General features: G+C 42.1%; 3 protein-coding genes and 1 pseudogene across 5 annotated transcripts; 2 read left to right on the forward strand and 2 right to left on the reverse strand.

Annotated features, from left to right (window-relative positions):
* Nucleotides 1-232: 232 nt before the first annotated feature.
* Nucleotides 233-15,408, reverse strand: NPM2 (nucleophosmin/nucleoplasmin 2). 2 transcript variants are annotated; one of them, XM_019467037.2, is made up of 9 exons: nucleotides 15,047-15,408; nucleotides 14,619-14,708; nucleotides 14,432-14,517; nucleotides 14,156-14,281; nucleotides 2,690-2,780; nucleotides 1,706-1,899; nucleotides 1,499-1,533; nucleotides 622-655; nucleotides 233-540 (listed from the first exon to the last, which is right to left on the reverse strand). In XM_019467037.2, the coding sequence occupies exons 2-9, from the start codon at nucleotides 14,674-14,676 to the stop codon at nucleotides 496-498; spliced, it is 669 nt and encodes a 222-aa protein (XP_019322582.2). In that variant the 5' UTR covers nucleotides 14,677-14,708; nucleotides 15,047-15,408; the 3' UTR covers nucleotides 233-495. The 2 variants fall into 2 exon arrangements, with proteins under 2 accessions (XP_019322582.2, XP_053756939.1); XM_053900964.1 differs by lacking the exon at nucleotides 1,499-1,533 and having other exon boundaries at nucleotides 15,047-15,400.
* A 9,069-nt stretch (nucleotides 15,409-24,477) lies between these two features.
* On the reverse strand, nucleotides 24,478-65,067 carry XPO7 (exportin 7). The gene is made up of 28 exons (XM_053900967.1): nucleotides 65,032-65,067; nucleotides 64,356-64,502; nucleotides 61,984-62,077; nucleotides 61,231-61,397; nucleotides 59,850-59,942; nucleotides 56,822-56,926; nucleotides 55,276-55,441; nucleotides 54,623-54,696; nucleotides 52,790-52,909; nucleotides 49,674-49,820; nucleotides 48,324-48,496; nucleotides 46,150-46,343; nucleotides 45,366-45,471; nucleotides 42,350-42,485; nucleotides 41,767-41,840; nucleotides 40,543-40,626; nucleotides 39,564-39,624; nucleotides 39,047-39,155; nucleotides 37,976-38,082; nucleotides 35,355-35,443; nucleotides 34,539-34,646; nucleotides 32,102-32,184; nucleotides 31,662-31,876; nucleotides 31,281-31,419; nucleotides 29,088-29,248; nucleotides 27,875-27,973; nucleotides 27,080-27,207; nucleotides 24,478-26,079 (listed from the first exon to the last, which is right to left on the reverse strand). Exons 1-28 carry the CDS (start codon nucleotides 65,050-65,052, stop codon nucleotides 25,986-25,988), a joined length of 3,294 nt encoding a protein of 1,097 aa, XP_053756942.1. The 5' UTR covers nucleotides 65,053-65,067; the 3' UTR covers nucleotides 24,478-25,985.
* A 20,494-nt stretch (nucleotides 65,068-85,561) lies between these two features.
* LOC128776856 (U2 spliceosomal RNA) lies at nucleotides 85,562-85,654 on the forward strand (annotated as a pseudogene).
* A 36,635-nt stretch (nucleotides 85,655-122,289) lies between these two features.
* Nucleotides 122,290-127,467, forward strand: DOK2 (docking protein 2). 2 transcript variants are annotated; one of them, XM_019467042.2, is made up of 5 exons: nucleotides 122,293-123,133; nucleotides 124,115-124,396; nucleotides 124,644-124,731; nucleotides 125,641-125,825; nucleotides 126,325-127,467. In XM_019467042.2, the coding sequence occupies exons 1-5, from the start codon at nucleotides 123,071-123,073 to the stop codon at nucleotides 126,943-126,945; spliced, it is 1,239 nt and encodes a 412-aa protein (XP_019322587.1). In that variant the 5' UTR covers nucleotides 122,293-123,070; the 3' UTR covers nucleotides 126,946-127,467. The 2 variants fall into 2 exon arrangements, with proteins under 2 accessions (XP_019322588.1, XP_019322587.1); XM_019467043.2 differs by lacking the exon at nucleotides 124,115-124,396 and having other exon boundaries at nucleotides 122,290-123,133.
* Nucleotides 127,468-144,179: the final 16,712 nt, after the last annotated feature.

Here is a 144,179-nt window from a genome sequence, read left to right on the forward strand (position 1 = left end):
TTGAGACCCTTGGTTTTTTGTCCCAAAGCTGGGGGGGTTGGAATGGGTGGGAGTTTGAGGACATGAGAGGGAGATGAAAGAACAGAACAGAGCCCAGCTGGCTGGCTGGGTGCCTCAGCCTCAGTCCAGGTGGCGGGTCAGCCACCAGGTAGGGGTGTGCTGGCACATGGCCTCCCTCTGCTGGGCACACGGGCTCACTGCAGCCAGCAATAAGGACAGGCCCTCTGGAACAGATGGCAGAAACAAGGTCCCGGCAAAGCAAACTTTATTGGGGCTCTGAGGTCAGGGCTTTTCCCTCCAGGTCCTGCCGAAACTTGATAGTTGGAGTGTGGGCCCCTTGTGTTGCCCCCAACAGCTCCATCACATTCAGACTCAGAGGGAGAGAGGCTGGGTGGGGGGAAACATGGGGTTGCAGCACACCCACAGGAAGGCCACTCTGTATGGTGTTCTAGCTGGCTCTCCCTCCGTCACTGCAGCCAGGCCACTCCTGGCTCCTCATTTCTTGGATCCTGGCTTTTTAGGTTTGAGTGTGGGTTTGGCCTATGGAGAGAAGGGAGGGCACCAGAGTCCCACTCCCTCCCTTTGCCCCCAGGAAGACCAGCCCCTTCTCCTGGTACTTACCTTTTTCACAGGACTCTTGTCTTTAAGGCTGGGTCTGGAATAGGGTGGGGAGGCCAGGAGAGGGGATGAGGGTGAGAAAGAGAGAGAGCTCAGCAGGACACCAGTAGCCCAGAACCTCCTAATGCCTACACTGCAATGCAGGGCCCTGGCCACTTCCAGGAAAGCCAGGGGCTGTGAAATGGAGAGCTGGGAGGCTGCAGAATTCACCTCTCCACCCCGTCACCTGCTGGGACCATTCTGACTCTCTCTTAACAAGAGGTGTTTTCTTGTTAGACTTCCACCTGCTTTCTTTTATTTATCACAAATAGGTCTCTTTCATTATAAAAGTAATATTTAACTACATTGCACAAAATATAGCAAATAGAAATCACTTGTTTCTTTACCTCCCACCGGTATTAACATTTTGGTGTGTTTCCTTGCAGGACTTTTTGCTTTTTCTTCTAAAAACATGTGAAATAACATGAAAATGATTTAAGATCCTGTTCTTTTTAAATTCTGTAAACACTTTCCAGGATGCTATATTCTTCATAGGCATTATGTCACATTCTACTGGGAAAATGTGACCCAGCTTAATCTACTATATTGGTAGACACTTAGAATGCTTCCATTTTTCACTATTACTTGAATAATGCAGGGATCAGTTTCTTAGTGCATATGATTTTACCTGTATTTTGGATGGGGTCCTTGGGAAGGGGTTACCATGAGTGGAATTAGGTCAGAAGATAAGAATACTTTGATGCCTTCCAAAAAAGGCTGTGCCGGCCATCAGAGACAGCACACCTGTGTGGTCACAAACATGCACACACGCCAGACCCTTTCTAACCCTATAGGCTTCAGCTGTAAGATTTTGGCCACGTTAACAGATGGAAAGAGTTACCTCACTGCCTCCTCTTCTTTTTCCACCTTTTTTTTCTGGGAAGCAAACACAAGCAGCATGGGGACAGTTAGGGCAGGGTCCAGGGCCAGCAGACTCCTGCTGGGCACCTGGCAGGACCCCAGGCCTCTGTATACTCACACTCAACTCGGGAGGCCTGGCCCAGGTTTCTGAGGAGCCTGTGTGTGGGGGGGGTGTCCCTTCCCTCACCTTGACAACACCTGTCTGCTTCTGGGATGCTAGCCTCTTGACTTGTTTAATAGGGGTCTCCTCCTCTAGGGACACATCTACATCAACATCATCATCGTCATCATCATCGCTGTCATCTTCCTCCTCTTCCTCCTCCTCCAGCTCCTCCTCCTCCTCCTCCTCCTCCTCCTCCTCCCAGGACAGGTCTGAAGTGTCTGTGAGGGTATGGAAAGGGAGCAGGGATGCTGAGCTCCAGGTCTTGGCCTAGCTCCTGTTCCACGATCGGTCTTGCTCTCAGAGCTTCCTCGGGGAAGCCAGCACCTGCCGCTTCCTAGAGACCCTTTCTGGCCTGACAAAGTGGAAGCTCAGATGGAGTGAGGGGTCTGGGACCCCAGAAAGCTGGGGTGGTAGAGGAGGGCAGGTGAGGTGGTAAGCTGTGGCTCTGGCTGGGAAGGATTCAGAGGAGGGTGAGGGTGGGCAGAGAGCACAAGGGAAGGGAGGAAATGGAAACAGCAGCTAAGGAATTTAGACCTCATCCTAAGGGAAGTGGAGCCTGCCAGGGTTTTTGAGTAACTGTACCCTGATACAGAGGCACAACTGGGCTGAGAAGGATATGAGAAGAGTCAACAGCACAGTGATTTGATAGAGCCTATATCGCTCCTCCAGCTACATACCTCATAGCACCTAACATTTTACATGCGGGCTAGTACTAGCTATCATGCAAACTGCTTCTCCCTGAGTATCCCATTTATTCCTCACAGTGGCTCTTTGAAGATGAAACCAAGTCTACACCCACCCTCATGGTACAGGCAAGAGGACTGCAGCCCACAGAGGACATGGCGGGGAGGTAAAGGAGAACTTCCATTCCAGGCTACCGGCCATCACGTTGCCTTTGGAGATTTTCTCTAGTAATTCAAGAATCCATCCAGCGTTTGAATACCTATTCCCTTGGCCCTGTGCTAGGCACTATAGTCAGACCCGCCTCAGGTCCAAGCTCCAACTTACCATAACATTCCTGGCCACTGAGGAACACGGGTCCAGAGCCAGCCCGGAGCTGGAAAGTGACTGGAGGAGAAAGCTCCAATCCCATCATGACCTGCAGAAGGAGGGATGTAGGGGCAAGAGCAGAAAAGATGGGCTCACTCAGGCCTGGCACCTGTCTGGGGGATGGTGTCTAATAGAAACGTTCAGAATTTATTCCCCAAACCCCAACTACACACATTTCACAGGTTCTCTGGACCTCATTGTGTTATTAAGCCCTTGGCCCTCCCTGTTGAGGTGGATTCAAATGGAAGACTGTGAATCTGATAATCCCATTCTTGTTAAAGATCACAGACAGGCTTCTAAGCTGAGGGGCAGCTGTTAGAGAAGTCTGATGGATACAGATTAAATTGTGTCCCCTAAATTCTTTTTTTTAACATTTTTTAATGTTTGTTTGTTTTTGAGAGAGAGAGAGAGAACTCATGGGGAAGAGAGAGATGGAAACACAGATTCCGAAGCAGGCTCCAGGCTCTGAGTTGTCAGCACAGAGCTCAATGGTGGGGCTCAAACCCATAAGCCATGAGATCATGACCTGAGCCGAAAGTCACATGCTTAACTGAGCCATCCACGTGCCCCTGCCGAATTCTTATGTGAAGCCCTAACCTCCAATGTGATAGTATCTGGAGATGAGGCCTTTGGGAGGTAATTAGGGTTAGATGAGGTCATGAGAGCTGGGCCCTCATGATGGGACTGGTGCCCTTATAAAGGAGACCAGAGATTTCTCTCTGTCTCTGTCTCTCTGCTGTGTGAGGACACAGAGAACAGGCAGCCATCTGCAAGCTAGGAAGATGATCCTACCCAAATCTGACCACACTGGCACCCTGGTCTCAGACTTTCAGCCTCTACAACTATGACAAGATAGATGCACATTAAGTCCTTCACTCTCTGGTACTTTGTTATGGTGGCCCAACCCGAATAAGACACTAATCAAATGAGAAGAGCAGATGCAAAGTTGTATGTACAGTACTACTTTTGTCTTACATGTGTGGATATACATATGAATAAAGTTAGAATTCTATTAAGTGTGAACCCTAATTTTCAGTGGACAGTATGGTGTTTCTTTTCTTGATACTCTTCCAAACTTTCCACATTTTCTATTGTATCAGTGATGATACTCAAATTTATTGACTTCCTACCATATGCCAGGCCCTATGCTAAGCATTTCACCTGCTTTCCTCTTTTAACCCCTCACAACAAGCCCACAACGGAGGGGCCGTTCCTTTACAGAGGAGGGATATTAATTTAGAGTTTCTGGCTCAGACAGGAAGGAGACAAGCAAAAACTGAAACTCTGTAGCCACCAATGCCTAGAAATGCTGGATAAAATGTATTCCGATGTTTTCACTGCTTGGTTGAACAGCAGGACAGAAGGAAGAGGCCCCGTGCACCAGAAAGGAGGGCAGCACGCACAAGCACCAGTGCTGTAGCTGCTGAAGGGAAAATGTGCCCGAAAACAGCCTCGGCCTTGGGTTTTAACATGCACTCATGGACAGGAGACAGGCCTGGGCTCCAGAGAGGCGTGCGGTCACGGGGCCCACTGAATGGGGCTGGGGTCCTCCACGGGTGCACCTCAGGAAGAAGCTCCAGGGTCGGGGGCGAGGATGGGGGACGGAAGAATCCCAAACCCACCCACCAGGAACTCCTCTCCACTGAAGGAAGGGAATAAGGAAATGCATGTGGGATAAAAGAAGTCTCCTGTGAGAACTTAAAAACCCATGGCTGTACCTGCCACTCACACCAAGCTTGAATTCACTTGGTGGGCACTGCGAAGCCAACAGACCCGTATAAGATCCCAGGCTGGTGACTCCTGGGGCCAACAGCAGGCACAAGCACAAAACCAATCCCTTGGGGTGCTGTCAATTTTCCTCACACAGAATTCTCTTGGAGAAAACAGTGGAACCACGAAGATGCCTCACTGTGTAAAGTGACAAAATGTCCAAGGCACGGTCCTGCTAGAGTGAGCAGAAGGAAACGAGATGACTGTAGACCGATGCAGCCAAGAGCCAGAGAGAAAAGAACAGTCTAGCAGTTATGACATTAGGTTGATGAAAGTCAAACAAACATAGAAGTAGGAATCAGAAGCATAACAACAAGGTATTATGAGAAATAACAAGAACCAAATGCAGCTTCTAGACTGAACAAATGGTTAAAAAGAATACACCAGCTAAAGCAAGTATCAGTAAACTGGAACCATGCTGTGAAGAAACGACCCGGTACATAGCACAGAGACAAGAGGAACGAAATACGAAGGAGAGGCTGAGAGATACAGAGGACAGAATGAGATCTAAGATGCATCTAATCACAGTAAGGGACTAGAAACAACACAATGTGCAAAGTGATAACCAAGAGCTTCTAGAAACAACCAAAGACACAGATCCTCATGTCCAGGAAACCTAGGTCCTGAATAGATAAATAAAAGTAAATGTACATCTGAACATCCCATAGTGAAATGGTATATACCAAAAACAAAGAGGCTATCTTAAAATAAACCAGAGAGGAAAGACAGATGTCCAGAAAAGGAACAATAGGCAGACAGACTGAGGGTTTCAACAGCAACGTCAGAAACCAGAAGACCAGAACGGCGTCTTCAACGTTTTGAGGGAAAGTACCTCTCTGTGTAGAATTATACAGAACCAAACTACCATGAAGGAATGAGGGTAAAATAAAGACATCTCCAGGCAGAGCCCAAGTAAGTTCGCTCCTCCCAGACCTATTAAAAGAGGTCTCAAAAAGCTGACAATCGAATTGAGAAGGAAGAAGTGGATATGAGCAGCAGTGGTGAGCAAGCAACTTGGTCAACTAAGACAAATCCAAGTAAGCATTACTGTAAAATAAAATAGTACTAGTAATGACTAGTATTGAGTGGGTTTAAAACAAGTTGAAGCTAAAACACTACATGATAATAACAGGTCGGTTAAGAAAAGGGTGCTCAGGAAAGTTCCCTGGATTGTATGGGAGAGAGGAATATAGCATTAATTTTAAATTGGTCATGCATGATTGTTAAAAAATTAAGGAAAACTACGCTAAAAAGTAGAGTGAGACTCTACAGTTCCAAACCAGTAGAAAGGAAAAGGGGGAAAGAAACCTTAATCTAATAAAAGACAGAAAAAGGAAAAAGAAGAAAAAATGAAAAATCAATGAACATAGAAGCACAAAGTACATGTTACAAATAAATCCAAGTATGATAGCATCACAGTAAACATAAACAGATATTATTGGCTAGATAGATTAAAACAAAGTTTAGCTACTTACTGCTTATAAGATACATGCCTAAAATGTGAGCACATAGAAATGTTGAAGATATGGAGACATATTTACCAGATGTGGCAGAGGCTTCTCATTGCTTATCCAATATCCATTCTTCCCTTTTCCCATAATATCAGCGCCCTAATATTGTACCCGCCATAGACCGTATTCCCCAGTTTCCTGTGCAGTTGGCAGTGACCGCAATACTAATTTCTGGACCAGTGAGTTGCAAGCAGAATTTGGTGGATGGTGCTTGTGTGAAGACACCTTAAGAGGTATACAGAGGGGCGCCTGGGTGACTCGGTCGGTTGAGCGGCTGACTTCGGCTCAGGTCATGATCTCGCAGTCTGTGAGTTCGAGCCCCGCGTCGGGCTCTGTGCTGACAGCTCAGAGCCTGGAGCCTGTTTCAGATTCTGTGTCTCCCTCTCTCTGACCCTCCCCTGTTCATGCTCTCTCTCTTGGTCTCAAACATAAATAAACGTTAAAAAAATAAAAAAACAACAACAACAAAAAAAGAGGTATACAGAGAAGTGAGAAAAAAAATTAAATCAATAATGTAAGATTCTGCCTTACAAAACTAGAAAAAGAGCAAATTAAAACCCACACAGACAGAAGAAAGGAAATAAAGAACAGAGATCAATAAAATACAAAAGTGGGTAAACAATAGAGAAAAGTTGAGACCAGAAGCTGGTTCTTGAAAAAGATGGATAAAAATATTAAACCTCTAACCAGACTGCACAAAGAAAAGGGGAAGAAGACACAAATTATCAATATCAGGAATAAGACAGCAGAGTTTACTACAGATTTTACAGAAGAGGAAGAAAGGAAATATTATGGACAACCCTATGCCAATGAATTTGACAATGTGGACAAAATGGAAAAACTCCTTGAAAGACATAAACAAATCTCTCTTAAGAAAAACAACCCAAACTGTCCTAAATTTATTAAAGAAATTTAACTTGCAGTTAACCAGATTGCTTCACATGAATTCTATCAAAACATTTAAGAAAAAAATACCAAAGTTACACGAACTGTTTCAGAAAACAAAAAAGGAGAGAATACTTTCCTTCTCATTTTATGAGGCCAGCATGACCCTAACACTAAAACCAGATAAAAGCATGACAAGAAAGGTACAGTCCAATGTTGTTCATAAATGTAGACATAAATATTTTTTAAAAAGATACTATTTTTAAGTAATCTCTACACCCAGTGTGGAGCTCAAACTTACAACCCTGAGATTAAGAGCCACACGCTCTCCTGACTGAGCCAGCCAGGTGCCCCAAAACAAATATCCTTAATAAAATATTAGCAAATGGAATCCAGTAATATATAAAAGGATAATATATCATGATCAAATGGGGCTTACCCCAAGAATGTACAATGGGTTTAAAATTTGATGGGGTGCCTAGCTGGCTCAGTTGGTAGAGCATGACATTCTTAATCTCAGGGTCATGAGTGTCAGCTCCACTTTAAGTGTGCAGCCTACCTAAAATAAAAAAACTAAAAGTTAATAAAAATAAAATTTGAAAAAAAATCAATAAATGTAATTTGCCACTTAATAAAGGAGGCCAAAAAACCCCTCAATAGATGCAGAAAAAAATTCTTGGACAAAACTCAACAGCATCTCAATAAATTAGAACCAGAAGGGAACATCCTCATCCTCATATAGGACATCTGTACAAAAATCCTTCATGTGTCTTCATGGTAGAAGGCTGAACACTGGTAGAAGAGAAAAAGGCAAGGACAGACATGCTGTCACCACTTTTATTTGACATTATATTTGAGGTCCTAGTCAGTGAAGGAAGACAAGAAAAAAGAATGCAAGAAGTTGAACTGACTTTATTCACAGATGACATGAATAAATCCATAAGGAATCAACAAAAAGCTGCTAGGATTTCTATGCAAGTTTCGCAAGGTCAAATAATAGCAAAAAAACCCAACGCAATTATGTAACTATATACTACTACTGAACAATGATAAAATGAAATTTAAAAATACATTTGCATACGTTATACTATACACAAAAATGAACTCCAAATAGATCATGGACTTAATTAACTAGAAGAGTTAAAACTATAAAACCCCTAGAAGAAAACATTGGAGCAAATTTTCATGACCTTGGATTAGGTGACAAGTTCTTAGATTTGATACTAGCAGCACAAGAAACAAGATAAAACATAGAAATTAGACTACATCAAAATTCAAAACTTCTGTGCTGCAAATGATATCATCAAGAAATTGAGAAGACAACTCAGAAAATGGGAGAAAATATTTGCAAATCATCTGATAAGAGGCTTGTATGCAGAGTATATAAAGCACTCATACAATTTAAAGTAAAAAGACCAATATTAAAATGTCAAACTCAAATGCAATTTAAAAAAAAATGAAGACCTGAATAGACAATTCTGCAAAAAAGATATACAAATGACCAATAAACACATGAAGAGAGATGCAACATCATTAGCCATTAGGTAAAGCAAACCAAAACCACATTGAACTATCAGTTCACACCCACTAAAATGACTAATCAAAATTATAGACAATGGTAAGTATTGCAAGGATGTGGGGAAAGTGGAATCCTCATATTCTGTTGGTGGGATTGTAAAATGGTGTGACTACATTGGAAAATAATCTGGCAGTTCCTCAAAATGTTACATACATAAAGCTACCACAATGACCTAGCAATTGCACTCCCAGAGATATGCTCAAGAGCAATGAAAACATATATTCATATAAAAGTTAGTACATGAATGTTCATAACAGCCTTCATAATAGCCAAAAGGTAGACATAAAACAGGTGTCCATCAGCTGCTGAATGGATGATTTCATATATATTCATATGATGGGTATTACTTGGCAATAAAAAGAAAGTAGTGCTATATGCTACAACATGGATGAACCTTAAAAACATAATGCTATGTGGGGCTACCTGGGTGGCTGAGACTTTGATTCAGGTCATAATCTCGCGGTTCACGAGTTTGAGCCTTGCATGGGGCTCTGGGCTGATAGCTCAGAGCCTGGAGCCTGCTTTGAATTCTGTGTCTTCCTCTCTCTCTGCCCCTCCTCTGCTCACGCTCTGCCACTCTCTCTCTCTCAAAAATAAATAAACATTAAAAAAAAAAAAAAAACACCACACATTATGCTGTGAAAGGAGTAGTCACAAAAGACCACACGTTTTGGGATTCCATTTATACGAACTGTCTAGAGTAGCCAAAAATAGGCAGAAAATAGATGAACAGCTGCCTAGTGTTGCAGGTGAGTGTGGGAAATGGGGAGTGACTGCTAGTAGGTATGGGATTACTTTTGAGGGTGATGAGAATGTTCTACACTTAGGCTGTGATGGGCATACAACTTTTAATTTACTAAAAACCATCTGATTGTACACGTAATAGGTGAAGCTTATGGCATGTGAATTATCTTTCATTAAATACTTTAATACCATTTTCAATAGCACCTAAAATCAAATATAGCAGTATGTTGGGGTAGATCTTACAAAGTATGTACACAACCAGTTCCCTGAAAACTACAAAATATTAGTAGGAAAAGTTAAAGACATACATTAGAGTAAAAAGTGAAAGACTTAAACAGAGAAACATATGCTCAATTATTAATGACTAAAAATTGTTAAGATGCCAATTCCCCCCAAAATAGTCTATAGATTCAATACAATCTCAGTCACAACCCAACAGACTGATTTTCTTTTCTTTTTTTTTTTTTTAAATTTTTTTTTTTCAACGTTTATTTATTTTTGGGACAGAGAGAGACAGAGCATGAACGGGGGAGGGGCAGAGAGAGAGGGAGACACAGAATCGGAAACAGGCTCCAGGCTCTGAGCCATCAGCCCAGAGCCTGACGCGGGGCTGGAAATCACGGACCGCGAGATCGTGACCTGGCTGAAGTCGGATGCCCAACCGACTGCGCCACCCAGGCGCCCCATCAACAGACTGATTTTCAAAGAAAGCCTATTTTGAAATCTATGTGGAAATGTTCAGGACCTAGAATTGCCAACACAATTTTGGAAAAGAAAAACAAAGTTGGAAGACACACTAATTTTAAGACTAACTACAAAACTATAATAATCAAATCAGTCTGTCATGAGAGTAAAGATACAAATACAAATCAATGAAACAAAATACAGGAATACATGCATACATACACAGGCAACTGATTTATAGCAAAATGCCAGCATAATTGTATAGTGAAAGGACAGTCTTAAAAAAAAAAAAAAAAAGAAAATAGTGCTAGAGCAGTGGGTATCAGCTTGGGAAAAAAATGTTTCTCTACGCTTATTTTATACCATACAAAAAAATTATCTTGAAATGGAGGAATACAGACAAATGTAAGAGCTTAAACAATAGCACTTCTAGAAGAAAGCTTAGAAAAAGACATTTGCGACCTTAGTTTAGGCAATGATTTCTCAGGACACCCCCCCCCCCCAAAAAAAAAAGAACCATAAGAGGAGAAAATACCAAATTGGACTTCATAAAAATTAAAAACTTGTGCTCTTTGAAGAAATCATTATGAATGAAAAGGCAAGTCATGTACTAGCAGAAAATATTTGAAATAAATATTTTTGATAAAAGACTTGTATCCAAAATATATAAAGAACTTCTACAACTCAATAACTTGATTTAAAAATGGGCAAAACATCTAAACAGGCATTTTACAAAAGAAGATATCAAATGACCAGACAACAAGATGGTCAATATCACTAGTCATCAAAGAAATATAAATAATAACCACAATGAGATGCCACTATACATATGGCCTAAATTTATGAATGGCTACAATTAAGACTGACAATGCAAAGTGTTGGGGAGGATGTGAAACAACTGGTAGGAATGCAAAATGGTGTAGTAATTCAGAAAATAGTTTGGCAGTGGTGTGTAAGGTTTAACATATGCCAAGAGGATGGGAGGGGGGAAATAAAGTTTAACCTATGCTTACTAATGATTCTGCAGTATTACTCCTAAGTATTTACACAAGAGAAATGAAAACATGTGCATACAAATACACTCAAACTTCATAGCAGCTTTATTCATAGTATAAAACTAGAAACTACCCAGGGCACCTGGGGGGCTCAGTTGGTTGAGCGTCTGATTTTGGCTCAGATCATGATCTCACAATTTGTGAGTTTGAGCCCTGCCTTGGGCTCACTGCTGTCAGCGCGGAGCCTGCTTGGGATCCTCTGTCCCACTCTGTCTCTCTGCCCCTCCCCTGCTTAGACTCTTTCTCAAAAATGGAAAAAAAAAACCCAAAAAACAAAAAACTAGAAACTATCCAAATGTCTGCTAACAAGTGAATGAATAAATAAATCTTGACATATATATGTACTTGTAAAATAGAATGTTACTCAGACATAAAAAAGGAGCACATTACTGTTTCACCAACAACATAGATAAATCTCAAAGCATTATGCTAAGTGAAAAAAGCCAGGTACCAGACACTATGTATTGCATGATTCCCTTTAAATGAAATTCTAGACAAGACAAAAGAGTAGTGAAAGTAGATCAATGGTTGCCAGAGGCAGTGATAGGTGGAAAGGGCTGACCGCAAAGAGGCATGAGGAAATTTTGGGGGGTGAAGGAAATTTTTCTCTACTTTGATTGCAGTGGTAGTTACAAAATTATATACATTTATCAAATGCATCAAGTGGTATACTTAACACTGGTGGATCTTACTGTATATAAATTATATCTCAATAAAGCAGATATAAAAACTGACTCAAAGAAATGGAAACATCTAGACCTAAAACTTAAATGACAATAGTTTAAAATCAAACCAGTTGCACACAGTTTGTTCACTTCCTTACTCACTCATTATATGTTGAGTGTCTACAATATACCAGTTTCTACAACATACCATAACATATGGTATATAGGCATTATGGCTAAGGCAGTAAATGAAAAGGCAAAGTCTTTGCTGTCTTGGAGCTTGTATCCTTGTTGGGGAGAAAGACAGGCACAGATGAAAACTGAAGGCAGTGATGGGTTCCAATGGAGAAAAAGTGGTTACGGAAGGGTAGGAAGAGGGGATGCGGTTTGTGGTTGGGAAGACTTTTTTTTAAAGGATTCACGTCAGACACGGGGACCAAACTCACGACTGTGAGATCAAGACCTTAGCCATGATTGAGAGCCCAACCAACTGAGCCACCCAGGTGCCCTGGGAAAGACTTCTTGAATGAGGTGACATATGAACAAAGGCTGAAGTGAGGGGCAAGTGAATTCCTAGCATGGGGAACAGTAAATGCAAGACTCCCAGGAAGGGGGTATGTTTGAAATTTTCAAGGTACAATCAAGAAAGCCAGTGTAGTTTGAGCAGGATTAGGGAGGGGAGAGTAGCAAAGGGTGAGTTTAAGAGAGGTTTCTAAGAGCCAGAACATAAAGGATCTTGGATTTCATTCTAAGTGAAATGGGAAGCCACTGACATAAGTGTTCTAACAGAGAAGCGACATGGTCTGACTTTTGTTTAAAAGGATCCTTCTGGCACCTGGTGCATACATAGAATAGACCAGAAATTGGGGAACTTTTTTCTGTAGATATCCAGTATTTTAGGCTTGTGAGCCTTATGGTCTCTGTGGAGACTACTCAGTTCTGTTACCAAGGGAAAACAGGTACGGATAATATACAAAATGAAGGAGCGTGCCTGTGTTTCAATAATACTTCATTTACAAAAACACGCAGTAGGCTGGATTTAATCCTGTAGTTTGTGGAACCCTGGAATAGACTATAAGGAACCAAGGGTGGGGGTTGGTGGACCAGTTAGGAGACTCTGCAATAAAACTGAGCACCTGGGCCAGGACATGGCAGGGGTGGTGACAGGTGGTCAGATGGGGGTACACTGTGAAGGCAGAGCCAACAGGATTTGCTGGTGATATGTGGTGTTAGAGAAAGAAGTTTTTGTCCTGAATAACTGGAAGAGCAATTATATTCTGGGAGAGGCTCAGGTTTGGGGGTGGGAGAAGAGATTATAGATAAAAATCAAGAATCTGGATTTGGATTTGTTAAGTTTGGGTTATCTCTTAGATATCTATTAAATACACTGAGTTGGACACAGGATCTGGAGCACAAGAGAGGGATTGGGTGTATAGAAATAAATATCAAAGTTTTGATTTGTATAGATGGTCTTTAAAAATAAAACCCTGGGAATGAAGGAGATCTAGGGAGAGCTCATAGATGGGGGTGGAGGGGGAGTTTTGGGGCAGTTTTACAGATGGGACTCCCAGATCTTCAGGGACAGATGATACCGGTCTTACATTCACTGTTCCACCATATAGAAGGAGAGAACACTCCATCCCCCAGTTCATGAGGCTAGTGTGCCTTGACACCCAAATAAGATAGGCCAACCTCACGAGTATGTAAGATTTAAATTTTTAAAAAATATATTAGCAAAGCAAATCTAGAAATTCACAGTATGATCAATCAGTGTTTATCTTAGGAATGCAAAGTTGGCTGAAGAGTATTCTATTAATATAACTCACCACCTTAACAGGTTAAAGAAGAAAGAACCTATGATCATCTAAATCTAAAAAAGCACTTGATAACCATTTTTGATTAAAAAGAAGAAATCTCAATTTTAAAACGCAGAGCAGGACTAGACGGGGACTTCCTTAACTTGAAAAAGGAAGTTATCGTCTTATCAGATGTGCCACACTTAATGGAGAAACGTTAGAAGCACTCCTTTAAAAATATACATATATGTATTAAGAAAGGAACAAGGACATCTACCATTACAATTTTCCTCGATAGTACACTGGAGGTCCTAGACCGTGTAGTATAATTAAAAAAAAAAAAAATACAAAAACTGCCATTAACAATGATGATTTGCATAGAGAACTCAAGATAAATTACTAGAGATAAGAGAACTTCTGGATACACAATCAATGTGGAAGTCATCAACAGTGTCCTGTCACCAGCATCAAAAAGTTTAAAAACGTGATTTTGAAGAGAGGTTAACTTGCCCAAGCTGGGAAAAGGTGAGCTGGGATGGAAACGGGGTTCCCTGCCTCCTAAGTCCAAGGCTCAAAGTCATTGGCTATACGGCCCCCCTGGCGGGACTGCATTCCTGCAGAACGACTGTATCCCACCTTTGTCCGTCCACACCCACTCATGAGGGCGGTGAGTGCCCGGGGCAGGCAGCCTCCCGAAGCCTGCGGGGGCGGGGGGGATGGGGTAGGGAGGCTCACCATGGGGAGCACCGAGGCCTGAAGAGAGGCGATGGTGATGGGCTTGGCTTTCTTGTCTTCCTGGCTGGCTGGGGGCAGGATTTCCACGAGGTTCATCTCTTCTTTGGCTTTCTCCCCCAAGCAAATCTGAGAGCGTTTGAAGACAGGCCACCTCAACACCGGAGGGAACCCCTGTTCCACCTGCAGAGACCAGAGAGCCCCACCTGCTCCCCCGCAGCTGGCCACGTCCCTCCCGAGTCCATCCTACCATCCCCTCCTGGGGGCCGGGACACCCACCGTACTGAGCAACAGCTTACAGTCCTGCTTCCCTTCCTTCTGGGGTTTGACGGTCCAGGTCCTCTTCTCCTGGTTTAGCTCACAGCCTGCGGAAGGAGGGCAGCGAGGGGGCCGGGCCGGCTCAGGGAGGCTCCCCGTTTCTCCTCCGCCTCCCTCCCCACCCTCCACCCGCCGGACCCTCACTCACCCCAGAGCATGGCTGTGGGCGCCTTCTCGGCCGCGCTGCTCGTGCTGCTGCGGTTCATGACTCTGGGCGCGGGCGCCGGGGTCCCGGCGGCTGTGAGGAAGGGGCGCCCGCCGTGAGGCGAGGCCCGGTTCCCCGCTCCCGCCCGCATCCCGGCCGGCCGCCCCGGATTCCGAGCCCCTGGCGGGCGCAGCCGTCCAACCCCGCAGCCCGGAGCCAGCGGTGCCCCGCAGCCCGGAGCCAGCTGAGGTTGCCCGGGCTGGAAAGGTGCTGGGCGCCGGCCCGCTGCGCCCAGGGGCCCCGTCGGCGCCGTAGCGGTCCCGGCTGTACTTCCCCTGGCGCCAGACCCGCTCGCCAGCCCGCCTCCGCCTCACCGGCCCTGTGCGCTGGGCGCCTCGGGCTCCCTCACTCCGGCCTCCTCGCAGCCGCACCTGAGAGCCGCCGGCCGCTGCAGGATGTTAGGAGGCCCGGGAAGGGGCGGCGGGGGGCGTCCGCTCCGTCTTAAAGGAGAGGCCCTTCTTTCCCCATTCCGCTCCTCCATTCGTTGCTCTTCGTGCCTCGGCGCACCTGGAGGGCTCGTTAAAGCACCGAGCTAGGTGCCAGCGCCACAGTTTCTGGTCGTGGAGGGCTGGGTGGGGCCGAGGTAATTTGCATTCTAACGGGTTTCCAGGTGAAGTTGCTGCTGCTGGTCGAGGACCGCGCTGTGAGCACCACCTTCATGGCCCCTGGGGATTCACCGAGGCCTACTGGGTGAGATCGCCTAGCTTGGACTTGCGTTGCCACCCAGTGGGAAGCAGCATTAAGGCTTTTTCCTGCTCAACGCCTTCCTTTTTTCATACCCTCTCGGTGTGGGCCTTTTCCAAGGCCAGGAGGGCCCTCCCCCAGGGTTTTGGGCCCCAGAGAAGAAGAGCCCTGTTTCCAGAAGGATAATTTGTCCCACGGACAGGAAGGGGGTGGGGATGAGTTAGGACACCAGAGGTCACCAGCTGTGGCAGCTGGTGAGGAATACACTATAGGGTCCAGTGAGTGACTTTACCAGGGCCAGTCATCTAACAAACAGCAGCTCACAGGGCACTGTGGTTGGGGGTGGTGGAAAGGACGCTGCCTTTCAGCCGGCCACATCCCCCTTTGTCCTACTCTGCACATGAATCATCTCTGGGAGTCAGAAATAACCAGGGATCTCTCTCTTTGAATTCCTTTTCTTTCCTTCCTCCCCCAACCCCTTTTTAAAAATGAAGTATAGTTGATCAGATTGCATTTTTACCCTTCCTTTCCATTCTGGAAACTTCTCACCTACACATAAAGTTCAGTGCTTTTCAACAAAAGTGCCAAGGTAATTTAATAAGGAAAGGTTAGTCTTTTCCAAAAATAGTGCTAGAGGAACTGGATATGTCTCTCTGGAACCTTGATTGGAGCTTGTGCTGTGCAGGAATTAGCTTTTAGTTTTTCCTTTTTAACATGTCCACTTTATTGAGAAATAATTTATGTCTTAAAAGGCACTCATTTAAAGTGTATAATTTGATGAATTTTGACAAATGTATATACCTGGGTAGCCACCACCACAGTCCAGTTACAATATCCATCACTCTCCCAAATTTTCTGGTTTCCCTTTGTGGTCAGTATCCTCACATCAATGCCTAATTGGCATCAGGCATTTACCTGCTTTCTGACACTGTGGACATCATTGACTGTTCTAGAATTTCATATAAGTAGAATCCTACAGGGTCTTTTCACCAGTCCTTTTGTTGAACAAAATGTGTTTTGAGAGTTATTTACCCATATTGTTGTTTGTATCAGTAGTTTGTTTCTGTTTATTGTTTATCCATGATTTGTATACTCATGCATGTGCTGGTCAGTTTTATGTGTCAACTTGGCTAGGCTATCATACCTACTTGTTCAGTCAAATGCTAATGGTGTGGCTGTGAAGGCATTTTGTAGAGGTGATTAACACCTATAATCAGCTGCCTTTATATAAAGATTACTGTCAGTAATGTGGGTGGGAGGTTTCCCTGAAAAAGTTCTGCCTGTGGACTGCGGCTTCAGCTCCTACCAGAGAGCTTCCAGTTTGCTTTTTCTGATGACCTGCCCTGTGGATTTCAGACTTGTTGCTAGCCCCCAGAGCCGCATAAGCCAATTCCTTGTGATATGTCCCTGACTGATATACCCGTTGATGCATATTTGGGTAGTTTTCAGTTTTAGACATATATCATGAATAAAAATAACATGAACAAGTCTTTGCATGGACATATGTTTTAGTTTTTGTTTGATAAATACCTAGGAGTGGAATTGCTGGATCATTTTGTAAGCATGTATTAAACTACGTGAAACTGTAAAACTACTTTCTGAAGTCATTTTGCATTTCTACCAGCAATGTATGAGAATTCCAGTTGCCATACATCTTCATCAACACTTGGTATTGTCAGTCTTCTTAATTTTAGCCATTCTAGTGGATGTATATAGTGACATCTCTTGTGTTTATTTGTTTCTGTTTGATGACAAGTGAGGTTGAGTATCTTTTCAGGTGTTTACTGGTCATTCGTGTATCTTCTTTGGCAAAATACCTGTTTAAATACTTTGCCCATTTTTAAATTGGGCTATTTCAGATTATTCTTACTGAGTTGTAGGGATTGTTTATATATATTGGATACCTGTGTTGTGTCATGTATATGTATTACAAAGATTTTTTTACTCCTGCCTATAACTTGTCTTTTCATATTTTAAAACGGTATCTTTTGAAGAGCAGATAAATTTAAATTTGATGAAGTCCAATGGCTCATGGCTTTGGTATTTGAAGGAATCTTGTTTAACCCAAGGTTGTAAAAGTTTTCTCCTAAGTTTTCTTCTAGAAGTCTTGTAGTGTGAGCTTGTACTTTTACATTTGTGATTGATTTGAAGTTAATTTTTGTGTGTGGTGTTAGCTAAAGGTCAGGTTCATTTCTTTTACCCCTCAAGTGGATCTCCACCCAGTTCATCTAGCACTATTTTTGGAAAAGACTAGCCTTTCTCTGTTGAAATACCTTGGCACATTTTGCTGAAAATCATTTAACCATGTATATGTTGGTCTATTTCTAGACTTTATTCTGTTCTACTGATCTGTCTGCCGTAGTGCCAACACTACAGTCTTGATTACTGTAGCATTAGAGCAAATCTTGAAATCAGGTAGTTGAGCTCTCCAAATCTGTTCTTCTATTTCAAAAATGTTTTGGCTGTTCTAGATGTTTCGCATTTTAACATAAATTTTATTTTACTTTTAATTTGAGAGAGAGAGAGAGCACACAAGTCGGAGAGAGGTGGAGAGAGAGAGAGAGAAAGAAAGAAAGAGAATCCCACGCAGGTTCAGAAAGAGAACCCGCAGCGGGGCTTGATCCTATAACCCTGGGATCATGACCTGAGCTGAAGAAATCAAGTGTTGGACACTCAACTGACTACGCCACCTAAGTGCCTGGATTTTCATATAAATTTTAGAATCAGCTTGCCGTTTTCTACAAAAAAAACTTTCTGGGATTTTCGTTGGGGTTCCTTTGAATGCATAGTTCAATTTGGGGAGAAAGGACATCACGGTTTTGAGTCATCCAACCCATGAATATGTTATGATCTCTGCATTTGTTTAAAGATTTTCCTCTGCAGTGTTTTACAGATTTTAGTGTATATATACTTGTTATGTATCTTGTTAAATTTATTCCTATGTATTTCATGTATTTGGATGCTATAGCAAATAATATATATCTTATTTCATTTTAAAGTCTTATTTATTTTGAGAGAGAAAGGGAGAGAGAGCAGGGGAGGGGCAGAGAGAGAGAGGGAGAGAGAGAGAATCCCAAGCAGGTTCCGAGCTGCCAGTGTAGAGCCCAATTTGGGGCTCAATTTCATGAACCCTGAGATCATGACCCGAACCGAAATCAAAAGTTGGATGCTTAACCAACTGAGCCACCAGAAGCCCCACAAGCAGTATATATTTTAAAATTTTATCTAATAGTTTATTTTTTAAGTTTATTTATTTATTGAGAGAGGGGGAGAGAGAGAGAGAGAGAGAGAGAGAGAGAGAGAGAGAGAATATGAGCAGGGGAGGGGCAGAGAGAGAGGGAGAGAGAGAGAATCCCAAGCAGGCTCCATGCTGTCAGGGTGGAACTGGACTTGGGGCTCAAACTCCCAAACTGTGAGATCATGACCTGAGCCAAAACCACGGGTCAGACTCTTAACCAACTAAGCCACCCAGGTGCCCCTAATAGTTTTAGTGTATAGAAATATACTATTTGGTTTTCGTCTACTGACCTTGTATTCTGTGATTTTACTAAATTCACTTATTAGTTCCAGTAGCTTTCTGAACCCCAAATCATGACATTTATGAATAGTGTTTCACTTCTTCCTTTTTGTACTGTGCACTATTAATTAACTAATTAATTAATTAAGTGCCTATGTGCTCTGGTTAAGACCTGAGGTACAATGTTAAATAGAGGTAGTAAGAGAGGGTGGCCCTTTCCTTGTTCTTAATCTTAGGGAAAACATTCACTCTTTCACCATCACATTCTGTTGGTGGTAGGTTGTCATAGATGTCTTTTAATAGGTAAAGGATGTTTCTTTTTATTCCTAGTTTGTTGAGACTTTTTATCATGAGTATTGAATTTTGTCATGTGCTTTTTCTTTATCTACTGAGATGATCGACATTTTGTCTTTCATTTTGTTGATACAGTGAATTATTTATTGGTTTTCTGAATCAAAAAATTGTTTTAGAAATATTTGGTTTTCTGTTTTTAGAGCGAGAGAGCAAGCACACAAGTGGGGGAGAGGGGCAGAGAGAGAAACAATCTTAAGCAGTCTCCACGCTCAGCACAGAACCTGACATAGGGCTTGATCCCATGACCCTGAGATAAAGACCTGAGTTGAGATCAAGCATTCAACTCAGATGCCCCAGGTTTTCTGAACGTTTTAAACCGACCTTGCATTTCTAGGATCAATCCCACTTGGTCATGATGTATTATCTTTTTCATGTATTCTTGGATTAAGTTTGTGTATATTAAAAATGTTTGCATTTACGAGGAATATCATTCTAAAGGTTTCTTTTTTTCTTTTAACATCTTTGTCTGGCTTTCATAAAATGACTGGCAAGTGTTCCCTCTTCTGTTTTCTTATGTTTTGTGCAAGAGTAGGGAAGTGTCCTTGGATCAGAGTTCAATTCAGGCTCACCAAGAGCTCTGCACTCATCCCTGCATTGTCTCATGCTTACTCTGCCTTGACTCAGTTGCTGCCCCATTCTAGAACCTGAGAATTCTATTAGAATCCTCTATTCTTTACTCTTCACATCCAATTGGTCACAAAGTGTGTTGATTCCAACCTCCACCCCCTACCTCCCCAATCTTTCTTAGCTCTCCCTCCACAGTCCTTGTCTTGGCTCAAATCCTTATTACCCACTAGCTGATGGGTTAAACAAAGAATGATCACTAGCCTGCTTTGCAAAGTAGCCTCTTGAAACTTGAGGCTTTTAGGATCAAATACTAACCTCTCTCTCTCTCTTTTTTTTGAGAGACACAGAGAGAGAATGAATGAATGAATGAATGAATGAATGAATGACAACCTGAGCGGGGGAGGGGAAGAGAGAGACCGGGTCATAGAATCCTAAAATTTTTTTTAACGTTTATTTATTTTTGAGACAGAGAGAGACAGAGCATGAACGGGGGAGGGGCAGAGAGAGAGGGAGACACAGAATGGGAAGCAGGCTCCAGGCTCTGAGCCATCAGCCCAGGGCCCGCCGCGGGGCTCGAACTCACGGACCGTCTGAAGTCAGACGCTTAACCAGCTGAGCCACCCAGGCGCCCCAAGACCGGGTCATAGAATCCTAAACAGGCTCCAGGCTCTGAGCTGTCAGCACAGAGCCCGGAGGCGTGAGATCATGACCTGAGCCCAGGTCCGACGCTTAACGTACTGAGCCACCCAGGAGCCCCTAAATCCCAATCTCTTGTGCCCAACCCCTCACTGACATGTGCACTTTCCTTTCAGCCGTGCAATTTTTGCACCCTCGAGAAAGGTACAAGGTGTACAATGCAGCGGCTTTTTGCACTGCCTGAATATTTTCCCCTGCCTTCTTCCAAACGGCGTATTCTGATAGGGCTCGACTTGGGGGCAGGGGGTGGGCTCCTTGGTACTCCCAGAGCAAACTGAGCCTCCAACGATCACCCTTTTTAGCCCGTTTGCCCACTTCATTGAGTCCTTCCCAGCCATGAACCAAGTCCTTGAACAGTAACTCTATGATTATTACTGCAGATACTAGGTGTGAAGCCACGGTGCTCGTGAACTCGAACCCCTACAAGGGACAAGGTTGGGCAGAGGTCCGGGCGCCTTAGTAGCCCAGCTCCGCCTTCCCCAAGAACGTCCCAGGACCACCCAGCGGCCAAACCCTCCTCCAACCGCAACCAAGAGCCGCCGAGAACAGTTAGGAGTAACGACTGCGTTTGCGCACGGCGGCAGAGGCGGGGCAAGCGACGACGCCGAGGAGATGCCGGAAGACAGGGCCTATGTGCGCAGGCGCGACGGGGACGGAAGGAACGCGTGGAAGCTCTTCCGGGGCGCGGCGGTTTGTCGGGGCGGGCGTACGGGGTCGGGGTGAACTCTACTTTTCTTCTTCGTGAGGTCAAGGGGTTGATGTTAGCGGCTTCTACTCGTTTCCTTTCGGTATTGACTGTGGCAGCGATGGAGATTAACCCGCCCGTACCATGCTGCCGGGGCTTCAGCCAGATTAGTCCCAGCTACTCTCCACTGTTCACCTGCCATCTGGTCTCGACTCGTAAGGAGCACATTTTAGCTGCTGAGGGGAGAAAGGGGGGCTAGGAATATCTCAAACCTGAGTAGGCCGTAAGACGTGGGGACAGGGACAGTGGGGAGCGACTCCAGAGAGGAAGTGGGGTTCTACTTGGGGTCTTGAAAACGGCAGGTGGGCAAAGGGCATGGAAATTTAGACTGAGAAGAGACGGTTCTGCAGACGGGGAAAGGAGGTAGGATGCACGAGATAGGATGTGGAGGCAGATGCCTAGTTGAAGGGAAGGGTTCTACTGCAGCGTTTGTAGCCTGGTTGGTAAAGTTATAACTTGGTTTGCTTTGTGGCCCCTGTCCCACACGGCAAGGTGTTAAAGGGTAGGCCCTGGGCTTACTGATAAATAGAAACGATAATGGTCTGCTCTCTTAAAAAGTGGTTTCATTTTTGATTTTTCAGTTGAATTAATTCAGCCTCTAGAGGTTGCTTTACGTTCATTGCACAATATAATCAGTCTGTAAGAGCTGAGTTTTTTGACTTTGAGAATACTGTTCTTAAATTCATCCACCCTTTTACTTTATCAGACTGTATAGTGGCGTGAGCTTCTCGAGGCCAAATCTATTTTCCAGTTAGTTTTTGTCTCGAGTTTGGTTGTCCTCCAGACCTTGAATGGACTGAATGTGTTATCTAGTAGCAGAAGTTAGGAGATTGCCCACTTGTCCCTCTTCATTCCTTTGTAACGGATAATGGGGTGGTTTGGCCCATATAGGTAATGCTGTATGCTTAGATCTATTATAAATTGTCTTCATGGTTATCAAACAGAATTAAAAATATAATTGTGATGCCTGTGTAACAATGTAAGTACTGTTCACTATGCTTTGTAGTTCGTTTGTGCTCTTGAGGGATCTTATGCGAAAGAGTGGGAAGTGAATTTGCCTTGCACATGATGTTGTTTGCTTTGGAGTTTCCTTTTCTGTTGCTGACCATCAAAAAGGTATTTGTCCTTAAGTGGATGCTAAGTATTTGGTAAATGAACAGGTAGCAACAGTCAGGCTACCCTGAAAACCGTAAGGGTTCTCTGAGGAAGAGGGATTAATATTCTAAGCTTGATCCCGTCCAACATTCTGATCATCTGATGTCTCACGGTCTGGCAGCTGATTCATTTAGTTGACCCACTGCTCCCGAAATACACCAAAGTGGCTGACCAGTGAATTCCAGGGTATCTAAGAAATTGCAAGATAGATGTAATGGACCCAGGAGACAAGCTACAGAGGCAAGAATTCTTCGGCATTCATTACCTAGCACTCAGTTGGTAGTTGTATTAATTATGGTTGGTGTGTACATATTTCAAATTTACTTTTGAAATATCTAGAGTAGGGCTTTTAAAATGTTTACAGACATTTATGGCTTGTGCAGGTTCCCTGTATTCTCTTTGCTTTCCTTTTTTGTCGTGGCATTTGGCACTTTGGCAGCATTGGAAGGCAACTTAGGTGTGTTTGTAGATCTAGCCAAAAATCTTGGGTGGGAGAAGGGTTGGCTGGTGGCAAATGGATAGAGAGAGGTGCTTTGGTTCTTTACACTCAATTCCTGTTATTTCATGACATTGGGTTAAAGTCATATCAAAACTTAAAATTTGACCCTGGGCCAAATCCTTCTTCATCTGTCTGATTTATACTTTAGTGGGAATAGATAACCCTTATTTAGGCAGAGACAACAAAAAAACATGTACATACATAATACAATTTAGTCATCTGCCGTAAAGACTTTAGGTATTTTGTCAACGTAAGGTATAGTTTGTGTAAGGAAACACTGTCTAAAGACACCTGACTTGACAACCACAGTCCCCCAGGATAGCCTAGAAACTAATAAACAACTCTTTTTAACTGAATAAAGCCTGCACAGGACTTTGAGGGGAAACCAAAGTTTAAAGATAACTGACTTTCACATTTATTAAGATGGGTCATGTTCAATTGCTAATTTGACCAGAAAAAATATCTTATTTGGCTTTTTTGGGGGTGCCCCCTCTTGTAACTGTCAAGAAAGGAATAGCTTTACTGTTTAAAAAGTTTAATGTGGTTGTAGAAGATTTTAACTATGGCAGTTTGTCATGACTGGACAGCATTAGGGCTGCACTGAGGAGATCACCATGTTTGGTGAGTCTCTTGCCTCTAAAATTGTTTTTGTGGAAGGGAAAGGAGGGCTCTGCCATTTTGCTGATCAAGCAACATCTCAGGATAGCTGGGGCAGAGGAGGTTTTTCAAGTACCAGTGAGAAAGTTATTTTGTCTCATTTACTACAGAATTAGAATTCCAGGTCACTGGGGCATGTGACTGGTGTGTTTTGCATATTAATGAAGCCTGACCATTTTATATTTCTCTTAGGCTTAGAGATAGACTTGGCTAAGATAAATCCATTCTATTTGCCTTCTGGTCATTAGAATACAATGCCCTGCCTTCAAAATAACTTAGGACCAAGATACCACCCAGAACACTGAAACAGCAAACATAGGTAGCAGTACATCTAGATAAGGTAGACAAGAGTGGCACTCTAGAGCCTGTGATTCATTGCATATAAATCTCCGTTAAGATACAGTGTTTCTGGTAATTAAGTTCTCTTATACCTAGGTACTACATAGTATGGGGATGAGAAATAGCCCTCATTAACTATAGGGTTCTTCATTTGATAATTCTGGCCCATGAAGCCTGCATAGTACAGTGAAAAACTTACCCTTGAACCTGTCAGGGTCTAATGAATGAAGCCCAGCTCACAGAAGAGGAGCGGGGATCAGGACGTTAACAAAACTGGGCTTTCTGCAATCATTACTTCTTTTCCGATTGCTAGTAGAGGTAGAGTGGCTTCACTCTTGTAGTTGTGGACATCAGCACTGTATGTATCTATATATATTTATATCTATCTGCATAGATATATCAACTAAAACAATCATACTTTTAAAAGAAATGGAGTCAGACTTAGTTGAATGAGAAACAAGCGAATTTTACAAAGGTAAGACGAACCTGTCATTTACTGGCTTTTAAGAATGTGTGTTTCAAGCATCTTAGTGTGTTTAGAGTGAGACGTGTCCCTATAGACACACTAGACTTGATCGCTGAAGCCAGGTCAGTAGAAACCATTGAAGTTTATTGGCGGTCACAATGCTTACACTGTATGCAGCAAACACCCTTACAAGTCTATCCGCAACCTGATCACGCAAGAAAGGATTCACCACACAGTCGCCAGAGGAGAAGGAAAAAAAAGTTAACAGGCTTGTTTCTGGGGGTAGAGGAGAGAAATAAAGATAAAACCTAATTGATGAGTGTCCCATGGGCAAGAGCTGAACTAGAGATGCGTACAACTAGCAGCAGCAATTGTGGAAAAAGTACAAGGCAAATAGCTTTCTCCATTAATTTTCTTCTGTAGGTTAATTTTTTTAATATTCAAAACATTTATTATGGTTTTTATTTTATAAAAATGTATATTTTTAAAGGGTGGGAGATTGTTAAATACTTCATGCTAGGCAGACCTTGTTATTAAGAACCCCTCCACTGTAGTAACTTCCTCCAGTTCATACATTCACGAGTGCAGGGTACATATATAAATATCCACGCGCACACATCCACACACACTGCCTCAAGGGCTGGGGAAGACTCAAAGTTATCGGCCATACAATCAGGCCTCTGGTGGACTCATCCAAATCGCTCAACAGGAGAGCAACTGGCTCAATTCCTTCTCTCTGGTCTCTACCTTTACAGAGACTGAGAACCCTAAATCATAGAGTTACATCCGACTTATAAAAGCAAGAGGCATCTGTCTGAGGATGAGGATAAGCAAAGTGGGAAAAAGGATGAAGCTAAGAACACCAAACACTTTTAGCTGGAGTTGTCTGTCACTGCAAGAGGCCAACGGACCTAGGGCAGCATCTACGGTTGAAGGGGAAGGATGGTGCTCCACATGGCTTAGAGTTCCTAATAACAAGGGTAATACAGTAACAGGAAGTGATAATTTTGGGGGCAAGGAAAGGGCAATAAGAAAAAATATACATTTGGAATTTTTACCTTTTTTTTTTTTGCCTCTCTACACTGTGTCACTAAATATATCTCTGCACGTTCACACATCCTCGTCCAGTAAAGCTTCAGGCCACCAGAATACACATTTTTTTCTCACTCGCATACACAACCCCTCACATCAGCATTGGTGCACTAGACTCTGTAAAAATTTTTCAGTCACACTTTTTGTTTTTAAACTTGAGTCAATATAAACCTTGTTCAAAATGTTATGAAAAAATGTACATGTTTATACAAGGCAGGTTGTGGCAGGACACTGGGGGTTCCTCCCCCGCCCCCTGGGGTGGCCCCAGGAGGAGGGGCTGGAGTCTCACACATTTGTGTCTCTATCTCCTCCCACCACCCTTCCCACCCAATCCCCCCAGGAACCAGCAGCGCCCTGCCCCCTAGTGAGTGCACTCACATCCCTATTCCCTGGGGAAGTAGCCAGTTGACCTTTGCCATTTTCCCCACACCCCTGGTGGAGGGGGCCAGGATCAGCCAGGCCCTCTCCCTTGTAATTGTTTGCCCCTCTGGGCCAGACCAAAGGGACGCTGCTCTGTACAGGTAGAGTCCAAGGAGGTGTCAGCTCATCATATCATTGCTATTCACGCCGTAAGTGGAATTCTTCATCGAGTCGTTGACTTCTCGACGGAATGCTGACAGGTTCTGTGTGAACCTGCAGAGAGGATGAATTGTAGGTTGAGGGAGTAGGGTGGAAGGGAAAGGTCTTTGCCTAAAACATTTCTGGCAGAGAAGTGGCTACTGAAAGGCAGAATGCATGAATCTAAGGTCAGTTAACCTCGGTCTTAAGAACTTAAGGGAAAGTTGAGCTAGTTTTGCACCCCTTTCTACCTGACAACCTTGTGGTAGACTTGGAGATCTGGTCAAATCTGGGGCTTTGAGGGCCACCTTGAACTCGTGACAGCACAACAGGAAAATCTGACGGAGGTGGGAAGTAACCCTCACACAGTGAGGGTGTGAAGAAAATGAAGCTATCTCCTTTCTTAATGCCGGAGACCTGTCCAATATGGTAGCTGCCAGCCTCACATGGCTGCTGAACACTTGAAATGTACCCAGTACAACAGAAGAACTGAATCAAATTACATGGAAATTTAAAATTCTGTTCCCCAATTGTATCTTAATTAGTTTTAAATTAAAATGCCATTTTAAAAATGAAATCATATTTAAACATGAATTCAGGGAAACCTGACATTCAATTCAGTTACTGGATAATTTCTAAGTATGTTCGGTATACTTGAATATGGGAATCTACTTTGTCAACTGTAAATTTTATGAAGTCTAAATACAAATCAAGCATTTCAAATGAGTAGTTAGCATCTGAATTAAGATTCCCTGTTAAATGTACAATATACAGAATCTTGAAGACTTAGTAAAATAAAAAGAATGTTAAAATTCTAAATTTTTAAGTCTGGATTACACATTGACATAATATTCTGCATACATTAAGTTACATACAATGTGTTAAAATGAATTTTGTCTGTTTCCTTTTATCCCCTTTTAATGTGGCTACTAGGAAATTTAGAGTTACTTATGTGGCTTGCTTTTCTATTGGACAGCACTGCTTTAGATGGCCTCTAAAAGACTGTTAAGGAGTGTCCTGTTTCGAGGACTGGAGAAACTGCCTATGACTTTTCGGCAGGGCTCTCTACACTCACCTGTCTCTATTTTTCGTAAGAAGATTTCGCTCGATGCCTTCCATCAGGTTTTCAAAACACAGATGCATAGCCTGCTGCTTCTCTGGTGGCTGGCTGTTCACGATACTGTTCCTTAGGTCAGAAAAATACTGTGGGGCAAGGAGTGAGACAGGGTAAGGAGAGATGAGGCTTATTAGCCTTCCCTCTTCTGCAGGGTGGAAGGAATGTTCTTCTCCAACAAGAAACAGAATTATCTACCAAAACTGGGTGCCTTTTTTGATTCAAGCAAGTACTTGCCAGATAATTTATCTTCATCTTACTTAAAAATCAAGAGTTTTAAATTTGTAAACACTCTAAGGGTCATCTGATCCAGGTTCTTGATTTTATCTTATCTTTTAAGTAATCCCTACACCCAATGTGGGGCTAGAACCAACAACCCTGAGATCAAGAGTTCCATGCTCCACCAACTGAGCCGGACTGGTGACCCGGATTTGGTTTCTTTTACAGGACTCTCTAGACTTCCTTATATTTGTTTGTGGTAGAGCTGAGCTAGAATTTAGGTCACAGGTGGTCTGATCTCCAGGTATATTCCCTTCTGGTAACATTTCCTCAGCCTTTACCTTTGTCTGAATTGCTATACATGGTGACTTCTAACAGTTAAGTGATTATGTACTTGTCAAACCATGAACAGAACATGCTCAGAAAACAGGCTATCTTCCCTCTGCTTTACCATCATGGGGTGTTCCTATAACGTTCCTCACAGTGCCCTGGCAAATGATAGCTAAATGTGTCTGCCCATGCTTCTGGCTCTCTTACCTTTTCATTAAGTAGTATCAAGCCGAGTAGGGGCCGAGACATAGACCACTGGTTCCTACAGTCTTCAAAGATGATGATGTTCAGCACCGTTGACAGCATCTGGAAATGGAGAATCTGAGGCAGTGACCTAGTGGGTAGCTACCCAAGATAGAATTATAGATTCCAAACAGAAGAGTTTATTGGGTTGAAGGCCTCTTCTGTCTGGAGTAAACCAGGCAAATAGTTTATGAAGTTTCATTTTAATCTTCTATTATGAGGTAAATTTTCTAAGGTATTTCCTTTCCTGCTTTTTAAATTGGTTTAATAATTGCTTTAAAAATGGACCTTTCCAGTTCACCTTGTTTTCTGTGGGGAATGGGATGGGTCACACAATGATCATACTAGGTAAAATCCCTTTGCACTGTAGCTCCCCGGTACTTGTCTGAGAGGAGATAGCTTTTTTTTTTTAAGTTGTTTTTTTTAAATGTTTACTTTTGAGAGAGAGCAACAGAGGATCCCAAGCAGGCTCTACACTGACAGCAAGGAGCCCAATGTGGGGCTCAAACTCACAAACTGTGAGATCATGACCAGAGTTGAAGTCAGAGGCTTAACCGACTGAGCCACCCAGGTGCCCCAGAGACAGCTTTTATAACATTTTGGGGATGTGATACGAATGTGAATTATTTCAGTTTCTTTAGAGAATAATACAAAGGTGAGACTAATAGCTAAAAGCTAAATAATTCCATTGATCCCCTTTCCTTATCTATTTTTATCTGTTTTTGCAAATCTTATTTTTGCAAAGATGCAGCATACAAATAAAACGATGGCAAACATATGGTTTGATCTCTGTGTGGTCAGTTATTTCCCTCTGTCCTGCATTCCTGTTCCCACTTTGCAAATGGGAGTAAAAGCTTTATAGCTGGGTGCTGCTAACTTGTGCCCCGCTTATGGCAACAGTCATTGCTGTAGAAGGAGGACAGGTCCAAGGCATAGGGGTAGGTGTGACACTTGGAAGAACAACTCAGACAGAACCTGATTTTTTCAGATTGTTTCTGTCTGATGATTGCTCAGCAAACTCAAAATCCACTGTAATTTTAAGGTGTAAACTTCACTTCGGCAGCATTATCCTGGTGAGACGTAAGACTCTGCATCTTGCTTGGCCTTTCCTCTCCCCCAGAGAGGGTCTTCCACTGTAGAACACCCCACAATGCCTCCTAATGCTCATGTTCCTTACCTGCTGGATCATCTCTGGATGCTGCTGCATGATATGCAGAAAGCGGTCACTCTCCTGGTTCAGAGGTGTCGTCCTCTTCTTGGTGCTCCGTGACAGTTGCTTAAAGAGGTATGTCACGATGTGGTCCAGGCAGGAGCAGCAGCCTGTGCATACCATGGTGTCTGGAAGAGGGGCAGGGGCGGATTAGAGCAGGGATACGCAGCTGCTGACGGTGACCCAGGAAAACATGGGTTGCCCTTAGCCGAGATCCCATAGAGGCAGAGGTACCCCGGCAGACTGGGAACTGCACCCGTTTCAGTCAACGCCTTGTGCTGGGTGTTTCCCATTAGCCTCTCACCCTCATCAGATAGCAAGGCCCGATCCTAAGTCTGAGAGTGTGTGTATGGTGATAGACAATATAAATGACTGATATTGACATTATTGACTCAGGTGGTATGGATGTAGGTCTTCTGCTTCATTAAAAAATAACGAACAATTTAGTATAGCAAGTACTTCCATTGTGCCGGATATTGTGCTAATAAGGACCTTGTAGGTATTATCTCTTATTTATCGTCTTGAGAACTCTGGGAGGTAGGTGATCCATTTTACAAATGAATAAACCAAAGTCTAGAGATCATATTGCTAATAACTGGACCGGCCGTGAGGAGAATCCAAGTGTGAGTTGTTAAGCCTCTGCTCTGAGTTACAGGGGTGGCACAGCTTCGCACTGCCTAGCAACATTCCTGGTCTGTCAGAGGACCCGTATTCTTGGTTTCCGAGGCATCCTGTGGGAGCTACAGACCTGTCTGTGTAGTTTACAAAGGGGACACTGCAGCACAGCTTGCAGACCGCGCTCTGACCACGTGAGGCACAGGCCAGGGCACTGAGGGATGAACCCTTAAATGAGTCAACCATTCTGTTTCTGTTTATACAGAGGGCCCTCTATTTTTAAGGAGCTATAAAACAGCCTTCCAAAGCCAGGTTGGATCCCTTGGCTAGACTGTCCTAGATATGCCTCTGCACCCTGCTGGAGGTAAATGTGTATCAAAGGGGTGGCATGGAGGTGTGGATGACTCACCATGTAGGCAATCCAAGTCATCCAATATGCATTTGCAATATATGGTGATTATTTTGCAGTTGACTTAATCCTCCCATTTACGTTCTGCTCAGCGTACTACAAAAAATGTATTTTTGGGGCACCTGGGTGGCTCAGTCAGTTGAGCATCCGACTTCGGCTCAGGTCACGATCTCATAGTCCATGAGTTCGAGCCCCGCGTTGGGCTCTGTGCTGACAGCTCAGAGCCTGGAGCCTGCTTCAGACTGTATCTCCCTCTCTCTCTGCCCCTCCCCCCAGCTCATGCTTTGTTTCTCTCTGCTCAAAAATGGATAAATGCTAAAAAAAAAAATAAATAAATAAAAAATTTTCTTCTTTGAACACATACACACCTAATATACACCTATTAAGACTGCTTGAAGGTACCCAGGAACAAAAGGGTTGACAGGAACCAGATGGGAGTAGGGGGAAAAACTTGTGAAGCTGGCTGTGTGAACACCTTCCACTGCCTCCAACTGCGGTAGGTTAGAATCCAGACATCCAGATACTACGGGTGCCTTTGTGCCCTCCTGCCCCCCCCCCCCCCATCTCTTTCCAGCTCTACTCCCCCCACCCCCCTTCTCTTCTGCACCAGTGTACCCGCCATCTGAATTTCCTGATTCTTTCTGGGCTGTAGGTGCTAGTAGTTGCAGTTCCTGATGCTGGGAAGCCTCCCCACTAACCTGATACTGCCCATTCACCTTTTTGGTTTATGCTTTGATATGAATGCTTTCAGCCAGGCCTTGTCTGACCCCCACCTCACCTCCTCAAAACTAGTTTAGGTATGCTTCCTGGCAGCTCTCTCAGCACTCCGTCCTCACTGTAGTAAGCAGAAAAGTGTAGGAAATAGGCAGTTGTCTATGTGTCTGCCTCATCCACCAGATAAAAAGCCCCTAAAGGACAGGGACTATGTGTTGTTAACTACTGTATCCTTAGTGTATAGCACAGTACTTGGTCCTCAGGACAGGGTCAGTAAATATTTGCTGGATGAGAATGTACTCATGAATCTTATACTCTCTGTGGTTAAGGCCAATTCCCCCAAAGCAGTAACCCTTTTGGATCCTGGGGCAAAATTCTCCTTTTCTGTTAAGTGGTTAAAACCAACCGACACGGGCACTCACCAAGTGCAGTAAGTCCTTCAGAAATGGAAGAGAGAATATACATGATGACATGAGGTTCCAGGCTTGCAATAAAGTTCATGTGGTCCTGGGTCAGGACTTCCAGTAGTGAATAGTAAGACTGGCTAAGCTTGGGATAATCCTGTGGGAAAAGAGGACAAAAATCAGGTTAGCATTGTGCACCTCCATATACAGGGAGCAAGATCTTAAATAAAACAGCTCAGTTCCCTTCAGATGGGAAGACAAAAGAGCTAGCTGGAGCTAGTGTAAGCTCTCCAGAGAAATATTCAATCAGTGTTGGCAAAATAACAAACAAAACCGCCAAACAAAAACACGCAAACAAGATGAGGGGCTCAGATCTTGCCAATGATGCTTAAGGCTTACCAGGAGGTCACTATGGGGAATAGAGAGGAGCAGCTTGATGAAGGTCTGTAGAGCATTGTCCAGGGCATCGTCTCCATAGAGACGGAAGACTCCAAAATTGACATAACTCCCACTGAGGGCAGCCTTCAGCATGGAGAAGCAGATGGAGATGCCCTTGAGCTTCAGTGCATAGACCTGATCCTTTGGGACCTCTCCTAGTGTCAGGATGCGATTGCCTGAGTGAGTAGACAGACACGTGGTAATATATTATTTATTCAACCACACTGTAACTGATAGTTTCTGTAACCAACGCAACCCTCTTACTCAAAGGCCCTTGGTGTCAGCTGGCACTGTAATACTGTCCTGGTTATTGCCAGGGCTAGCCTGAGACCTACACTGCATACACTAGGGTGACTGAGCTGGAATTCACTCCCAGGGTTATGCTCCTCTAAAGCCCTTACCATACATTGTTATCATCTTGCTTGTTTCTCTGAAGAGTAAAATGCCATTGGGGGAAGAGACGTCAAATTGGAGCCGCTGGGATCTGAGCAGAGAACACAGAAGGAGAAAAAGTCAGGGGTATGTTGCTGGAAGACTGGGATACTTGAGGCTTGGGTGATTCTTTTTGCACTAAGATGTTCAGATTACCTATCCTAACATGGAATAACTAAGTTAAAGATATTTAACCTGTGACAGAGCTTGTATCTTGAAGACTAACACCTAGACTCAAGTTCTGCTTCTCAAAGTGAAAGCATTTAAAAGAAAAAAAGTGAGGCAGATGAAATACTCTTAAAATTGTCCATTTTGATTAAAGTATAGTTTCTACAACAGTCATTTCTGACGAACTCAAAGCTCGTCAGACATTAATCTACATTTACCTTTATAGCTTTGGTGGCAACTAAGGGAGGGTACAAGCACTATTACCACTTTATAAAAGAAGAGAGGCAAAGGGACTGCGAATGCTACAGGACAAAGTAGGTGAGGCAAGCATTTTAAACAACTTGAGTTCTGGGGTGCCCAGTTGGGTTTGGCTCACGGTTTCACGGTTTCAAGCTGCATCGGGCTCTGTGCTGGCATCTTGGAGCCTGCTTGGGATTCTCTCTTTCCCTCTCTGCCCCTCCCCCACTCATGCTCTCTCAGATAAATAAATAAACTTGAAAAATAAAAAACAAAAACACTTGAGTTCTGAGTTCCTGACTGTTCTCTTGACCAATGCACCTCTTCTTTCGTTTGATCCACCTTTTAAATGAGCTTCTAGTTGGTCTTTTTAATGACTCTAGTTGGTTAAGGCCTCATACCTAACAGTCCTCCTTGATTCTTCTTTCCTTTCCTCCCCACACTGGATCCATCAAGATCTAGCTCTACAGTATGCCCTGAATCTATCTACTTCCTGTGCGGTCCTTCTGCTCCCACTCTTGTTCCCCCCGTCTCTTACTTCAGAGTAGAGTGATACCTTTAAATAAGGTAAACAGAGATCATTTTAATCCCATGCATAGAAGATTTCTGCAGCTTCCCACTGTAATGAGAATGCACTCGTCCTCACTACTGCTGTCCTAAGTTACTATATGACTGGGTCTCTGCCGGCCTGTTTGACTTGTTTACTATGGCCTCCCCTCATTTGCCATGCTCCAGCCAGTGGTATTTTCTGTCTCAAGTCCCGTGAGCTCATCCCATCTTAGGGTTTTATAGTTGTTCTCACTGTTTAGAATGCTTTTTTTTTTTTTTTTTTAACGTTTATTTTTGAGACAGAGAGAGACAGAGCATGAACGGGGGAGGGTCAGAGAGAGGGAGACACAGAATCTGAAACAGGCTCCAGGCTCTGAGCTGTCAGCACAGAGCCCGACGCAGGGCTCGAACTCCTGGACCGTGAGATCATGACCTGAGCCGAAGTTGGACGCTTAACCAACCAAGCCACCCAGGCGCCCCTAGAATGTTTTTTCCCCTTATTTTGCTGGGCTACCAGAGTCTTTCTTGTCATTCAGATCCCAGCTTAAATATCACTTTCTCTGAAAGGCCTTCTCTGACCCTCTTCTCCGTCAATTCCCATTTTATTAACTTTTTTTTCATAGCACTTACCATTATTTGAAATGATTTTCCATGCTTGTTTTACTGTCTTTTCCCCTGAATGTAAAATCTAAGAGAGGAGAGGTTTTGTCTGACACAACAGCTAAGAAAGTGGCTGGCAAAGACTAGATGCTCTCAAATATTTATCTTGTAAATGAGTAACTCTTGATTATAAGCCTGATGGGAGGCTACTGCCACCCCTCAGTAAGGCAGTTTTAAAAATTAATTATCTCAGGTGTGCCATGAAAGGCAGATACACAGACCTGAAATTCTAGTGAAGTCAATGTGCCGGATTACTGTTTTCCTCCATCCCTAAATTTTTCAGCGAATCTAAAATTTGGTATTTTGGAAGTCTCTCTTACTTTCTTCTTAAGTAAATCTTTACCAATCCAGCTGCAATCTCCCAAATAGATACCTTTCTTAAAACGGTATTCTAATGCACCCGGCATCATTCTCAATTAGTCCTTCTGAAATGAGAACTTTGAAATGTGGTAGGCATGGCACCATTACTAAGTGTTAACTTTTATATGTGGGTGGCAAAATTAGAATGTTGGTTGCCAAATTCACTTCTTGTAAGAATAGGTATCTTGGGGCTCTTTTCAAGGTGACTTATTTCCTGCAAGCAGCTGTGGCTTTGTGTGGCTGGAGCACCCTTTTTCCAAACATACAAAAATATACATACGTGAACTTTTATAGATATTTTTTGCAAATTCTATTAGCAGTGAGTCTTATTATCTTTCACAATCTGCCCAAAACATTAGATGAAATAATTTCTCCTAGAATTCTCTCGGGTAAAAGGGCACTTGTGCCCTTTGAAAATTTCCTCTTGCTTACCTATTATGAACTAATTCAGCCATGAGCTTGAGCACAGGTGTGGTACAAGCTGGATCATGGTACCATAGCTCAATTGCCCGCTGGAGAATTGGCATGTAGGATGGATATCTGTAAATGAAAAGCTAAGGAAAAATTCTGAATCCAGAAAGGTACAGAATTTAAAATAATCTCTCCGCATTGGCCAAGCACAAACTGTCAAGTTAAAGTTCTCTAATTTCCTGCCTCCTGCTTGTTAATCTTGCAGTCTTTCTAACCAGACTGTGTGTTCTTAAAATTTTCATAGGCATCTAATAATGTGCTGTAATTTACATAATGATTTTCTTCTGAAGAGCATAACGTATTTCATATTGTTATTTATCCTCTTATCCCTTCGTGACAGGGAAGCAGCTATTTCCGTTATATAACTACTGGAGAAACAGGCAGTCAGATACGAAATGATTTGTTCAAGGTTATGAATCCAAGGTTAGGCTTTCTAATTCCTAGGGAAGCTGTCTTTTCTTAGTAGATCGAAATGTCTCTTTTTTCTAAGTGTGGCAAAATTCACATGCAGCAGCTCCACAGGCATTTTATATCTGGGGCCCAGAAAAGAAAGTGGTAGGAAACGACCTCGTTCATTTCCCCATCTCTCTCACGGGAGCAGGTAGCGCTATGCCATCACACCACTATGGAATGGGAGCTTATGAGTTGCCTTTGGGGGCAACTCCTTGCCTTCGTAGCCTCCCTAACCCTGCCCACCCTCATCCCCCATGACTACACCGCCCATCCACCCTCCAGTTAAGGCTTGCAGTAGCACGCTCCTGGTCTGTATTAGGATACATCCACTCAAACAGCATCATGAAACTGGTCTTGGCATTGAAGGCGAAAGCTATCCCTCTCAGGTCTCTTACTAGGCCAACCAGAGTTCGCTGTAGTAGAAGGCAAAAGTAGGTTAAAATAGAAGAAAAACCAAACCTATAACTACTTGATGGGGATTTCACAAATGTGTAATCAAATTCTTCCACCATTCAACAAATACTCCTTCCCAGATATTCCGAACTGATCTCTTCCCTACTAGAATGGAATCTTTTCACTTAGAAAATTAGTTTTGTAAGCCTGTTATCTACTAAGAAAAAGCAATGGTTCCTGATCCATCACAGCAAAAACAGAAGCTGATAAAGTTTTAAGACACTAATATGGTAAGTTCTAAGTAAAAAGGAGAAGAGCAAAAAAGCTTGATTGAAGAAGAGTTAGGAAAAAAGAAGATAAAAATGGCCAAAAAGTCCACACAAGAAGAGGCAGAAGGACCACATATCTGAAAGGTCTGGTACCACACCTAGTTACAAAGGCATCAGCACCACAGGAAATCAAATGCAGATCCTGCAGGGAGGAAACACAGCAACCTCCATCTTACCTGCCCTGGTTGGAGGCCCTGGAAATAAGACTGATGTGTAAATGTTGGAGGGTAAAGTACACTTTCACAGTGAAAGAGATGGAGGCCTAAGAGGCAGATACTTGTGCCGTCATACTGCTAGGTGGCATGAGGGCCAGGGTTAAGACTCATACCATCGAGACTCCAAATCCTCTGTTTCTCAGTAGGACTTTTACTTGTCCCGTGGGCCCTGAACAGCAGGAAGACTGCTTTTAAAAGCTGATAATCAATAGGCTCAAGGACATGGGAACATTTGGGTGTCCTGACTCATTTGCCAAAAATGACTGTACTTCTGGGGCGCCTGGGTGGCTTAGGCAGTTAATGTCTGACTCTTGATTCTGGCTCAGGTCATGATCTTAAAGTTCGTAAGATCGAGCCCTGTGTCGGGCTCTGCACTGACAGCCCTGCTTGGGATTCTCTCTCTCCCTCCCTCCCTCCCTCTCTCTCTCTCCCCCTCTGCCCCTCCCCCACTCACACACACACACACACACACACACACTCACACACTCTCTCTCTCTAAATAAACAAAACAAAACAGACTGTACTTCTAACAGCCTGCTTTAAGCAGACAATTCTCTTCCTAAACTGATACCATAACTTGTCTTCAAATCTAAGACACAGCCACTTTAAAAAACTTATTACATGAGGTGTGACAAAGATGTGGAAAATGCTTGCAGTTCGTGGCCAAAATGGTTCTTTTCATTAATTTCACCTGCTTTGTATGGAACTAAAGTGATGGGGAAAAGGGCTGCTATTCAGTGATAGCCCTCAATTATCCTTGGTACCGGTTAGTACTCTAGCTCAAGTTACTGACATGCTCCACACTAAACTCAACTCTGAATAGTACCTATCTCAAAACACTGGTAGAAAGAGGGGAGACAGCTGGGCAAAGTGGTGTTGCTCCGTGACTTCCCTGATGATTTAGAGACAGAAAACTAAGAGGCTTTCTAGAGAAGAAAACAGAATTTTAGAATATTAGGTAAAGCCTGGCATCTTGGGGCAATACTTCTGGCTATTTGGTGACTATAATTCAGCTTCAGCATCATTATGAACACTGCAAAAAAGTCCTACGTCCTACAAATATTAATAGCCTAGTATCTTCTGGTTTTGGTCCAGAGATCTATGGACAAGGAGAGCAGGTATGTGTGAAGATGAGGAGAGCAAAAATCAAGAAATGATAATTCTGAGAGCCAGAAATCAATAACTAAAGGTAACTTTAAAATTCCATATATGTGGAAATTCATACACCCTTCTAAATGACTCCTGTCAAAGAAGAAATCTTAATGGAAATTAGAAAATCCAAAGAATTGAATGAAAATGAAAATGTTACATACAAAAACTATAGATTCTGGAGGCCTATTTCATGACAGTGTTAATATACTTAATGCTATTCAACTGTACACCTAAAAAATGGTTAAGCTGGTAAATTTTACATTATGTAAACCAACATGTGGAATAATATGCCTAGAGGGACAGTTATAGCTTTAAATGATTACATTAGGAAAGAAGGAGGGCTGAAAAGTTAGAATGGAAAAACCCCAAGAAAAACATATGAAAATAAACATAAAGAGCAGAACTGAATGAAGTAGAAAACAAAGATACAACAGGGTTTTGTTTTGTTTTTGCAAAGACTAACAAAGTTGACACATTTCTGGCAAGACTGATCCAGGAAAGAGAAAGCACAAATATGCAGTATTAAAACTGAGAGGCGACACATAACTAAAGATACAACCAGAGATCAAAAAACAATAGGAAAACACACAAAATAACTTTATGCTACAACATTTGAAAATGTAGACAAAAATCATAAGTATTACATAAGAAAACACTTTAACATAAAAACAAAAGACTTTATAAATCTCTACTGGTTTGTCGATTTCAAAATCCCAGGAGCCCAAGAGATTAAATAGAAGTGAAATCAGTGGGAAATGTATGGATGAGCACTATTTTCTGTAGTAATAGCTAATCTAGTTTCTGTCAGGGGCTGCCCAAAAGCAGAAACTGGTCAATCAGTGGGTGAAGGACTCACCTTTGCCTCTTGCTCGTTGAAACTATTAGTGCTAAACATCTGGGCCACAGCCTCAAATGCGGCTGTGAGTGGCAGCATGAATTGCTCATACTGATCTTCATCCTCTCCTGAAAGGTAAACAACCCAGGGTGTGACTCCAATATAAAAAATTCAAAGCTATGCATGCAAGGAAAATAAGATGGTATGAAAGATGAGCAGACCCGAGGATAATTCAAGGGGGCCCCTTTATCATCCCCACGGGTATGAGTACTAATTTCAGAATAAAATATATAGAGAGAATTTTTAAACTAGAAAATGGCCGGAAGTCATCCAGTCCAGGGATGTCCACACTGTGTTTGACAATACCAGAGATTCCTATGTGTATGAGGTACTATGTTTTTATTTACTTCTCCTTAAGTGACAGCTGACAGTCAGTTAAGAAAGGACCGAGTCTGGTGTATGAGAACCTGATGAGACTCGTACTGGAGTCAGGTGCCTGTGGAGGCTCTCTTCACACTTCTCTCTTTTCACTAATCTTCCATAAACCTGGAAGGTTCTGTAATGTTATATAGTAGGATTGAATTTAAATAGCTCAGAATGAAGACAAGTGCTGCGTTTCAGTCATTAGTTGACCCCAAACTGCTAATATCACACGGCAGCTACAAAGGCTCTTAAGCCTTGTGGGTTCACATGTGCTAGTGAACTGGGGGGGGGGAGGGGGAGAGGTGGGCATGAAAAGTTGTGTTGACTGTCTTGGGTGGGTTGCACCTTCATGTGGGGTAGAGGGTTATCTGGCCAACAACAGGCATTTAGGCCTCAATTCTCTTAACTTTCTGAGGACAAGTATGAAATAGGTTTTAAAAATCACTGCACATCAGATGAAAACTTCTGGCACATATAGTTCTTCTCTTCCAGTTACAGGGACCATTATAGCATGATCTGTTCTTGGTGAAATCAGACCGTTATTTCAGACAGTTTTGTTACTGATGAAACAACAAAAAAGACCTCCCCCACATCTAGTTTTCCATGCTCAAGTAAGAATTTAGAACAATGCCAGACTACTACGCGAGCCTCTAGGATTTATTGCAGTACCTAAATCCACCATGAGGAGACGCCCAAGTGCCGTGTAGAACGTAGTCCGACACCTCATGTCTGTCAGATTGGACTGATTGTTAATACCCAGAAATGAAAAGTGCTCGCTCTATTAAAAAAAAAAGAAGACAAGTTAAAAAGATAAAGACATGGGTCACAGGCAGAAGGCAAGCCAGGAATTTCAGAATTACTGAGCCGTTTCAAGCTAATGGCCACATCATCATTCCTTAAGGGTATGAGTGGGATTAAAAATTTTTTTAATGATTGTTGTTATCTACAACTAATTTATCTTTCTATGAATAATAGTAGGCAGCTTCACCATAATTCAGATAATTTGGATTCCAAAGAGCAGCTCAGATGAGAGTAAGTGTGATCTGGCAGTGTGAAGGGAGTCAGGGAGCAGTCTCTGGCTGTGGGGGCACTACGGACCTCAATTGAAACATCCCTCTTATATGGCTGAGGAAGTGTGTGTGGCTGGCTGGAGAGGAGAACTGGGAAGAGGTGCTAAATCACTCACCGTGTGATTGTTCAGCATGAACTGTACCGCACTAAGCTTCACTAGTTTCCTTACACTACTGTATGTGAAGACAAAGAAAGAAGGTCAAGGAAAGTGTGTGCAAAAGAAGAATCTTTAATGCAGAATGCAACTTTCTAGGATAAAGTAGCTTCTTTCTTGGCTATGAATTCCATACCCAGATTATCTTATTTTCCTTAAGCACTTGAATATAACACCTGCCAAATGGGGGGGAAAATGTGTTTTCTTCTAAGCAGTATTTAACTGATTGATGACAGAATACCGATACCAAACTCCTATCTGTAAGAAAAGAGATAAAACCCAGCAGTTCCCCCCCAAGAATCATGAATATCCTAGGACAGCTTTTCTCACTGGGGCTTCTAAGAGCAAATTAAGCCCTAAATCCCTGCCTAAGGCATCCATGGTGTGTGGTGAATTAGGTTCTCTCTTATGCATTTAGAATGGCACTAGTTACGTACAATCTTAAAAGTCACTAATTTTTATAGGGTTTAGTCTCTTGTAGACCCCTGATTGTGGAAGCCTGCCTCAAGAGCAATTCAAACTTTATAGTAGACTTGGTCCAGCCCAAGAGGGAATACAGTCACTACTTTTACTGCAGGGCCTGGAATCAGGCTGCTTCTAGCAACAGGCTGACAATCAAGGTGGACTCTGTCATCACTGGGGATGCAAAAATCATGGCCACAGAGTGTATACTGATCAGACAGCTCTGCTATGTATTTCTGGATCTTAGAGATAACCAGGCATAAATCTGTAGAAACTGTTAGCTTATGGGGTGGCTCCTATTTGGAGTCTGGAATTCTCCCTGGATTCTGTGTGGGTATTGGCTTTGGCTCCTAGGAGAATGGAGAATACCTGAGCACACATAAAGCTAAATTAAAGTGGAAGCAGCAGGAGGCCATGATTTCTAAGACTGTGGCAAGCCACAGTTCCTGCTGTGCACAGAAACCGGCTTAGAAAAGGATATCCAATGGAGAGATCATTGAGAAGCTGTAGTGTCTTGGAAGTGATTGGTTCACAGCGGCCCCAGTACTTCAGGTTGGTGATGCTGGAGGACAAAAAGAAAAAAAAAGCAGGAGATACTTTTGATTTGCCTGGTTTCCTTGAGGGTTGGAAGAAGAAGAAAATCATCCACCAAGAGTCACCACACATCTGCATCACCAATTCACAGACATCACAACCACAAAAAATGGGTATAAAATCTCCGTACTTACATTTGGTTGACTAGAAAAATTATCCTTCAGATAATCTTCACTACTTGGTTCCAAAGCTACACTGGCCCATACCCAGGCCCTTGGAATTCTGGGGCACTCCAGGGCTGATTTCTGCAGCAAGGGTAAGAGATTTCTGCGGCAGTGATAACATGCAGACGTATGCAATTCTGCACCTGCGCCATCCACTGTCAGCTGCAGAATTCTAGTAGCCCTTGCTTCCGGGTTCTTGGCTGGCAGAGTCCTTTAGACCCCCTTTGCTTTTTGCATCAAATTATTAACCAGCTCATGAATATGGGTGTTTAGGATTGGGATGGCTGGAAGGGGAAAAATGTCACTTTGCACACAGCCCTGGGTAAAATATTTAGCTCCTAGTTGTGTGCTTTGAGATACTGAGCTCCTAAAAAGGGGAAAATGTAAACAAAGGGGGCAAAACTTAAAAAAAAAGAAAACAAACAAAAAAAGGGCCAATTAGGAGCTCCAACTTTGAAGACAGTTCAAACAGCACTAGATTTTGCAGATTCAAGACTCTTCAAGAGTGTGATAGTTCTTGAGAGGAATAAGCCTGTTTTAAATTGGGGCTCTCCTCCTGGCAGGGGGGGGCGCACACCTAGTGGAAATCAGCACCAGAAAACGAATGCCTACTCTGGGCATCTCTGGCAGCAGGGTGATTGGGTGAGAGGCTGAGCACCTCTGGGGAGGGATGTCCATTTTGCTAATGCCATGACAGGGTTTCACCGGTGATTCCAGAGGCTATAGAGGAGATTCCACATGAACAAAATTAAATCCTTGCCTGTACAAGCCTGGAATGCTCTGGGGCCGGGCCATATCTCTAAGCACAGCTTGTCACACACTCAAATGCACAATTTTCTGACGCAAACGATCAATGCTGGAATACCAAGGCACTGGCAGCATAATGCCAAGATCACATTTTACAGTTGCAAGGGACTCTTGCTGATGGCAAGCCAAACACTTACATTTTTCCTATGAAGACGCTTAGGACCATGGTCTCATCATTCAAGCCCAGAACTTCTGAGAGTCGGCGGTACAGCTGGTGTTGTGTTAAGGGAAGAGAAAGTAATCAGAAAATATGGATTAGAAAAATCACATCTCAGTACTGTGTCCTTATTCAGGGGTAAGATGTGGGAAGAAAATGGACGAAACTGTAGGGGAAGTCTTTGTTGAAGGGATTAAGCTAGTTTGGAAGTATTACTTGACACTGGATAGATGCTGAGCTATCTTACCAGTCCCCTTCGACCCTGAGATTATAAAGACTATCAAAACCTTCTGCTGTTCTCAGTATCAATTCATGTACAGAAACTGAGAATTGCCAGTGTTGAGACCAATAGATGTTTTGACTGGCCATTTGTTAAGCATAGGGAGCATTAGAGAGATGGACCCAATTCTTTGATGAATCTCTCAAAATTCTACACATGAAGAGGAGACATGTGGACTATCCTGATACTAAAACCTGTGTCTGAATTGTTATCAGATGTTTCTTAGTTAGCAATTCCGCAAGCCCAAGTGAGAAAGAAGTAGAGCCAACTGAGAGTCTGTTACCTTAGAGGATTTTTGCACCTGGTCCCCAATGTAGATCTTACGAAACTGTTCAAAAAAGCTCAGCATGGCCAATTCTAGCTTCTCGTTACCCGCTTGAGCCAAGCGAGAATCTGTCAGGTTCATCAGTTGGAGCACGCTAGAGGAAGAAGAGCAATGATTCTCTCAACAGCAGGATATCCTGGTCACTTTAGAAAATCCAACCTACCCTCCAATGGTCATATGTGTCTCCTCTCCTTACCCATCCTATCTAAAAGGCATTCTCTACAGGCTCTATGCTCTGCTGAGAGAACAAAATTCTCCATTTCTGCCCCCATATGAACCATAGCCAGAGAATGAATATGAGTGTCCGGTTGGATGTTTAAAACTTCTAGTCCACTGAGACCGCAGGCTGAGTCAGAACTCATAATTAGCTTAAAAATAGTGGACCCTACCCGCCCCCGACCAGTATTGGGGTAACGGTCTTCCTGAAACTTCTGTGAGACCTTGAGTAAAGCAATTTATTTTCTGAGTCCCAATTCCTCACCCATAAAACGAGGGAGACTGGACTAAGCCCATGGTCCTCAATCTTTTTTCCCACCGAGCCATGAAGGGAATGGACCCATGAAGGACAATGTCCACAGGTAGGTAAAAGCTCCAGGAACCAAGAGCAGATATACCACCGTGACCTCATCCCTGTGCTACTGTGACCTTGTCTCTTTTCCCCGAGCCTTTCCCTGGTGAAAGAAGGCTGGAATGCAAGCGTGTAAGTACTGAATGAGTGTTATTACAAGCAAGTCATCTGACATTTTGATGACATGAGAACAGGTGGTAAACTATTTCTGACACATCATGAGTGAATCAGACTCAGGCCTGATGCTGTAACACTCAGTGTGAGAAACGAGGATACAAGACACTGTCTTCAATTTATATTAGGACACACACACGGTGTCACACCAAGCTGCTGAATCAGAAAGCTTATTTGCTTTCATCCTTATCAAATCTTTGGTCGGCTCTTCAAAAAATGCCAGTGTGACATGCCGTGGAGACTTTTGTCAGGATTAAGGCACCTAAGGGCATATGGGCATCTGATAACAGACAAATGGGCATTTTCAGAATAGGAATTACGGACTGAAATGTCTGGGAACCAAAATATTCTAAGGCATCATGTTAAAATGTGCTTATCTCTAAGGAGAGCATCTCAAAGTTCAGAAACCTTCAGGGTGGCGGTTCCCCAAGGTCACACAATACTGAAACATGACCTGCTCTTCTACTTGCGTTCTGACAGGAGGGTGCACTGGGGTGTCCAGTGGCTACCAGACGCATGACATCATGACAGACTGAATGCGGACACAGATCTGAGAATCCAGCTGACTTCTGGGCCACACGTTAAAACAAAGACACTTCTCTCATTAATTTTTTTGAAAAATATTTAAAAAAACATTATTTCTGTTGACATGTTTTGGGCTTATTGTTATTTTTAAATGAATAAATTTAAACTTTCTCAGTTTTACTTATTTTTATTTTTTAAAAAAGATTTTTTTTGGAATGTTACTTATTTTTGAGAGATAGAGAGACAGAGCATGAGTGGGGGAAGGACAGAGAGAGAGAGGGAGACACAGAATCTGAAGTAGGCTCCAGGCTCTGAGCTGTTAGCACACAGCCTGACACGGGGCTCGAACCCATGAACTGTGAGATCATGACCTGAGCCAAAGTCAGACACTCAACCGACTGAGCCACCCAGGTGCCCCTAAAAAAGATTTTCAGTAATCTCTACACCCAACGTGGGGCTCAAACTCGTAACACCGACATCAAGAGTTGCATGCTCTACTGAGCCAGCCATGCACCCCAGTTTTACTTTTTAATACGAAAAATATCAATAGCTGTATCTTATTTTCTTTTTAAGTTTTATTTTATTTTATTTGAGAGAGCAGAGACAGTGTGAGCAGGGGAGGGGCAGAGAGAGGGAGAGAGAGAATCTCAAACAGGGTCCACACTACCAGCACAGAGCACGATACGGGGCTCAAACTCACGAAACCATGAGATCATGACCTGAGCCGAAACCGAGAGTGGGAAGCTTAAGTGACTGAGCCACCCGGGTGTCCTTTTGATAGCTATATCTTATAAACAAAAGCTCTTTGAGATTCTCAAATACTATTTATTTATTTTTAAAGTTTATTTATTGAGAGAGAGACAGAGAGGAAGAGAGGGGAAGAGCATGCATGTGCGCAGGGGAGGGGCAAAAAGAGGAAGAGAGAGAGAATCCTAAGTAGGCTTCATGCTCTGCACAGAGCCTGATGTGGGGCTCGATCTCATGACTATGAGATCATGACCTGAACCAAAATCAGGAGCTGGATGCTCAATGGACTGAGTCACCCAGGGGCCCCGAGATCCTCGATACTTTTTAAGAGGACAAACAGTCTTGGTGAAAAGGTTTGAGAACCTCTGCAATAGAGTATTAAAAAATCCTGCCTTTTTATTTCCGTGTTAGGTGAAATTTTAGAAATCATTAAATGTTCATTTATAGGTTTTTTTAGAAAGATGGATAAGAATCACAGGTACAAAGTAACTTGAAATCCTCTGGGTGGAAAAGTTATGTCAAGAGATTTGAAAGGCTGCAGAAACTCTGCAATTCCATATTTGGAAATATTTGAAGAACCACAGTTTCCTATTAGTCTCACTCTGCTATTGCAAAAGTAGTCCACATTTCATTAACTCTGAGATACTGTCCTTAAAACTAAAAGCTACTCCCTACTGTCATTTTCCTAATTCTGTATCCATCATTTCCTTGCTGAATTACTGCAGATGTTTCCTCAGTAAAAGCTGAAGGTAGAATTTCTGCTATATTTATAAAATGTATTTATAAAATGTCTGCAGTTGGACCTTCATTTTCATGGGCAATCAGGTTTGTGAGATTACATTCTATACATGGGGAGGAAAGCACTAACAGAAGCAGGCCAAGCTCCCATGGCTTGAGAACACCAAAAGGAGCAGTGGCAGTCACAGCAGTGAAATAGAAAGCCTCTGTGAGACCACTTACCGACAGACAAGCTCGCCATCCATAGCATCTTGCTCATCAGTGCTGGCAAATGAAACCCGGCCACCAATCACTGCGCCAATGATGTAAACCAGCCATGTCAGCCTTCCTGCAACAGGAAGAAGACCTATTAGTGTCCACTCCAGTGGTTACTTCATTGAAGAAATTTCCTCACAGTGAGGTTCATTTCTTACTATGGGCTTCTGTAATCTTAAGAACACTATGGTAAAGCCATAATGCCTAACTTTTCCTACAGAGTATAGCTATCACCCCACTCTGCTAAGGGAAATTCATTAGGTAACAGACATTCTCTTATCAGACAAGGTCATTACTTTTACAGTCCAGTACTTTCTTGAAGTTAAAGACATCCATGTAGATAAGATTTTGGCTACTCTTCCCCAGCTACCTGTGGCATTTATTTATAATAGCCTTTCGTGCAGATGGAGGTAACTAATGATGGAAGAGTCATTTTGGGGTAAAGGGAGGAAAGAGAGGTGGTGATAAGGGGTGCCTGGGTGGCTCAGTTAGCTGAGCATCTGACTCTTGATTTCGGCCCAGGTCAAAATCGTGAGTAGGAGGAGCCCTGCGTGGAGCCCTGATTGGCTCTGTGTTGACAGTGCAGAGGCTGCTTGGGATTCTGTGTCTCGCCTCTCTCCCTCCCCCCCCCCACTCCCCGACTTGCGCTCTCTCAAAAATAAACATTAAAAAAAAAAAAGAGAGAGAGGTGGCAACGAGTGAAGGGGTACTGGCAGCACCGCCTAACAGGCCGCATCCCCCACCCACTCACCCTCCTGCACGGCGATGTCCATGGGGCTTGCGCTGGCGCTCTGTAGCAGCTCCTGATAGGATTGGGCAGACTGGTCGAACAACTGCACAAGGAGCGCACACGTCTTCTCGTATTCACAACGTCCGATAGTAGACAGCTGGTCCAGCTGCTGCTGCACCAGGCCTGTGTCCTCCAGAGGGTCTTCCAGTCCATCCCTGATCCCGAGGGAAGAAGAAGGCGGCTCTCTTAAAATATGCTATTGATTTCCTTACCACGACAGCTCTTGTTCTTCTGCATTTAGCCAACACTTCCACTGGTAGAGGCCCACATCCCCACACTCCCTTTTGCACAGAAGGAATATATATAAAAAGTGGGAAGACCAGTGTCGTCACCCTAGGATGCGTCTTCTTTAGATAGATTCTGTGTGTTCGTGTCCAGTCTTTTGATCTGAACAACTGCTCCCTTAACATTCGTCTGCCTCAACCCTCTCTGTCTTATGCTTCTCACCCCAGGGGTTCTTGGTCCTTGACTATAATAACCTTTGGGACTACAAATATCCTGTCCTCATGTGCGGTCTTTGTGGCCCAATGTATTTTGAAACTTAGAAATCTCCAGATTTTAATGAAGCAATATGAATGCTTCTACCATATAATATGAACCCTCAATGGACTCTCTGGGGTATCAAATACAACATTCCTGTAGCAAAATGTATCAATATTATGAATAGTCACAAAAAACATAAGTTTTAGAAAAAACTATAAATGTGCTCATACTAGCACATGTCAAGTTTTGCCACCAAATGCATTTTCATTCCAAACTGATGAGAAAATTTGGTTCTAGATCTTGGATTTCAGAATTGCAGTTGAGGCACTGTGGATCTACACCAGGTCCTACCTTACCTACTGCTCCTAGATTTAAAAATCTTGTCATACTGCAAGCTCTTTGTGTATTGCTACATTGTAGTGTGACACCCCAGCGGCTGCAACACTGCCCCCATTACAGCTAGAGTTCACAGTTGTGGGTGCACCATGGTCCACACACTGGGCCAGGACATAGCTGTGTGATCCTTCGAATAACCTTGCCCAAGAGCACACAGCTATTAACTGGCTTCCCTGGGCACAGAGCCTGCACGTCTAACCACTCCTCAACACTGCCTCAATGAAACCAGCTGAATCCTCAGGAACAGAAACTATGTCACTAAGAGAAGGATGCTTTCAGGGCTCCTGAGGGCTCAGTCAGTTAAGTGTCTGACTCTTGATTTTAGCTCTGGTCACGTTCTCATGGTTTGTGAGATCCAGCCCCACATCAGGCTCTGCACTGATATCGCGGAGCCTCCGTGGGATTCTCTGTCTCCCTCTCTCTCTGACCCTCTCCTGCTTGTGCTCTCTCTAAAAATAAATAAATGTTAAAAAAAAAAAAAAAAAAAAAGAGAGAATGATGCTTTCTAGTGGGCTTCACAAATACTTGGATTTTGAAATGATTCAAGTCATTAACAGTTGAGACTATCACTCATGGCAATTAAATGTACTTGACTCTGAGCCAATTAAGATCTGATTCTAAAAATACCTCAGACCTTCAGAATCCAAGTAAATTCCCCTGAAAAACAGCTAACAAAAAAATCTACAAGAAAGGTCCCTAAACAAAGAATAACTTCACTTTATACAGGTCATTTTTGAAAGGGTCTAACATTTCTTTAGCTATAGATTTCCGGTCTACTTAACAGTCAAGGTAGACAGAAACCATGTGTTCCTATAATACAATCAGCTACCCACTGCCTAGGATCATCTCCTAGTAAGCTCTGGATTGTGTCATCTTATTTACCCATTTATTTCTTCAGGAAAATAAAGCACCTATAGCTTACACATAATTCTTATCATCTATAGCTTATAAATGTTCCTCTCATGTTTAAAGGAAATCAGTGGCAAGGACAAACAGTATACTGATATACCTAGTAGTCAAAGATATTACTAAGGATGGCAAAAAAGAGAGACCTAATAAGTATGTTAAAGACTATTCTTTCAGATTTTATGCTCTCATCTGCTATTCTGCTGACATGAAAAAATGGCCATTAACAGCATTAGCTCCAAAAGAGAATCATGTCAAGAATGCCTTTGCCAAGTGGGTGTCTCATCTCTGGCAAGTCCAACACCAGGCAACTGGAGAGAGAATACAGAACCCTGTCCCAGGTTCCTTACCTCAGTATGATGTGCACAGATTCCAAACGGGATGTGATATAGGCTTTGGTGACCTCAGGAGTATAAGTTTCCAGCATGTGGGGCTCTGTGGCTTTCACGTATGGCACAGAGGCTGCCAACCGCTGCCATAGGCTCAGGAGATAGTGCACGCTATTCGGGGCAAATTCCCAGTGCTAAGGAAAGCCAAAAGAGTAGGAAGTATACTTCTCATTTCTGTACACAATACATTAGTCCCATGCCACTTGACACAAAGGATAAAGACTTGGGGAAAAAAAAAAGACAGATTTTTATGGGCTTTGTTCTGTGCATGACAACTCATCCAATGTACTTATTAGTATTTCAGAGATTAACCATCTAATAAAAAGAGCTGTTCTATCCTGGTTGTGTAAACCTTCCCACAAGGAAAGCCTTGCGTACGTGGTTCTCAAACATTAGTATCCATGAGGATCACCGGGAGAACTTGCTGGACACAGAGACACTTAGGCTCCACCCTGGACCTACTGAAGCAGAAATTATGGAGGTAAGACAAGCACTTGCATTTTTCATCAAACTCCAGAGGATTTTGAATCAAGCCATAAAATTTGAGAACCACTGCCTTATACTGCGTGACTAAGAAAAAGATGTCACTAACTCTTCCCTCTTCTGTCTAGCTCCCTGTTCCAATCTTGCCTTTTTCAGAGTGATAATCTAAATATTATCCCTGCAATTCCTACAAGTTCCTCTAACCAAATCCTTGTACTTTTTTAAATGCAAATGAGTAGGCTGCAAGAACTACTCTGCAGAGTTGCCCTATACTTCTATTCACTTTGGCTTGAGGGAAAAAAGGGAATACAGGCACACCCATGGGTTTGGTTCCAGACCACTACAGTAGTGAGTCAAATGAATTTTTTGTTTCCCAGTGCACATAAGAAAGTTATGTTTGCACTATACTATAGTATATTAAGTGTGCAATAGCATTATGTCTAAAAAGACAATGTACATATCTTAATTAAAAAATGCTTTATTGCTAAAAATGCTAACCATCATCTGAGATTTCAGGAAGCTGTAATCACTGATCACAGATCACTGTAATACACATGAGAAAGCATGAAATATTGGGAGAATTACCAAAATGTGACACAGAGACATGAAGTGAACAAATGGTGCTGAAAAATGGCACAGACAGAAGACTTGCTCGACGCAGGGGTGCCATAAACGTTCACTTTGTCAGAAATGCAGTATCTGTGAAGCGCAATAAAATGAAATGCAAGAAAACGAGGTCTGCCTGTATTCTTAGAAGTTTAAAACCAATGAGCCAGAGAAAAGGTTCCTATGTGTAGGTGAGAGAAAGACAAGCAATCAAAGACAAACCTGTAGGCTGGTCACTGTGAAGTTAGCTATCAATCGGATGACCTCAGGGTAGTTTTCCACCTTTACTAATTCTCCCAGTTGATAGTTACTCTTCAATCGGGCCAGTAGTCTGCAAAACTCATGGTAATTGTTTGGGTCTGATAAACTCTGGTGACAGCACAGAAGGAAAATGAAATGTAAAATGTGATTCACTATACTTCCAGAATGACATTTGGGATGGCATGAGGGGAAAGGAGAATCTACTTTAACTTCTGAGCTATAGGTCCTCCCTTAGAATGACACATCTCGGGGTGTCTGGGTGGCTCAGTCAGTTAAGCGTCCAGCTTTGGTTCAGGTCATGATCTTGCGGTTCGTGAGTTCGAGCCCTGAGTCATGGTTTTTTGGTGACAGCTCAGAGCCTGGAGCCTGCTTTGGATTCTGTGTCTCCCTCTCTCTCTGCCCCTCCCCCACTCGTGCTGTGTCTCTCCAAAATGAATGTTAAAAAAAAATTAATAATAATAATAAAAAAAAGAATGACACTTCTGTTAGCATGTTTAAAAACAATTTTTTTTAAAAGTTGTTTTTAAAAAGGGACGGTCGCATCTATTATTTCATGTGTTCATAAAAATCATCCTGTGAGATAAAATTTCTAGCATCAATAAAGAGTCTGAAATAGAAGCCCAGAAGGATCACATTAATTGCCTAAAGTGGCTATTAAATAGCATAAAAGGAGCACATTCTAAGATATGACTGGTCTTATACTGATAAAAAAATTATGAAATTTTCATTCTCACATCTGTCAGATTTATCATTAAATAAGACTAACACTTCAGTGGCAAAGTTACACAAATGTTTAGTTTATTTACATTATATCACCATTGTTATAATAAATTTAGTCCTATATTAGTATGTTTATGTGTTTTACTTCATACTTCTATCAAACACTTTGGATTTGCTTGCATATTAGACAAACATATCTGTTTTCTTACACAGGTCTTCCTCTATTAGCATACTTTGTTTTGTTCACCAACACATCCCTGGCACATAGTAGGTGATCTGTGTATTTGTTAAATGAATAAATGCATTTTTAACAGTCTTCAATAAATGCTGCTGAGAAAATTGGACAGCTACATGCAAAAAAAAAAAAAAAAGAAACTGGACCACTTTCTTATATCATACACAAAAATAAACTCAAAATGGACTATAGACTTAAATGTGAGATCTGAAGCCATTATACTCCTAGAAGGAAATGTAGGCAGTCATCTTCTTGACAATGGCTACAGCAACATTTCTTTAGATATGTGTCCTCAGGCAAGAGAAAGAAAAGCAAAAAATAAAGTGCTGGGGCTATACCAAAATAAAATGGTTTTGCATAGTGAAGGAAACCATCAACAAAATGAAAAGACAACCAACCCACTGAATGGGAGAAGATATTTGCAAATGATATAAATAAGGGGTTAACATCCAATATATATAAAGAACTCATACAACTCAACACCAAAAAACAACCTGATTAGAAAATGGGCAGAGGATCTGAATAGACATTTTTCTGAAGACATATAGATGTCCAACAGACACATGAAAAGATGCTCAATATCATTAATCCTCAAAACCACAATGAGATACTACCACTTACACTTGTCAGAATAGCTAGTTAAAAAAAGACAAGAAATACTGGGGCACGTGGCTGGCTAAGTCATTAGAGCATGCTACTCCTGATCTCAGAGTCATGAGTTCAAACCCCACAATGGGTGTAGAGCTTACTTTAAACCAAACAAAAAATCTTGACCCAAAAAGACAAAAAATAACAAATGGTGGTGAGGATGTGGTGAAGAACAAACTCCCATGCACTGTTGGGAGGAATGTAAATTGGTGCAGTCACTGTGGAAAACAGTATGGAGGTTCCTCAAAAAAGTAAAAACAGAAATACCATATGATATAGTAATTCCACTACTGGGTATTTACTCAAAGAAAACAAAAACACTAACCTGAAAAGATATATGCACCCTTATGTGTACTGCAGCATATACAACACAATAACCAAGACATGGAAGCAACGTAAGTGTCCAGTGACAGATGAATGGATAAAGAAAAGTGGTTTGTGTGTGTGTGTGTGTGTGTGTGTGTGTATGTGTGTGTGTGTGTATGTGTGCATATATATAGAGAGGCAGACAGAGAAAGACAAATACCGTATGATTTCATTTATATGTGGAATCTAAAAAACAAAACAAATGAACAGACAAAAAAAAGCAGAGACAGACCTATACATACAGAGAACAAACTGATGGTTGCCAGAGAGGAAGGTTTGTGGGGATGACCAAAAATGGGTGAAGGGGGAGTGGGAATACAGACTCCTAGCTATGGAGTCAGTAAGTCACAGGGACAAAAGGTACGGCACAGGGAATATAATCAATGGTATTGTAGTAGTGTTGTGTGGTGACAGATGGTAGCTACACTTGAGGTAAGAATACCATAACATAAAGAGTTGTTTCACTATGTTGTACATCTGAAACTAATGTAACATTCTGAGACAACTACACTTCAACTTTAAAAAAAAAAAAAATTTTTTTTTTTTTTTTTTAAACAGAGGGACAGGACTAAGTATATTTAAAAATGAAATGTTTGTATGGTATTTCCTAGTGTAGAGAAGTGGTACTTTAAGAAAAGTAGGTGTTGGCTGAATCTCTGGGACTGAAAAAGACAAAAAGGGCAATTGAGTTACAGAATGTATATATTAGAAAAAGCACTTTATCTCTCTTCCCACCTAAAAGCAGCCCTATACACTTAGGTAAATAATGTATATTAAAAAAAAAAAGAAACAAAAACAAAAACCACATTTCTTGAGGGAAAATTACTAGCTCTCTCCCTATTTTTCCTGTATAAGTCCTGCATTCTTGAAGCGAGAGCATACAAATCCCTCGTTTGGGATCAAGAAACTGCCTACAGATACAGATTCACTTAAACCTTCTGAAGAATGACACACCCAACTGCTCTCTAGGATTTCTGCTAAGTGTGGCCTCTAGACGGATTTCCTTCTGACTCCTAACAGATAGGCATATACTAATCACCCCCAGCCCCACAACAGCATATATATGTATGAATTTATTCAAATAAAAATAAATCCTCAAAAATCTTACCTGTGGGTTTTCCAGTATTCGTTTAACACCATCAACAAGATGAGAGAGAAACTTGGCCCTCTCTGCATTATTAAACAGGGATCTTCTGACTGAGGCAATCTGTACTAAGCAGGATAATACCTAAAAGCAGATGCAATCCAAACACAATTGATTAAAAAGATGATATGGCTATTCCATATTATCTTTTCCCTCCTTCCCCTCCTATAATATTCTTCTTACATATGCCATTAATTCTTTCCTTTCAACCCCTGCTACCATTTCAATGACGTAGAAAAAGTTCAGGAAGATGCAACTTAGGATATCGGAAACAGCTTTATTACAAGAAAAAAAACCCCATTAGATCCAAGTTACCATAACAACTAGTTAAATCCAGAGTTTAGAAATTCACTTAGGTATTATTCTTTGACCACCTACCGGCTTCTTTGATTCTTGTTAAGATATGTATTTAAGGTTTTAAAATATCATTCAATTCATAGTTTAAGTAAAGTTTTAGATTTGGTTTTCTCTGTTTCATGAAGAATTTTGGCTCATCAGGCTTTGCTATGTAGTGCTATAATGAAATAACCAAGTTATATCTGTGTCCTAAAAAAACCCAGGCTTTATACTGAAAACACTTCTCTTTCCCCACTATGTTAGATATTTACACTATTTGCCCCTCCAGATCTGTATCTTCTATCATTCTCCACACTGCTCTACTCCTTCAGAAGCTGACTTCTGTTAACTAAGCAGAGCCAAGCTCCACTGCCCTCTTGCCTCTAGTAGGCCTCAACCACTGGAAAGTTCTAGCAGGAGATTAAGGGCAGGAAGAGAGAGGCACCCCTTCTCAACTCCTGGCTGGGCCATGATTGGCAGTATCCCTACTTCTGCTGTCCAGCCCTCCCCTAAGCCACAGCTTCAGCTCTTTCCAGGGTTTTCTCCTCTTGCCCCCAAGGGCTCCCCACTATTGTACTCCCTTAAGGGTGTATGGCACCAACCCCTTGTTGGATTCCCTTAAGGTTGCCCACATATCTTTACATTTAACCTACTGAGCCACCCAGGCGCCCCTTGCCCACATATCTTTACAAATAGTCCTTTCACTAACTACCCCTCTTGAGTGAGCTACCTTTTCCTGAAGTAAACGTAAAGATAAAAACAGCAATGTTTCATGTTTCTACTAAAGCAAAGGTCTACATTTGGAAAAGTACCATAATAACCAGGGAAACAGTCTACTGTAGAAAAACTATGCAAAACATCCATTACTTTCCTGTTTTATTTGTGTGTTTCGTACAGTAGCATTTTACACCAAACAATTTGAAATATGAGACCAGTATCTCTTAGGACCTGGATAATTTTGAGATTTGAGGAGGGTAATTATTCTGCTTTAAAGAAGAAATGCATTACTTCCAAGAGCCCTCAAATGTTGTCCAGGATAGTATACAAATTTGTCTTCCCCTTACAGCTTCCATTTATCACCTATGTAACATGTGCCTGAGGATTTTAAAAACTTTTCTTGGGCAGGATCATCTTCATTTAGACAATACAAGGTGAACCCTCCCACTCCAGCCTGTGATTTGAGGTGTAGTATAAAGTCAGATTCAAGATAAGACCAAAAGAGCTTGACATCTGCAGCAATTTGTCATTAGACAGGAATAAATTTAGAGAGAATTAAGTTAAGACTTTACTGCAAGAACCTTTAGGGTACAAGCTTTACCACAAAAGGCTAGATAACTACCCCCACTATTTCTATGCCTTGCTTCTAGGATTTTATACAACAAAATGAACAAGCATAAGGCTCATTCACCATTGCTACTTTCTAGAAGTAGGTTTGTTTTAGAAACTGTGGTCCTGACTCACCAGAGGTGAAAATGAAGGAGGGATGGAATGATACAGGTCAAAAAACAGCTGCAGAGTTGAAGAATCTAAGAATGCTGGAAAAAGACAAAGGAGTGCGTTACTGAGTATGTCTGCTCGTTGCCAGTGGTACACATGGGACTATGTATCAGTGGACATCTCCCTGCTTTCCTATCTCCCAGTGTTTACCTCCTTTCAAAGTGACAAGGTAAGAGGGGCTTTTTGTTTCCCTCACTGCTGTTTTTAGAGAACTAGGTTTTAGCTCCTCTAAGAGACAGATTCATTTTTCTGACTCTCAGAGAACTTAAACCAATCAGGACTGTGTTCAAGTTTTATCCTAAAGAACACAGAATAAGAACAAGTTCTTTTATTTCATTTTTAAAGCTAGAAATTATGTCAAATGAGTAAGATCACAGAGGTCTCTAGGTGATTAATGTAGGAAGGTCAAAGTTACATTCGTTAGTAACCCAGTAACTAAAAAAAGGCTCTGAGGCTGAGGGATCTGTAAGATTCCTCCAACAACCTCTTCCTCACTTTATCAAGGCAGATGCTGACCTTCTAAATTGTCTCTAACAACAAGCAAAGGGTTGTCATCCCACAGACGCTGTGCAGGTCTGAGCAGCAGCAGTCTGTCCCAGGTGGTAAAATTCTGTTACCTGATCTCCAGCTGGTGGGGATCTGTACTGTGCACAGGTCATCTGAGGACTCGTCAGTAGAAGTGCCGATGAAATCAAAGTTTAGGCAGTTATGAGTGAGTTTGAGCAGTTGCATGAGCAAGCCATGCTGACTTTCATCATTCAAGTTTAGATTCTTTCCTGAAGCCTGTAAAAGTGACCACATAATGAGCCCCAAACAATCACTCCTCTCTTCCCAGCTTGCTGCCAGACTCCTGAGAAGGCTGTTAAGCCAGAAAAGGAGGGCAGTATTTCAACTCAATAAAGCAAGTTTTCCCCTGCAAAAGATGCTGTACTTCCATCACCTTAACGTCACTATGAAAATCCTAGATCCTTATTTACTATAAAAACATGAAACTGGTATTTAAAGACCTCCCTCTTTGGACACTTATCCTTTACGTGTTGTAGACACAGTGACCACAAGGGATTCTGAAGCAATATGGGATGTGTGGTTGTTCCATTTGCTATGAGATCCTAATAATTTCTGGATAGCGTCTGTGAACTCAGTGACCGGCTGGCTAACTGTTTTTGACAGTATCAGTGGGGAGGAGTCAATCCTCAGTTTTCTCCAAAGCTTTTCCCCTCCAGGGGGTACAACAGCTTTTGCCAGGCAGCTTGCCCAACCTGAGGACTGTTTGGGAATTCTGAGGTAGAATGAAGTAATTGAGGAAGATGAAGATCATTAAATGGAGCAACAGAAAGAATCCAAACTTGCTTCTAAAAGTTGACACATAATGGAAAAAGAGACTGAAGACAAAAACAAAACAAAAACAAAAACCCAACTCCCCCAAACCCCCCACAACAAAACAAAAACAAACAGCCAGAGGCTAATCCCATTTAGCTTTCTACAGAGAGAAGCTTCCTTACACATTGTTACAAATGTGTAGAACTCATAGGTGAGCATTGTTTTCTTAGTTCAACTCTATCCATAAATGAACCACAACACCAATTTTCTGCTTTAAAACAGGTAATTTCCTTATATGATAACTGTCTACCCCTTCAGGATATGAAATCTAAATGGATGTTAAAAATTCAAAATCTACTTTTCCTTACAGATGTTGCTTGTTTATTTGCTGCCTGTAACTCAGCAGGGGGCAGGGGAGCTGGCCTGTTTCAGTATGCTAACAATGCAGCCTGAACCTACTTTCAGAGCACTAAGAATCCAAACACCATAAAGCTAACATGCCTTTACTCCATGAAGGGAGATTTTATGTGCGTATAAAAAAAGCAAACAGCAAGTCCCAAATTCTGTGCTATACTAGATTCCTTGGGATATGTGTTCATTTACTGTGCTTTGCTTAGGGGAACAGCTCTGAAATAGGGCAATTCCAATCCTTTTCCTAATGTCAGTGGTCAGCGTGCCACTTTCTTCCGCATCTCAGAGGCAGGTGTCGTAGGAGAGATCGTGATGGTTAAAGGGCTGCACCAACTCTCAAGGGGTTGGCTTGGAGCTGACCCCTAACAGCTCCCCACTCATTCTCATCCTTTCAAAGAGGCCTAGGAAGGAGGACCCAACCTACAATCTTACCTGTTTTAGTAAATTGCAGGAAAGTGTGAAGATATCAAATAACGATGAATCTCGGAAAGAAGAGGCTATTTTTCTGTGCTTGGTTAAAGGATGGGTGGTGTCTGCCTGTGCAAAAAATAAACCAATCCAAGTTTTAGAATTAATTGCAAAGAAAAAAAACTTTCATGCAGACTTCAAATAAACTAGGATTTCCAATAAAACCAACTTGTATATACAAAATACATTTTTAATGTTTAAATCACCATTAACTTATGTATAGTAAGAGGATGCAAAGGACAATAAGCGGCTAACAGCTAGCCAGGATCTGTCTATTGCTTACAGATGGAAGACGGAAAGAGAGATGAGTATCTCCACTGCAAAGTTTTAATTTCCTCTGCACAAGGGGGTAAAATTTAACAAACTGCTGGCAGATATTGCTAATAATTACTAGCATGTTGTATTGTGGCTTAGTCTCAGAAACAGACAGTGGCAAGGCTTGGGTTTGGTAAACAATCTGCTCAGGGCTAAAGTTACCATAGAATTTCTACAACAGTCATTAATTAACTAACAACCATGAACTTAGGATAACTGACAATAGCCCACAACATTCTCTGCCTTCTCTAACCTATTTCAACATGTAGTCTCTATCCCAGAAGTGAGCACTTAAATTGAATGGTTGTATTGGTCTCTCATTTTTTTCCTCTGTTCTTCTCTTTTCAGCCAAACTTTAAAGGTTTCTGTGGTTAAGGACTCCATCGCTGGCTTCTTTAGTATGCCCTCTATTTCTGACACACAGACACTTCAGTAAGGGAACAAAGGAATTTCAAGGTTACCAAGGGAATTTTTAGTCCAACCACCTACCGAAAGCTTAAATCTCTTCTATAGACCAATCAACTCATTCAAGAGGGGGCTCATTAAAGAGTAATGCAGCACTCCCCTTGATTCTCTCTCTTTTTTTTTAACGCTTTATCTATAAGTAATCTCTACACCCAGTGTGGGGCTCAAACTCACGACCATGAGATGAAGAGTCACATGCTCCTCCTACTGAACAAGCCAGGCACCCCTCCCTTGATTTTATTTCTAAGTTCAAACACGAACTTAGACAGAAAAATGCTGATTTAAATCTGACAATCCCCTCCCCCCAAAAAAACACAAACCCAACAGAAAATTGAATTTTATAGTGGTTCAAAATATTCCCCAATTCTAGCTTCACTGTCACTGTATCATCATAAATGTCTTGAATATTATTCCATTGCTAGATTATGTACCATATTCCAAGTATGCTGATCATAATAGAGAATAATTACATTAAGTACATTACACACATTTCCATTAAGAAAGACAAAAGTTTGAAGTTTTCTTTTTTAAAAATATTAACATTAATGTATTTTGTGGGGCCAAGCTTCAAAGAAGAGAACATTAAAAAAAATTTTTTTAAATGTTTATTATTTATTTTTGAGAGAGAGACAGAGAACAAGTAGGGGAGGATTAGAGAGAGAGGAAGACACAGAAGCCAAAGCAGGCTCTAGACTCTGAGCTGTCAGCACCGAGCCCAACGCAGGGCTCAAACCCATGAACCATGAGATCATGACCTGAGCCAAAGTTGGATGCTTAACTGACTGAGCCACCCAGTCACCCCCAAAAAGGAGAACATTAACTCCACAATCTCTGTATTTAGTTAATGCATGCTTTACTACTACCACAAAGGTAATAGCAGTTACATTAATAAGTTAGTTGTTAAGAGCATAGGTTCTGGAATAAGACTATGTGGGTTCAAATTCAGATACTTTTGCTTGCTGACTGTGACATCTTAGGCAAATTATTTACCTTTATGTGCTTCAGTTTCCTTATATAGAAAACGGGACAACCATAGTACCTACCTCACAGGACTACTGTGAGAATAAAATTAGTTAATATAAGTGAAGTCTTCAGAACAGTGCCTGTCACATAGTAATCACTCAAAAGTATAAGCTATTATTATTTTCTTTCTTTTTTTTTTTTTTAATTTTTTTTTTTTCAACGTTTTTTATTTATTTTTGGGACAGAGAGAGACAGAGCATGAACGGGGGAGGGGCAGAGAGAGAGGGAGACACAGAATCGGAAACAGGCTCCAGGCTCCGAGCCATCAGCCCAGAGCCTGACGCGGGGCTCGAACTCACGGACTGCGAGATCATGACCTGGCTGAAGTCGGACGCTTAACCGACTGCGCCACCCAGGCGCCCCTAAGCTATTATTATTTTGATAATGATTGATCACAGTGGGGATCACATGTGACATAGAATATAATATGGACTCCAGATTTTAAATGGCTGTAAGCTGATGCATTTATAGTAGTACTAACAGTTAAAATTTCTCAGGGTTAATAAAAATGTCTGCATAAATATGCACCATAGCAACAGTGATGCCAATGTAATTAACAGCTGACAACCGAAGGGTGAGATGTCACAATTAATATTAATACTGGCCTGTTCAATAATTATAAAATTTTAGCCGGATATAAAAGTAAATGACTACCAAAATAATAGCCAGAGCGAAAGAAAGCCACTGGTGTTTCCTCTGTAGTAATCTATAACGTCAATGGATACTCAAATAATTATTTGGTATTTAGCACAATGTTTTATGCATTCTAAAAAGATCCCCTCACAAATCTTTAATAGCACATGGGAACTGAGTTTTAAATGATTATAAACACATACTAATGTATACAGAAGTGGCACACAAATATTCTGGTTCCACTTTTGTGGTTCCTTTTTTGGACTCATTTAACAATTGTTTCATTAACGTTTTGACTTAGGACTGTTCCTCCCATCTCTCACAATGAACCTTAATTCCAGCAAGGATAGCTAGCTGATGGGAGGATCAAATATTCTGGAGACAGAAGAGGACCAGGACATTAAGAATGAGGAAGGTTGCACTTACAGAGGAAAACCCAATGGAACTATTGTTTCAAAGGGCATTAATCACTTACCGCAAAAGCACACAACTGCCAAAAAAGATCATCCCACACATAGCAGAAAACACCAATACTGAGAAAAAATATGGCACTTACTTCAATGAGGAAGGCTGTAGCACTTACTTGATTAATTTCATTGGTTAGCTGAGATAAAATTGTGACGCCAATGATGCAGTATTCAACACTATCCTGGAAAAAAAAACAAAAACAAAAACAAAAACATAAGGTAGAAGTTGGGATGTGCAGCTTGATTTCAGCAATGGCAGTGCACTCACAATTTTGAAATGGCACAATCCTGTGTTGCTATCAAAACTGCCTGGATAAGGTAGCAAGGAATTGCAGTTTAAAACTATTGCTTTGCTGGGGCGCCTGGCTGACTCAGTTGGTTGAGTGTCTGACTTCAGCTCAGGTCACGATCTCATGGTTTGTGAGTTCAAGCCCCATGCTGGGCTCTGTGCTGACAGCTCAGAGCCTGCAGCCTGCTAGGGATCCTGTGTCTCCCTCTCTATGCCCCTCCCCTGCTCATGCCTCTGTCTCTCTCTTTCTCTCAAAAAGTAAATAAACATAAAATAAAATAAAATAAAATAAAATAAAATAAAATAAAATAAAATAAAATAAAATAAAATAAAACTATTGCTTTGCAGCACACAAAACCTAGCAGTCATGCAGGGAGACTGCTAAATCTGCCTTTATCAACATTGAGGCCTTTTGTACTTTAAAAATACTCGTATTACCTCATATCCATTATACAAAGAGAAACTGGCAAAATACATTTAAGATAAGTGACAAATGAATGCATAACATAATTTACAAAGAGACTACATACAATAAGAAAAAGACAACCAGATTTTTAAAATGTACATAAGATATAAACAGGAAGTTCACAGAAGAAAATAGGTAGTAAATTAACAAATGAAAATTTTGTTTTGTCTCATTTATAACTCAAATGCTGAGATACTAATTCTTTTTAGCTATTAAATTGGAAAAATTAAAAAGCTGAGCTCGCAGGGTGAAGGTACGGGAGAAAGGCAGACACTCTTTAATTGCTGTAGGAAACAACTTTTTTTGAGGATAATTTGGAAGTATCTTTGACAGCCAAAAACGCACATAGCCCTTTGATTGTATAATTCCATGGCTAGGAATTCACCCTTCAAACACACTTACTCCAAATATGACAGGTATATATATTCTAGGATATTCATTCAAGTGTTTACATAACAGTCAAAATATAAAACTAAACTAAATGCCCACCTATATAAGAAATTAGTTAACTAAATTATGGTACCTTAAGATTGGAACAGAGTTTGTGCTGACGTGTAAACACGCAAAGCTAAGGCATATTAAAGGTGAAAAAGACACAGAAGAGAATGTATAAGATAATACCACTTTGTGTAATGTTTAAATGTGTAATGTTTATTACATATGCGTATGCAAGCTGCTTCTCACATTCCTATTACATCAGATATATACATCTTACCTGTAAAAACCTTGTGACATCTGTGATTGCATTTCTGAAGACATAGTCATCCTTCTGACAGTCAAACCAGCCCAGTTTTGTGATCCTGGCATATAACTGAATAAGCGCTTGCGTCACAAAAGTCGCCAACTTTGGCCGAGTGGCAAGGTAGTTGAGCACATAGTTCCCTACAAAACAAAAGAAGTCACATAAAGCAAGCTCTGCCAGGGAAGGGCAAACATCTTTAAATATACGAAATGTCTGAGGAATGGTAAATTTAGACTATTTCCCCTAAACCTCCTGTAACTCTTGTTTTTGTTGTATTCCCTTAATTCTTAATACTACTGAGAAAATGGCACTTTGAATTTAAGATTACTAGGCTTTCCAATTCAGGATTTTATACTTGTCACAATGAAGACCCTGGAGTATGGCCGTTCTGAATGTACTTGAGCTTGAATGTACTGAGCTTGTCTGCACAGAATTCAAAATCCTTAACAGTTGTTTTTTCTTAGTTATTAGTGGCAGTAAAGGCTGAACAAAACAGTCTGATGACAAAGGACAGGACTGTCCCCCTGATGACAAAAGGGAGGACTTAGACTTATCTAGAAATAATTATATAAGGCCCCTAATTCTGGAAAAAACCTGGATTCTATATATTTTTTATGCTCAGCAATTTCAGAACATTATCAAACAAGCAACACGAATTTAACTATTATTAGCACATCATTAAACAAACTAATTTCTTGAAGGAAAAACCGATAATTCTCTACTTACGAATATCTATGCGTTGCTCCAATGGTAGAGGGTTGTTTGTGCGTGATACAAGCTTTGTAAGGCATGTAGCTGCCAGTAACTGGGAGTAAGAGGACTGTGAAAAGAGGGGGGAAAAGACTCAGAATTCAATTTTATTGAATTAGTCGGTCATGAGGCTTTTTATTTGGATATCTATGCTTAGATTGAAGAAAAATTAATCAGTTTTGCCATTTTCTTCGTTTCTCTGCATTTTAGAGGGCCTCAGGAAAAACGAGTCCCACACGTAGTACGTGTTCACTTAACTGATTTCAGTTACGAACAAGGCAGTATGAAGTGAATGGCCTGATCAAACTGAACCCAGTGCCACTTCTGTATCACTTACAGGGGGTCACTTCAGAAAGATATTAAGAAGACAGATCTCTTATTTAAACTGAGAAATCTTCAGTCAAAAGCCTTGTTATAATGATGCTTCAAAAAGTTTCAACTCAAAATATTCCGTAGTATACCATTAGAAAGTTTAAAAAAAAAAAAAAAAGCAGCATTAGAGGAAGTCATTACATTAAGCTGTACAGTTAATCCTAAACTTTTATCTTCACAGCAGCATAACTAGCAATCAGATACAGCTTTCCAGAATGTATATGGTAGTTTTAAAGTAAATTTATAACAATTATTTATGAGAAAGAAAAATTATGCCCTGTGCAAGGGAATAGCATTATCATATTCTCGTATGTGGATTTTATGAATTTTAACCTTATGGAGAATCAAGAGTATTCTAACTGATCATAATGTATAAAAGGGAGCCATGTACAAATTCTTCCATGTGGCTCTATTATAATAGTGTCATGTAACAGTGACAGACTCAGAACTATTAAAACAATTTAATTAAGGTTTAAGGATAATTTCCCACGACACTAAAAGTCCTTAAGACAGCAGGCTATCCATAGGCACTGCATAATGCCACCAGTTATAAAAAACTTTATGCTTAAGAAAAAAAAATCTATAAAAAAATCACTTGACATGTGACTTTTACTCAACAGCCCTGAACATGGGTTAACTGATTACAGCAGGTGTGTCAAATCACTAATAACGCAAGAGAGGTTACTCTAACTGCAGAATAGAGCATATAAATGTAACTATACATTATATAACATCTAAATGGTTTTCACACATAATTCCAATAAATCTGCTAGGTCACTCTAAGAAGTCAATAGAGATTAGAAGGAAGCACCCACTATAATTGTGTTTAGTATTGCACCAATTTATTCCAGCCTGTTTTACTTACTGACTGTCAACGTGAGGATCTGGAGTTAACGATGTCAGATACGATAGGGTGGGGCCCCAGTGGGAGTCACCTGTAAGAGCTGGTTGTGCATCTCCCATAGCACAAATATACAAATCTAAGTGGGTCAATCCTAAGACTGAGCGACTGGAAAGCAATATACAAAACACTACATGCAGAAGCAGAGCAGAGCACTCTACAACCTCTGACCCGGGTCTCTGTAACCTTCAGATATTTGCTGCTAGTCGGGATTCTGACTCTCGGTGCCCTTTCATGATACCCTGGTTGGATTCTTACCCTTCCCTTCCTAAGATCTTCATCTTGCCTAAAATGTTAACTTAATCAAATTATGTCTCATTAACAGCATTATATTGATCACCACACTGCCATTTTTAAGCTGGAAGGAGCTCTGATTCCCTTTTTAAAAACTGTAACTTCTTGTAGTTTTCGTTGTCAAGATTTTCCCCAACCCCTCTGAGGCAGTAAGCAGTGACTCTGGTACAGAGGAGGAAGAACAGAGGTGACCAGGGAGCTTGTACGCTGTGTGACATGGGCTATGTGGGTAAGAAAGGTCTGTCTTCTTTTTTTTTTTTTTTTTTTATTTATTTTTGGGACAGAGAGAGACAGAGCATGAACGGGGGAGGGGCAGAGAGAGAGGGAGACACAGAATCGGAAACAGGCTCCAGGCTCCGAGCCATCAGCCCAGAGCCTGACGCGGGGCTCGAACTCACGGACTGGACCGCGAGATCGTGACCTGGCTGAAGTCGGACGCTTAACCGACTGCGCCACCCAGGCGCCCCAAGGTCTGTCTTCTTTGTAAAGGATATGAGGTGGTACTTAAGTGTGAGAAACAGGAAAAAAAAAGTCCCAGAAATTTGATTCAAGATGAAAAATGAGAGAACAAGATATATTTCAGTGAGATTTTCCTGATGGGGCTGTGTGTCCTTTTGTTGTCGACCAGGCAGCTGGCTATGGTGCTTTTTAAAGGTGAAATTAAGGAGGCAGAGGTACCTAGAAGAATTAAGGAACAAAACTTATCCCAGTCCACCCTTAAACTTAGAATGTATTTTCCTAAACCTCTCTGATCCTACAGGATTTTTCAAGCCTTACGTACACTTCCTCTTTCGAGGAGCAGCTGGCACTTGCTCAGGCAATCAGGGCTGTTGGTGAATTCAACCAAGGCTTTCTCTGCCTGCAGTCGAGTGGTTGTGTCTGTTGTTTCATAGAGCTGTTTGCACAGATTCTCGAGTTGGGCCAGGCTCTGGAAAAGATCAGTCAAGAAAGAAATCAGTCTATACACACAATGTACTGTCCTCAAAGCCACTAGACAAAGATAAGTAATAATCAATGGAGAGAGACTTGCTTTTCAACTCTGAGGAGAATCTGGGTGACCTTTATCTAATAATAACTATTTATAGCTTTTTAAAAATTTTATGCTTTAGAAGACAAAATGATAAAATACCTAAAATGTCTATCTATACTTTTTTAGTCATTGCCTTAAAGATCAATCACAAACAATACATTTTTCATTGCAAATACCCATCCTCCTAAGCTTTTCCAAAAGGCTTTCAAATAAAAATTCAGAATTTACTTGCTCTCCCATCAATTTCAAAACTCAATACTAGAGGCATTCCTGTAAAATTAAGCACATAAACACACAATGTGTCACACATCTTTAAATAGTTTTAAATATTTTCCCTTTGCCTAGTAGTTATTAGCTTACAATTCTGTGTCTGAATAAATAAAGATGGACAACCTCTCTGGGAAAGCTTCAGAATGCATGTACGCACCTTCCTCCCTGGATCCCTCATGTTTAAAGTTCAGCAGACTCTCTTCTCTTGTTGTACTTTAAACTCGTGCTTCAGCTCCAAATTTAAAGTGGAAGGGTCAAAATACATTCAACCCTAGCATATGCTCAGACGGAGATAAGATGAGGGAAACGCCCCCAAACAAACCCTTCTCTCCAAATCTTGAAACAGTTCCAGGGAGGCAGGAAGGGGATGGGTGTGTGCTTCAGTCAGAACCCAAAGGGATGCAAGTCTACTTCCACTGAACGTGGAAGTGTTGAGAAGCAAAGAGGAAAGAAACCTGTAAGAGTGCACTTAACTGTCACCTCTCACTGACTGAAGAGGAGGGCAAACATCTGTTAGTCTTTAAAGAAATGGTTTGGACTTTAAGAAGAAATCTGAGCCTATTTTCTACAATAGCAAGCAAGATTTGGTTTAAAGAGTTTGAGGGATCCTACTATTAGAAATGACAATTCTGACAAGAACAGAAATAATAATAATAATAATAATAATAATAATAATAATACTAAACAAACTGACCTGGGTAAATAGTCTAAAATTTATTACACAGGCAATCTGCTCAAGGCTTTTCACCATCAATTTATTTCATTATGGTGTTAACTTTATAAATCACAGCTTTTCCACTAAGCAGGAAAGCCCTTAGGGCAGGATACCTATTTTACTCAACCTGATTAAGAAAATTCAAACATTAACCTAAAGAAAACAAGAAAGACAAGTACTGACACTCTTTTTTTTTTCAACGTTTTTTTTTTTTTATTTATTTATTTTTGGGACAGAGAGAGACAGAGCATGAACGGGGGAGGGGCAGAGAGAGAGGGAGACACAGAATCGGAAACAGGCTCCAGGCTCCGAGCCATCAGCCCAGAGCCTGACGCGGGGCTCGAACTCACGGACCGCGAGATCGTGACCTGGCTGAAGTCGGACGCTTAACCGACTGCGCCACCCAGGCGCCCCCAAGTACTGACACTCTTAAGATCAGGGGTCTTGCTTCCGAGAGCACAACAAACACAACTGCTACTCCAAAACAAAACAAACCAGACACCCTTCAAAACATCTTGGGACTCTGATTAGCCTTATATTTAATTTGTCCCTCTCTGACCTCCAGGAGTCTCACTTAATAACTTCTTGAACTTAAAAGCACAGATAAAACTGCACTTGCAAAGTCAGATCTCGATGAAGTTCCTCCATAAGTACCTGATTTTTTCACAAGCTTATAAACACAAAGAATAAAGTATAAGACTAATTAATTACATATAGTCCATAAACACATGTGAAAGCAATATGGTTGCAATATTGGCCCACAACCCTACTGACAATATATCAGTTTAATTTTAAATTTTTATTTTTTTTTGAGAGACAGTGAGCAGAGAGGGAGAGAGAATCCCAAGCAGGCTCAGTGCATCAGTGCAGAGCCCAACATGGGGCTCCATCCCACGAATCACGAGAAGATGACCTGAGCTGAAATCAAGAGTCTGATGCTTAACCAACTGAACCACCCAGGTGCCCCAAATCAGTTTAATTTTAAATCCCCAAGTTCACAAGATTTTGTTTCAGCCTAGCAGGCTGGGTTCCCCCCCCCCCCCCAAAAATGATTCATTTAGGGGCGCCTGGGGTGGCTCAGTCAGTTGGGCATCTGACTTCGGCTCAGGTCATGATCTCGCGGTCCGTGAGTTCGAGCCCCGCGTCGGGCTCTGTGCTGACAGCTCAGAGCCTGGAGCCTGCTTCAGATTCTGTGTCTCCCTCTCTCTCTGCCCCTCCCCCACTCATATTCTATCTCTTGCTCTAAAATAAATAAACATAAAAAATAAAATAGAATAAAATGATTCATTTAAAAAAGGGGAAAATTTATTTTAGAAACAGGTAACACAGAAACCATCAGCAGCCTCGTAAGTCCACAGCCACCACACACTTGGAGCTTTCCAAAATCCTGAACAGGATACTCCCTAAATAGTCATGCTGCTTAAGGTATAATTACTCTCCTTAAAGTCTCATCAAGCAGTTCTGGTAGCTCCCCCAGTGCATCTCTTGTTTATGTTTACTATAACAAAGTTGTTCACATGACAATGGCTAGGCATCTGTCACGGGTAGTTCCTTACTGCTAAAAACCTACATGCAGGTTATGGTGGGCCTTCTTGGTTGTTGTTTTGTTTTGATCTGCTTTAATTCAGGAGACAAAAACATACTGCAGGGTAAGTCTGTTAATGAGTTCTCAGCTCAGGAAACAAGTCTGTTTAAAAACCAAAAAAGTAATTTGACCATTTACACAAACAGTTTGAAGAACTATAGCTCTATTTCTGTGTCTCCAGAAGAACAAATGGGAAACAATTTTCTTTTCCCAATTAGTGAAAACATCTAAAACCCACAGGGTTAAGAGTCATTTTATTTGGGTTAACCCATTCTACCCATGGAAGGAGAGGAGAATGAGACATTTATCTTTATGCTCTTTTGGATCCTAATGTTTCCAAAGCAAATCTAACAGTCTTTTGAATCACCTTTTTTGGGACCCTGAATAAAACAATTTATCCTGCAATTATCTGATCAGCTATTAAATTTCACATTTAGGATAGCAACAACACATCACAGCATTTTTTCCCTCTGCACAGTAACAGCTGTATTAAACCTTCTCCCACCCACCAGCTTTACTGAGGACATCTATTACATGACGCCAGTTCAGTCACAGAAAAGCCTCCAGAGAAGAATGCCTATTTTCTATTCCTGAGTTTGCCAAATGTATAATCCACAAAGAAACTTCCATCTGGTCCCATTGGAACAGAAAAGCAAATACGAGTGAAATACTTCACAAGACTGGAAGGGTTCTTCCACTAGCAAAGTACTAGAAACGCGAGGCAAACTCCCAAACCTAGACCACGTGGTTAAGATGAAGGTACTGAAAGAATATATCGTCATTAATATTTAGCAACAGTATTATTTTATATAATCTTTCAAACTTGAATAGAGAAAATGCAGCTCATTTATTCTCACTTTTTAAAAGTTTATTTGGAGAGGGAGAGCATGAGCAGGGGAGGGGCAGAGAGAGAGGGAGAAAGAGAATCCCAAGCAGGCTCCACACTACCACTGTAGAGCCTGACACGGGGTTCAAACTCACAAACTGTGAGATCATGACCTGAGCTAAAGCCAAGAGTGGACACTTACCCGCCTGGGCCACCCAGGTGCCTGTTAGTCTCATTTCAAAAGAAGGTGCAACCAATTGAGACTAGAACACTCAGAATATAATGATTTACCTGAAGAGTTTCCTTTAGATTAGAGCAAAGTGAAGACTGTACATCAGATACAAAGCAGAATACCTTGGAACTTACTTAATTTTTAAAATATTGCTTTTTATAAAGCCTAACAGTATATACTTTTAAATTTAAGCCTCACTGCTTAAAAAGAATTCACCTGGAGATTTCCAAAGACTAGGATAACTCACCTTTAGGAAGGATTTGATGACATTCCCAATAGTGCTGAGTAGTGAACTAGAAAACAAACATAACCCTTGGAAGACTAGTCAGATTTCCAGGTTTTCTGCAGAGCACATTCTTAATCTGACAGCCACCAGTACCACTTGAAATGATGAGAAACTACCATTTTGTTACAAAGTGTGAAGTACAGGCTCAATCCAGTGAATTTCTCATAAAAAACAGTAGATTCACCAATTCAGCATCTGGATTCTGATTAGGATGTCTTAAATATATTTTAAAAAGCTGCTGAAAAAAAAAAATCAAGCCACTTTCAACTGCTCATAAACTACATTAATTTAGATCTTCTTTAGTTGGAATTTTTCTGTGTACTAGGAAAACACTGTGCTAAGTAAATTAAAAATGCATACTGAAGGGCACCTGGGTGGCTCAGTCGGTTGAGCGTCTTCGGCTCAGGTCGTGATCTCACGGTTTGTGGGTTCAAGCCCCACGTCAGGCTCTGGGCTGACAGCTGGGAGCCTGGAGCCTGCTTTGGATTCTGTTGTCTTTGTCTCTCTCTGCCCCTCCCCTGCTCGCGCTCTCAAAAATGAATAAATATTTAAAAAAATGCGTACTGAAACTGCTAGGTGAACCATTTTAAGCATCTATAAGTAAGGTTAATAAAATTGATATACTAATTTATTATTTATTGTTTCAATAAGTCATTCTTATCATCAATAATGAGTACCCAATTATCACAGATATCTTTTAAACTCCTAAAGATGCAGTAACATGTAGTTGTTAGGTTAAAAAGCAAGTGACAAAGCTGTATGTAGGGTATATCATTTGTGATATATGTTAGCAAATTCACAGACGGAAATCTGGATGAATACAAATCAACCAATGATCTGGAATATGAGATTATGGGAAACTGTCAATTTCTATGTTATGTATTTCTGTAACTTTTGAAGTTTTGACTATGACCATGTATTACTTGTACGCAGGCACCCCTCTTCCCCAACAACTATATAAATATTTTTTAAAAGGGCAAATTTGAGCTACATTCTTTCTAAGTTAACTCTTCTAATTAGGAACATATTACTAATTAACAGCTGATTCTGTTTACCATCAGAATTCATAAAACCAACTAAAAAAACCAAAAAGGCAAATGGCTATTCCAAAAATGAAATTTTTAAAAAGTATGTCTCTATTTATTACTTTTATTTTACTCTTTCTTACCAAGAAATGCTGTAAGTTCAAATGCTGGTAGTTTAAATGGCCTAAAAAATTCCACACAAAGTTTCCTCTTGTTTATAAAGTTATCTAGAAGGCAATCTTGTGGGCCAAAGCCATTCTGGTTTTACACATATATCAGCAGATCTCTAAGATGTTATACATTGCAGTGGAGTCAATGGAGGGAAAGGAGCTAGCCCGAATGAGAATGTTTATATATGCAAACTACTTATTTTTAAAAGTTAAAGAGGGGTGTCTGGGTGGCTCAGTTGGTTAAGCATTTGACTACAGCCCAGGTCATGATTTCAGGGTTCGGTTCATGAGTTCGAGCCCTACATTGGGCTCTCTGCTGTCAGCACAGAACCCACTTTGGATTCTCTGTCCCCACCCCCCCTCCTCTCTTGACCCCTCTCCCACTGGTTCTTGCTCTCAAAATAAATAAATAAACTTTATGTAAAAAAAAGTTAAAGAAAAAAGTTTACAAAGCCAGTGCACTTTACAAGATATCCAAATGGCCAATAAGCAAAAGAAATGGTGCTCAATCTCAATTATCAGGAAATGTAAAGTCAAACCACATGAGACATCCATCAGAATGATTTATAATGGAAGAGCGAAGATCTAGCATTGGTTAGGATGTGAAACAAGAACTCATACACAATTGTGGAGTCTGAACTAGTTCAAACATACTGGCAAATTGGCCACTATTAAAGCTCAAAATATGTATACTCTATGACCTAGCTATTCTACTCCTGTGTATATAATTAACAGAGATGTGTGCTAAATTCACCTCAGACAAAACAAAAAAAACCATGTAAAAGAATGTTCATGGCAGCACTAAATGTAATCACTCCTAAATGGAAAGCCAAATGTCCATCAACAATAGTATAAATATTTCATTTCTTAATCTGGGTTCTGGTTACACAGGCACGTTCATTTTGAGAAAATCCACTGAACTGTGTAATTTGTATAATTTTCTGTATGTGTGTTCTACTTCAATGAGAAGCTTTAAAAAAAAGATAAATGAACGCCACAGTTTTCCCATAATTTTCCAGGTATTTACTCTCATCTATTTCTTTCTGATATTAATGGAACAGAAATTTATCATAACCGACAGCTACACTTTAGATTAGAATGCTGTACTTTTATACCAATTCATGCTTTTAGAACCGTAACTTCCATCATTTTCTCAAGAAATAAATAAGCTAAGACTTCTGGATGCATCTGGGGACATTCTATGTCTGAGAGTACTAAGAGAGTACTAAGTACTAAGTTTTACTGAGTAAAACTTTGGTTGCAGATGCTGTGTAATGTCTACTGCTGTGAAACAAGATAAAATATGAATTTCCAGCAAGTGATAATACTACGTCAGAGGCTTGCAGGCATTAGATAAGGACAGCAAGTCTGCTAACATATGAGACCGCAAAATTCTACTTAGCCTCAAAATACTAATCAATTTGAACTTGTAATAAACATGGAAGATCTCTGCACTGTGGGTAATAGGCAGCCAAAACACATGTAAACAAGCTATTTCAAGAAGTAAACAGACAGATTAACTGTGCTTGGTCACTTAATGGTTTATTGACTTATAAACTTGACTCAAGCATTTTCATTTAGCCTGTCAGTAAACTCTGGTTTTGGTTCCTTCTCATAGTCACTCACTGTGCACAGGAATGCAAGTTGCAGTGTAAGCTGAATCCTCTTAAGTACAGGTCTCAAACTGCTGGTGGCCTCAAACCGGCCCATGGACATATTTGCTTTTTGTCTTATAGTGTGGTTTTAAAGTTTGACATAGTTGCCAATATTTCATAATAATATCTGTTTTTCGAGCTTCCAATGAAAAATTCAAGGATCTGATAACACTGGGCCTGCATTTTCAAGTGTCACTAATCAGATGACGTTTGTCTCAGGCAGGCTCTCTTTCCTTCACCAAGGTGCCTGAGTGTCTTTGAGTGCCTCCTCCCCCTGCTCTAATGTAGATTTGTCTCATATCAGTGGCTCAGTACAGGATGTCAAGGTTAAAAAGTAGTGAGTAGTGGCAGTTGATTTTGGCTTAACTCTGGTTACTCTTTGCTGAATCTGGTTAAAACAATCTTTTGAGTACAAGGAACGACATAAAACTTAGAGAAGTTAGATTGAGAGTTTAAGCAATTTGGATAATGGCCTTCGTAATTAACTGTGTGGGCAAGTTAATCTCCTGAAGCTTCAGTCTGCTCATGTGTAAAATAGGTGGATTTTATTATATTATTTTAAAAAGACACTCCCAGTTCTAAAATTCTGTGATTGTAATATACTATTCTTCCTCTTTTAGTTATATAACTAAATCAGATTTAAAAGTAAGCGAATATTAAAATTAATTTAATCATGAAAACAGGGCAAATTATCTTAAAGAGAGAATTACACTTAAAAAAATCAATCTGGTAACACTCTTGCACATCCCTCTCATGACAGCATGGGAGCTTTACTCAGAAACCACTTCAATGACCTAGCAGAACAAGGATCCTTTTGGAGGGGAGGTTCAGTACAGTGTAATGATTAAGACCTTAGATGCCAGACAAAACCCCACTCCTCTATTTACTATACATAGCTATTTACTAGCTATGGGAGTATGAATAAGTTACTCAGATCTTTCAAATTAGTTTTCATTTCTTTTAAATAGAAATATTTACTTCACAAGGCTGTAAAAGTCAGTAAATTAACTGTTAATGACTGAGTTTATTACTGGCTATTATCAATTATACTAGCTACTAAAAACAATGGGGGCACCTGGCTGGCTCAGACAGTAGAGCATGTGACTCTTGATTTTGGGGTTGTAAGTTCAACCTTCATGTTGGGTGTAGAGATTACTTAAAAATAAATAAGAACATTTTATTTTATTTTATTTTATTTTATTTAATTTAATTTTATTTTATTTTATTTTTTTTAAATTTTTTTAACGTTTATTTATTTTTGAGACAGAGAGAGACAGAGCATGAATGGGGGAGGGTCAGAGAGAGGGAGACACAGAATCCGAAACAGGCTCCAGGCTCCGAGCTGTCAGCACAGAGCCCGACGCGGGGCCTGAACTCACGGACCGTGAGATCATGACCTGAGCCGAAGTCGGCCGCTCAACCGACTGAGCCACCCAGGCGCCCCTAAATAAGAACATTTTAAAAGCGCATGCACAGGGATGCCTGGGTGGCTCAGTCAGTTAAGTGTCTGACTCTTGATTCTGGCTTAGGTCATGATCTCACAGTTGATGAGATGGAGCGCTGTGTCGGGCTCTGTGCCGACAGCACAAAGCATGCATGGGATTCTCTCTCTCTCTCTGCCCCCAGCTCGTTCTCTCTCTCTTTCAAAATAAATAAATAAACATTAAAAAAATAAAAGCTCACGTATAAATGCATACAAAAACTGCACTATTTCTTCTAGAGGAGTCATAAATGCCTTTCCCAGTAAGAGTAACTAGGGTGTTGGCAATAAGTGCTGATTTGTGGATTCCTTATCTGTGAATTTGTCCACTTGCTAAAATTTATTTGTAATCCCAAAATCAATACTTGTGGCAATTTTGCGGTCATTCACGGACATACACAGAATTGTGAAAAATGTGTCACTTGACACAGCATCCTTTTTGTGATTTGTTTTTTGCTTTTTACGTGCTTTTTTTTATTTTTGCCATTTATTTTTCTTTTGAGAAAACTATTTTATTATTTACAATTTTTGAAGTGTTTATTTATTTATTTGAGCAACAGTGAGAGAGTGCGTGAGCATGCAAGAGGGGGAAGGGCAGAGAATTCCAAGCAGGCTCTGTGCTGCCAGCATACAGCCTGGTGTGGGGCTTGATCTGGCAAGCTATGAGGTCATAAACTGAGCCAAAACCAAGAGTCTGACTGAGCTACCAAGGCGCCCCTATTATTTAAATTTTTTTTTTTTTTTTAATTTATTTTTGAGACAGAAAGAGACAGAGCATGAACGGGGGAGGAGCAGAGAGAGAGGGAGACACAGAATCAGAAGCAGGCTCCAGGCTCTGGGCCATCAGCCCAGACCCCGACGCGGGGCTCGAACTCACGGACCGTGAGATCGTGACCTGAGCTGAAGTCGGACACTCAACCGACTGAGCCACCCAGGCGCCCCTAAAAATTTTTAATTAAAGTATAGGTAACATATTTGATTTTGTTCTTTAAAATGGCTCTCAAGCATAGTGCTAAAGTGCGGTCTAATGTTCCTAAGCCCAAGAAGGCTGTGTGAAAATGCATGTTAGATAAGCTTACTCAGACATATTAAATATGGTGTCTTTAAACAGAAAGAGAAAAAACAAAACAAACTAGAAACATTAATAAAATGAGGTTATAGGTTGACTGGCTGATGAAAATATTGTGACCAGAGGTCAGCAGAAACCTAACACTGTATATCCTCTGGGAGCAATGTTCCAATATTTGCGAGTTCAGTGTTCTTGGTGACTCAGACAATAGAACCACCATGAATAATGAGGACCAACGGTATTTCTGGCACATTAGGTAGTAGTCAGTACATGTTTCCCCATAGAAAGATAACTATATTGTCACTGTTATAGGCATTTGTATCAAACAGACATTTCTTAATTTACATAGCTTCCATATTAATGTCTATAAAACTTGAATTCTTGCACAGTTGACTCAAATGTTTGCTGAAACTGCCTTTATATTATTTATGCATTGTGATTTTAGTTAATGAGCAGTAATGAACACACTTGATGGAAAAGACGATAGTGTGCATAAGTGTCTGGCACATAATCAGAGCTTCATAAAAATGTCTTGTATAAATGGTTAAGCCTAATTTTTAAAAGCTTCTAAAGGGACTTTGGGTTAAAATGGCAGATTGACCACACATCTAATTTTGTTCCATCCCAAAGCCCAACTAAAACAACACTACTGGGGTCTTAGTATTTTTGATAAGTTAGATTCCAGACACTTTCACTCACCCCATGCCTCTAAATGACTGACCCTCTCTCTCTGGAATGGAAGACAGCAAGCCAGTCAAAAGCATATCTGAGGATATGGGCACCATGTAGCTAAGAGGTCAATTATACAGCCACAAGGACACAGAATCCTATGGAATCTTCCTCTCCTGGGTTTCTTCAACCCAGAAATGCCAGCATCCAGACAGTACTCTCTAGGCAGGAATTGGGAAGATTTTCCCCAAGAAAGGCAATACTTAAAGACAAATGATATAGGGATTACCCAACAAATGGCACAGTCAGATCCTCCCCGTGATGCTTCAAGCAAACAAGCCTCATTCCCACACTCAGAATTTCCAATTAGCTTTGTAGTCTCTTAATCTTAATTATGAGCAAATAATCAAAAATTACTAGAAACCTAAAGAAGGCCTTTAACATGGACGACAGTATTTAAAACAATAGGCCCAAAATGGAGTCGTTTATGCTAAGTCCCATGTCACCAAACTGAGACTTAATTACGGGTTGACTCTCCCAGGAATGGAATCTTAAACCAGTCAATCAGGAAATCATCTGATCAGCACTAGTTAGGTAATCTGCCTGATAGACCCCTGCCATCCCCTAAAGGAAAGTAACTTTGCAATAACCAATCCACTTTTTTGGTCTACTATGACTTCCTTGTTCCCACTTCCTTCTTACCTCTAAGTCTTTTATTTTGTGCAGCAACTGGGAGCTCCTTTCTGTCTGCTAGATTGGATGCTGCTCAATTTGAACTAATTTTCGCCCAAATAAACTCTTGCAAGTTTTAAGATGCCTCAGTTTATCTTTTTTTTTTTTTTTAATTTTTTTTCAACGTTTTTTATTTATTTTTGGGACAGAGAGAGACAGAGCATGAATGGGGGAGGGGCAGAGAGAGAGGGAGACACAGAATCGGAAACAGGCTCCAGGCTCTGAGCCATCAGCCCAGAGCCTGACGCGGGGCTCGAACTCACGGACCGCGAGATCGTGACCTGGCTGAAGTCGGACGCTTAACCGACTGCGCCACCCAGGCGCCCCCTCAGTTTATCTTTTAACAGCAGTGATCTAAACAAGCAAACAAAAAGCCAATAGAACAAATGGAAGCTGTGCAGGGAGAAGGAAACTTGAAGAAAAAGAAAAAAAAGAGATGGGGGCAGGGGATAGAAAAAATACTAAGCTCACCAAAGAGATAAGAAAATATATTGCAACTATGGAATAAAAACAGGATGCTCTAAAAAAGAAACATTCAAAGAGCATAAAAAGAGATCTCAGAAATTAAAAATATGATAGCAGAGAAAATATTCTATCAGAGGGTTGGAAAATTAAGTTAAAGTCTCTTAGAAAGTAGAATAAAAGGACAGAGATGGAAAATAAGAGAGACAGATAAAATCAGAGACCAGGTTCTGGAGGTCCAACATCCAAGTAACAGGAGTGGATAGTAAAGGAGAGAAAATTATCAACAAAATAATTCAAGTTAAGTTAACTTCTTAGAATTGAAGAACATCAGCTGCCAGAAGGAAAGGGCCTACCAAATGCCCAGCATCACATGTGAAAATCAAGCCAAGGCACATTGCTGTGAAGCTTCAGAAACCTGAGGTTGAAAAGAAGATTCTACAAGCTGCCCAGGGGGTGAGGGGGATAGGAGTTGGTGGGTCAAAAAATGAAAACAAAAACAAAACCCAAGCCAGGTCACATACAAATCATCAGGAATCAGATGGCTCTGGGTATCACAAAAGCAACACTAGAAACAAGCCAACAGAACAACATCTGCAAGATTCCGAAGGGAAACGATCAACACAGAACCTCAAACCTACCCCAAGCAAATAATCGAGGGTGAGGGTGGAACAAAGCTATTTCAAATATGTGAGCCCCAACAACCAGCACCGGTGCTTCTATGGAAAGAAAGTGCTTCATATCAAAATAAGACTAATCCCATATATAAAGGTAAGCATGGAATGCAGAAAATGGGAACTCCCAAAGCTGCAGAGACATCAAAGAAATCCCTGGAGGGATGGGGAAGGGAGATCCTAGGATAACTGTGAGATCCATCCAAGCAACCAGGCCTTATTCAAGCAAAGTGGCTCAAGGAACATGTCTTCTTCAAGAAGACATCACTAAGTTCCCTTGAGAATACCTGGGTAAGGATTCTTATGCTAAGATTTCACCTTAATCCACACTGAAGTGGAAAAGCCCTCCACTGACAAAGTAACAACTCTCTATTAAACTTAGGAAAGTTTTTCTATAGAGCTATGTAATTATTTTAAACTAACATTCTAAGAACAAACGCAGTTGTGCAACATTAAAGGATGGCTTTGAAATTAATACTGCATTGTATGGTTACTAACAGCATTTAAAAAATCTGTAATAGGCTTTAGGCATAAACATTTTGCACCCTATGATTTATAAATGGAGTTACGATAAGAAAAAAAAGGAACAATATACTTGGTTTTTGCCACCTTCACTTTCTTTATACATAAAGTTGTCTCTCAAATGCCTTTTATGGAACTTGATTCTGTCATGCTGACAGTATTCAAAGACCAAAACAATGTACTTTGCTATGAAAATGGCTAAGAGAGTAGACTATGTAGGCCAAGCAGATCACCTTACGAAGGGAAGCCAACACCCCAGCCATGTGGGAACCCAAATCTGCAGTATAAAACAACATACCTTTAAATTAGCTTTTTTGCTATATTACCATCTCCCTAAAACCTCTCTTTTTTTATTTCCCAGTGGGCTCTATGCCCAATGTGGTGCCTGAACACACAACCCCCTAGATCAAGAGTTGCCAACCAGGCACCTCTCAAACCTCATTAAAAAAAAAAAAATCTTTTTTTAAAGTTTATTTATTTTGAGAGAGAGAGCCAGGGGAGGGGCAGAGAGGGACTGAGAGAGAGAAAACCCCAAGCAGGCTCCATACTGATAACGCAGAGCCTGATGCAGGGCTTAAACCCCCAAATCGTGAGATCATGACCTGAGCTGAAATCAAGAGTCAGATGCTTAACCGATTGAGCCACCCAAACACCCCTAAATTTTTTTTTTTTTTTTAATTTTAGAAAGAGAGAGCCTGAGTGGGGGAGAGTTAGAGGGAGGGATAGAGAATCCCAAGCAGGCTCCACACTCAGTATGGAGCCTGACATGGGCCTTGATCCCATGACCCTGGGATGATGACCTGAGCCAACATCAAGAGTCGGATGCTCAACCGACCGAACCACCTAGGCGCCCCTAAAACCTCATTTTTAAGAGCACATCTACACAGGGAGAACAATCCTATAATAGTTCAGTACTCTTGTTCACAGTGTTAAACCACGTCTCTAACAATTTAAGTTGGAATAATAATGTCTCCTGATAACATCAGATTTTTTCCTTATAAATTTAATAATGATTTTCAGCATATAGCAAACATGGTCAAACAAGATAGCCTGCTGGTTAAAGGAGCCAAACTATGAAAGTTGTACAGAATTTCACTTTATTTAGTCCTGGTTTCCAAGAGTGATTTGTTTTTGAGTTCTTTATTAAGTTATACTATAGAAGCATGCCGTTTGGCCAGTGTACATTTATTATTTTAGTTTTGTGTTTTTTTAAAAAATGTTTTATTTATTTTTTGAGAGAAAGAGAGAGCAGGAGAGGATAGGGGAGGGGCAGAAAGAGAGGAACAGAGGATCTGAAGCGGACTTTGCGCTGATAGGCTGACAGCAGTGAGCCTGACATGGGGCTCTAACCCATGAACTGCAAGATCATGACCTGAACTGACGTCAGATCTCAGCCAACTGAGCCACCCAGGTGCCTCTAGTTTTGTGTTCTTAATATCAATTTGGTATAAGATTCAAACTTTAGAGTACTGGGAATATTTTGTACAGAATCATTTAAAAATATTAAAAGTGGGGTGCCTGGCTGGCTTTGTAGGTAGAATATATGACTCTTGATCTTGGGGTTGTGAGTTCAAGCCCCATGTTGGATACAGCCTACTAAAAAAATAAGTAAAAAACAAAACATAAAAATAAAAAAAAATATTAAAAGTGCCATTTAAACACTGATGGTAGGGGCACCTGGTGGCTCAGTCAGTTAAGTGTCTCTTGATCACAACTCAGGTCACGATCTCACAGTTTGTGCATTTGAGCCCTGAGTCAGGCTCCGTGCTGACAGTGTGGAGCCTGCTTGGAATTCACTCTCTCTGTGCCTCCCCCTGCTCTCTCTAAATAAATAAACTTACAAAAACTTGTAATTTTCTCTCTCTGCTGCTCCTTCCCCTGCTCTCTAAATAAACTTATAAAAACTTGGAATTCTCTCTGCTCCTCTGCCCGCTCTCTCTCTAAATAAATAAACTTATTAAAAAAAAAAACACACGCTGAATTGTATATAATAAAGCAAAGAAAGGGATCAAACACAGAATCACCAATTATCTTAGGCCACCAGGTCACCAAACTTTATTTGTTTACTGTAAAACATTACAATGACTAAATAAAAAGTGATTTTAGATGAAAGCATTTACACTTAGTTTTCTTAACAGGCTATCCAAATAAATATGACTGGCCTGGTATTCAGGGAACTTCAGGAGTCTTAGGGCTTTCCCCCTTCTTTTTATGTTGCTAGTTTTTAGAATTTCCATGGCTAACAGGAACTGCATTTACAGACAGAATCTATTTTGCTTAAAAGAATGAAACAGACTGGGAAGTATCTTTGCAAAACATATATCTGAGAAGACTGCTATCCAAAATATACAAAGAATTCTTAAAACTTGACAATAACAGCCCAATTAAAAATTTGGCAAAAGACCTGAACAGATACCTCACCAAGAAGATATACAGATGGCAAATAAGCATATGAAACGATGCTCCACATCATATGTTATCAGGGAAATGCAAATTAAAACAATGACAAACTGCGACATATCTATTAGAATGGCTAAAATCCAAACCACTGAAAACCCCAAATGCTGGCAAGGATGTAGAGCAATGGGAACTCGCGTTCACGTAGAGCAATGGGAACTCGTGTTCATTGCTGGTGGGAATGCAAAATGGTACAGCCTCTTTGGAAGGAAGTCTGGCAGTTTCCTATAATACTAAACATACTCTTACCATACAATCCAGAAATTGCACTCCTTGGTATTTACCCAAAGGAGTTGAAAACTTATGTCTACACAAAAACCTGTACGTGAGAAGAGCCAACACTTGGAAGCAACTGAGATGTCCTTCAATAGGTGAAAGGATAAATAAACTGTGGTACATCTAGACAGTAGAACATTATTCAGGGATAAAAAGAAATGAGCTTTCATGCTACAAAAAGACACGGAAGAACCTAAATGCATATTACTATGTGAAAGAAGCCGATCTGAAAGGGCTACATCTGTACCATTCCAAGTAGATGACATTCAGAAAAAGGCAAAACTACAGAAACAGTAAAAAGAGCAGTTGCAGCCAAGAGTTTGGGGGGTAGAGAGGGATGAAGAATACGGGGAGCCCAGGGAATATTAGAGTGCAAAACTACCCTGTATGATACAGTAATGATGGATGCATGTCACTGTATGTTTGTCAAAACCTATAGAATGTACAACACAGTGGACTTTAATCATTATGTATCAGTACTGGCTCATCAATTGTAATGCAAGATGTTAATAAGATAAACCGTGTAGGAAAGGATAAGAAGGTATGTGGGAACCACTTTCCCCTCAATTGTTCTGTAAACCTAAAAATTCTCTACAAAGTATGTTAAAATATACAGTCTATTAAAAATAAATCTAATTTGACAGTTTAAAAAGTGCTACTTTCCCTCCTCAAATTTTATTTTAATATTGTCTGGTTTACTAACCAATGTTCTGTAATAAAACATGACATTTTATATCCTAGCTTTCACCCTCTTCATCTGACAGAGCAATCAAATGGTTAAAATTCTCTAGTTTAATACACAGACATTATAACACCACTATTCATGTTCAACGACAATGTAGTTGACAGCTCTAAATTAATTTTTTAATTAAAAATTTTTTAAATTTTTTATTATTTTTTTTAGGGAGAGAGCTGGGGAGAAGGAGAGAGGGAGAGAGGGAGAGAGGGAGAGAGGGAGAGAGAGAGAGAATCTTAAGCAGGCTCTAAATTCAGTATAGAGCCTGATATGGGGCTCAATTCCATGACACTGGGATCATGAGCTGAGTTGAAATCAAGAGTTGGATGCTCAACATACTAAGCCAACCAGGCGCCCCTAAAAATATTTTTTTTAGGTAAGCTCTATATTCAACATGGGGCTCAGACTCATGACCCCAATATCAAGAGTCACATGCTCTACCAACTGTGCCAGTCAGGCACCCCTCTACAGATCTAAATTAGAATCCATACTGTACCTATCTGTAAAAAAATATTCTCTGCTAGAGGATCTATGTAGGAAAACTCTTTAAAAGTTAGATTTATAAGATCATTTCAAAGGAATGCTCACTTAAAATCACTTACTGTGGGGCGCCTAGGGTGGCTCAGTCAGTTAAGTGGCTGACTTCGGCTCAGGTCATGATCTCATGGTTTGTGAGTTTGAGCCCTGCATCGGGGCACTGCACTATCAGTGCCTGCTTGGGATTCTCCCTCTCTGCCCCTGACCCACTTGTGTGCGCACTTACTTTCCTTTATTACCCCCTACCACCCAAATATTATATACATATAGAAAAGATCAGCAAAATATATCTTGGTTTGTCTTATGGGTCTTCTATTTTCTATAGCATTTTCTGTCCTCCTTTCAAAATTCTGAATACAATTCTGGTACATTTCAACAACTGAAAATATTTTCTCTGTAAATTTCTGCAGCTTAATCACCCATTTGTCTCAGTTTTTAAAAAACCAAAACAATACTCGCTTCACCTGAACAACCAAGGTTATTGTAAATTTTCACGGATTTGTCACATGCAAACAACAAAATGTGCAACTAAAAAAAAAAGTAATGTGTGCAACATACCAATAAACTTATTTTTGGACAGCCCTGATGTCTTCATCACAAACTTGTTGCAGGAAACAACTAGTGGTATTTTACCACCTCTGACATCCTAAATTGGTATGTGTTTTCTGAGCTAAATTCTCAAAAGAAATAGGCGGGCGAAAGGCATTTGATATCCTAGAAAAGAAGACAAGTGACATTTGCTAAACAGGTTACTAATACCAAGGAGGAACTCTAACACTGGGGGGATGATACTGAACAATTTCTATTTAAATTTGTTAAGACTGGGTTGGGTTATTGCCAGTCACTCCTATCTTGATTGTTGTGTCTGTCACCTTTAAGGATTCTCATTGTTCAAACAGTATCGGGATCTTCTCTTTCACAGTCAACACAGGACTCACAGTTAACTGTACACTTTATATACTCATAATTAACATAAGATCTTAATGTAAGTTCCAGTACCATAAATACCATAAATACTCTTCAAAAGTAATTTTCCAAAAATACTGGGATGAGAACACGAGGCTATGAAAAACCATTAGGAGTAGCTGGAGACAGAAACAAAACAGTTGATAACACATCTATATGGCTACTGGCTTTTCCAAATGTGATCAAATGCTGGATGACTGCACCAGTATTTTAACTACATGAGCAGAATGGCAGACTAAAGAAAAGAACACTGAATTTGAAAGTCAGGAAAGGAGGGTTTTAACTGGAGGTTTCATGGGCAGCTCTGCTTTAGGACTATTTATGTGATAGGGGAAGTTCCCCAACTTGATACCTCTATTTGATCACAGAGAAAACAGGCTCCATTCATTCAGTGACAAGTATGTGAGTGCCTGCTATAGGCCAAGCACTATTCTAAATGCCTGAGATACATCAGTGAACAAAGACCTCTGCACTCTTGGAGGTGACACTACAGTGAGGAAAGACAAATCATAATAAACGTAATACATTAACTACAGGGTATGTTAGAAGGTGATAAATACTATGGAAAAAAATGAAGCAAGGAAAGGAGGATGAAGAGAGTATACATGGGATGGAGGTAGAAGAGGTGCAAGGTTACAGAGTTCAGTAGGGTAGTTAAGGTAGGCTTCATAGAGACGTGAAAAAATGATCCAAATGTTTAGAAAGTGAGTTAACCAATGAGGTAAGCACATCAACTCACAACGCCTAATAAGGATTCCCTATGGATAAGACAACACACATGAGGACCTCAAAAGGGAAACACTATCCCTTGGCTGGGTACCTATCAAATGTGTGTTAATCCTTGTGCTATGTACTTATACATGTCTCATTTTCTATACAAAGTTAGGATATTAAAATCCTGTTGGTAGTTATTCTCATTTTTTTTAAAGTAAAAGGCAAATATAAACTTAACATGAGTTAATTTAAATTACCAAAAAAGAAATAGGAATATATATGTATATACTGTAAGCATGCATAATTCATCCAACAAATGCTGTGTTTTTTTGTTTTTGGAAATTAACAAGGGCCTATTGCAAGATACTTCCAAAGAAAGTCCATGTAACATTTGTAGGCTGGTAAAGATAACCTGAAACCAAGCTGACAATCTAGCAGCTGAAATTAAAAACAACAGTAGTAATCCCAGAAACAGACATGATGTAACCTAAGCCTCTCAACATAACCTCACCAACATTTCTTACTTATTTGATGGGGAGAACAGTTTACTCTTCCTTTTAGAAGAACAAAAATCAACTCCTGTAGTTTAGGAACATGAAATATTTCTTCACAGAATGGTACTAATGCTAATTAAATCTCAAGGCAAGTGTTTCTTTGAAAATGTCCATAAGAGCCTGTGAAACAAATGAGATTAAAGAAACTACTTCTAAGGATGTGAAATGACTTTGAATCCATTCAGCCCAACAGGAAACAGAAATATTTTAGGAGTTAATAAGCAAAAGGCAAAAAGCAAACCCATCGAATATGTATGCTTTTTGTTTGTTTGTTTAAATTCTAAACCAAGACAAGCCAAACTTAAATCCCAGTAAGAATGACCTTAAAATTACCTTCTGGAACTTAAATCTCTGTTCCTACTTTGCTAATTAGGTTTAAAGCAAAGTGCTCCTTAACTGTACATTTTCAGAAAGTTAAAAGACTTTCCAAACTGTAATAAATGAAAGTTCTGTCTGCATTTCCCTACCAAAAATAATCAACAGTGCTCAGTAAAGTTTAGGACTAAACAATAAATGACAGTGAGACTCAAAGACTGAGGTGGAAAGCTTTTAAAGAACCCTGCCCTCGGCATGAATAAGCTTTATGGGACTCCTGAAAGAGTTAAGAGCAGCAGCAGAGACACCTTAGCTGTCACAGGGGGAAAGGAAGTCCTGAAGCCTTTAAAGCCACAGTTAACACTACTTTTTATACCACACTGCTTCCCCCATCCCTGTCCCCGTCCCCATCACATTGCTTTTAACCAATTAAATCTCAAACGCCAAACCTGTCTGTAACTACTTTGGCATAATGAATGCGCAAATATAACTTTCATAAGTACAGCATACAGCAAGAATGTCATAGTTGCTTGTCAGTTTCATGTTATTCAATATGTAGGCTTTGGAGAAAGGCAATGACAGGCAATGACCTAAGGATAATGTCCGGGTCAGCCTTTTATAGTTACTGGAGCAACAACTAAATCCCCAAGAACAAAAGTTGGTTAAGCCAGGAAAGTCTGTGTTACATAAGGAAGAAAAGACTTCCACTTAATTATAAATGTGGAAATTAAACTTCACAGAGTGAGAATAACATACTCATTTTGCCTAGAATGTTAATTTCTGGAACTAGTGTGTCAATGTATGAGATTTTCTGAAAAGTGTAATTCAACAGTTAAATAAAAATCAGAAGCAGGGGGCACCTTGAGTTTGGAACACAGAGATTAGCAAAACTTTGGAGAATTATTTTGAATTGTGGGAACTTTTGGAACCCTGTTCCTATCTCAGGACCTTTCATTTGCTATTGTTGCCAGAAGTCCCCAGGCCCAGGTTATTTCCTCGTGATGACTCAAACAATTACATATGAGATCACACATTCAGTACCTATACTCTCTAGGGTACTGGCTTTTTAAAGGATCCCTGGAGGAGTCAGATGTTTTCTTTTAAATAATCCCACCATATCCTTCCAGTCTGAGAACATGTCATTACCAGAGCCTGAGACATCTTCTGAAATATAAAATATTAAAATTCAGGAAGATTTTGGCACAGATGCTTTTGATAGGATGTTGAATTCTGGCTTACAAATACTCATTTTTTCTGGAAGAGATGAATAAAAAAAACCCCAAAACAAACCCAGAAAAGCTCATTTCCTCCCCTTGTATTAGCTTCAGCCATGTGAAAATGCCAAATATCCAATCATTCCTGGAAAAATGGCAGGTTTATGTGGTTCAACCCAGTATATAAAAATAATACTTTAAAATGCCTTCAAAAAACAAAACAAAACAAAACTTTCAAAGAGCACTTTGAAATTTGTGTTCTGTTTCTAATTAAGGGCTGGGTTTCAATTTTATTTTTTAAAATTTTTGTTTATTTTGAAGTAATCACTACACCCAATGTGGGACTTGAACTCACAACCCTGAAATCAAGAGTTGTATACTCTTCCAACTGAGCCAGTCAGGGGCCTCTCGACTTCAATTTTAGATCAATATATTAGGGTGAGTGCGATTACAAAGTTGGTAAACAAATCTGACTTGAAATCTACTTATTCTAAAACTACTTTCACTACTCGAAACAAACCGAGCCAGCCAGGTGCCCCGATTCTTGTTCATTTCTGCAGATATTCCGTGTGTGCTTGAGAAAAATGTGTTTGTGTATGTCCATCAAATCCAACCTGTTAACTTGTGCTCATATCTTCTGTAGCTTTATTCTTTTTGGCTTCTTGCCCTATCAATGACTGAGTGACTTTTTACTATGATAATAGATTTAGAATTTTGCCCTATACTTTTATTAGTTTTTACTTTATATGTTCTGAAGCTATTTCATTAGGTGCATACAAGTACAGGAGCTGAATCTTGTTATTTAGTGACTTTCTGATCGCTTCTCGGCCTTTTGGCTAAGATCAAGTGTAGTGACTTTCTGATTTCCAATGGCTTTTTTTTTTTAACCAGTTATTGTTACAAATTTCTCCTGCTACTTTGTAGATTTACTGTTGATGGTGTCTTTGATCAAGAGAAGTTCTTAATACAGCCCATTTTATCATTATTTTCCTTTATGGTTAATATTTTGCTTGCCCTGTTTAACAAATCTTTTCCTATCCTAAGATCACAAACCTATTCTTTTATACTATTTTTTTTAAAAGTTTTGTTTCTTTTACTTTCACTTTTAGATCTAAAAGCCATTGGAAGTGAATATGTTGTGGGAGTGGTGGTCAAGCTTTACTTCTTTTATATTACTATTATTTTAAAAATGTTTATCTTGAGAGAGACTGAGTCAGCAGGGAAGGGGCTGAGAGAGGGAGAGAGAGAATCCTAAGCAGGCTCCACACTGTCAGCACAGAGCCCAGTGCAGGGCTCCAACCCACAAACCATGAGACCACGACCTGAGCCAAAACCAAGAGTTACACACTTAACTGACTGAGCCACCCAAGGGCCCCTTATAACTTTTAATCCACTCGAACAATCAGACTTTAACTGAGATTACTTAGTACTTGTGACTACTAATGTACCCTGAATTCATTCTTCCTTCTTCCTTTCGGCTTTATTTGTCCTACTTTTCTGCTTTTTCTTTCCTTTTTTTTGGATTAAAAATTTTTTTTGTTTTGCTGGTTTCTGAAATCTATTTTTCTCAATACCAGTTATCTCACACTCTTAAAAAGTCCAAAGTTAGGCAATAATTCATCCCTCCTTCTGAATAACACAATGGCCTTAGAACACGAACTATGATCAGTTCTCTCCTATATTTATTATTGTTCATTATTTTGGTTTTGTCTTTTTAGTCCTAAAAATTAGATTACTATCATTTCATATGCTTGTACAGATTTACTTGTATTTACCAATTTCTTTGCTGACCTTTACTTCTCACATAAACAAATTCTTCTTATTGTATATTTTCTTTCTTAACGGTCCTTTGTAGAAGTTTTTAAAGTAAAGACTTACTGATGGTAAACTCAGTTTCTGTTTATCTAAAAATGACTGACCACACCTTCATTCTTGAAAGATTCTTTTCTTGGGGATACAATTCTAAGGTGACATTTATTTCTCTCTGTACTATCTTTTGGCTTCCTGGTTGCAGTTGAGATGTCTCTCTTCCATTCTCTCCTTGTAGATACTAGATATTCTGTCCTCCATGTCCCTTAACCGTTCATATTTTTCCGGTACTTGTCTCCCTGTGCTGTTTTCTGAATAATACCTTCAGGTCTTCCAGTTCTCTCTCTTCCTCACTGTGTCTAATATACTAATCTATTCACTGGGTTTAAAATGTCAATGGTTACATGTCTAAACTTATACTCTACTTGATTTTTTTGTCAAATATATCTTGTCATTTTTGATGATCACTCTTTGCTTCATTAAAAAAAAATTCATTACTTTGTTGGGGCACCTGAGTGGCTGAGTCGGTAAAGCATCTGACTCTTGATTTTGGCTCAGGTCATTATCGCATGGTTTGTGGGATCAAGCCCCATGTTGGGCTCTGTGCTGACAGTGTGGAGCCTGCTTGGAATTCTCTCTCTCCCCCTGTGCCCCTCCCCTGCTGGAGCCTGCACGCACTCTTTCCTCTCAAAATAAATAAACATTAAAAAAAAAAAATTTCATTACTTCAGGGGCACCTGGGTGGCTCGGTTGGTTAAGCGTCTGACTCTTGGGTTTTGGCTCAGGTCATAATCTCTTAGTTCAAGGGATCAAGCCCCGTGTTGCTGTGCACTGACAGCACGGAGCTTGCTTGGGATTCTTTCCCTCTATCTCTGCTCCTCCCCAACTCATGTGCGCACACTCTCTCCCTTTCCCAAAATAGATAAACTCAAAAAAATTTATTGCTTTGTTAAGTATTTCACATGTAGTTTATGTTTTAATTTTCTGTCTGATGATTCGCAGTATCTGTGAAGTATCTAGGGGTAGGGAGGGGAGGACAGAGTAATCGAAAACTGCTGCTTCTAGTTTCTGTTCAAGCTTACTTACAGGGGACTTTTCTGTGTGTGGGATAATATAAATTCATAATTGGTCAATGTAAATCTATGGAAATTTTGAGTACCTATGTTTCCTTGTTTCTGCTAGTAGTGGCCAGGGACTGCTAACAACTCTAGCTGTTTCCTAGGGTCCTGGATTTAATGCAGAAATTTCAGTGTCGGTTTCTTCATTTTGCAGTAGGAACAGTTGTTTGGTTTTGGCATTTGACTCTAGAGTGACTTTCACATCAACACTCACTACCAACACTCCAGTTTGAGTGGGTTCATCAAAATTAATTAATAGGGCTGGGGGGACTTGGGAGATTCCCCTTACTCCTTGGAAGCCTGTTAATGCTTATTCAAATTCTAACAGATCTACTTATGTGATAGTGACAGGGTACTTCAGAAAAATTAGTTTGCCATACAACAGGAAAGGGCACACTATCTTCCTACTCATTTTTGCTCCCAAGGAATTTTCCTTACTTTTTTGGTGTAAGTATGTAAAGTAAGTAAATACTATGTATTTAAAAAGAATTATTTTAATTTTAACATTTTACTAAGCATTTTTGAGTGTCGTGTAGAAGAATTTTAAGTAATGTACCCTGCCATTCTGCTAGAAATTTCAGAAGTCCTGTTTTTCCCCCCAAACATGTTATACTAGATCGCTCCCATTTTATACCCATGTAGTTTTTCTATATCTACATGTAGATATAGAAATATTTATTTGTATAAATGTTTGTATAAATTTGTATAAATAAATTACATTTACTTGTATAAAATTTTATCTTGTTAGATTTGGAGAATTTTTCTAGTCAATATACTGAGATCTTTCTAGTTCTTATTATCAAACAATACATCCCTTCACCCTGTATATAAACAGCCTATTAAATTTATATTCCAGCAGTTATTTGTTTACATGATCATTTTATTACCCTTTCAGATTAAAAAATAGGAACTATCTTAATTACTTTTTTTTTTTTTTTTTTTTTTAAGTAGGCTTCATGCCCAGAGTAGAGCCCAATGTGGGGCTTGAACTCAGGACCCTGAGATCAAGACCTGAGCTGAGATTAAGAGTACGACGCTTAACCAACTGAGCCACCCAGCATCCCCTTAATTGCTTTTGATTTTTGAACCTAGGAGGTATTCAATAAATGCACACTGAATGTCCTTAACTAAGTTACTGGTAAAAATATTAAACACGATAAGCCCATGGTCAGAGCCCTGAACCTTAAGACAGGCCTGGTACCTAGCTATCAATGGTCCATTAATTAGCACTCTTTGTTATGGTCATGCAACTAGTTATTCAACTCAAAGATTCAACAAATATCTGAAACTGTATTAAATTTCACATTTCAGCCAATTATCTAAGGTCTATGACAATGTTCTGAGAGATTTTATCAAATGCTCTGCTGATATCCAGACACATTCTATCTACAGCATTTCCCTTTTCTACTAGCCTTATCAACTCATCTTAAATCTTTCATGAAGCCTTTTTGAATATTCAGATCAAACTGAGCTCTTTTAGTACAACTTTGAACTCAGCAACACACATTTTTACACTTTATATGCTGCCTTACTATTTTTTTGCCTTACTATTTAATGAATTTATAAATTATCTTCCCATGACATTTTTTTTGCTATTTTAAAACTATTTTAAAAGAATTCTATGCATGTGATTTAAAAATTCATACAGTAAAAAAGGATTTTAAAAGAGTATCTTCCCTCTACCCTAATCCTTTGTTTCTTCTTCTAGCGTCAACCACTGTAAAAGTTGTTTTTATCTTCACTGAACTTTTCTTTATACCTGCATAGCTATGTGTGTGTGCCCACAGACACAAACACCTGTTTCTACACACAGAAAATATGTTCTTACACTAACAGGAACTTACTGTATTTAGTTTTAGACTTTGCCTTCCTAAATTAATAACACAAATGGGTGATTTGTTCCCATATCCACACATACATATACCTTACATTTGAAGGGTGACACAGAATCCCTCTAATCTAGCGTAGTGATAAACTGTACCAATACAACAGAGTGATGCTGAGTGCTCCCTGCATTCCTCAAAAGCTGTTTAGGGTCTGGGACCGTGACATTTAACACAGTATTGAACAAACAGCAATCAATCAATAAATAACTGCTTTCCTACAGAATGTCTTCTAAATGTATGATATTTGGGGAGAAAATGAGAAATTTCATCTCTAGTCCCACCCTCACTAGGGAAAACAGAAGGGAAGAAACAGGAAATAGAAATCTTATTTCTTCAAACAAAGTAGAGCAACAAACACTTGTGAGAGAGATGTATTCAGTTAAAGCAATCCAGAGAAGGAGCCTCAGATGATGCAAAACAGAGTATTTTGAAATACATTGTCAATCACTATAGCATACTAACACTACAGCTTTAAATATTTTATTTGATGACACCCAAAAGGAACTTCCATAAACGATCAAGTTCTTAATTTGTGACAAGCCTGGGAAAGCCACACTGTATGCCAATTCCTTAAAAATACAAGAAGTTATTTCATATCCTTCTCAAGAAATGACCAAGCTGACTAGAACAGCTAGTGAGAAACCATGGAGTTCTCTACTTCAGTGGTTCTCAAAGCATGGTCCATGGACCCCTGGGAGTTACTGAGATTCTTTCAGGTTTAAGATCCAAGCTATTTTCAAAATAATACTAAGATGTTATTCACCCCTTTCACTGTATTGGCATTTGCACCAATAGTGCACCAATGGCACAAAGGCAGTGCTGGGTAAAATCACTGGTGCCTTGGCACAAACCAAGACAGAGGCATCAAAGTGTACTAGCAACCACTGTGGTCTTCATTGCCATATACTTATTTTTTAAAAAGGCCAGTTTTCACTTAAGAATTCCTTGATAAAGGAAGAAGAAAAAATATTTTTATTAAATCTCAACCTTGAGGATGTATCTTTTTAATACTCTGACAAATAGGAAGCACGCACAAAAACTTCTGCATACCAATGAGTTTTCATGTAATAAGTACAGTTCAGATATGGTTTCAGAGTCCATATTGCAGCTAACCTTCACAAAACCATTCCTTGTCAAAGAGGTATTGAAGAATATCCATAATTATCTGGATTCTATATATTCCTCCTTTTTCCAACTACATATTTGTGTGAGGCTGGATTTTGTTCATACACTTCAACCAAAACAATGGATGGTAATGGACTGAATGCAGAAGTATCAGAATCCAGTTCTACTCTATTAAGCCAGATATTAAAGAGAGTTAAAAAAAATACAAAATGATGCTATTACTAAATTTTTGTTTTGTCTTAGAACACTTTTTCATAAAAATGTTTATAATGGGTTATGATTGTTATTTTAAATGAATTAATGAACATATTCTAAAAATTTTGTTTTAATTTCTGATAAAGCAAATACTGTAACTAGATTAAATCACATTAACAAAAGCTCTTTGGGATCCTCAATAACATTAAAGAGTATAAAGGGGTCCTGAGACCAAAAAGTTTGACAATTGCTGTAGTTAATGAAAAACGTCACTTTGGTGAACCCTGTTCCACTTTACACACAGCAGGACTTACAAACTGATTTTTCTTACTTAGCAAGAAATACTTCAGAATACTATTTGCTACCTGCATATCTTCTCCAATATTGTGATGTAGGACCTAATAAATTATTATAAGGTGAACACCATTCAAGTCCAGAAATAGAATTTTGCCAAACACCCCAGAAGCCCTTTCTATGTTGCTCCATCCCAATCATAACACCTTCCCACTCTTGCTGTAAGTAACCTGACTTTTATATTAATCACCTCCTTGACATTTTTTTATTGTATGCTTCCCTTGACACTGCAGTTTTGTTTTGCCCATGTGAAAAAATTTTGGTGTCTTATAAGGTCTCTTTTAACCCATAGGAGAGCCAGTATGCCCTCCACCTCCCTATAATTTATCTAGTGAAGGACCCAGGCTGTTTCACCTATAGAGTTCCCCAGGTTTGGATTTTGTTGACTGCCTCATCTTGGTGCAGTTCAGCATGTTCTTGTTTTAGTATAACCTAAAAATTGACAGATGAATCCAGAAAGTGGATTACACTCAGGTCCTGTTGCCTCTTTGACAAGACTATAGGAGACACTTAATGCCCAATTTGGTCTTTTTGCAATCTTGGGAGCCACTGATGCTCGCTGCCTATATCTATTCAGTTGGTGGGAGACTGTAAAATGGTGATTCTTTAATTTTATAATTTCTTTTTCATTTATTAACTGGAATATATTTGTAAAATGATTCTCTCCCTCAGCTACTACTTGGTTACCTACATGTTCAATTCATATAGAAAAAACGGGAAACACTGGATTCTTTTCCCTTGTAAGATTTCAAGATAATGAATTGGTTTCCTATCATCCTCTGAAGATGACCAATCATTTCCCTTATTACTTTTAAATATCATTAAGAATTAATAGATTTAAACACCTTTGATTAATCTTGCTGCCAAATTTTCAAATAGCACATTTGGGCCACGAAGAGCTAGATTTATACATTAGATTTTAGCTGTGCAAAGATCAGCTTCACACCTCAAAACATACCTTTCCATAAGCAAAGGCATTTTAGTTATGGAAAGGGCTGACAACTAATTAGTTCTTAAATGAAAAAATTCAGGGTAGATTAAAAAATATGATTTTCTTAACACTTCCATGAAGATAAGTTCAGATAAAATTAAAAAGTCTGAGAAGTGTTTCCTAATTATATTTTTAAAAATTCTTTAGTGACTTCCCCTTGATTTTCAGAATACAATGAAATCTCTTTAGCTCAGCTGATAAAGCACATCACCATTTGGTCTCTGGGCTCATCTCCTGCCACTCTGTTCCACTAACCCTTTCATCTTTTTTGGTAATATAAATAAAAAAAATTGCTTTGGTGATGTTTTCCTGATATGTTTTAAAAATTATCCATATATATCTAAACACAGTTCATATTACAATTACTTTTATAAGAATCTGACTCAATTAACTTTGGCATTAAAGGAAAAAAACACCATGACTCAACTGTTGGAAATACTCTCAAGTAATCTTAAAAATCCAAAAATAAGTTATTGCTTAAAAATCATGGGCACATTCTATAGACAAAGCCTATATCCACCTATTTTTAAGTTACAAAGATATATAAGGAACAAAGTGAGAATAAAAGAGCTGGAAATGAAGCTATTCCACTTTATTATCAATATGAAGTTTCCAAAAGGGAGTAGTATCATGTTCCCAGTGGAAAAAAGAATATGTAAACAAAAATCTAAAATGAGACAGGAATGAGATTTTCCCAAAAAGATATCTTCCACGCTCCAGGGCAATTATTGTAAAAATTTTAAAGCAGAAGAGATTTAAAATGCCCATGCTCCTCATTCTCATGAAGTACACACAGACCTCAACAAGATTTCAGAAACAGTCTTAGTGTTCCATGAGTTCTCAACAGGAATTTTATAATGATGTATTTCCATTCTTATGACTGTTTATTTATTGATTATTTATATTGTAAAAAAATAATATAAGCATATTTTGGATCATTTGGTTGGTCACCTTAATACCAAGTACAGTCTTATGGTTTTGTCACTCACATACCTGCTTAGGGTTGACTAGTGCCAATCAGTTATACTTTAATAATTGAGGGCTAATTAAAAAGGTGCAGAGGTAGACTTAATATGTAAACAAGGTGTCCTACAAAGTAAAGGTCAAGTTATAGAATAAATGAAAGTCTCCTACTCCTCGAATACAGGAAAATGGTGGGAGAACTGGGTTACATGGCACACAGCTGTACTGGCATGCTGAACTCAAAAGAGGACTTATAGAAACTTCTTAATGGGTATAGGGTTACTTTTTGGGGTGAGGACAATGTTTTGGAATTACACATTACTAATGTTTGTACAACAGTGAATTATATATTTTTAAATAGTGAATTTATGTTATATGAATTTTACATCAATAAAAAAGAAAGAACACAGAACACAGCAATCAGTATTACAGACATCATCACTTAGCATATTAAATGTTATGTTGCCAACTGGAATATAATTGATCTTGTGGTTTGTTTTAAATTTTTGACTCATTTATTGTTGCATAAGAGTGATAGCCCTGAGGAATTTATGCCTAGTTTTATGTTTGTTAACATCTCTTACATTAAAACCAAAATAGTTTAATTCAATGTTGGGAATTTGTGACATACCATTTGCCCTTTTAAGACAGACTATACAGTAGGAAATTTTGAGAAAATGTTATGAAAGATTCATAAACATGATCCACATCCTTTTTCTCTGAAACTTTAGTAATAAAACAGTTTAACAAAAATGGGAACTTAATACAAATTTTATCTCTTCTTTATAAACTACTCTAAGACCTCTGAAGATTCTTATTTACCCATGTAACATTCCTACTGGCAAAAACTGAATACCACCAACTTGAACATAGCTATTCAACAAATGTACAATGCTTTAAAAAAGAGGAACAAAAATACCAAGAATCAGGCACTGAGTAACAGAAATTCAGGTTTCCATGCTGATCCAGGGTACTTCAGTTTCTGTTGATCCTTTACAATTAAAGTTACTAGTAAACAGGTTCTAGTGATTTTCTTTTATTTTTTATTTTTTTTTCAATATATGAAATTTATTGTCAAATTGGTTTCCATACAACACCCAGTGCTCATCCCAAAAGGTGCCCTCCTCAATACCCATCACCCACCCTCCCCTCCCTCCCACCCCCCATCAACCCTCAGTTTGTTCTCAGTTTTTAACAGTCTCTTATGCTTTGGCTCTCTCCCACTCTAACCTCTTTTTTTTTTTCCTTCCCCTCCCTAGGTTCTAGTGATTTTAGCAAGACTCTCAGTAACTAATAAGCTCAAAAAAGGAATACCTTCCCTGCTTTGACCATGGTAGGTTGTCAGGCAGATGGGGACACTGCAGTGACCAGAACAGTGATGGGAACAGAAATGAAACAGCTAAGAGCACTTCAGAATCCTAAGCAACTAGACAAGCACAGTTTGAAAAGTATACTAAGCTCAGCTCCTATGAGGTCAGTCAGCAAAACATCAGATCCAAGTCTTCCCTATTACACGAATACTAAGATTGAATCTTCTTGGTAGTAGAGAAATCAAAAGTGCTTCTGCCTGAAACATAACAGATCAAGATGTTTTAAAGAGCAAATAAAAAGTTTATGAACTCAAGTGTATTTTGGAAATACATTAAATAAGCCCAAATAAGACTGATTGATTCATTCATTCAACCAATATGAATTTATGTGTGCTTTATGGTGGTAATTTATAATCCACCAATAATTATGTAAATGACACACATTACTGCGAACATTTTCCAGCCATGTTGAAAATTCCAGAAGATATGCAAGTTTGAAATTTTTTGAGCTCTTATTGTGGTAGACATTTAAAAATAACAGTTCAACTTCGGAACTCATAGATTTGATTAGTCAAAGTCTGACTCTGTCTAGAGTGACAGGTTCACAGGTTGATGACAAAGTAAGTTTTTATTTTGCTGATCCTGGTATGTAGTAGCAAGATACTTATGAGTAGCAAGTAGCCTAGCTACTCAACATTTACCTCTCAACTCTTGATTCATCCTCAAAAATCACCCCAAATGAAGCAGATATTATTTCCCCTTTCAAATGAAGAATCAGAAAATTCTGCATATAGAGCAGTTCATGTTTGACATTGGCTCCTAATAGAATTGCACAAATAAGAGAGATTCCAGTTTGGGAAATGACAAGTTAAACAAAGCAAAAAACAGTTTTCAACTGAGAATTTCTAAGGGTCCTTCAGTATGCTAATGTACACCATGAATTTTTAAGAGAGAGGTACAATATGTAGTTTCCCAACTTCTAAGACCAAATGCAATATGTAGTTTCCTTTTGTGCATTGAATAGGTGACAGACCAGGGAGCCATGAAATACAGTACTTAGCAAATGCTGCTACTGTGATCTCACAAAATTTGAAGATTTGTGGAAGTATGGGGATTAGTCTTTTGAGACTATCACAGAATATGTATAGTTTAATCATTACAGTATCACTGGTGAAGACACGCATCACACATAATCATTCTTTATAAGGCAGAAATCTAGTGACCTGGATGTTATGATGGATTGCAGATTCTAAGATTTGAACTGCTTCTGTGAAACAAGAGGACAAAAACCGTTCTGTCAATCGTATCTTCTGGATGTAAAGAGAGGTCATGGTGGAAGAAATAATTACCGGTAACCCCTAAATGACTGCTAATCAGAATCACTTGGGGGTGCTCTTAAAATCAAGATTCTGATTCAGTAGGTTGAAGCAGGGCCCCAGGTGATTCTCCTAGTGGCTGACCTGGAAGACGAACAGTGGAGAGCCTCGTTTGCAAAAGAATAAAATAGAAGGGCAAGATGCCTCCAGCTCCATCTCAGAAGGGAGTCCGGAAACAGTAAATCATGGACCACGACTACAAGAATTCAATGTTTAGTGTATATTGCAGGACTGTACAACTGAAGTAGTTCATTTATGGGTTTGAATTTCTACTCTGTAACTTACTAGCTGTGTGAAATTAGGCAAGTTACATAACCTCTTTGTTATGTATAGATGGATTTCCCCATCTATAAAATTAAACTAATAACATGGACCCAACTGTGTTGTCATGAGGCTTACATGAGCTACTGTATAAACACACATAGCAAAGTGCTTGCTGTGTGAAGAGGGCTCAGTATATACTGCTGTTCCTACTCCTGACCAGTACTCTTCTGGTGATCAGAAGGAAAGGAAAGGAAAGGAAAGGAAAGGAAAGGAAAGGAAAGGAAAGGAAAGGAAAGGAAAGAAGAGCCCTATGATATTGTTTCAGGGAAAAACACTGCATAAAAATGTTTTGCGAAAGAAGGCCCCAAGGGACAGAATAGATAGTAGCAACTAACAAAAATAAGGAAAGCAGATTTAAGACCCTAGGATTTGCAGAAATTGAACAAAGAAAGACCCTGCCCATACACAGTCCTTACAGGGACTCTGAATGGGCGTGAGAGCAGCCACAGATTCAGTTAGGAGGCAGTCCCAATACCTCAGACAACGTTTCACATACAAGAAAACTAGAGCTCTGACAGTGCATTTGCCCAAGGTTACAGCACTACTAAATGGATTAAAATTTAGGAGGGGGCAATTTTAGGAGGGGGCAAATCCAATGCCCCCTCCACTAAACTAGACTGTATGAAAAAATAAATTCCTCTTAAAGTCCTATCTATGAGAAAGAAGCAAAAAGTCAAGCTGTTTAGTGAAAATGAATATACATACCAACAAACACATAATGAGTCTATTTGTATTCAGTGGAAAAGGAGGAGTGTTGGCAAGAGATCCAAACTTGGAGCTTAATACTCAAGTTTTAATTCTAGCTCTTGCTGATTGTGACTTTGGGCAACAAGCTTAATTTCTAACTAGTCTGCTCACCTGGAAGAAGCTTACACCTTGACATAAAAATCAAAAGAAATAATGTATTTGAAGATACTTTGCAAATTAGGTTTAGACTTCTGGTTCCAGCAAAATGCAAACTAGTTAGCTTCCAACCTTCCTGACATAAACATCTAGAGCTGCTATTTAAATAAGGCAAAAATCTTTTTAAATGCATGGGTGTGTAACTAAAGAGCAGAAGAAGAAGCCAACTAGGGCCAAAAACTAAGAGAACTAAAAACCGGAGAAGCAAGCATGCCCTGTGACTGTCCTGGTGCAGATTGGGCAAGCTGGCTTTTGGTCTTGATGATCTGAGGGCTTTTGACATCATGCAAGGACTGGAGATGCTCTGGGCCCGCACTGGGAGGGGAGTTGGAACCAAGTCCCCAGGGATTCTTGATTCATGCTAGAAAATAAAGCAGCTCAAAAAGAAGGAAGAGTAATAATAATGATAGCAAAATATTAGTAAAATCTGCTCACCAGATTGGGAGATAATAAGAAAGCCAGTCTACCTTAATCTGAACTCTGAGTAAAGGAAAAAAAAAATCCAAGAATCTGTAACCAAGGACCGGTGTCACACCATAGTTTAGGAAATCTAGGAAATCGCAAGTCACGAAACTAACATGTAATTAGTTAATTGCCTTTGAGCCAATGATGCTTCTGGGCTAGGTGGAGTAAATGCAAAACTTCTCTAGAAGAGGGCACCTCCAATCCAGACCATGGAGGTTCCCCCCTAAAGTCTTTATTCCAGTTTAGCTCATAATCTAAGGCTGAAAACACACGAAGAAGGCAAGAATCAGCAGACCAACAGAATTTAAACCTCTAAGAAATTCCTGTAAGATAATATGACAGTGATGAGTACAGATGTTAAAGTGATCAAAACCTTGAGAACAAGCCACTGAAAAAAAGAAGAGGCAGATTTGAATAAAGATGGAATAAAACTGTGAAAATAGAAAATATAAGCCAATTAAATCAAAAGCTTCAACAGACAGGTTAAACACCTGAGTAGTCACAGCTGAAGAATGAGTTAGTGAACTAAAAGAGAAATCTGTAGAAACTATACATAAGAGAAAAGAAATAAAGACATGAAATATGAGAGTGGTGAAGACATAACAGGAAACAGAATGAGAAGATCCAACATATGTCTAAAAAGGCTTCCAGAAGGGAAGACAGCAAATGCAAAAGGCAACATTCAGAGAATTTTCCAGAACTGATAAAAACTACAAATCCCCAATTTCAGAAAAATGCAACACGTATCAAACAGATTCATTAAAAATCAACCCACCGGCGCCTGGGTGGCTCATCGGTTAAGCATCCGACTTCGGCTCAGGTCATGATCTCACCGTTCATGAGTTCAAGCACTGCATTGGGCTCTCTGCTGTCAGCACAGAGCCCGCTTCAGATCCTTGGTCTCTCTCTCACTCTGCCCTCCCCTCCCCACCTCTCAAAAATAAACATTAAAAAAAAACAACAACAAACCACCTGTTTTGTAGCAAAGCATGTAAAACACAGAGAAAATCTTAGAATGACCACACAATTTATTCTTTAAACTGGGACACTTGTCAGAGACAAATGTTAAACCAGATGGGACCCCAAGACAAAAGGAGGGAAACATTGACACCGTTCTAGTCTATAAGTCCCAGCCGAAATGCATAGTTTTTATTAGAGACACAAGGAGACCAACAGAATTCCTGACAGCAAAAGACAGAAGACAATGAAATAACCTTTTCAATGGGTGAGAACAGCAGTATTGTTTCTCTTTATTTCTACATCGGCTATACAGTCTTTCACAAGTGAGGGCTAAATAAAAACATTTCAGACAAAAATGGACTCAGTTTCTTGTTCAGATTGTTGAAACAAAAACAACGGATGATATGAGAAAGAAGGAAATTCATTCCAGAAGGATAGCACAGAGATGAAAAAAAAAATTCTATGAACATTGTTATCAATTAATTAGAAAATGGTGACAGAATGAGAATTTAGAAAATTACAACTCACCATAAATGACTCAAGAAAGAAAAGCAAATCTGAATAGAGCTACTGCCCCACCTCTAAAACCCATGCTAGATGGTTTTATGGTGAATAGTACCAATCATTTTGGTACTAACACCAATCTTATTCAAACTGTTCCAGAGAAGCAAGGAAAAAAGGGAGGCAGGGAAGGAGGGAAAAGAAAAACAGGCAACCTCCTCATCGGAATCTGAGGCTAGTATAATCTTGATACGAAAAAAAGACAAAGGGAGAGCATACAACGACAAAGGAAAATTATAGGCCCATTTTCATTTATGAACAGTTACAAAAACCCTAAGTAAAATATTAGTAACCCAAATCCAGTATGATAAATTTGACAAGCTGATCCTAAAATTCACATGGAAGAGAAAAGGGCCAAGAATAATGGAGAGCATTTTGAAGAACAAGAAGTTTGGGAGCACCTTAAAACTTATAAAGCTCCATCAGGACAGTATGGGGGGTGCCTGGCTGGTTCAGTTGGGAGAGCAAGTGACTCTTGATCTTGGAGTTGTGAGCATCAGCCCCACGTTGGGTGTAGAGATTACTTAAATAAATAAAACTCAAAAAAAAAAAAAAATTGAGGCAGTATGATTACGAGCACAGGGATAGAGAAATAGACCAATGGAAAAGCCAGACCACCTGAAAGGAAACTTACACCACATATGTGGCAATACAGATCAGTAGAGAAAGGGTGAGTGAACTACACAATAAACAAGGTTGAGAAATTCCATGTGGGAAAAAGTCAAATTATATCTCTTTCCAAAAATGAATTTTCAGTAGATAAAACTGAAAGTATGATAAAAATGTAAGGTTTTACTTTTTCACATAAATAGCAATATATCCAGAATAGAATGATTTAACCAAAGGACATTAAATTTTCTTCGAAAAAATAGTTTGATTTCCTGCGAATACGAGAATAAATGTCCCAGCTAGGTGAAACTATAATAAGGCATATGCACACATATACACGATACACCAAAACACAACTTTAAATGTATATGTACATAACCAGTACACTCCTTAGGGATAACAAATTATCTTGGGGAAAAAGGGTGTTCTATTCAAAAGACAGTCTCCATTTATTAATGCAAATATCCTTATTTTGGTCATTTAATTTCTCATGACTAATTCTCACAAACAGCTAAACTGAAAACACAGGAAGAAAAAAAAAATCACACAAATAATCACGATCTACTTTACGGTGCACTTCCACCTTTTGCTATTATAGCCCCCACAACTGAAAATTAGAATCAAGATACTATACCAACTTTCACTCCTTGCTTTTTCCATTTAATTTATAGAATGAATACTTTAATAAATCATTCAAATCTCTGAAAACCTGGTTTGAATGCCTGCATAGCAACCCATCACATTCTAACGCTTGCTTGCTTATCTCTGTAGCCTTGTCTCCCCCACCTCTGGTGCACTAAGTTTCTGTTAGCGTGGTCTCTTCCAGTTCTGAGTAGAGGTTTCCTCCCTCAGGGCCTTAAATATGTCATTTCTTTTTCCTGCAACACTGTTCCCTTCCTTCTCTTCATCTCCCCACCCAATAAAAAAAAAAAAAAAAAAAAAAAGAAAGAAATCGGTACTCTCAAAAGATTTCAGTACACCTTTTCCTTCCTATCACTCATCACAATTTGTAAATTTATATTTATTGGTACAATTTCAGGAGTATCTATCTGTACAGTATCTACCTGTATCGGACCATGCCGATTTTGTTCTTTGCTTTATCTCTGGTATTTAGCAGTGTCTGACCCACAGAAGTGAAAGATACAATTAAAACATTTTCTAAACCCATTTTTGTCTAAACCTTCCTAGGCATGATTACTTGTACTTTTTCTTTAATTGTGCTAATTGTATAACAAAATTAATATTGTTATGGTTTGAGAAGTTTAAATTCTTACATTACCTCTAAGAAACAATAATATAAAGCTAGCTATCCTAGCTCTTTTAGAGGTCATATGAATTTTTTAAATTGTATCATCATACTCTAAGATTCCTTCTAGCTTAAAAATTATGTGATTCTAATCCCATTTCATTAACCTGTTAATGGTATCATTCTGATTACCATGGACATGTAACACGATTATTGCAGTCATAAATGAAACATTCTAAATATTCAGTTGTGTGTAAACAAAAACAGTACACTTGGTGGAGAAATGTTAACTGGCTTTAAAATGCTTTCTTAATACACCCACATAAATAAAATATAATATTAAACAGAAGGCGAGCTACTGTTATACGTCATTACAATAGTCTGCTTGAAAACAGGGGTCAGGGCAATATTCCATTGTAAATAAATCTGTAAATGTGATTGGGAAACTAATGATTTGAAGGCTTGAATTAGAGGAATTTTCAAATGGTAGCCACATCACCGATTAAACACCAGTAACAATATTAACTTTATAAAATCTAGGAAAAGAGGAAGATATTTCAGTTGTTTTCTCAAACCTCAGTAAAATACAATATACAAGAGGCCAATACTTTTTTCCCCTATAGAATATATCCTTGATTCTCTAAAAGTCAATGTGTACATTAAATACACATTACAGCTAACTTTTCTTTAATGTCCCATTTTTTAATGCTATTTCTTTATATCTTGTATATGCTCGTATATCACAGGTATCAAGAATGCATAGCCTGTAGTTTCTTAGCCTAGCTGAGATGTAATATTCTGAGATATTAAGACAGCATGTCCTCTAATCTGTTGAGACTTGCAGTCTAACTACTGATAATAAACGTTTAAAAGTTTGCTAGTAAGAATGAAAGATTTCAGAAATAAAGGTGTACAGAAGACAGGGTTTTCACCGGCCTAAAAATTCAGGAGATAGCTTCTCAGCTCTTTTCCCATGAGAAAACTCCAAACACCGAACACACTCCTTTAGAAGATTCAACAAAAAAGAAGCATAAGAAACTCAAAACAGAACATTAAAGGAAAAAAGATAAAAGCAACCACATATACTTAATCTTGGAACCCTGAACTTTGATTCAGAGAGGGAAAGAATTCAGAGTTCCGTATTTACCCTCTGACAAAAAAATGTAAAAAAGACTATTAAGTAAATGTTTTTAAAGAAGTTTTGGCATACACTCCCCATACATGCTGGCTTTTTGATTCTCTGGAATTCTAAATAATTTTTCCCTTAAAATCTTGTACAATAATCAATTTGCTTCAACACTATTATATGATCTATGAAAAATGCTTTCCAGGAACTTATCAAGTCAGCAAATAAGGAGGACCAGGCTAATTGCAAAACAAAAGATTCAGAACAATCTTCTAATAGAAGGAACAGGAGGTTTTAAAAAAAGAAGTCTTTTCTGGGTGCCCCTCAAACACTAGTTATGATGGAGAAATAAAGAAAAACTAATCTGTTTTCCAAAAGTTAAAATGGGATGGGGAGACAAAACAGACCAAGGGCAGATCAAGGAGACTTAAGTTTTAAATGCCTTAACAATGACATCTTTAAGAGGTATTGATGGCCCAACTGGCGGGTTAGCTCAGTCCGGAGAGCATGAGACTCTTAGACTCATGAGACTGATGGTTAGAGAGTTAACATCGTTAAGGTTTAGGGAAACTCCTGAGAATAGCACTCTCCTTTTTTTGCACTAAACACATGCCAATTTCACTGCTGTTTGTCAAAAAGTATTTTACTCCTGCTGAGGATAACAGATTTTGAGGCTGTTCCAAAATATAAATGAGAATAAAACATCAGGGTTTCACTTAAGTTTTACAGTTTGCTATAAGACTTACTAAGAAACAGGACAGGTGTATATTGTGAATAGCTAACATCTGAAGGCTACTGAAATGGGCTTTCACTATGATTATGTGAGTTCTAAGCGAAGTTGAAAAGGTAAACAATTGTCTACTGGGTATCTTTACTCAAATGTACACCAGCACCTCAAAATCTGTGTGTTCAAGACTGACCTTACTACTTCTTCAACATACTGTTCATTCACTGTCTGCTTAGCTGCCCAGAAATGTAGAAGCTTGCCTTCTCACTTTATTCTTTCAAACTTTCAAATCCCACCAAGGGTAAAACTCCATAATATTAATCTCCCATCTCCTATCCTCAAAGCCATGACCTTAATTCAAGTCCCAACTGCTTCTTGCATAGGCTACTGCTTTATCTCCTAATTTGTCCACATCCACTCAGTTTTCTATACCATCAATGCAGTGATGCAATTATTCCATCACTTCTACTTAAAAACCTTCAACTACACATCTACAAATTCCTTATTATGACATTAACAGGTTCTTCATGTTCTGGTTTTTTCCTACCATTAAAGTCTCATTTCTCACCTTGCTCTTCTTTATTTCCTATAAAGCAGCGATATTTAATTGCTTTCATTTTCTGGAATGTTCCATGAACATATACAGCTTTCCTTATGGTATTCTCTCTGCCTGCTATGCTCTTAAGGACCTGGAGAACTTTTTATTTTTATTTAATTTTATTATTTAATTTTTTAAAAGTTTATTTATTTGAGAGAAAGAAAGCATGTGCGAGCAGGGGAGGGGCAAAGAGAGGGAGAGAGAGAATCCCAAGCAGGCTCTGCACTGTCAGCACAGAGCCCAACGCAAGGCTCAAACCCACAAACCATAAGATCATGACCTGACCTGAAATAAAGAATAAGACACTTAACTGACTGAGCCACCCAGGCACCCCAATTTTATTTTAACATCTTTTTAGATCTGGCTTAAGCACTCACCACTTTAAGAAAACTTTCCTACTCTGGGGCACCTGGGTGGTTAAGTGTCCAACTTTGGCTCAGGTCATGACCTCACGGTTCATAAGTTCAAGTCCCGTGTTGGGCTCTGTGCCTGGAGCCTGCTTCAAATTCTGTCTCCTTCTCTCTCTGCCTCCCCCCCCCCCCCACCCCCTGCCTAAAAAATAAATAAACTTCAAAAAAAGAGAAAACTTTCCTACTCTCCAAATGACATTAGTGTCTCATTATGTTCTATGCATACATGTATCATATCACCTATTATCATTTTATATCCCTTATTGGCATACATTTCTAGCTATTATGGTCCTGGAGCATAGTCGTTGGATCTTATTCATCTTTATATTTCCATTGCTTGGCACACAGCACACAATCAAAAACTATCAGCAATGAAGTAATGACTACTGATCTGTGTATCTTAAGTTGTCATTTCTCCTATCTTACCAATTCACCAAGACGATGATACTATTCTAAACAACATTTGTCAAATAGCTAATAGGGGACACATTTAGGGCACATATGAGACACATCAGGTCAGTTCCAGGATGTGACAAGGACTATGAAACCAGAAATGACAAAAGTTGTTTAAAAATGTATCTTTCTGGAAGCCTCTAAAACACCTGTTACACATTTCCTTATGTCTATATACAGGAACATCAATAGAACACCCATATGCTACTTTCTCAGTGTTATCTGTGCATTTAGATTTTTACTTCAGCATAACATTTATTTCTAGGATAGATCGTAATGACATGACTAATCAATCACAAAAACTTATAAACATCTCTACGTTAAGAATAAGATATCTAAAGGTATAATAATTACATAATTTTCTTTTTTTGGCCAAAGAAGAGAGTGACCATTTGTTAATATATTTATTGACCTCCACTTCACTATAATCAGTCTTGTCTGCCCCCAAGAACAGAATCACACAGAACAGTTCCCAAGTGATGTGAAAGAAAGCCTTTAAATTCAATCTTAATATAGGACACCTTAACCATTTTAACTTAAAATATTTTTGGGTTATTTTCAAAGCTAATGCTATCATTATGAAAAACTTAAAGGACAATAATATTTTAAAATCAGTAGCTGAATGGAATCAGAATTGCTAGTATTTCAGACTTAGCACACTGAATCACTGATTTCATGGTTTAATACCTTCCTCAATATTCCCCACCTTATCGTGAATGGTTTCAAAATACATGGGAATTTTAGGGATGCCTCGGTGGCTCAGTAGGTTGAGCGTCTGACTTCGGCTCAGGTCATGATCTCCTAGTTCTTGGGTTCCAATCCCACAGTGGGCTCTGTGCTGACAGCTCAGAGCCTGGAGCCTGCTTCAGATTCTGTCTCTCCCTCTCTCTCTGACCCTCCCCTCTCACGCTCTCTCTCAAAGATAAATAATAAATGTTAAAAAAAAATACACGGGAATTTTAGAAAGTTTGTTTTTGACAAGTGCTTTGGGGAAGAATACATGCTTAGAGTGTTTTTTGTTAAGGTCCTAAAAATACGACTTTCTATCAGTAAAATTCTGAATTTCAAAATATGAGTTGACTGTTTCTTCTCCTCACTCAGCTAAGAGAACAGGACATATCTTAGGCTCATAGTATAAACAGTAAGTAATCTTAAATACCTTACAAAATATCCATTTGCATTTACTTACCTAGGAGAATGAGGATCTAGCTTATTTTTACAGGCACCCAGTAAAGATATTCTATAACCTGTATTCATTCCACTTCTGCTTCCATTCCCTTTGGTTCAGTAGCAAGTTTTTCTTAGTTTTTTTTTTTTTAATGTTCATTTATTTTTGAGAGACAGAGAGAGAGAGTGTGAATGAGGACAGGGTGGGGGGGGGGAGCAGAGAGGTAGGGTGACATAGGCGCCCCAGCAAGTTTTTCTTAGAATAGTACTATCAAATAAAAGTTTCTGTGATAAAAGAAATACTTTACCTGCACTGTGCAATATGGTAGTCACTAGCCACATGAGGCTAGTGGGTACTAGAAATGTGGTCAACGTGAATGAAGAACTAAATTTTTAAATTAATTAAATTTAAATAGCAACATGTGGGTAGCAGTTATCATTTTAGTCAGTGTAGTAGAGATATCAGAATGCCACTGTCAACAAAAAGTATAGTCTGATCTGGTCCCTATCAAACTGGCCTTGGGTTAAAACCATGCTGGGCCATTCCCTCCACTTCCCAAAAGTCAGGCAATAGATATGAAGGGACAAATACCCCAACAGTCTGCAAACCTTTTCGGTAAAGGGCCAAATAGTATTTTAGGCTTTGTGGTCCAGTAAGTCAAAAGGTCTCTGTCGCAACTATTCAGCTCTGCCACTGTAGCATAAAAATAGCCATAGTCGGGGCGCCTGGGTGGCTCAGTCGGTTGAGTGTCCGACTTTGGCTCAGGTCATGATCTTGTGGTTTGTGGGTTCCAGCCCCGCGTTGGGCTCTGTGCTGACAGCTCAGAACCTGGAGCCTGCTTCAGATTCTGTCTCCCTCTCTCTCTGCCCCTCCCCCACTCACACTGTCTCTCTCTCCTTCAAAAATAAATAAACATTATAAAAAATATTTTTTTAAATAGCCATAGTCAATTTGTTAAAGAACTTGCACAGCTATGTTCCAATAAAACTTTTATTTAAGAACACTGAAATTCAAATTTCATATAATTGTATTGTGTGCCATGAAATATTACTTAGATTTTTTTCAAGCATCAAAAAAACGTTAAAAACTTTCTTTAGTTCTCAGGCCATACAAAAACAGGCTGTGTGGGGCCAAACTACCAGCCTGGTTTGCAAACCTCTGAAATACCTGAAGAGTCAGGGAGTGCAATGAAGAGATACTCAACCCCCTTAGTTACTGAGGAAATGCTAGCTGAAACCACAGTAAGATCTCACTATAGAATGGCAATATCAAAGGTTGAAGACATGTAACACTTGGAATTCTTAGGCACTGCAGTGAGAAAGTAAAATGGGAGTCACCTGAGAACACTGACAGTTTCTTTAAGAAATTAAATATACCATAGGACCTAGTCATTCCTTTCCTAGGTACTGAACTCAAGAGAAATGAAAACTTATGTCTACATAAAAACTTGTATGTGAATATTTATAGCCCTTTTATTCAGAGGGACTTAAACTGGAAACAACCCAAATATCTCCCCCCAGGTGTGAAGGTATATATAAAATGTGATACATTCATACAATGGAATACTATTCAGCAACAAAAAGTAGCCAGCTACTGATACTACCCAATAACCCGAATGAATCTCAAAATCACATGCCGAGTGAAAGACTTCAGAAACAAGAGTACAGGGGCGCCTGGGTGGCTCAGTCGGTTAAGCGGCCGACTTCGGCTCAGGTCATGATCTCGCGGTCCGTGAGTTCGAGCCCCGCATCGGGCTGTGTGCTGACAGCTCAGAGCCTGGAGCCTGTTTCAGATTCTGTGTCTCCCTCTCTCTGACCCTCCCCCGTTCATGCTCTGTCTCTCTCTGTCTCAAAAATACATGAACGTTAAAAAAAAAAATTAAAAAAAAAAAAAGAAACGAGTACACAGTAAGTCTACTACATAAAATTCCATTAAATGCAAACTAATTTGTGGAACAGAAAGCAGATCAGGGTTGCTTGGGGCTGAGGGTTGGGGAAAGGATAGATGGCAGAGTTAGGAGGAAATGTTGTGTATTCTGATCTTGGTGAAGGAGTCATAGGTATGTGTTTGTACACCTTAGATGCATGCAATTTACTGAACACATAAAGATGATTTAAAGGAAAATCTGACTCTACTGGCATCAGATTTACACATAGCAATCTTTATGAATTGATACATTCACTTTTTATTTTTAAAAATAATTTTAATAATTTTAAATAATTTTTTAAATAATTTAAATAATTTTATTTTTAATAATTTTTTGAATAATTATTTTTAAATAATAAATTTTTAAATAATTGTTTAAATTTAAGGAGTTGAGTAAGCAAGGGATAGATACAAAATTAGTTTGAAGTCTCACACTATCATCATTTCTTATGGGAAATGTGCCTCTTGTACCTCCAAGGCACATTAATAGTAACCCAAATCAAAAAACTTTGAGGAAAGGTTTTAGGAATTCTGTGAGCCGAAACCTTTCCTGTTTACAACACTCTGCTCTCCCTGTTTGGAACACAGATTTTAAGTTAGACTACAATGCAGAATTCCAAGAATTAGTAAATAATCTTTTACCTTACAACAGTTTTTCATTTGTAACACCTTTGGGATAATGTCTTTATTTTAAATACACCCTGTTGCTCAGATTCAATTTGTTTAAAAACACTTCATTACAGGTCTTTTGAAAGCTGGATGAAACTTGCTCATCTCTACAACGTTATCAGTTTAAAATATTAAGAATAAAGAAAAAAAGGTCCCATATCCCAGTAAGTTTTCTTTATTCTTTCAAATTCTTGGGTATTCCTCAGACTAGTTTTTCTTTTTTTAAGTTTCTTTATTTATTTTTGAGAGAGAGGGAGGGAGGGAGGGAGGAAAGGAGAGAGAATGAGAGCGGGGGAGGGGCAGAGAGAGAGAGGGAGACATAGAATCCAAAGCAGGCTCCAGGCTCTAAGCTGTCACACAGAGCCCGACACGGGACTCCAACCCATGAACCTTGAGATCATGACCTGAGCTGAAGTCAGATGCCTAACCCACTGAGACACCAAGTGCCCCTCCTCAGACCAGTTGTTGACAAGACCATGACCTTACAGGGATTCCTCAGATGGGTCAATGATAAGCTGATGATTAAAAAAAAAAATCATCTACTAACACAAAACAAATGTTTTATTTTTTTTTTAATTTTTAAAAAAATGTTTAACCTTTATTGATCTTTGAGACAGAGAGAGAGAGAGAGAGAGAGAGCATGAATGGGGGGAGGTTCAGAGAGAGAGGGAGAGACAGAATCTGAAACAGGCTTCAGGCTCTGAGCTGTCAGCACAGAGCCTGACTTGGGGCTCGAACGGACTGTGAGATCATGACCTGAGCCGAAGTCGGACGCTCAACCAACTGAGCCACCCAGGCGCCCCCGTAACAAATAATGTTTTAAATAATTTGTGGCCACACCTTGGGCAAAATTTGGATGAATTTTTTTCAGCCAAGTACAGACATGTGAAATATACATCTGGCTTCCCAGATTCTTTTCAGAGAAAACTATTCTGTTACAGCTTCCTAAAGTCAAATTAATTTCATGCTTGACTTTAGACCATGTCCTTTTGGGAGAAATAAAACACCAAAATTCAGGAGCCAGTGGAGGTGAATGAGGTTAAAAACCTAAGCCCTGAAATGATTTCTGCCAAACTTAAGACACATACTTTCAAAACTCTGCAAAGAATTCTAAAGAGAACTGAAATATATCCTTTTAAAAACCCTGTTTTTCGCTTTCCTGGACTTAAACACAACCCTTTTAACTGTACAGCTGACTCAAGCATTAGGGAAAAATATCTAGCATTAACTCTCTCAATTCAGAGACTACATACTTCAAGTACTATGACTTACCATACAAAGTATCAAGGAGATCAGTATTTTTGTCCAAAACAAGTTCCTACGCTTAAAAGTTAAAAGGCCACCATAGCTAGAAGATTACAACTTCCTGAAGTAGCACAAGGGATATTTCGTTAATCTAACTGGTTTCAGAGGTATTTATAGGAAAGCATTCGAATTGTTTTTCATCTAATTTTTATCTGAGAGGTTTAAATCAAGGGACTTAAAAAAAATTTTAATGTTTTATTTATTTTTGAGAGAGAGACAGAGTACTAGCGGAGGAGGGGCAGAGAGAGAGAGGGAGACACAGAATCCGAAGCAGGCTCCAGGCTCTGAGCTGTCAGCACAGAGCCCACGCGGGGCTCAAACTCATGAACCGTGAGATCACGACCTGAGCTGAAATCGGATGCTTAACCAACGAAGTCACTCAGACGCCCCTAAATCCAGGGACTTGTAAGCGAGAATCAATTTTTAGTCTACTAGCATCAACATCTAACTAATAAGTGTCAATTTCTTGTCCCAAAATAAATGTTTTTCACTTATTGTCCAACTAAAAGACCTCTTTACTTATTATTTGAGGCATAATAGAGCTCAATTTGTGAAAAGTGTCAGAGTTCTTCAGTTCCTAAGAAATACTCTAGGAGTTTAAAAAAGGGTAGAGGAAGACATATTTAAGACAGATGAAATGGCCAATGTTTATAGCAGCACTCTCAACAATAGCCAAATTATGGAAAGAGCCTAAATGTCCATCAACTGATGAATGGATAAAGAAATTGTGGTTTATATACACAATGGAGTACTACATGGCAATGAGAAAGAACGAAATATGGCCCTTTGTAGCAACGTGGATGGAACTGGAGAGTGTGATGCTAAGTGAAATAAGCCATACAGAGAAAGACAGATACCATATGGTTTCACTCTTATGTGGATCCTGAGAAACTTAACAGAAACCCATGGGGGAGGGGAAGGAAAAAAAAAAAAAAAAAAGAGGTTAGAGTGGGAGAGAGCCAAAGCATAAGAGACTGTTAAAAACTGAGAACAAACTGAGGGTTGATGGGGGGTGGGAGGGAGGGGAGGGTGGGTGATGGGTATTGAGGAGGGCACCTTTTGGGATGAGCACTGGGTGTTGTATGGAAACCAATTTGACAGTAAATTTCATATATTAAAAAAAAAAAAAAGATGAAATGGAAATGTTAGTATGAACATAAATGTTTTAGGAAAACTCACGATCCTGTAAATATGAATTAGGAACATGGTGGTTTATTTGGGAGAGAATGGTAAGGATGATAACTGGAAATTCTAGCCAGAATGCTGGCAAGTGTAAAAGACTGAACAGATCACCTAATCCAGGCTCAAAGAGACTAAATGAGTTGCTCAATTAAATGGCACAAAAGGACTTAGCAGGATGCCTGGCTAAGAGATGCTCAATCAACGTTGGCACCTCCCTCTACCCTCCCCCAACCAAGATCCCACACCACTTAAGTTTCACAATAACTATCACCTAAATCTTCCAACAGTTCTCCAGTCTTCACAGACACCAGGGCCTTTCACCAGCCTCTATCAAGGAAAATTCCATTACTGCCATCTCTACAATATCCACCTTAGAGAGTTGCTATAAGCATTACATGAGATCATGTAAAGTGGCAAGCAGCTGAGTCCAATAAATGCTAGCATAAAGGTTCCATGTCTGCCTTCTCTCAAACACATCCTTTCCACGTATGGTAGTAAATGTGTGAGTGCGAGTGCGCATGAATATTTAGGAAGGGGTGAAGAGCCAGGGATGCAAATATGACATACTTTAAGACCCAGTTTTTGACAATTCTCCTCCTTTCCCCAGGATTTTTATATGCTCCCTGGGTACCAATCTCATTCCATTGCGAATTCCCTGCTTTAGTCACTATAAACGGGAGGGGTGAACTCAGATGTACTGGAATGGGGGAAAAGTAAGGGGAGTGGTAGTCCCCACATTCAAGGACATGTTGAGAAAACCATGGTTTCATTACAAATTCACAACTCAATACCCTGAACTTGGTATTACTTCCCCAATTAAAATGCAAGGCCCCTGAAAATAAGATACCACACCTTGTACTTCCTTCCATGTATCCACATAGTATTAAGAACAGGACATTAGCAGATGCTTAATAGTCACTACTAATCAGCCTCAAGAATGCAATATTTAAAAATTCGATCTGTATGTAACACTCCAGAAACACATACTGTGACCCTGAACTATCCTTTCACATGGGTCAAAAGAGAAACACTTATAAATTAGTTTCTCAAAAAAATGTGGTAAGCATTTTTATTTAAAAACAAATTTATCTTTAAATTCTAGTTCTAAGGTTCATGAATGGCCTGAAACTGCAGGCAAATTTTTGTGTAGGTATGTTTTTCCTCCCTGTAGAGCACACAGCTTCCATCATTCTTAATAAACAAAAACAAAACCAAAAAACAACCCAAAAACCAAACTCCCCCCGAAAGCTAAAGAACCACTGCTCTCTACTGTTTTCCCTGGCTTTAAAGTTCAAGCTATCATAGATAGGCCTTACTCAACTTGAGTTCTAAAATCATATTAAAAAATCAAATGACAGGGTAGTAGTTACCCTTAGGAAGATGGATGTGTGGGTGGTTTTGAGGGGGCATCAGAGGGACTTCTCAGGCACTGATTATATTATGGATGTGGATGCTGGCTACACGAGTATTCGCTTTCTGAAAACTCATCAAGCTGAACACATGATTTTTCTACCTGTCAAAAGGCATATTTCACTACAGGTTAAAAAAAAAAAAACACCACAGTAACAAAGATGGGTTATTTATACAAAGCAGACATTACATATCGTAAAAAGTGAAGTCCTTAAAAATAATGTGCCAGGAGAGGCCCCTGTGAAACCTCTAGAAAACAGCCAGTGAGGAGCACAGTGGCCCTTAGTCCAACAGCCTGCAAGAAACTAATTGGGCCCTGTCAGTGATCACAGGAGTAAGCTTGAAAGCAGATTCTCCATCCTCAGTCAAGCCTTGAGATTAACTGCAGCCCCAGTTGACAGCCCCACTGTGAAGGACCCTAAACTAGAAGGGTCTAGGTAAACCACTTCCTGATTCCTGACTCTGAGAAAACCTGTGGGATATGTTTGGTGTTTAAAAAAAAGATGATGCAGTTTCTAAACACTACCTTCCTTATACACATTGAAGTGAACAAAGTAGTCTCAGTGGTTGCACCTACTGGGACATTAGCTTATTGGTTTAAATTGGCAATATTTCCTTCTTGAAAAGCTGTGGTACAATATTGCTTTCAAAACCCAAGCAAGAAAAAAGAAAATACAGCTGGTGATTATGAACATCAATTTTTGCATCAAATGGAAGTTAATCTGTCTTTAAGATACAGAACAGGGATCTTCTCAATGCTTCTTTCTTCTACCTCCACCTAAATTAGAGATTCCATTACAATAATATGTTTTGTGTTTTACTGCACAAGTGTTTGAATAATAACACATGCATATCTTAAATTTTCTGAAGGCTTTTCTCATAAGAGAAAATATACTAAGGTCAGAATTATCAAGTAACTATAAATATGTTCTAAAATATACACATATTATTTGTATAAATCCACAAAAGAGGGAGATGCAGTGAATGAGGGAATGTAGCTATTCCACTATCATCCAACACAAATGTAGCATATTTTGAAATCAGTGTATTAGTTCTTATATCTGTACTTTTGAATCCTGCCCAAAGAGAGCATCAGAATTTGACATTTCAGCAGTCCTGTGTCTTTCTCAGCTCTGAATTATCTGCAGTGCACAATACAGCAAAGGGCCTTGTACACATTAAGCTTTATGGTATCACTGAAAAAAAGTTGCAGAAGTTACTGAGTTTTTCCATTTAAAATTCTTGAAGTGTATGAACTACCTTCTCAAAATGGACTACCCATAGCTCCATTTCCTTGCATATTTTTAAAAGCTGAAAATACAACTATTAACTTTGCTATAATCAGGCCAAATAAACCTTTGCACTGTTAAAGTTTTAACCTACCAGTTGTAACAATTCTTCTACGTGACTCCCTAAAGTTACACCAGTTGTCAATATTTAATTACTCAGCCTTAAATTTAAAATATAATGACTATCTGAGGGGCACCTAGGGGGCTCAGTCAGATAAGAGTCTGACTTCAGCTCAGGTCATGATCTCGTGGTTTGTGAGTTGAAGCTGTGCGTGGGGCTCTGTGCTGACAGCTCAGAGCCTGGAGCCTGCTTCGGATTCTGTGCCTCCCTCTCTCTTTGCTCCTCCCCCACACATGCTCTGTCTCTGTCTCTCTCAAAAATAAATAAACATTAAAAAAAATAATAAAATAAAATGACTATTTGAAAACAGTATCTTCTGTTATTACATAGTCATAATGCAGAGTTCAGTAAATCATACTTTAAGACTGTGTGTGAGGCCCAGCATAACAATAAATCCAACAAAATCCCAGAACTATTCTTCGTTTATACTATCTTATAATAATTATTATATATTTAATATACTTACATACTTGAAAGCATATATGTTATATATAATATTATATGCTCTTTCCTTTTCCTTCAAGATCCTGAACACCAGCGAGCACTATCAAAGCTAACATCTGATTCTTCTTAGTCTTTTTCATTATCACCTCTGTACACTAAGAGCTGTCTTCTTTTTGTATTAACTAGCTAGTAACTGAAGATACTGAATCCTCATTAATTTCATCTAACTTTATTTTTAAAAAAAGGGAAGGGAGCAACTGAAGATAAATACAAATGAGTTTGCTTTTTTTTTTTTTTTAACAATTTTCTGTAATCACTGCTTGCATGGCATTAGATAAGATCATCAAAGAAAAAGGAATCCATCACAGTAGGTTGATTGCTTATAGCTACTCTTCTAAAAAGGCTTGACTATGACATTGACAGAGTTAAAAGACAGATCGAATATTATAATTTTCTCATTTCTAGTGTTTTGTGACACTTAAATCTTCCATAAAACACCAATCAGAAGAGACGCTCAGGACTCCAGCCTGAGAATCATATGACACTTGCTTAGTGTCAGTAAAAACAAAAACAACAACAAAAACAACAACAAAAACTACAAAACTGCTCACCCTGGTGGTTCAGAAAAGTACTAGACATAAAATGACTCAACTATTTAGTAGTACATAGGAAACTTTCATATAATCACTGTCTTGAACCTGTAATAGGCTCCTTTTTAAACTTCATGTTCCAGGAGTGTTAGGAGAGAAGTACCCCTCAATGAATTTCAGAATTGTCTTTCATCCTTTCATTCCATACCAGGGAAAGAGCATCTTTTTCTTGGGAAAGTTTTCTACTACAATAAAGTATCAGGCTAAAATCTGTGAGTTTCCAACACTAAAACTAATTTAGTTGTCTAACAAAGAAAAGCAAAGTGCCCCATTCTAGAAAGAAAAAAAAAATCTCTCACAAACTTATTCTGTTGCAATAAAGATCACTAATTCAGAGAACAACACACTACAACTCTTAAAAGTAAAAGAAAACACTGGCTGGCATACCCCTCTTTGTTTTGAAAAGTTAATAAATTTTATTTAGATAGATTCTTATTCTTGGGTGGATGGGAGAAAAATATCACCTTACTAAAAATAGGGTAGACCCTCCTTTGAGCCAAAAATACTAGGAAGATTACTTTGATGCACCTTAACTTTTGTGAGAAATGCCAGCCTTTCCGGTTCAAGATGTGGGCCAGATCATATTAAGAGATCCTTCTTACAGGAGACAGACCAGATGTATATTCATAAAAGTAAACTGACTTCCTTTGCTTTCCAAAGGAAGCATCCAAAGCATCATTCAGACAGGCTATCTATTCAAACCATGTTTTGGAATGTTCTGGACACTATTTTATCCCCCAGAAGATAAGAACACTAGACTCAAAGTCAAATGCCTTTGGTCAACTTGACTTTAAGTAAATCTCATATCAGTTCTATAGTTTGGTTTGCCTTTATTTAACAAGATAAATACTTCTTACCTACCTACACTTTTAGGATGGAAAAAAAATTTTTTTTTAAAAAATCACATAAAATTCTTATTGTTTCTTAGCAATGGTTGCTATAAAACTCAAGATGCTACACTATTACTACCATTATCACCTTGTATCAAGTTTTACTGCTATTTCTGAATTAGGTCATGATACTGGCTTTAAAACACAAATCTTGTGGTCCTCCATCTGTGGTTGCAATTTTTAATAATTCTGTCCTGATAACTTGCCCCTCATAGACCAAAGACCTACTCCACTGATCCCTGGACTTGAAAATTAGTGCCTTCTCTAATTAAACAGACAGCTATCACACCACTCTAGCTTCTTGTAGACATTATATCAGGAATAAGATCATTCTTTGTACTTGAGAAATGATACTTTATAGTGTGCAAAATAGGGCGACACTTCTTATGCTCTCTATACTTCCCACAACACAAAATCTGTGCAGTTACCTAGAAAATCTGAAGGCTTCTGACAACAGACTTATATCAATAACTGTCATAAAAATATCAGATCTAGAGCATAGAGAGGAAAAACTTTATCGAGTTTGCAAGAAATAACCCTGCCCTCCTCCAGCGACTATTAGGTTTGGTGTGGGCTGTCCTTTCCTAGGGCCTGTGCCCTGTCTTTGAAGAAAAGTGGCTTGGGCCCAAAGCAAGCCCGGGCCAGCTCTTGAGCCTGATCAAGACCCTCCACAGCAACGTCTGCACCCAACATTACATCTCTCATTTCAGACACACCCCCTCCACCCCGCGTTTCATAGGAGGTGTGGGCACTCAACTCCTTCACTATGGATGGGGGACAGGAGGGCGGGCGGGCCCAGGCCTGAGCACCCATTTTGGAGGACCGGGGCGCTCGGTCCCATAGGCTGTACGATTAGGAGTGTGGGAGCGAAGGGCGTATCCGTGAGAGGGGGAAGAAGGTCGGGGGGGGGGTGGTCTCTTATATTCGGGGGCGTGAAGAGGAAGGCGGCGGGAAATACTCGGGAGAGCCAGGTTTGTCAATGTGAGGTTTTCTTTTTGTTATTTGTTTAGGGCTGGCGGATGTAATTGGGAAGACCCCTCAGTCCACAGCCGACAAGGGGGTCTCCCTCCCTAACCCGTCTTGGGGGGCAAGAGGACTTGAGGAAGGCCTCCTCCCAGCGGGAAGACAGTGACTGATAAGCGATGTAAGCTGTGCGCGCCGGGGCACGGATTCCTGCACCTCCAGCCCTGAGCGAGAGGCGTGGGACCGGGTGGGAGGGGATGGAGGAGGCCCCCGGCCCAGGAGGCGGGAAAGGCCCCGGAGCTCCGGGACGGGCGGCGGCTCCGGAACCCCGAGTGGCGGTGGCGCGGGCCTGGCGAGCCCCGAGCCGGCTCGAGCCCTTTGGGCCGCGTGCACCCCCCACTCCCCACTCTCCGCGGCCGCCGCCTCCCCCCCGCGGCTCCTCTCACCTGCACATGATCCGCCATTTTGCTCCATTCATGCTCCTCTCCGGCCCCCCCTCCCCCCCAGCGCGCACCTCGGCCGGGGCCGCTGCCGCCGCCGCCGCCGTCGCCGCTGCGCCTGCGCGCTGGGGGCTCGTCGCGCTACGCTCGCGGCGTAGTGCTGCTCGGCTGCGCAGGCCCCGGCGGCCGGGGCCGCGGTTGGAGAATGCGCAGCGCCGTTGGGACGGCGTAAAGGCGCGGGCAACGTCAGCGGCCCGGAGACGCTGGGGGTGGGAAGAAGGAGCGGGCTGGGGGAGCGCGAAGGGAGGGGGAGCCGGGGGAACAAAGCTTTGTTTACATGGTTTTTAAAGGGGCCGCGCTTGCTCCGGCGGGTGGGCGGGCGGTCGGGCGCTGGAGCGGGAGTTGGGGGTGCCTGCTGCTTGGCGGCTTGGTGAGGGCTCCAGGAGGGGGGCTGGGACCAGTCCCCGCCCAGAACCTACCACCTGGTGGAGTCCTCTCATCTCCAGTGTTCTTTTGATTTGCCCCTGGACGCCCCCATCCCCCGCCACCGCTCAGCTGCTCTGACAACACGCCCTGGAGGGGTCTTCCGTGCTCCCACAGCCGGTATCCCCCCACTTAGGGTGTCTACATTATTCTTTACTTTCCAGTGAACTGCCAAACTCGACCGAATTTATGTCTGTGTCTTTCTAGCTTTCTGCTCCAGTGGGCGAGGGACATTGCTCTCTGATCCTGGGTTACCAGCAACTCAAATAGTGACCTCCTTGTTTTCTTGTCTGTCCTTTTCTCCTCCATAAACATTCGTGGAGATAACCGCCAAATGGTGGTGACAATGGAAACGTGCAGAAGGCACAGTTCCAATCTTCACAAATAGATTATTATGTTAACCGGTACTCTAGGCTGCCTCCTGAGAGGGGTCAGATGCTGGGAAAGGTGGAGGTGGTGGGGAGAGATAAAGGGGCTTTAGGACCCGAGGGCTCAGTCTGACTGAGATAGCCATCTCCTTGGGTCAGATCAGGTCATTCTCTGCCTGCTGAGGCCAATTTCATTCTTTTCCACAAGGAATTATCAGTGTTAGATAATGCTAGTTTCTGTTTTCCATTGGAGTTCACTCTGGCTTCCAATCAAGGCCCCCAGATTAGATTTTCACTGGATTCTGAGAGTACTGGTTGTTTAAAGTTTATATTGACTGGGAGCTAACACCTGAAATCAGAATGAAAATGGTAGTGAATTACTTTCTGTCGTGGATAGAGTAGACTGGTGCTCACCATTCATTTCAACCTGGGTCCTCCTGGTGTATCCTGGTTTGCAGAGGTAGGACACCTAAAAACTACATTACCCAGACTTCCTTGCAGCCAGGGTTCTGCATGCCCGACTGCCTCTGCCAATTAGATTCACTGGGAGAAGATTTTGGAGGCAGAAGTGAGGCAGAAGCTTTTGACTGTTGCTTCTGGCAAGCCTAACCCCTGGAATGTTTTGTGTTGTGCTGTGTTCCAGTGTCCAATCATAAGCCTCCTGAATGTACTGAACAGGGATGGTGAGTCAGGGGCTTCCTGACCTTGGCATAGCAGCTGCAGTGGTATATTCTTGGAGTCACAATTGCAGGGGCAGTCTTCCAAGTCCTTACTTGCCTGATTGGGTGGGAGTAACAGCTTTCTGTGGGCCAGGCCCCCATCCACTCCCCCACCAGTCCTCCTTCCCACACTTAGTTCTCCCTCTCTCCTCCTTTTGTCAATAAATGGTACCACCCGTTACCCAGTTGCTCAGCTAAAAACCCAGGAATTATCTTGATTCCTAGCGTCTCAACAGTTCCCCACATCCAATCCACTTGCAAGTCCCATTTAATCTACATTTAACACATGCCCAAATCTGGCCACTTCTTTTCATCTCTACTGCTAACGCTCCGGTCCAAGCTACACCACATTTTTCTTGAGGTCCGGTAATAGATTCCGAACTAGTTTCCTTGCTTCCTGTCTTGCCCTGTGATAGCCTATTTTCCATACAGTGGCAGAATGTTATTTTATTTTATTTTTTAATGTTCATTTATTTTTGAGACAGAAGAGAGCGTGTGCGAGAGCGAGCGAGCGAGCGAGAGAATGTGAGCAGGGGAGGGGCAGAGAGAGATGGAGACACAGAATCCAAAGCAGCCTCCAGGCTTTGAGCTGTCAGCACAGAACCTGACATGGGGCTCGAACCCATGAATAGTGAGATCATGATCTGAGCTGAAGTCCAACGCTTAACTGACTGAGCCACCCAGGTGCCCCATGCAGAACATTATTTTAAAATAATAAATTAGGGGTACCTGGGTGGCTCAGTGGGTTAAGCATCTGACTTTGGCTCGGGTCATGATCTCACCATTTGTGAGTTCAAGCCCTGCATTGCGCTCTGTGCTGACAGCTCAGAGCCTGGAGCTTGCTTCAGATTCTGTGTCTTCTCTCTCTGCCCCTCCCCCACTCATGCACACACGCTCTCTCTCTCTCTCTCTCTCTCAAAAATAAATAAAGATTAAAAAAAGTTTAAAATAAAAATAAAATAATACATTTAGATCATTATTCGCATGCTTAAAAATCCATAAGTAGTCTCTGTTGCATTTAGACTGCATTCCAAATCTTTGCTGTGGCCCAAGAAGCCACATGATCTGATCTTATCTCTACCATGTTCCCTCTTGTTAACAATGCTCTGGTCATTCTGGCCTTCTTGAGGCTCCTCACATTTAGGGTGTTCCTGTCTCAGGGCCTTTGCATTTGATGTAAATTCTGCCTGGAATATTTTTCCAAATCTTTTAAGTGGCTAGTTCCCTGCTTTCATTGACTTCTTAGTTCTGTTGTTATCTCCTCAGAGAGGCTTTTCTTACTACTCCACTGAAAGTTGTCCTCTGCCCCGATCCCTGTCATACTTGTAGCATTGATCACTGTTCAAAGCTATTTACTTGCATACTATTTTCACCGTCAGGGTCTCCAATTAGAAAGTAACCACAATGGGTGTGCCTGGGTGGCTCAGTCAGTTGAGCATCCAACTTTTGATTTTGGCTCAGGTCATGATCCCATGGCTGTGAGATCGAGCCCCTCAGCATGGAGCCTGCTTAAGATTCTTTCTCACAAGCATCCACTTGTGTGCGCTTTCTCTCTCTAAACAAACAAACAAACAAACAAACAAAACATGAAACAGGGATTCTGTCTTGTTTATGCTGTGTCCCTAGTATCTCTCTGTACATAATAGATGCTCAATAAATAATCTGAGTTAATTAATTTATTTATGTCTCTGTCTCATTCTGTGGTGTGTGTGGGTTCATATCAGAACACACAGCATTTGAAATGTTATGTCAATGTTAAGTAACATGATTGTATTCTATTATAAGCCCTTCTCAGAGAGTTTCCAGCATTGGGTCTCTCTTTACTTGTACCGGGAGAAGTGAAATCCTACTTAATGGAGAAAGGGAAGGACTAGGAACAAAACTTGAGAGACTGGTCTTGTGCTCCCTTCTCCACACTCAGGAACCACTGGGGTCAGATCTTTCATGACCCCAGGTCACTTATTTCTTTCCTCAGTTCTCCATGCCTCTCAGGCTTGTGCCAGCTCCATGCCCATTGTACACTACTTCTTTCCTGCTGTGTGCCCAGCACTACCCCTGGGGTAGCTGCCCCACCTGTCCATTGCTTGGGACTCATCTAATCTGCAAGCCTGCCCAAGGAATCATACACAGTCTCTGCTTCTTCCTTCCTTTTTTTTTTTTTTTTTTTTGCCCCCAAAGATAAGCTCCCAAGCCCTTTTGTGTTAAGGATTTAGTTGCCAATCACTGGTGAGAATGATAACCAAAAGTGGCAAAGTTCTTGGAACTGTGTCCTCTGACCTGCATGGTTCCTAACCCCTGTTCCCAGTGTAAAGGAAAGGATTCCCTGGCTTATATTGAGGCACAGGTGAGGTGTGGTGTCCCTTCATTTCCAATAAAAGCAAAGAGGAGCCAAGGAGCATTCCAAACCCCACTTGTGCCTCAGCATAAACCACTGAGACTCTCCCCCTTATGGTGGTTTCTCTTCCCATCATTGGTGCCTGGTAACCTAAGGGCCTCTAATTTTCTGCCCCTCTGCTGTGTCTGGAGCTATGTCTTCTGGGTCTCTGCTCACAGCATTCACCTGTGGCCAGCAGAAAGTAATGGGGTTCATACTTCCACTGCAGGGACCCCACAAGTCCACCAGGAAAAGTGGAAGGCCCTTAAAGTGTGTCACTCATAGTACACTCCTGCTGTTCCAGCTGTTCCATCTTCTGCAGACAACAGCCATAGAATTTTTGCATCTACCAGAGGCAAGGGATGGCATGTGGTTGTCTGGAATACCTGGGGCTCAGGCCTCCAGGTTTAAAAAGCTTTCAAGTAATCTGGTAAGCTCGGGTGCCCCCCTGTGGTTCTGAGTAGAATGTGTCCAATTTGCCTTAGGGAAAGGTGATCAGAGTAAGGCAGGGGAGGGATATCCTGTTACCCTGTTTCTCAAACTGAGATCTGGCCCACCCGCCAGCTGTATCAGCATCTCTGGTCTCACTCCAGACTTGCTGTATCAGAATCTGCACTTTTAACAGGATCTGCACATTAATGTTGGAAAGGCATGGCTCTGGCAGCCTCCAGGATGGCCCTGAACACTCTGCTTTTCTCATCTCATAAGGAGATGCTGATGGCCAAAGACCAGACGGCTCCTAGGAAACACTGCCTTTCCTTAGGGACTGGAGAGATGGAGTAGACCCTGCCCCATTTCCATACTCCTAACCACTTCCCAAGGAGCTTTTCATACACCAGCATCCTTGGTTTTCCCTTGATCTCTGGATCAACCTGTTCAAATCCAGGCAACAGGGCTGAGTGCCGTGAGGTTTACATGACTCAGCCTTCTCCTCCCAGAGCTCATAACATTCATCTTTCAAAGCTGTTTTGGAAAAGCGCACGGCATTTACAGCAGATGGCCTAAGCAGTGCATTGCTCTGTTCTCCTTCCCAAGGCAAACAAACCCCTGTGGTAGAGAAAATGGCCCAATTATATAAGCACCCATTATGGGGTTACCCCAAGAGTGCTGGTCTAATTCTCTGGTTCCCCAACATTTCTGCACCATGCCCCATCAGATTGCTTCTCTAAACCATCTGGTTCTAAGTTAAATATTCTCTGGGAACCTTAGATTTCCCCAAAGCAGTGTATCTTCTTGCATGGAGTCTGGATTCCATTTAGGTGCCAGCAATAAAAAGACCATCAGAATAAAAATCAGGAGCCCTGGTGCTTTCTCCTGTCCCCACCAGTCCTGTGACTTCAGAAGAGTCTCAAACAGGTGGGTTCATACCCGCATTCCCTTTTCCAGGGGTAGATATTATGGCTGGTGACCATTGTATGCCTGGAAGCTTTAGTAACTAAGGAGCATTTTTGTTTTGGCAACTATAAAGCTTTTTTTTTTTTTTTTTTTTTTTTTTTTTTTTTTTAAATATAAGAGATTGCTATTGTAACTTAAAAACACAATCAGATAATCTCCAGATGAAACTCTAGTGCCTTTATAATGCTCACAAAGGCTGGAAAGAAGGTGAACTCCAACCAGTTGGATGGGCTCTGGGAACATAGCAAGCTTCAAGGTGGGGATGTTCATGTTTCTAGAATCCCAAGAAGGTGTTGTAAGTGTGTGGTGTTGACTGGGGCAGGGAGTGCTCCCCTCAGAGTGAAACACAGTTGCAGCTGTGTGTGAAAGTGGTGAGATCTGTCTGATGTGTCCTGTGTGCTGGGTGGGTGTATGTGTGGCTAAGCTCTTTCTTACTGAGCTGAGAGACCTGGGTTCCGGTTGGTGGCCTTGAACACCTTCCTCAGATCTTCCTGAGCCTCCATCCAGTCATTTTTAAATTAGGGACTTAGCCTGGTTGATTTCTAAGTTTTCTTCCAGCTATGTCATGCTGAACATCCAGCTTGTGTGTGAGGGCCTTTTGCTACTGGTTTTACTGTTGAACTTGGTTCTGGGTCTCTTTGTTGCTATAGGTCAGCCCTTCCTTGTTTGGTTTGACTCCCCGGCCAGCTTCTGTACCTGAGTTGTTGCTGGCTGAAAAGCTGGAAATTGGCTTTTTGGAAATTATCTTACTCAATGAAAATGCAGGAAGCTTGTGCATGAAACTCACTCGGCAAACACACACACACACACACACACACACACACACACACACACACACACACAGCAAGAAACCACAGGGCCTATTGGTTTGGGTTTGTCATCATCGAGCAGACAAGAACATTGCAGAAAACTCTAGGCAGAGAGGAAATGAACTAGGGGGAACCCACGGCAGGGAGGAGGGAAAGAGGGCGGGCGTGGAAGGAGAGAACTGAAGTGCTGGGGCACCGTCATGGTGAGAGGATGGAAGAAGTGGCAGTGAAGCAGGGCCCCCTGTATCTTCTGCAGCAGCAGACTTTTGGAAAGGTAAGGGCAAGGCTGGGCTGGGACTGGGTAGAGGGGCTGGGGGGGTTGCTGCTAGAAATTCCCGGGGATGAGAGGGAGCCCCCGAACGTTCCAAAACCTGTATGGGAAGGTGGGGACTGTGCCACTCCCCACGTTAGACCCTTAGCAGCCACTGGCTTCCCCAAACAGGCCCCAAGCTGAGTTCTTTGCAAATGGCTGTTCGCCAGTGGGGAGGAGGGTACATGAGGGCTCTGACTCCATTTCTTGCCTCTGAGGCTCTGTGGTAACACGGGGATGCTTTGGGAGGGAATGGAGGGCAAGGTGGGGGGATAATTTGACATTGCTGTGGAAGTTCCTTCTCCCTTTCCTGCCCCAGTGGGATGAGTTTGGCTGGTGTCAAGCTTGAGCCGGGGTCTCTGTGGCCAGCCTCCTTTTCCTTCCTTGGCCTCCTCGAATGAGGAAGTCCTCTGTCCCTCGGCTGACCTGCACAAGGGCTTCTCTGTCTCTCTCATGACCCAACCTGTCAAGGGGTGAAGCAGGAAGGTTCCATAGGGTTGACTGAAGTTCCTGGCACAGGGTTTTCTGTGGGGCCTCACACAGAGAGAATGATGAGCTCTGGTCTCGACCCTCATGCCACCCTCTCATCTCTCCTCTGGGCTTCAGGGACTCACAGGCGTTTTGCCTCTGGACTCGGATCTTGGTTGGGCCTGCCTTGCAGTCTGTCCCCATGGGGCTCCCTTCTGACTCTGCTTTTCCACTCGCTGTCACTGCAGGCCTCTTTCTCGGCCGGCCGTGTGGGGCGGGTCTCCAATGCTCACTAATTCCTAAGGCTCCTGTTATCCCCTCTGACTCCTTGGGTCTATTGTGATCTTCACCTCTCTCTCTGACCCGAGTGCTGCCCCACGCCCTCTCCCTTGGTTCCTCGTCTCCCCATTGATCACTATCTCTCCATCTCTGGGTGGCTCCCTCCCCGCACCTCACCTGCCATGCGTCTGGGTTCAGAAATGGCGCCGGTTTGGGGCTATGCTGTATGGAGAGTCAGGCTGCGCCTTGGCCCGGTTGGAGCTCCAGGAGGGCCCTGAGAAGCCACGCCGGGGAGAGGCCGCCAGGAGGGTGATCCGCCTCAGTGACTGCCTACGGGTGGCTGAGGCTGGCGGGGAGGCCAGCAGCCCCCGGGACACCAGCGCCTTCTTCCTGGAGACCAAGGAACGCCTGTACCTGCTGGCAGCCCCCGCTGCAGAGCGCAGTGACTGGATGCAGGCCATCTGCCTCTTGGCCTTCCCTGTGAGTCATCCAGTGATGCAGAAAAGGCAGGGGCATGCAGGTGGGAGTGGGGGCACTCGGTACTTGCTGTGGGCAGGTGTTCTAAGAGCCAAGGTCAGGATGTTGGGGGCGGTTCCTGGCGGGGGGGGGGGGGCCCAATCCAGAATGCAGACAGGGACAGCAGGCTGAGTGTGCTCTGGAGGGAGTCCTGGGCCACAGGTGGGGCTTGGCATTGGTGACAGTGGTGAGACCTTGGCCTCCTCCTCAGGGCCAGAGGAAGGAGCTGCTGGGGCCGACGAGGAAGGGCAGCTGGCCCTGCATGGAGGAGAATGAACTGTACAGCAGCACGACTGCAGGTGAGGGGCTGCCTCCCCTCCTGGGGCGCCCTCCCCAAGGGTGTGGTGGGGAGGAGCTGTGGGCCGGCGGCTGGCCGCCTCTGAGTCTTCCTGCCCTGTGGTTGCCCCCAACCCCGACCAGTCCCCTTATCGGCTTCTCTGCATCGTTTCCGGGAGTGGCCTGAGGTGGGGGAGCCTGGACTGCCTCCAGCGTCAGGCCTCCCCCACCCCCTCCCCATCCCCCTGTGGCTCATTCCCTCTTGCCCAGGCCCTGATGGTGGGAGAGGGCAAGGCTGGGGGATCCAGTGAAGGTGCTGCTTTTGAACTCTCTGTCCTGGGGACCTGAGAGAATGTCTGAGAAGGTTTTAGTTTTATGGATTTAAAGTGTCCTGTGGCAGTGGAACTTTCTGCTGATGAAGCAGTCCCTTTTTGTGATGTGTCTAGCCCACTGACTTGGGCGTGTGCGGGGAGCAGATGGGCACAGGGTGACATTCAAGCTCCACCTCACAGAGGGCACTGGATGGCGTCAGCAGTGGGTGGGTTGGCTGCAAGCTGGGAGGGTAAGGTCGGCTGCACCTGCAGCTGTGATAGCAGGTCTTGGGGAGGAGGCTGGGTAAGGGCAGGAGATTAGATGGGGAAGACAAGGCTGTGACTCTGGCAACAGGGACAGGAAGGATGTGGGCACAAGGTCGGGGTGCATGTGGCCAGGGCACGATGCTGACTAGGGTAGGAGGTGGAGGTACCTGCATTTTGGGGAATATGACCTGTCACAGGGCAGCTCAGCCTCCAAGATGCAGGCTGCAGGGTCAGGAGGCACATGGATAATATGTTTTCTGGAGTCTTCTGGCATGCTTATTTAGAGCAGAGTTGAGGCAGGCCATCTGTTTCCCATGAACTGCCTGATCCACCTCCCCTCTCTGCCCCCCCCAGCGGCCCCCCGCAAGGAGTTCTCTGTGACAATGAGACCCACAGAAGCCAGCGAGAGGTGCCGGCTCCGGGGATCCTATACCCTGCGGGCTGGAGAGAGTGCACTGGAGCTGTGGGGTGGCCCTGAGCTGGGCACCAAGTTGTATGAGTGGCCTTACAGGTTCCTGAGGCGCTTTGGGCGGGACAAGGTGAGCAGGGGCTGCCTGTGAGAGAGGAGATTGTCAGGGAGAGGACAAAGGGGCCCTCAAAGGAAGAGAGCATGGGAGGAGGAAGGGAAGACAGATAAAAACCAGCAGAAGAAAACAGCCAGTGGGGAGAGAGCCAGGGGAAGGAGAGGGAAGGGGGAGTGGGTGGGGACTAGAAGAACCAGAGAACAGGAAGAGGTAGGGAGGTCAGAGGAGTAAACAGGGGCTGGTGTTATTGAGAATGAATATATACCAACCTCCACACTTGAATGGATGGCAGGGAGAAGGAAGGGACAGGAGAGAGGGCTTTGCTTGTTAAGGAAAAAACCCAGAGGGATGGTTCACCCCCCTCTGGGTTTTTTCCTTAACAACTTGGGGAGAAGCTCTCATGGTTCTTGTGGAAGGAAGTCGGAAGTGACAGGTTTGTGGTTGGGAGCTGGGTCTGGGAGAAGGGACTCTACTGTGTGGACTGGCCAATAATCTCCCTTTCCCTTCCACCCAGGTAACCTTTTCCTTTGAGGCAGGCCGGCGTTGTGTCTCTGGAGAGGGCAATTTTGAGTTTGAAACTCGGCAAGGCAATGAGATCTTCTTGGCTCTGGAAGAGGCCATCTCTGCCCAGAAGAACAGTGCCCCTCCTGGGCCCCAAACCCAGCCAGCCACAGTCCCTGCGGTGCTGCCCCGGCCAGAAAGCCCCTACTCCCGGCCCCACGACTCACTGCCATCTCCGTCACCTACCACTCCAGTCCCCACCACCCGGCCGCGGGGCCCAGAGGGGGAATATGCGGTGCCCTTTGATGCAGTAGCTCGTAACCTGGGGAAAAGCTTCAGGGGTATCCTGGCGGTTCCTCCCCAGTCCCCAGTGGACCCTCTGTATGACAGCATTGAGGAGCATCCGGCCCCACAGCCCGACCACATATACGATGAGCCTGAGGGAGTGGCTGCCCTGTCCCTGTATGACAGCCCACAGGAGCCCCAGGGTGAAGCCTGGAGGAGGCAGGCCTCAGCTCACAGGGACACCAGCAGCCTCCAGCACGTCTACCCAGCAGGGCAAGACTTTTCTGCGTCTGGCTGGCCACAGGGAACGGAGTATGACAATGTTGTACTTAAGAAAGGCGCTAAGTGATGGGGGGCAGGGGAGATGTTGACCTTATCGAATGCCGGTGCTGAAGCTATCTTGTGCTCGCTGGGGCACCAGTCAGAGGCCAGTGTGAAGGAGTGGGAGGACGACCACAGGCCTCCCTTCTAGTTTCTTCAGGTTACTTCTCCTGGCCACTGCACTCCAGGAACTTCCCTCTGCTCCTTCCGGAACACTTGCCTTGGCCTGCCCTAGTCTGGTTTGAGGAATTGTCCCTCCCAGGGCCTGCTGTGTGAGTCATCCTCCCAAAGCAGGAAGGGGGCCCTAAAGAGACACACCCTCCTCCTACCCCTTTTCCACTTCCTCTTCTGTCTTTCCTAAAGGAAGCTTGGGCATTTAGGGCAGAGGACAAAAGGATGTCAGCAAATTGCCCTGGTTTCTTGCCTTATACAGGCATCTTCCCTGCTGACGTCCCCTTCAGGGGACCACCCCGGCTCCAGGCACTGGGACGATGGCTGCAGCTTTATGTAGGTTTTAGACTTCTCTGTGGCATTAAACACATCTGGAATATTTCTGTGTGGCATAAGTGCTGTGGGATGGGGATGGGAGAGCCACAGCCCTCTTGGAGACATATGCTTCAGTTGACCACCATGGACACCTTCTGTCCTAGCAGCAAGATCTTCTCTGGGCCTAAGCTGGGTCCCAAGCATCTGTCCACAGAGTGTGTGTGTGTGTGTGTGTGTGTGGGGGGGTGGTCTGTGAAAGTCGGGGCACTTTGGGAAAGAGGTTCAAGCATCTCTAACCCTTTGCCAGCTTCGAGTCAACACCAGGAAAGTAGTGGGGAAGCAGAATGTATGTGTGAAGAGCTGGACTGGAGGATGGGAAGAGTAGGCACTTACTGGACCTCTTATGCATTATAAGTGAGACTAACCAGCTGTGTGGCCTTGGATTGATCCCTTGCCTTCCTAAGACTTGCCTTCTTTGTTCACCATGTAGCGTTCTGAGAAGGCTTCCTGCTCTGTAATTCTCCATAGACCCTCAGTATCAGGTCTATCACTTCTCTACAGGTCAGCTTCTATGCCCTGTGCCCTCACCCCCCCCCCCACCATCAACACCTGCTTTTGGTCCATGTCTATGTCATGTCATGTCATGTCAATACATTTCTGCTACCAGCCAGTTCAGCCAATGTTATAGAGCATTGCAGGGCTCTAGACTGCCCTGGCCTCAGGATGCCAACATCCCAGAGCAGGCTGAGACAAAAGCACAGATGTCTGTTACAAGACATTGCATTACATTAGTGCTGCAAGAGGTGAATCAGGGTCCTGGGGGCCAGAGAGGACAACTGTTCACTGGAGACATCTAAAGAAAGATTTCATCTGGAATGTGGATCTTCAAGGGTGGAATTTGATGAAGATTAAGGAGTGTGTGTAGAGCATTGTGGGTAGATCAATGAGCATGAGTGAAAGTGTGGGGGAAGGTATGGATGTGCTCAGAAAAGAGTTCCACATTCAGAGTATACGGAACATGTGGCCATCTAGCTGGGAGGGCAAGTTCCAACCATGTTGTGTGTGTGTGTGTGTGAGGGGGGTGACAGAGGGAGGGGGAACGACAAGACTTTTGAGCAGAGAGTCCCATAAGAGCTGTGCATTAGGGCAATAACTCCACCATCCCTGTGGGAAATGGACTGGGGATAGGATGGTTTGGGGCTGAGTTGGAAGGAGAAATTCAGAAAAGATTGGATTCAAAAGATGTTGAGGTAGGGCCTACAGACCTTGGAGTAATATTGGGTATGGAACTCAGAGAAATAGAGTTTCTGGAAAGATTCAGGTTTGGGGAAGAAGGCGAGCTTCATTTCTGACATGTAGAGGTTAAGATGGCTTTACTGCACCCAGCTAGAAGAGTCCTGAAAGCAGTTGGAAGGGAGCTCCAAGGCGCAGGAGGGAAATGAGATAGAGCTTCTCAGTTGCATTGTGATCTAAGTTTTCTCTCAAACCATGCCTTTGCCCCTTGTTAAAGGAAGTTGAGCCAGTGGGTGAGCAGGCTAGAGAGAGTAGCAGGTGGGCTTCCTGGAGCCCTGCCTCTTTTGTCTGTGCCAAAGGGCTGTCCCTATTGCCATCATCCAATACCAGCATCAGAATAAATTTGAGGCAGGCAGGAATGCTTAAGGCCTTTAAGGGATTCGATCGCACCCCTCTCCAGGCCAGGGGCAGGAGTTGGGGGGCTCTTAGGCAAGGATGCCATATTTGTGATTTCCTTCAGGTAGCCCTTGAGGTGGACGTCCCAGCTCAGCCCACCAGGGGGCAGTGTTACCCTGTGGAAAAGGCCACTGGGGGCTTAGCTGCCAGGTGTGGGGGCTTGGTCCCGAAGGAGGGAACTTACATGTTTGCTACCCAGAAGATTGGAGGATAGCTTGAGGAATCGTCATGTAGGAGCTTGCCCCTTCAGATGCTCAAATCCCACCTGGAGCCCTGTGGACCCTGCCTCCTAGAAGTGTGGGACCCTAAGCTGAAAATTGCCCCCTCCCGCCTCTTTCCTCTCCTTGGAGATCCAGGGACTTGTGAGTTTTGTTCTGATGCTAGCTTTGCTCAAAAGGGAAGTGGTAGATTGGGGCCCTAGGGAAAGGAGGTGTGAGGGCTGGGAGGGCGGGGCAAGTGGAGCATTTGGGGAAGTTGGCAGGGGTAATGAAAGTCCTCGAGGCAGTTGTTAAGGACAAAGACCATGCTATCTGCGTCCCTCTCAGAAGGCATGACCAGGTGGGTGGGTCCTCCTACAGAAAACTGTGTCAATGCCAGCGCAGCCAGCCTCAACTGTACTGTCGCCTGTGACATGTGCATCATCCCTTAGTCCACACCACATACTGGCCCCACCTAGAGCTGGGAGCTGGGGGGAATGACAGACTCATCCCTCCCCCCCACCCCTTGCAGAGCCCACGCACAGAATAGTTATTCAGGAGATGGTTAATAAGGGGATTAATGGCCAGGTGAGCCTTAGGAATCCATCTCAAACAGAAGCACAGAGGTAAAGCCCTCCTTGAAGTGTTTCTATGCCAGCCTGGCTGTCAAAGGCAAATTCATAGGTGAGGAAACAGACTGGTCTCCAGGGGACAGGGCCATGTAAGACCAAGTGACAGTTCTATAAGAAAGGTTCTCTTGGCTCCAGGGTCTGCTACCTGGCAGCTGTTATGATACCAGGAGATGCTCTCCTGTGACCAGGACACTTAGAAACTTCTTATATTTGCTCATCATTATGCAGAGGTGACATCAGGGCAGATGAGAATGGCATCATGAGTGGTGCCCAGCATAGAGATGTGTACACAGATTCATATAACTGTGCATGTACCCACACAAGCATAGTATATAATTCTTCCTGTTTCTTTTCTTCTCTCTTGCCTCCCTTTGTATTCTCTTTTTTTGAGAGCATGAGTGGTGTGTGTGTGTGTGTGTGTGTGTGTGTGTGTGTGCCTGTGGTCTACACTGTAAGCCTGCTCTCAGGCTCATGGTGGGGGTATCCAGGGCCCCTGGTGAGTTCCCACCTTGCAGCTTCAGAATATACCAAGGTCCAGATTGCCTGGGCCTCTCTGCTCGCTCAGATTCCTCCCTAATGGCTATACTCAAGCTGTTGCTGCCACCACCTTTCAGCCGTGATGCTAACCAGCCTCCTGCCTCCTGCCTCCTAGGCACTGATTCAATTAGCCAAGGTGCCCACCTTCTGCAAAGGCCATTTATAAAATCAGCTGGGACAGCTGGAGACCTCAGGGAGGGCAGGGCTGAGAAGCAAGGGAGGAGGTAAGTGAGCTGAAAGAGGGAGGTAGAGGAATGGAGGGGGGTTCTGGGCAGGGGCATCTGATCTGATTAGGCATCAGGCTGGCTTCCCCTGGCCAGCAGCTGCACATCACTGCCCTGCTCCAATCCTCGGCTCCCAGGCCAATCCAATCCTGGCCAGCACAGAACAGGGCCCATCCATCTCCCTGCCCTGGCCAGCCATGTCTCTCTCTTCCCTGCCTCTCTCTTACCTCTGCAGCCCTCTTCTTGACACTAGCTCCTGGATCCCTGGGCGAGACACAGGTAGCTGGTGAGTTCGGGAGGGGTTGCGGGTGGTGGAGCAGCAGGTTCTGAGGGATCTGGTCCGGAGCTGGTATCCCAGAGCTGAGTTAAGTAATTCGGGGACCTGCACCCTGGGACAGGGTCAGCCTTCTGCTTTCAGAGAGAGCGGGGGAGGTTGGTGTGAAGGTGTGCCTGAAGGGGCGACAGCCATTGGGATAATAATAATGTTCTTGAGTTTGCACAGCATTTACAAACTACTTTGGGGGCAGTTTGGGGTAGTCGGTTAGGCACGCAGACTGCAGCCTGACTCCCTGCATTCAAATTCTGGCTCTGCTGCTTGCTAGCTATGTGTCTTTGGGCATCTGCTCTGACCACCTGTGTGCACATCTGTAAAATGGAGATATAATAATATGTTTCTCAGAGGTTTGTTGTGAAGACTAAGTGAGGGGACAGACACAGAGCTCCTAGAGCAGCGCCTGACACACACAGAGCTCCCGTGTTATCCACAATCTCATTTTACTTCCAATGGCACGGCAAGGCCGGTCAGGTAAAATGTGCCCAGTTCATACGCAAGGTAACAGAAGCACAGAGAAGCAGAGCCCCCTATCTCTGGGGGAATGAACCTGGGCTTTGTGGATGAGGGAAGACCTGGTTGGGGAGGAGAGCTAGGACTCTGATAGGAAGGAAGAATATTCAAGGAGAGGGGAGGGGAACAATGTCAAGGTCTTTCAGGACCTTTCTGCCCAGGGTAGGTGGCTCCTCCTGGGGGGACTTGGCCCACATGGGCAGAGCCGCACTTGCTGGCCCTATGATGCCCAGAAATGGGAGAGCTTGGAAGGGAGCTGCTTCATAGACTAGAAGGCTCTGGCTTGAGGCACAGCTGGAGGGCAGAAGCTGCAAGGATGTCTCCCCCTTTCATCTGAGCCCTGCACCCACTCATGGCCTGGCAGCTGGGACCCCAGGGCAGGGGCAGACTCCTTGCTGGGTAGGGGCACCTGGTGGCCTGGCTGGCATGGCCTGCCGACTGGTGTGATCAAAACACAGTTGTAGGGCTGCTGCCCGGCAGCCAGAAGAGGGGCTCTGGGAGGGGGAGGCTGAGGACAAGGTGGCAGAAAGGACAGAGACTCTGAAGGAGTTTGACATCTTTCATACTGGGCTTCAGATGTCCAAAGGGCAGATTCATTCTTTATGTAATGTATTGTTGTACCCCCAGCACCTATGGCAAAGCCTGGCAATAAAGTAGGCACAGATAAGTATTTCTTGATGGAAAGAATGAAGCCCATTTTACTTGGGAGGATACAGGGGTCTCCAGTGTGAATGATTTGTGGAACTGTGGGACTCCCCACCAAGAAATATTTTCCCCGACTGACTTCAGGAATATCTCATCACCAGCCTTTTGGGTTCCCCCTTCCTCTCCTAGCAGGCCTCTTTTAAGATGCAAAGTGAAGGGGTGCCTGGGTGGCTCAGGTCAAGATCTCATGATTCCTGAGTTAGCACTGACAGTGCAGAGACTGCCTGAGATTCATTCTCTCTCTCTCTCTCCCTCTCTCTCTCTTTCCATGTGCCCCCCCTCTACTCGCACGTGTGTGCGCTCTCCCTCTCATAAAATAAATAAACAAACTTAAAAAAATAAATAAAATGCAAAGTACAGTTGGGTGAGAGACTCAGGCCCCTACTGCTGGAGGCAGGAAGGAAGGGCTGAAGGTGAGAATGGTCCGACTCGGTCTAGAGTAAGGGGTTGGTGGGTGCTGCATCTCTGATGCTTCCTAGAAAGACTGTAGCCAGGTGTACAGATGCAGGGGGCACAGATAGCGCCCTGGGCTCAGGCCGTGCTTTTTAGCAGGAACCCTGCTAGAAACCCTGCAGAAACCCTGACTAGGATAGTGAACTGACAGGTTTCCTCTGTTGATGCCCACCTGTCTTCCTGTGCTCATCTTGGCACCTCAGCCCCATTCTTCCACAGCTGGGCCCTCTGAGTGCCCTGGGAGCTGAGAAACCCCTCTCCTCTGACATTTCAAGGAACAGAATATCTGAGCCAGAAGGAGCGTTAGCAACCTTCTCGCCTGAGTCCTTGCCTTTCACTTAAGGAAACTGAGGTCAAGTTAACTTTTTATCCCTCCCAGAGGTATTTACATTTTATTAGAATTTGTTTATAGTTGTGCTTAATGCTAAGGAACAGATTGCTGATGCTGAGTCATGTGATACCCACAGGGAGACCCACCTAGTCTTTTAGGTGCATAGGGGAGGGACATAGTGGCAGGAATTCCTGGTTCCGCTTCTCTACTATCTCTGAGCAAAGCTGTTTTGCTTCTCCAATGTTACCCCTACAAGTCCCTGAGCAAATGCCCAGGGGTATGAGCCAGAGGCTCAGGTTAATTAAGGGCAGCTTAGACCAAGGCTGTTCATTTTCTGCTGGTTACCTCACTGATCCATATAGGAACACTATGCGGTCATATTCTCCTTCTATTTTCCTCCAATAACAACCTCCCCCCCCCCCCACTCCAAGTTCCTTGCCTGTGTTATCCTGGACCCTGATCCCCAGCGGCAGCTTTCCTCAGCCAGGTAGCAGCCAGCTCTGGGATCCCCGGTTCCTGTTTCCACCTGCAGACAGGAACGACTTGCTCCATGAGCAAGGATAGCATGGATTGGAGGGTTGGAGATGGAAGTAGGGGAGGAGATGGAGGCTGGAGAGGTAGATGGGATGGACCTGGCTGGACGGGAAGGTGGGGACATAAGAAGGAGCAAACAGAGATGGTGACCAGGCAAGGAACAGGAGGTTCCAGCAAGATGAGGAGGGGGGATCCTTAGGGAGCTTCGAGGAGAGCCATTGGGATGAGACCACTCTGCTGGTCACGAAGGAAGGAGAAGCCTCAAGAAGTGGTGGTTTGTGAAAAGCAGAGTGGTTACCAAAGCCAGGTTCCAGTTCTACCAGGTGCTTGGGAGGCTGGTTTGTCCCAGCCTGGGAATATGCCTGAGAACCAGTGAGAAAATTCCTCGTTCTCAAGGACTGTTGGCTGAGTTGGAGTGGGAACCTGGTGGGTGTGGGTGTTTAAGGTGGTGCTAGGGGAGGGCTTTAGGGGGTCAGGGGAGCATAGGCAGCCAGGTGGGTTCATCTGGGCCTGGTTGAGCATGGAGTAGGGTAATAGAGCACTGAGCAGGTCCCCTGGGAGGCTGGAGATGAGCCTGCAGGAAGTAAGAACTGGCATTTCGAGCCAGGCATCCAGTGTCTGGGGTCTGCAATGCCAGCTAAAGAACTGACCAGCCAAGCCCAGCCCGAACCTTAGGCAGAGGCTGGGCCACCTGTCTGCTGGCATCTGGACCCTCAGGCTTTGTCAGGTCCTGATAGACAACCTGTGTTCCCCTGGTACTTCTTTCTTGCTTGGCTGGCCCAGCACAAGGTCCTGCTTCCCAGTAGACAAAATAGTTACCTCCTTAAAAAAATAAGCAAGCAAGCAAACAAAAAACCTTTTGATTCCTTTGATGGTGATGGCAGTGAGGCCAGCAACAATACAGAGGGCTCTGTGCTTGGGGTATCTCTGCTTGTCCAGCATCTCTGTGCTTTTAACCTTGTATGTTCATGAGGGGGGGCAATGTGGGATACTAGACAGAACACTGAACTAGGAGCCCTGATCCCTACTCTGCCACTAACTGGCTATGGGATGCTAGGCAGGTCACTTTCCACTCTCTGGGCCTTGTTTATCTGCAAAATGATAAGGCTGGATTAGAAGAACTTTAAAGTTCCCATTAACTCTATAGTCCTTTGTTTTAGGGAAATTGCCCAGGACAGCAAGTCAGCAGAAATGACTTTGACAATATGGGTTCAAAATCTTAATTTAAACATATAGTGGGCCCACTGCTGGGGCTCAGACATGTTTGGAGAACTGGTAGGGTGGGTTCCATAGAATGAGAGACAGAGGGACTTCCTGGAAGAGAACTTACCATAATGGAAGGAGACAGCATTGCAGCATCTCTGTGCATGGTTGTACAGGTTGGGCAATGAACAATGCCAGAGGGTACCATTCATAATCAAGGCTCAGGTGAGCACGACAAGCTTGGCCAAGGAATAAAGCACAAGTTTTCAGGAGATGGGGTGTTTTGAGGACTGTATAACATCTACATGGCCACCATGCACAGTGCCACAGCCTGTGCACTGCATAAGTCTAAGGGTGCCATTCACATAGACCACAGTGGAGCTGTGCTTGGGTATATATCTCTCGGTCTTGTCTTTCAGTATCCCCTCTTTTCCTTGGAGCACTGGCTGTACCTTTGGGTATTTCCTGCAGTTGGGTTTGAGACAGGAAAGGGAAAGGGAGAGTTTCCCTGCTTTGCTCTAGGATGCCAAGTACTGTCAACAGATCCAAGGGTCTAGTTAGTGTCTTAGGAGTTTCTGGTGCCCAGTAGACACACAAGTGCAGGAGTAGAAGACATACACATGGTGGCCTCGGTGGAGGTGGCATCAGTGCTGGAAGACAGGGAGCCAGTACCTGGGCTAGCCATAAACACCTGAGAGGCACTTTTCGTGGACTGGGTCCTTCATTAGCAGCTGCCTGCAAAGGGCTGTAAAATCCTGTATCACCTTCCTTGGAAGGTGGTCTTAGAGCTCTCCCTCCATCCAGCTGCCTTTTCTCCCTCCCATGGTGCCACCTGGGTGCACCCTCTTTTAGCTACCCGGAATGTCTCTCTCCAAGTTCAAATCATCCCTGACCTGATTACTTCTCTGCTCCATGTAGCTTCCTTCCATGCTTCTCCTCTCAGCCGTGGGTCTGGTCCTCTTTGTTCCTGTCACAAAGGGAGTCATGAGGAGGAGATAAAAGCTTTTATTTGTGGAAGTCATAATCAGCCTCAGAGGCCCTTTGTCATAGTGTATCATATCATCTCAAGCACTTGGGTGGGTGGGTGCCAACTGGGGCTGTGGTGACCATGGCCCCTCTCCTGGGCACAGGGCTTCCTAGAATCCAGAGCATTCCACATTCTCCTCTGTTTGTTTGTTTCTTTTTTCCAGAACAGTGAGTGTTACTGTATTTTACAGATGAGGAAACTGAAGTTCAGACTTGAGACTTGATGACTTGCCCAAGGTCATGAGTCTCCTAAGTGGCCATTTGCAAACAGCCCAGCCCTTCCCAGCATGCCCAGAACACCCACGCGAGGTGAGGTTGCACCAGGCAGCCTTGGAGCAGTACTCAGTCTCTATGGGAGAGTCCCCCATTTGTGACTTGAAGACTTCTGAGAGGCAGTGTGGCAGGGTGGGAAGAGAACTGGCCCTGGGACTCGCTCTTGTGCTACCTTGGGCAAGTCACTTCACTTCTCTGAGCCTTGGTTTTCTCATCTGTAAGGTTGGCTTAGTCACACCCATCAGCCTCATGGGGTTGCCGCGTGGCTTAAATAAGATCACGGGAAAGCGAGTGGAAATTGTGTGCCACTCTTCAATCACAGATCATTATCATCTTCCAGAGTCCCCTATGGCAAACAAGTGCCTGACCTCTTACCAGCTCCTATCTCCGGGGCCACTCAAGATTCTGGGAGGCATGAGGCTGAGAGCAGTGTGGATGGGACACAGGATGGCTCCATGGGTGGTGGTGGAGGCTAGGAACTCTCAGATCCACCTGTCCTTGGTTTGGCCAGTTGGTTCCCTTTGGAGCTTGGAAGAGGCAGCACAAACAGCCAGATGCAGCATAAAGATGTCAGGGCAAGAAGGAACCTTTGGTGCCTGTGGGAGGCTGACAGGGCACCAGAGGCTTGAGCCTGGCTCCTTAAGAGGCTGCCCCTTCCTGCTGATCTAGACAAGGGGACAGATGATGCATGACCTGAAGAGGAGGGGATTGGAGCCACAAGAAGAACTGAAATGGAAAACTGACCAGGTGGCAAAATCTCCGGGAGATCAATGGAGACCATCTGAATGGAGGGACTGCAGTTAGGGGCCTGGCGGCGAGTGGCTGGGCTCTCCAGAGCCTTGTGTATGCTGCCCTGCTCTCAGAGAAGAGAACACTTCTGGTTGGAGTCCTGGTGCCATTTCCCACCCTACCCCCACTCTAGGGTAGCCCAGATGCCTTCTCTACTACCCTGTCCCAGGCTCTGCTCTGTGGTCTCCATCTGAGAGAGCAGACTGGCAGTTCAAGGTATGCACCTGATGATGCTGAACACATGGGAATGTGAGCGTGCATTTCTATTGCAGCATCTGGATGCAGTCACCTTCTGAATGTCCCAGACTTGTCATGGCTGGCACTTGTCATGGCATGGCTTGTCACTGCTGGTTTGGGCCTTCAGGGCCTCCCCCTGTCCCTAGAAGGTGGGACTGCAGGAGGGGCAGCCCTATTACACCATCATCTCCTTCTCCAGGAGGTCTAAACATAAGACAACCCTCATCAATTCACAGTACCCTCAAGAGGGGTAACAGAATTGTCTCAGCAGGCTAGGGTCCTTGATGGACAGGCTCAGACATCACCCACACGGGGGATCTTCCTGAGTCAGAGAAACAATCTGAAAGGCTCTTTCTGCTTTCAGAGGTCCTCCCAAGGACAGGCTCTGGGCTGGATCCCCTGAAGCAGCCCAAGCGTGGCTTGATCAGAGCTGTTGGATGTCCTGGAGGTAGGAGACAATGACCTGGGGCACAGGATTCCTCTCCCTGGGGCCCAACAATGTGCTTTGCACACATAGGATGTTTGGTAAGGAGGGCTTCATTGATTGGCTCATGAATCCCCTTTGCTTTGTGCAGTTTCCCGCTTCATCCATAAACATTCTGGCCTTTACTGTAGGCTCTGAAGCCCAGAGTGCCAGCATGCCAGCTCTTCTGGGCACCTGAGGTTTTGAGCCTAACCCAACTGAAATGCCAGGAACCTCTGGAAGGTTTGGACTGGGCCACTCCTCCTCTGCTTGGGAGCCACTGCTCTAGACAGCCATAATCTCCTGAACTCACTACTGGCCCTGGCTGCATAGACAAAGACAAAATGAGGCCTTCTGTGTGGGGCCAGGCTGGGGAAGGGGAGAGAGCTGGATAGCTGATACACCTTTCTCAGGAATCAGGGAGAGCTGAACTGGACTTTAGAGAAGGCCTAGCTGTTGGTTGTATATTTCAGGGGTCTTACTCTCCACTTTGTGTTCATCTGCTTTTAGGCACTCTGAGCAGGGCAGGAGGGGTCCCCAAATATCTCCCCCATATAGTCCACCCATTATAGCTTCACTCCATTTGCTCATGAAAGGTTTTATCATTTCTAAAGGACTCCCTTATAAAATGCAAATACCTCTATAAAGTAGTCATGCCTTAAGTTCATTATTGGCCAACATCTTAATTATTATCATTTTAGCAGGACGTAGATAACAGCCAGAAATTTGGTCTAGATAGAGGTATCAGTGTGCGTGTGCATATGTGTGTGTGTGTGTGTGTGTGTGTGTGTATGTTTGAGTTGAGGGCAGGACATATGTTTTCCACTCATTCAACAAGTATTGATCAAGCACAGGGGAAGTGCCAAACAGTGTACTTGGTCCTGGGGATGCAGAGGGAACAGAAGATATGAAAATGTGCCCTTGTAGAGTTTACATTCTTTTGGGAGAGGGGGACAATAAACAAATAAAAAACAAATAAAATTTATGGGGAGTCAGTTTGTGCTCTGGGGAATAGTCAAGCAGGGAAGGGGATAGGACGACGACTGGAGGAAGGAGCAAATTATTGGTAGGGGGTTTGGCTATGAGGAAGGGCTAGCCTCTTCACTTTGTCTGCATTGAGACTGGAAAGGAGGCACTCACTTTCAGGTGTGCAAGGGCCAAGGGACCTTCCCTCTGTCCCTGCCCACCTCCTCCTTCACTCAAAGCCCCAAGATCCATAGAGCTTTTGGGTCCCAGCAGAGAAGACTGTAGGGAGCCAGCCCCCTGGCAGACTACCAGCTGGAAATGTTCCCTGGGCTGGCAGGAAGAAGGAGTGAGTGGAGCTTGCTAGCTCTGGACCAGCCAAGGTGAGTGAGAAATGTGGTGCTTGCTCACCTCGCATGGCTCATTACCCAGCCTTAATCTGGGCTATTTCTCTCTTTTTTCATACCAATATTTGAGGGGAGCAGTGAAGCTATGTGGAGTTATAGGGGTCACTCTACATCAGAACGTCAAGGCTTGGGATAGCATTGTGGTGGGGGGGGGTGGAATGGGGAGGGCACAGGATAGGTGGGCAGGGCTTGTTTTAGAAAATACCTGGTTTCCTTCCTACCCTTCTTCCTTCCCTCCATCCTTCTGTCCATTTCTCCATTCATTTTACCCTTCCTCCTTCATTCCATCATTGAGGTCATCTCTCACTAGGTGAGGGGGCAGGAAAAAGAAGCAACAGATTCTTGCTTCAAGGGGGAGATATTCAAAGTGTGGTGTGTTTAAGTGCTCAGGGGTCTACAGACATAGCACCAGAGTATAGATGCCTGACTCGTGGAAGGAGGCCTGACTCTACTTGGGCATCAAGGAAGGCTTCCCGGGGGAGGTGATACAGTAGCTGTGTTCCCAAACTGGGAGACTAGAAAAGGGTGCTCCAGGCTGAGAAGCCCACAGGTTCGATCACTGGGTAGAGGGCTGGCTTGGAACCTAACGGACCGCCCCTGTCAAGAAGGAAATTTGAAGAGGGGCATAGCAGGTCCAGTGGGCAGGGCAGGGAGCAAGTCTGGAGTGTGCATGCCTCAGGGAGCTGTGCTCCTCATGGGCAGACCCAGCAGGATCATGGAACACAGGCATGTGTTCCGAAGGAGAGGGACAGTTCAGTCCAATTCAGTACAGTCCAGTCCTTTGGACTGGAAACAGGCTGAAGGGGCCAAGAGACCTGCCCAAGGTCCCAGAGCAACAGACAGGGAGGCTTCCATCCCAGGGCTCTCCTGAGGGTGCCTCCTTTGAGGCTGTTGTCAAAGGACAACAACAGCGCTAACTGAACCTTTACGGTGGCAGGCACTGTTCTAAAGGCTTCCTGTGTCTTCACAAAACCCCCTTGAGGTGGGTGGGAACCTGAGGAAGAGCAGGGAAGCAGCTTGCTCAAGGCCGCACTGCTAGCATGAGGGAGCAGGGTTCATACTGTCCCCCTGGAGGGGACGTGGAGAGATGGTGCAACTGCCCTGCCTGAGCATTGGTGGTCTTGTCACAGTTCTGGGACCCCCCACACTCCCTGAAAATCCTCTCAACTCTCCAGTCCCCCTGTTGCTTATGATTTTTGCAGACCCTCCAGCAGAGATGGGCAGCAGATGCTGGGTGGGGGTGGGGTGGGGTGGGGGGGATGCAGAGACCATTATCTGTAGCATTCACTGATTTCCATGGTGTCAATATTCCTTGTGTGGCCATTCCTCAGCTGTCAGTTTGACGTCAAGTGGCTTGCAAACCTCCTGAAAATCTTGCCATCGGCTCTCAATGTGGAGCAACCCCAGAGCAGTGCAGCAACAGCCCCCACCTTCCTTCCCGACCCTGACCCCCCACACAACCCCCGACCTCAAGCCCCCCTCTGTCCCTTCGCCTGCCTCCTCACACATGGCCTCTGATTAGACTAGGTTCACATAAACGGGTATGATTTGAAAGTTCTCATCTTAGGAGGTTTGAAAACGGTTTTATTTCCTCTGCTCAAAAAGAAATAATGATAAAAGATTCATGGAGCGCTTCCCACTGTAATCATTTCCTGGAAGGGACCTTAGTGATTTAGTTCAAATCTTGGTTTTATAGATATGGAAAGTCTGCCCCGAGAATGGAGGGACTGGCCCAAAGGCACACAGCCTGTAACTCAGGAGCCACGGTGAGAAGCCAGGTCAGGCTCCTGGTCCCCTGGCTCTTTCTTCTGCTGCATCTCAGCACTATTCTGGGTTCAGTAGGGAGACATCCACGGCAGACGAAAGAGAAATGCAGGATGAAATTTGGCTTTGCCACATACCAGCCTGTGGCTTTGAGCCAGTATCTTAAATGCTTTGAGTCTTAGCTTTATCATTTTAAAATGCTGATCTTATTAATACTTGCCTTCTGTATCTCACGGGGGCGTTGTGAACACCAAAGGAGATGAATAGGTAGCAAAGTACATCTAAGGGAAGGAAATATAAATGGCTCTTAAACATATACGATGATGTTCAATCTCATTCAGAATAAGAGAAATACAGATTAAAATTACACTGATAAATAATTTTTTCACCTATCGGATTGGCAAGAGGCCAGAAATTTAATAACACGCTCTAATGGTGAAGTTGTGAAGAAACAGGCACTCTCGTATTTCTCATGGGAAGAGAAATGTGTATAAGTTCTATGGAGGGCAATTTGGCAATAGCCATCAACATTATAAATACACATATCTTCTGACCCAGCAATTCTACTTCTGGGAATTTATCCTACAAATATATTTGCCTAAGTGCAAAGGGTCTATGTTTATGGCTATTTGTTGCAGCCTTGTTTGCAAAGGGAAAAGATTTACAACAATGTAAATGTCCATCGAGAGGGGTCTTTTTAAGAGACTGTGGTTCACTCATGTGAGGAGTATTATGCAGCTATAAACAGGAAATAGAGGGGCGCCTGGGTGGCTCAATCAGTTGAGCGTCCGATTTCAGGTAAGGTCATGATCTCACGGTTCATGGGTTTGAGTCCCGCATCGAGCTCGCTGATGTCAGTGCAGAGCCTGCTGTGGATCCTCTGTCCCCCTTGCTCTCTGCCCCTCCCCCACTCATGCACTCTCTCTCAAAAATAAACATTAAAAAAATTAAAAAAACCCAGGAAATAGAAAGTTTTGTATGATATATAAGAGATACTGTCAAGTGCAGAAAAGCAAGCTATAGAGCAGTATGTACAGCATGCTGCATTTTGTGTTTAAAAAAGGAGGATATAGGAATATTTGTGCCCACATTGTGAAATTCTGGAAGGATCTCTGAGGAGCTAATAACAGGTGGCTACTTATGGGGGATGAGGTTGGAATCTGGAAGGATAAGATATGGAGTGTTAGGGAGAGTCCTCACTGTTTGCCTTCTCACATATAGTTTTAATTTTTTGAACCATGTGAGTGCATTAACAATTCAGACATGTAAATAAAACATAGCCTTGTAAACTGTAAAGCACCATGCAGTTGCTAGTTACTTGGGCCATTGCTAATGTAAAAATGAGCTAAATTGAGTGACCAGGACCAGAATCTGCAGGAAGGCAAAAGGAGAATGTTTGGGGGTTTTGGAGAAGGGCGGGCAGTGGCAGTGGGGAGTCCTGAGGGAAAAGTGTTCCTTCATGTTGCATGGGAAGTGGCCAGTCAGTGTGACGCAGGAGCCCAGGGTTGTGATGAGGGTTGCAGTTTCTGCCCAGATTGGTCAGATTGGTGGCAGTCTGTCACAGCCAAGCTGCCTCATGCATGACGTGTAGTCAAACAGACTACCGAAACAGGGTAACGGCGCTGAGCCTCCACAGTTTGCTCAGGCATTCTGGCTGGAGTGCTCCGGCAAAGAGAGGCGTGCTAGGCTGGGAAAGGGCTCTTAACTTGTTGAGTTCTTACCGTGTGCCAGGGGACGGGTGTGAGTGCTCTGCTGGTATTTGGCTGCCTAATCCTTTCACAGTGCTTCAAGGTGGCCCAGTGATTATCTCCGTTTTATAGATGATGAAACTGAGGCACAGAAAGGCCAGGCACTTTATCCAAGGGGCAGCGGTGGTGGAGCTTGCCCCTGGTTGCAGGCAGCCTGGCTCTGGTGCCGTCCTCCCAACTGCTGTGGGACACTGCCTGTGGGGGGAAGGTCCGCGGCTTCCTTGTGTCCTCCTCAGTACCATGTCTCCAGATCTTGGTGCTTTCTCCTGCTGTGCCTGGATTAGAACATCGTTCCTGGGTCAGAAAAGAGACCCTTCATATCTGTGAGGGGACAAGGAACGTCCTAGAGGGGGCCTCTTCATTCCTACCAGATACTGTGGGCACCATTGTGGGGCTGCTGACCCCATGTCCTGCTGCTTCTTCCTCTCCTCTCGGAGGGGCATGAGGGTGAGGATGGGAGGCATTAGAGAAACCCTCCCTCCCCCTTACATCTCTGACATCCCAGAAACAAATCCTAGAAGACAGAGGCCTCTTGTCAATTAGTGTAAGGCAAGGGCCTTGCTATCTGTGGAGGGATCTGGGGGAGAGGCGGGGCTGCCTGGCAAAGTGAGAGCATCATGTCTCCAATTAAAGTTGTGAGGATTCATCTTCCAACTCAGCCCCCCTCAGAAATTGACATTTATTAGGTTGTCAAAGCTGATTTTTCTTCCTGGCCCTTTCCTGCCCCCAACTCTGTGCGTGTGTGTGTGTGTGTGTGTGTGTGTATGAACATGCATGTAAATAAATACCTATATTTTGCTTTTTAAAAATTAAAAATGTGGTATTTAGCCCTATCAGAGATTCAGCTACTTGATTCCTGATAGACTGGATGGCAGCTACCCCGGGAGCAGGGGTCTCCACAGAGGGGTGAAGAGATCTGAGATAATGCTAAGCCTGTCATCTGGGAGAGAAGTCAGACTCATACGGAGATGGAAAGAGCCCACAGTGTGACTTTAGAGGTTTCCCACACCACCACCCTGAAAATATCTCTCCTCCACATGCCAATGAACCTGGAATTCCTCTATTGGGGCATCAATTCAAATTTCTATGAATTTATTCATCCCTTTCCTGGGGTCTCTTTCAAAGTGAAATTCCCCAAGAGAGTCACTAACATCCCAGAAGCACAGAGTTCAGAGCTGAAAGAGATTTTAAAGATGGTCTCATGTTCTCTCAGAGAGAGGAAGCTGAAGTCTGGGGGGGAAACTGGGGGATCCGCCCAAGGTCACTCAGCACATCAGTGACAGTGATGTGGCCATCACCCAGATGCTCTGACTCCAAGCTCAGTGGGTCCTGGTTTATCACATCAGTTTTCTTTGAGGACAAGAGGGAGCCTGGCCATATGTAGCCCCTGACCCCCAAATAAGGGAAGGCCAACAAGGTGGGAGGGGGTGGGGTGTGATGGAGAAAAGGTGTAGAAAACCAAGACTGATGTGAAGACAATTTTGCCTATGTCATACTTTTTTCTAATCATATGTGTTGCCATTTTCATTTTATCTATTTTGCATTTGTGATTGAGGACCTCAAAGATAGCCGTGTAGCAGCTAGCCGGTCTCGGCTTTCTCTGAGACGATATATGCCAAACTTCAATCATCATCCTACCTTTGCTGTTTTTGCCATATTTTTATGCCACTTTTGTTAATATGATGATATCTTCTTCAGATGAACTCACTTTAAACTTTATCTATTTAAAAACAAAACTTTGTTTTACTATTGTGTAA

This window comes from Panthera pardus, unplaced genomic scaffold (genome assembly GCF_024362965.1).
Source record: "Panthera pardus isolate Hobbes unplaced genomic scaffold, ASM2436296v1 HiC_scaffold_13, whole genome shotgun sequence".
Lineage (NCBI taxonomy): Eukaryota > Metazoa > Chordata > Mammalia > Carnivora > Felidae > Panthera > Panthera pardus.

What these genes read in the sequence shown, in the direction of transcription:
- NPM2 (XM_019467037.2), bottom strand. Translation starts at nt 14,676, where the DNA reads ATGAACCGCAGCAGCACGAGCAGCGCGGCCGAGAAGGCGCCCACAGCC. An exon ending in GTAAGCTGTTGCTCAGTACG is followed by an intron (nt 14,282 to 14,431) that starts GTGGGTGTCCCG and finishes AAACGCTCTCAG; the next exon opens with ATTTGCTTGGGGGAGAAAGC. An exon ending in ACAAGAGTCCTGTGAAAAAG is followed by an intron (nt 541 to 621) that starts GTAAGTACCAGG and finishes TTCTCTCCATAG; the next exon opens with GCCAAACCCACACTCAAACC.
- XPO7 (XM_053900967.1), bottom strand. Translation starts at nt 65,052, where the DNA reads ATGAGGGATCCAGGGAGGAAG. An exon ending in CCCCACCAGCTGGAGATCAG is followed by an intron (nt 54,697 to 55,275) that starts GTAACAGAATTT and finishes GTCTTTTTCCAG; the next exon opens with CATTCTTAGATTCTTCAACT. An exon ending in TGATACTACTTAATGAAAAG is followed by an intron (nt 27,208 to 27,874) that starts GTAAGAGAGCCA and finishes CTTGCCCCACAG; the next exon opens with TATTTTTCTGACCTAAGGAA.
- DOK2 (XM_019467042.2), top strand. Translation starts at nt 123,071, where the DNA reads ATGGAAGAAGTGGCAGTGAAGCAGGGCCCCCTGTATCTTCTGCAGCAG. An exon ending in TCTGCCTCTTGGCCTTCCCT is followed by an intron (nt 124,397 to 124,643) that starts GTGAGTCATCCA and finishes CCTCCTCCTCAG; the next exon opens with GGCCAGAGGAAGGAGCTGCT. An exon ending in GGCGCTTTGGGCGGGACAAG is followed by an intron (nt 125,826 to 126,324) that starts GTGAGCAGGGGC and finishes CCTTCCACCCAG; the next exon opens with GTAACCTTTTCCTTTGAGGC.